This window comes from Phaethon aethereus (genome assembly GCF_964289735.1).
Source record: "Phaethon aethereus genome assembly, chromosome: 9".
Taxonomy (NCBI): Eukaryota; Metazoa; Chordata; class Aves; order Phaethontiformes; family Phaethontidae; genus Phaethon; species Phaethon aethereus.
The window spans coordinates 28,061,071-28,205,249 of NC_138585.1; the positions used below are offsets into that span (position 1 = coordinate 28,061,071).

The following is a 144,179-nucleotide window of genomic DNA, read 5'->3' on the forward strand; positions in this document are numbered from 1 at the left end:
ATAGAAGCTGAGTGACAAATGGACTTGAAGATTATATTTGCTTTCTGCTGGCGTATACAACTGTACCCATATTAATTATCTCTTCCTGCACGTGGTGTTCCCTTGGTTGGAAAACCAATGGAGCATTTCACATCGTCTTCTAACTTTGCTCCAAGTGGGACAAAGCGGTGCGGCCGTCGCGATGCTTGCTGACTCTCTGCTTGCAGTTAAACTGCAGTTGGCACTCTCTTGGATTGCACAAACAGGAGAAATACTGAGAGTAGAAACCTTTGCCCAGGAGGGCAAGGCTGAATACAGGCAAGCTCCTACAGCGCTTCCCTCACCTGGCACCCCGCTGTGAAGCAGCTAGCTTCCTATGGCTGCCATTTATTCTGTCTGGTTCAGATCTGCTGCTTAAACAGGTTTTTGTGAATGTTAGATACAAGTATACATGCAGGCATGGAAGTAGAGAAAAGAAATAAAAAACTGGGCTGTGGAGAAGCAATGAGGATAAGTAAGCCTTGTGGAGCTGACCAGTGACACCATGTCAGAGACTCTTACAGGAATCAATCCTGCAAAGAGCTGCCGCTGGATGGTACCAATGTTCCTTTTCTGAGAGAACAGACAACGCTACAAACAAAATCAATATCACACTGACCAAGGAATCCTGGTGCATTGGCCCTAATGCCACTTAATGGAATAGGAGTTACAAAAGCAGTGCAATTTAGACACCTTCCAATAAAGCCGTTACATTCTAGGCTGATATGTTCTCCATTTTTGGAAGGCTTGTGCTGTTCTTCAACATATTTTTCTTCATTATATCTTCCTAGTAAGCAAAAACGCCATTTCAGTTTAGCTTTAGAATACCTGCAGCTCAGCAGAAAGCCTGTCAGTATGATGCTTGCAAATGAACTAAGAACTTTTTTCCAGGACTGGCAGTACACACATCATATAAACTTGGCAAGTCTGGTGAAAAGGGTAAGGCCCTGTTTTGCAGCTATTACAAAAAAGAGAGTGAATGTCAACGGGTCATCTCCTGTGCAAAGAGTGACCACTTCTGGGTAACAAGGTGATGGAGCGAGCTGGACCAGACAGCCCAAGCCCTAATTTCTGCACCCACCACATGCTGCCCAGTAGACCTCTTCTCTCTTCTGCAGTACCAGCCTTCTTCAGACAATTAATAATGCAATCAGCCCTGTCATCAGGACCGTAAGAAGTCATTTTCAAACGCTCATGGCAGGAAAGCTTTGGCAGATACATATGATTATGCAAAAGCCATGTTCTTTAGTGTGTGATATGTAGGTTGAAGAGTTGCACCTTTCTAAAGCAGGAAATTTCAGTTCTTTGGATACTAACACTGCTTTAATTGTGGTCCAGTTGACAAAACCTTTGTTAGTTGAGACTCCTCGATACCGCGCAATGGAGATGCAGGGGTGGAGCTATCTCTACAGCCAGGAGCGAGGTGGTTGCCTCAGTGCGGTGCTAGCCTCATTGTTCTGCTTTCAAAACCTCAGTAGCTTCTCCACCTCCCTGTCCGTATGAACACCCATAGGGGTACACATGGGCCATGACCTTAGCCTTCAATTGCACGGTCAGTTGTTGCCTACATTTAGTGTACCATGTGAGGAAACCACACAAGATAGAGGTACAAGAGCCAGAATTAATTTGGCCAGGTCACCACAGTGCCGGCATTTTTTAAACTTTCAAGTGCATGACTTCACAATTTAAATGTTCCTCTACTGTAGATTTTGAATAGTATCTCTGTTTCTTCCACACACCCCAAATATTTATCTTCACGCAAATAATTAAAACTAACACTGAAATTTTAATTCTGCATACTCTTTTTTTACCTGAAAGTGCGAATAAACTATTAGAAATTGTCATAAACGCCTCACACTGTGTTGTGAGAACAAACGCACACAATTACAATAACAATGAGGACCAAGTCTGTACTTGTTCTAAAAATCTTATTAAAAATAACAAACATACAAATCAAAACAGACACACATGTTTTCCCAGTTATTTTTGAAAGATCGGTGTAGGATGTGAAACTGGTGTCCTGAAGGCAAGCAGTTTGCTGAAAGCCAAACGTATCAGCAAATCCCATGAGGCAAGCCTGTTTCCATATTGGAGAGAGCTGTTTCTTGTAAAATCAGCTATTCTGCCTGTGAAGAAGACTATTTAAATGTAATAGATTTGAAATAGCAAATCGTCACGTGAAAACAGATTGTTTGTAATCAGCGTAAGTAGGCGCAGAGCATCTAGACTTCTGTAGGACGTCAGTGATTACAGACGACAGAGAAACTGAAGCTCGTGGCAGATGCCTCCCACGAAGCCCAGCAGGAGGGAGAGCCCTGGCCTCATCTGAATGGCCTTAAAGCCAGGTGCCTTCGGTCCGTGCTGCACCCATGCTGCAGGGGGGCACGAAAGGTGCCACGTGCCTTATTTCTGGAATATTAAAGGGCTTTCTGTTGAGCTTGGTTACTTCAGCCCCAGGCTACAGAAGTTCTGGCAGGTAGATGCCAGTGTTCTTACCTGGGATGCCTCTGTTGCGCTTTCTGTTACTAATTTGCTCCAAACAAAGGTCTGTCCACGTTGGGCAGTCCAATGGCAAGTACTGGTTTTCAGGTCATCTGAGGTGAGCTTGTCTATTCTTGTCGTACCCTATTAGCTCTAAATTTACTGCAGTCAGCCTCTCAAAGGGTAAATCATTGCAGTAATTAGTTTTACTGCAGCTAATTTTTATTTTTAGGGAAGTGGAAGATTAAGCCTCTATTTTAAAAGAAACAGAAAACACATTGTCTCTGGAAAAAAACATGGCGATCTTTACTGGAAACATTCTAAAAATAGAACTTTTCAGCGAGAGTTGTATTCCACCAAAGTAATTAGGAATGCAAACTCATTAGAGCTTTATTTAGATTGCTGATACTTCTGTTTGGGAAGGCAGCATGGCCCAATGGGGGTGGCGTTGGACTGGGACGCAGCAAAACCTGCTGTCCGTTCGTGGCTCTGCCACTGTGCCGTTCCGCAGGCGTGGGAGAGTCACACTCCATTCTGGGACCTCACATCAAAGCTCTCCTACCTTTTACAGAGACGAGATACACACTCTAATATGACCTCTACTTCGCTGTAACACTAATGTTACACCTATCTTATTATTCCAGGACCTGTGATTCGTGACATTTTAAAATTAGGAATCGTGAGGGAGAGTCTACACCTCGTGCTTGAGTCGTTTGCCCAGCCACAGGCATGTAGAACCAGTTGAGATGCCTTAGGGTGTCCCACTCGGCCTCCAGCTGCTGCTTCTTCAGGAGGCTGTAGGTGTCTCATTAATCCCCTGTTATATTTCAAAGTTTTTTGAGGATGCCGTGAATCCTCTGGCATCTCTGATGGCACTAGACAACCATGTTTGGGCAACTAGTTCAAACTTTAAATGTCTGAGTACGCAGCCTTCTTGCATAGTCAGGGAGGGTAGCTCCTAACTTAGGTGCACTGGAGCATCCTCCAAACAAACTTTCTTCTTCTCCTTGATCATGTAGGAATTCCAGGCTCTTAGGCATTTCCTTTCTTCCCCCAGTTCACCATTTTCTTCTCCACTGGCCTTTACCATATTGCAACAGGAATTTATTGTCTTTAAAATCAAACTGAACTGTGAGCTGCGTGAGCCACCGCTCCAGTCATGTGGCTCTGAACAGTTTATCTTTGATTTCAGTTGCTAACAAGCGTTACCTAAGCATTACCTAGCTTAGGAGCCACTTCTGGAACAGTCAGCTTTGTTCTCGGGAGATGAAGTATTAATCGATAATCATGTTTGGAGAATGAAGTTGTTCATGCTTTCCTTTCCCTGCTGTGCCGTCATCCACTCTGTGAACAAAAAATTACCAGGAAATCCTGGGAAGTGTGTGCTTATCTAGACTGGACAATGGTCTCTGCAGGTGCTAAGCACTGGAAAACTGGGACCACAGAGTTTAAGGTCTTGTAATAGGCTTAATCCAGTTACACTGGATATAAAATGTGAAAAGTATGTAGAAATTTTTGGTACTTGAAATACTAATATGTTAGCCTTAAAGAATTTTCTAGGCTTCCTCTAGCAGAATAAATTCTTGATCACTTATAAAGTTTTAAATTATTTTGCACATCACATGTAAATACATCAGAAATGGTATTCCAAGTCGATTGCAGTCATACATTCCTGACTTTTCTGTAAGCGCCCAGCTCTGCAAATTGCTGATCAACTCCTGCAGACACTAAAGGGAAGCAGAGGGAATGCCATACACCCTTGGGAGGCACTTACCAGCGTGTAGAATGAGGCTCTGCTCTGGCAAGTGATGAAATTAAAATTTTCTTCGAGTGTACTTGCAGCTTAATGCCCCTTTATTAATATTTCACGTAAGTATAACTATTTCACGGCAAACCAGATAGAAAAGGGTCTTTTGCTTTAGTTGCTGCCACTTTGCAAAGAGAAATACAGTAACAGATTCTGCAAAAGTCAGCTTGCCCTTCCCTTCCCTCCCCCCTCAAAAAAGCCTTACGGATCAAAAACTTATTTTCTGTGCAGGCAAGGCTGCGGAGTTTCTAGGGTCCATAAACGGCCTTAGTAGGATCATGTAAAAACTGTAAGTCAGGTGGCTCTTGGTGGGCCCCTTCTCACTGCTTTGAGCACCTCCAGGCTGAAGCCTTTCTGCCGGGGCGCGGTGCCCAGCCGCGGGGCTCGGTCACGTCCTCTGCGGCGGCTGGAGCCTCCCCTGCGCGACAGCGGCCTCCCCCGGCGAATCCGGCTCCAAGTCTGCTGGGGCAGCGGAACAGGACGGGGCAGCCTGGTCTGAAACTACAGCGGCTGTGAGGAAGGTTTGTCTCATAGCAACAACAGCTACTTTCTGTCTTCTGTGACATCTGGAAGGTGGATAATTTAATTTAATAATGAAAGGATTCGCTTTATCAATTATGCAGAGATTTCTCTGTTCAGAATGCGTCAGCACTCCTTAAGGAACAAGTACATTTGTGATTTATTTCATTGTAATTTTTTGTCTTTGCTTGTTAAAAATGCATGTGCTGGTACATGTAGTTCTCCAGTGAAATCCCTGTCCCAGATTCTAGCAGGCAGAGCCTCCAGCCGCCTCGGGCAGGAGCGGTGCAGGGGGTATGCCCTGTGGTCCGACGTGACGGAAATCAACACTCTCCACAAAAAGTAAAACCAGGCAAGGGAGGGGCAGCTCCCGTTGGCAGGAGCTCGTGGCAAACGTCACGGCGTTGGAGATCCTGCAGCGTTCCCGAGTGATGAACGGCCTGTGGATGTATATTAAGCAACTTTCAAAATTACCGGCTTGCTGTTTCTGTGATGCGAACCTGCAGAAAACAGTCCTCCAGAGGGACAGCTGAGATTTAGTGCTCGGCTCAACGTGTATGAGACCTGGCAGATACTCTGTAGTATTCAGTTGAAGCTGGCCTCAGCATAAAGATAGCGATTTTGGCTTACAGAATGTTTTGACTGGGGAATGCCGTGATTTTTTAAATAGAAACATTTGAGCATTTCCAAATTGAAACCTTTCAATCCCACCAGAAATTAAGAAATCGGTTGTAAAAAGGTAAATGTGTGTAAAATGATGCATGTGTAAAATGAATAAATATATACCTGTATGTATCTATGCATGTGTGCACGCAGAGAAAAAGCATCTATAAGGGGATATAAGAACCAGAACAGACTTAATTTTAAATCTGCTATGTTCAAGCACGTAAGTGTCTGATCCTTCCTTCACCTCTCCTAGTTGAGAGTGAGTAAGGTCTTAGAAAGACAAGTCTTCACCACACAGGACCAGAATCGTTGACTTCCTTGTCCTCTGTGGTTGCCATGGATGCCAAAGGGGTATGAGATGCATGGGAGTTAGAAAGAATGCACTTCACCTGTGGGGTGTCTTTGTGATAATACAACAAATCCTGGTATAACTAATCCTGATAAAACAAACACGATACTGGAGTTGTAGAAATGATTCTGCATTTTATTTAGAAATAATGATAATTATAAACATTTATCAAATACGCTGTAAAACTGCCAAGACACAAAAGCTGCAAAATGGCATTTCAGTTGTAAAGATAGGGTTTTATTTTATTTCACAAAGCTTTTTACCTTTATGCTAGTGCCCGATTCCTGCAGGCATTGTCAAGATAGCATCAAAACGTCTTTCTGAATACGACCCGAGAAACAAGTGGCCGTAAGACTTCTGTACCTTCTTAAAAATATCTGCGTGGAAGTGCTTTAAAAAGAGAATGCATAGGATAAGTTGTGTGGGAGGAGCTAACGTGTATTTCTTTTAGAAACTAGGTTTTCTTTTAGATACAAGAATACAAAGCGTGTGGGCAAAAGAGTGTGGAAGGAGCCGGGTAGAGCAGTAGCCTTTCAAAAAGCACTTTGGGCCCAGGCTGTGGAGAGTGAGATGGCAGACGTTCAGAAACAGCACAGTGGATCTCTCTCTATTTTCACTGAAGTAAAAATGAATCATAACCCTTCTACAACTGTGAATGCTCTTGTTCACGCTAAAATAATGCAGAGATGAGATACAGGAACCTGTAAAGATGAACTGAAGACATTTAAAAGTTAAGCATTGCTTCACAAAGTTAAGCATTGCTCAGATTGCTTCCTCATCCTACTGCTTTAGAATTAAATTGCATTGTAAGGCTTAAAACCAGAAAGCTGAACTGTAGGTAACAGTGGGAGTGGATGATGAAACACTTTTCCACAGGATGTACCAGTATAGTCTGGTTTGCTAGTAGATTCCTATTTATTGCCATGGATGTGTCATAAGAAGCAAAAACGGGTATTTAATAATGATACCAAGGACAAGATAAGGGTCACATTCTGTTCTCATTAGTAGTAATTTATGCTGAAAGTAATTCCAGTAATAATCAATTTTTCCTGGGTATACATAAAGCCAGAAAGGCATTCTTCCCTCTTTTGGGCTAACTGGTTTTATTCACAGTGTTTTTCTGTTGGGCCGCTTGACTCTGGAGCGAAGCTGGCAAAGCTCGGGGCGGGCGGCAGCTCTGATCCCGGCAGGATGCTGGCTGTGGGCTTCAGTGCCCTGCGCATTGCTGAGGAGCTGAAGGGCCGCACCCAGATGTGGGTCACTAGCCCCTTCCTGGCTCTGGCTGCGGAGGGACGGTCGCCGTCAGTGGCCCCTCCAGCGTGAGCACAGACGTCTTCCTGGGGCTGTGGCACTTTGGGCCAGCCAAGGTAGCGCTAGTTGCCCTCAGCACGTAGCGGTGAATTTTCAGTTCCGCGGCTGAGATCTCTCCTCGGGCTTTATTCCTGCCTTCCCCTACCATGTAATTCCGGGATTTGACTGAATTTTTAATAAACTCTGCTTAGTAAGTTCTGTAGTGTCATGTAAATGCTGCTTACTTTTTTTCAGTAATTTTGTTAAACTTTGAACATTTTGCGTTGATGACAAAGGGGTTCGTTTCACACACGTCTACTTCGTCAGAGCTTGCAGTTGATAGTCTAGTTTCCTCGCAACTGGGTCGCTGCGCTGAGGGAGCTTAAGCCGTGATTTGAAAGCTGCTCCCTGCAAGGGCGGTGGTTACTGTCACAGTCACGGGTGCGTGGCGTTACGATGCACGGTTTGCAAAGAGACAAATGGAGTCTCTGCTTGTAGAAATAGGTGAAGGCGTCTGTAATTGAACAATATTTCTACTGGAATTTTTTTCTAGTGGAAAATGACGTAGTTTACTGGCCTCCTAGTTAGTGACTGGGAAGTGGCATAGAAGGGTTGGTGTATCCTTTGCACTTCTGAAAGTAAATACTGATTTCTCAATAGAAAACAGACTTTTGGAAAGAGCCACTAACTCTGCGGTCGTTGGAAAATTTCTCATTCTCCAGAACTGGAGCATTCATTCCAGCGAGTGAGGATTACTCATTCTCCCGCCAGGTGCCTCAGACATATCCTTCCGTGTTCTTGACGTTCAGCCTGACAAATCTGCAGTGTTTTATTAAGTAGAACGTAACCTTGCACTGAAGTAATCAGTTCTTATTTAACTTTTTTTTTTTAACATCTTTAGATGTCTTTCAGTATAATCTAAGTGCTGTTTCAGATGGTCCTTCAGACTCTGAGCTTGATTAACGGCAAGAAATGCAGACACTCTTAACTGACCCTGCAAAGGACTTTCAGTGTTGATTGCAGAAACTAGACAGGGAGCTGGAAACAGAGCTGTAGGGCTTGTATCCAAGAGAAACACCATTCTAAATGTGTGTTACCAAAATTGTCAGGTATCCAGGCTCTATCTGTTGCAATATCCAAGATGCTAACCTTGTGCCTCTGCCCGTGCTGCTTAGAACAGTAGGCTTTGCCCACTTGACCTTACCCAGAGCTAGATTTGCTGCTCTGTCCTCTCGTGGCCTTAGTAAGCACCCGGGATGGAAGACAAGTGGACAAGAGCTTCCTCAAGCTGAGAAAACAGTTATTCACACATCTTTCCTGGAGGCGTGATCCTAATTACTTAGTACTAGAGAAAATGTAAGTGCCAACACCTAACTGTGCTTTAAAAAAAGCTCCCTCATCATTGCCTTTGAAACAAAGGCTGCTGGTGCTTACCCTTAGGGGGGCTGCACTGAGGGAGCCCCTCTACCCACCACGGCTCTGTACTCGAACAGCGGCCGGGAGCTGGCAGTGAGCTGCTGTTGTCTAACGGGCACCGGTCTGGGACCTTTGCAGCTCAATGACACAGCACGATAGCTGTTCTGCACGTTGGAAGAACACTTCAGGACCATTTTTCTCTGACAGATCTGTTAAGGAGACTAATACAACTTTGATTTCCTTCCAGCGGAGTAAGCCAGCTCCTAGGGTTCTGTCAGGCAAATTCCTTTGTCAAAGGACCACATTAAGTCACAGTCTGGCAAGACTTTTCTACGCAATGTGACCTAATTTCCTTTTCATGCTCTTTAGTGAACGTGAGGTAATGTGGCACTTGATTTAGCCGTGTGGTCGTAAAGTTGTGCCTAATTTGATTAAAGTCTCATCACAACAGCTTCCTTTAATAATCAGCAAATAGTTGCCCTTCCCAGCTCCCTATGAACAATTTCACCTTTCCAATCGATATCCTAAACCTCTGTGTTCTTACTCACTTTATCAGTTTTACTAGGAAACATTAAACAGAACTGGGCCAGGTGGAAGGGGTCCTTTCAGTGCTGAAATAATGCTAGCGCTTCTGCATACTGCCAGTTATCAGACCTGGTCTTTGTCACTCCTTTTCTTCCTCTCTATTCACACAGTTTGCATAAGACAAATCGGTTCCCAGGAGGACAATATTGGAGCTTCTGCTTCCGAGGGTGAGCTCAGGGCATCGCCCTGTCACTTCTCCGGGAAAGACCGGTCCTTTCCAGAGCCTAGGGTTTCTGCGGTTTGTCCCTTGGTTACAGTGGATTAATTGCAACCCTCACAAACGAAGAGGCATACCCCGCTCTCCTAGACTCCCTAAAAGCCCCTAAAGGACTGATACATCGACTGCCATTTTTTCACCTCATGCATTGATTGCTGTAGTACTGTTTCTTATTCCCACATCATCCAGAAGGTGACACGCGCCCAAGGAGGGCGCCTGTGCTGTGCCTGTGTGTAGCGGGAGGACGGGGGAGCGCGAGGTTTGGGCTGGGGGTTTGCCCTGCCGGGCAGCAGCGGCGGGAGCGGGGGGCACCTCGCTGGAGGGGGAGCTGCCGTGCGACAGGAGTGAGTCCGGCTCACACAGCCATGTCACCTGGAGGTATTTGAGGGAGATTTAAAAGATCGTTAGCGGGTCCTGAAAGCGGCACAGCAATGGCAACACAGAAGCCTGGCGGGGTGATTCGCCTTGCTCCCCGGCAGCTTTTCAGTACCCTCGGCGCACGCTTCTCCCTAGTGTGGGTGCAGAGCTGGATTCTGCCCCTTCCCCTGTTCTCACTAGCCTTCTCTGCCGCGCATTTCCCTCTGAACCAGTGCGGCCCTTCCTCGGGAACTGCCCTGTCCCGAAGTCAGCACTTCACTGCCTGCCACGGAGTCTGCTTTTGGCAAAGCTGCGGTGCATTTTAATAGTATTTTTTAGTGGGTAAGACCAAATGGTAATCCCTTCTCGGTGAGCAGTCAAGGCCCAAGTGGAGCGAAGCAGGTGAGTAATGGACAGTAGATGAGCCCTCAGTGAGACTCTCTGAACCTGACTCTGGTGTTTCTTTGCTGTGTGTGTCTACTTCTGCCACCACTTTTGTTCTGTCCAAGGTCAGTCACTGAATGGACACCCTCCACAGTTAAAAATTAGAGTCTTTATAGCAAGAGAGAGTCAGGATCTGTCCTGCAGCACTATGGAAGGGAACATATAGCAACCTACCACTGAGTCAACTACCACAGTCCACATAGGAGCAAGCCATGTCCTCTGTTCTCCACGCAAGCACTCGGTGATTTCTTTGTGTAATGCCTTTATTTATTTACAGCCTCTGAAACTTTTAGCAACTGCTAAAAGCTCTTGGTTTGAGCATAACCTGTAGTACTGCAGAGCTGTAACTGAATTTTCTTTCTCTGCCTTCAAGTGTATGAAAATTTCTTTACTGATAAATTTGGCTTTGTTCTAGAAAAGCTGTCCCATACTGGCTTCTAGAACCACTATGAAATGTGTTTGAGAGCGAGGTGCTGGATGGGCCATCTGGCTGTCAGGATAGTGGCGCTGCAAATCTTTATCACAGATTTCCAACTGATACCATTGAATGAATATTATTTCCACTATAAAAATAAAATGCACAAAGAAGTTCCTTGTATAATATGTGATGAGTTTTTTTTGGAAGTTCAGCTTGGTAGCTAAGCCATCTAACTTTATGCACCTAATTTAACTAATTAAGACAGGGTGCCTGAGGGAGTCTGATGTTGTCAGCGTAGGGTGCTGGTTTTGAACAGCCCTCTGGTGTCATTTCTCTCCTTTTGGTCACTGCATGAGGAGCTCGAGGAGCTCAGTATCTTGATCTGATTGAAGGAGAGTGAAAACACGTTCAGAGGTGCCTGGGACTACTAGCTGGAGAGGTGCCTGCTAGTGCTGGCTGTCTTCTTGTGGACTGGCTGCAATGAAACGTCAAGTGTAGACTATTCTAATAAAGTGTGTGTGTCCTGTAGCTGAGTCACAGTCACTTCAGACTTCACTTTTTATATTAAAGTGTATAATGATAAAACACTTCTTTTACTCTTTAAAGTCATAAATACCAGGTTTCTAAAATACCACAAGGAAAAGTCTACAACAGTAAAATAATTTAACAGACTAAGCAGAACTGGCTCATTTATAATGGAATCTATCTTCAAAAATTAGCATTAGATAATGGTCATTCTTTCTCTTTTCAGCAATCAGGTGGGGCCTTAGCTATCCCTCTGTGTGCATTTCAAGGAACTGTATCTCTTCAGGCGCCCACGGGGAAAACGCTCTCTTTGTCTACGTACGAGGTAAGCACTGAAGGGCAAAAAATAACACCCACGTCAAAGAAAATTGAAGTATATCGATCTAAAAGTGTTGGTCACGAGCCAAACCCGGAGGAGTCTCCTAATACGTTTGCTGACACAAGTGTTAAAATTCATTTAGAGGTACTTGAAATTTGTGACAATGAAGAGGCCCTGGATACTGTGTCAATCATCAGTAATATCAGCCAGTCCTCCACACAGGTAAGGTCTCCATCCTTACGTTATTCACGGAAAGAAAACAGGTTTGTCTCATGTGATTTAGGGGAAACTGCCTCCTACTCCCTCTTCATACCATCAAACAATCCTGACAGCGATATCAACATATCAATTCCAGACACTGTCGAAGCTCATCGGCAGAACAGTAAAAAGCAGCATATGGAAAGAGATGGTTATCAGGAAGAAATACAAATGTTGAACAAAGCGTACAGAAAACGGGAAGGAGATGGAAACAGCAATTAAAAGGCATTTAATCTAGGCATTTAAACTCTTTTGACAGACATTGCTCTTCTTGACTTGAGTTACCCTAGCAAATACAATGTCAACTGTTTTTTCCTAATTTGTAAGTTAATTTTATTTGAGTACACTGTTAAATAGATTAAAACTTTTACTGATATATGGATGGGATAACAAATATTTAAATGCTTTACAGCTTTGCATAGTGAATTTCAAGTTATTTATATGTCTATTTATTTGAGGAACACATGTCTAAAAGGAATCCTAAATAGAGTCTTAAAAACCAGCTTTGGTTGCTTGTCGGCACCGGGTGTCTGTCTGTGGGAACGTGCGGGAAATGAGGGAGCAGCTCCACAGGTGTGAAGTTATAACAGTTTTGGCTGCCTTGCAGTTGTGCTCTTACTGATGTGCCAGACTTGAAACATTTAGCTGAAGAACTGTAGCCCAAACCTAAGACTAGCTCATTTAGTTGACTAAGTAGAGGATTAAAAGATGTGTATATGGTTTAATTTTCTACTGCTCTATACATGATTCATATGTAATACCTGTGTAAGTGGCCATTGTATAGACCTTTGAATATGGGTGGCTGAAATGTAAGCATGCACATTTTGTAAATACGACGTTGTGAAATTTATAAGTGTTCTCACGGTTGACTTTTTTTTGATCAAATGTGACAAATGTTGGCTAATTTTATGCCAGTTACTCTGAAGAGTCCCTTTTTTTTGCCTCCAAGAAGTTTCCCAACCTTACAGAATATTTGTAACTCAATCCAGATAAAGGCAGCATTTGAAATGTTTGAAGAGCTAGGACGTCAAAATTAATTTGAATAATTCTTCATGCCTGAGTTGTCCCTAAGCAAGGAATAGTTTTACAATGTCATCTTTCTCCTCGAGGCCCATGTGAAACTAATACTTTTCTCAGCACAGCCACGAGAGCTAGTGTAGCTGGCAGATAGTTGCAGGAGTCCCACTGCTCACAGCAAGAACACTACTGTGTTCTCTGCCACGTATATTCTGTCAGTAAACCTGTCATCACCCCTCTTTGGATGGACCCTCATGCTTTAGATCTGAGTCAGGAGCTGAGGGTTACAACTGATTTGTGACTCCTTAGGAGAGGGGAAAGGAGCTATTCAAGGTGGACAAACTTAGAGAATGAGCTTAGACATCGACCTCAAGAGTGATCGGGCTACCTAAATTGGGTCCCAACCTGTATCACTCTCAGGAGGAGCCCGTCTCTCTACTGACTTACAAGGAACCTAGAACTAAGTCTAAAGCCAACCCCAAACCAGTGAATAGTCTAATTTATCTCAAATTCAGACAAGTCAAGACAGAAACAGTGAATGGAGTCCTCAAGTCTTACATTAAGTATGCTGCATATGCTCGAAATGCTACTGCATTTTGACTGAGTGCTCTTTTTCTGAGGCTTTGTCATTCATTTCAATGAAACAGAGGTAAATATACTCTAAGGACTTTCAGCAGTTTGATTAAAAATTATACTGCATCTTTAAGGAACAGATGTAATTTCCAGTGGTATGTGTGACAACATAATCATTTAGGTGTCTGCAGTGACCCTGTTTTCCACTCAGTGGGAACACGCAAGGGAAGATAAGCACAACCCTCTTCAAGATCCCTTTACAGGTTATGAACAGGCAAAGCAAAAGGGCCAAATACTGTCTATGTGCGCTCAGCATTTGATATGGAGGCACGAAAACAAGCAGGCGACTTGCCTTCTCACTTCACCAACATAAATCAGGCATGCCATTGCCATCAGTGGGGCTGTGCTGGTGTGACAGTGATGTAGCACTGAAGAAAATCAGGGTCGAAGACTGCAGGTTGCTGTGATAGAGATGGATCACTCTGCCAGGGTGCTTTCCGTGTGCTGCCTTTCCAAGGTGAAAACAAGGGCTCTCGTAAGACTGCCTTGAGGCTCCTAGTTCCACTAAGATGCTATGTTATATTTCAGGTTTAACAAGAAACTACAGTAGAAGGGACAATCAGTGGTAAGTCTATTGAATAAATCTATATCCATGATCTATGTACAGCAGAGAGATGCGTTCTGCTGTCTCTGAATATGAAGCTTTTCTTTTGTGTTCTGCAGAAGGAACGCAGAAGGTATCTTTATAGCAACAGACACACTCAATTCAGAAAAAGGTAGCAAAGTTGTGATGGAGGATGCAGTCCCATCACACCTTTGGTTTGGTCAGGTGTTCTGTTTTCCCTGGAAGACATTTGGACTATGTTAACAAGATTACGTGCTGATGTGTTAATCTCCGATGGGTATATTTACAAAAGGTTAAAATACGGAGGCATTAAAATTCTGCATAGCTGTGACCCAGAGCTTGACCTAATTGTAGAGCATTGTCTTGCTGCTGTAATAAAACATGTATTTTCTTTAATGAATCTGTAAATTTGATAATGTACAAGTGTCTTATTGTTTTATTTTTTGTTCTAAATGACTCACATCATTAAACAATTTGAAGTGTCTGAAAAGCCAAGTTGTAATTACTGAGTGGATATCAGTTCCCTGCACAAAGCACCAGAAAACTTGCTATTTGAGAAAATTTGTTCCTGGTTTGTTTATTCATGTAAGTGTTAAGATGTCTTAATTTACCATTTAATGAAATGTATTTGGGCATAATTTTTAAATCAATTCTTTTATAATAGTTTTTAAAGAAAAGATTTTTCTTCCTCCTCTGTTGTTTTTCCCGCCTGACCTTTTAATGTATTTCAGTGGCAGCTTGACATTTGAGGGCAAAGTGTTTGTCCGTGGCCCTTTGAAGGTGACTTGAAAGGGACCTCATCCTGTTCAGACACCACAGCAACCCACTGAAAAAAATCCCTTGGAAAATGTGACCTGAATCAGCATCTGGGCTTCCCCTGCTCTTAGGACGTGGGTTGTTGAATAACACCAAGGTTAGAAAACAAGACACTGGGAAATAATTTTTCAGATAATCTTTGGTAAGCAGTATATCCAATGGGTCAGAGTTTCCTTTCAGTGGCACTCACATACACTGAGAATAATATTACATTAACAGAGTTGCAAGAAAGAGAAATCTGTAATACGCAGGGCCAGGCCCAAGAATCCCAAATGCTTCTTGAAATAAAATACATACCTAGGTGCTGAAATGTAAATTTTCTATACTAATCTTGATAGAAAATGTATCTTACAATATCATACTATTTCAAAACACAGTAATTTCCTAAAAATAGTAAATGTTACCTATACATTATTTTACCTTTATAGGTTTGGGGTTGATGCATAGATTCTGGAACATGATTTCACTTCCCAGTATGTATCACTATAATGATTTTCAAGATGAGGGTTTGAGTGTTATGTTCTTCTCTCTTAATGAATTTTGCAGATTTATATGTCTCAGAGCAGAATAAATTCTGCTTTTCTAGACTCAACCAACAGCTGCTACAAGAATTACAATACCCATATCTGTATACTCCTGTATGTTGTACACTCTGTGTTTTAGAAAACAAACTATTTTTAAAGACCTTCAGTCCTTGCACAAGTAATTTTTCCTCACAGAGACAGTCCTACTGACTGCAGGACTGCTAGTGCGCAGGAGCAAGATTTTACTCAGTGGATTGAGAGCTGTAACGCGGGATCCTCTTTTATTGTGTCTCCTCCTCAGTGTTCACCTCACAAGGTTCATGTTTCCTCAAGGGGAATTTGACTTGAAGGAATCTCACTTCAAAGTGAAAGGAGAAAACTATCTTCTGTCCTCTTTGAGAGCGTGCCGCTGCGTAGAGCCCATTATGTGCAGATGCATTACTTACATCCTGAGAGTGTGCTACTGAGGTGGATGAAAACTGAATCTGAACAGTGGTTAAAAGGAGCTGAAAAGGCCCAGTAATATGCAAACCACTGAGATAATTTCAAGAAATATATCTTTTCATACATACTAGAAAATGATCTTTACGTGAATAGATGCACATTTATTTCCAACATCTAAATCTACAAATCTACTAAAGATATTTGAATTTGTAATGTTTTCTTTAGAATGTGTGGTTTTTTCACAGTGTTAAAAAGACATGGCTGAACTGCAGTAGCTACATGCGTGCATATGGAAATTTCCTCTTGCACTGAAACCCCTTTTATCTCAAATGTGTGCACTGCTTAGTTGTCTAAATACCCCATCGTGGAGAGATACTTGATGGAACAGAATAAATCTGTGAAGTCATCCGAGTGATTGAAGGTAACCCCAGAACATGTTTCTTCATTAATTTTAAGGAGATACAACAGGCAAAAACAGCTTTCTGAAAGCTTGCTTGGGCATGCGGAACCTAGCAGAGACGCAACGGTGTGTCTAAGTCAAGTGGCACCCAAGAGTGCGGCCAGGCACGTTGCTGACGGGGTACGTGCCGTAAGCCCTGGCTGGTGGTACGTGTTATGGATGGTCACCAGGGCCCTTTCATTCCAGGCTTCACTACTTTCAGATTAGCAGCAGACACGTCTCCCATCCTGCTATATTTAAATAACAGAACTGGAGATAATAATTGCCCCAATTTACGTTCACCTACAGGCTAAAGGCCGGGAAGGCAAGCTCGTTTGTGTGTGGGTGGTGGTGTGCCACTGACATGAAAGTTCATACCTGAGCAGCAGGATGTGTTTTCCCATCTAGTATCCTACCCCCTCTACCCTTTCAGATGGACTTGTGCCATTCTCCCATGTTTGGCCTGTATCGGTACACCAGTGACGAATCTCATCAGGGGATCTTCTAACATTTCTTAGATTTCTGAATAATTTATTTTTTGCTAATTTGCTTTGGCTCTTTTTTTACTCCCTAGTTGGTTGCCACTGAGAGACTTTCGAAGAATTCTATGACATTACTGTTAGTTTATGTCGGATGACGACTGCAAGAAGCCATGGAGCGTGCTTCCCTAGTGTGCATTAAGCTGCAGATGCAGGATAAGAAGAGGAGAAGTAAGGAAGAAGTATATTTCCTCCTAGATTTCTCATGTCTCTCCCACGCCCCTTCCTGTAAGTTGCCTTTTGGGTGATCTTCCTCAGTATCCTCCAGTCCTTGTACTCTCTTCTTGGTCCTCTCCTTTTCCCTGTTTTCTCTGGGTAACCTCACCCAAAGTTCAGCCACTGGCTGTGCTGATGACTCAGAGATCTTGCTCTCTGCTCCTTACGTGGCTCTGTATTCAAATTAAAATCCAAGCTTCTCTGAGATTTCCTCATACCTGAAACTGGGTATAGCTAAAAAAAGACCACGTGATGTTTCTTGCACAAACCCTCCTGTGCAAGACCGTGGCATGATGCTGTGCCGCTTTGCAGATGTATGGTTCAGCTCCGGGGGAGCTGGAGGGTCTGTACAGACGCTGCGGTGCCCCACGGATCTGGTCCGAGCATGGTGCGATTCCGTCCTGGGAGGAACGGGCCCCGTCGGCCAGATGCCACCTACTGCCACGGTCACGAGCAAGAGCTCCAGTGGCTGCCTTGCCTGGAGCACCGGCTCCGGAACCCGAGGTGACCTTGGGCAGAAGGCTGCGGAGGTACGCTAGGACAAGGTGTTGCGGCTTTGGTTTGCGTGCTTTACGGCCATGGAAATAAGCATTTTCTTAAGGATGAGAAAGGATAAGCCCAGAAGCAAAACAAGTGGCTACTTAAATGCATAAAGCATTTTGTTAGGGGAAAGGAAAAAAGAAAATGTAGATCTTTACCTTGAGCACCTAGTTCTTCGTTCTTTACATAGCCAGCTGCTGGGAGTTGTTGGACTAACTGTAGGTAAACTGTAGGCAGAGAGGAGGAAGTGGTTTCCTTTGAAAGAAGCAGTCCTTTACATGAAAGATGTACCTTTACATGGTATTTCAGAGATCTGAATGCTAGTAGTTTTTAAATGAATGTAAATCAAACCAACGAAGAAGAAAAGGCAAAAGTATAAAGAAGTGAGATTGAGGAAGCATTTATAGCTGCACAAAGGCATTCAAGGAAACAAAAAGAATGTTAATTAACTGTTGAAAGAGTAATAATACCGTGAATAATTTTATCTAATTTAAAAGGTTTAAGAGAACTTGGACAAAGTATGCCACATACAGCAGCGATCAGCCAGCAGACCCAGAACTGGAAGGTATTTTATTATGTACATTCCATTTGAAAAAGAAACGCTAGGAATACCCATCGGGTACACAGAAAGGGTAGCAACCCCGTACGTAGTGATGGATACCAACATTTAATGTTTCCTTAAAATCCTACCTGGAGCCTCAGAAGGGGAAATCAAAACTTAATCAACTTAAATTGAAACAAGAAGAGAGATTCGTGCAAGATGAACTTCACTGGCATCTTGCGGTGAATATCTTGCCGTGTTTAACCGCTGCTGTGCTTCACTCCCGGGCGCGCCTCCGGCAGCGCTTGCCATCGCAGCCCTGCGGGACGCCGGGCTGGTGGAGGTGCGGAGCGGAGGAGGGCGGGGCGGGACGCGAACCCGCGGCCCTCGGTGCGGGGCGTGCTGGCGCGGGGCGTGCTGGGGCGGGGCGGTGGGCGGAAGTGAGGCAGCGGATGAGGCGGGGGTGGCGGCCGTGGGTGCCGGCTGCCGGCGGCCATGAGCTACGAGCACCGCCGGGACTGGGGCCGCGGCCGCGGCGGCGATGGCGGCTCTTCCTCCTCCGCGGGGGGACACGGGGGCCGCGGCGGCGGCCGGGGGCGCCACCCCAGCCACCTCAAGGGCCGCGAGATCGGGCTGTGGTACGCGCGGAAGCAGGGCCAGAAGAGCAAGGAGACGGACCGGCAGCAGGTGAGGGGCGGCCGCGGCTCTGCCCCGCCGGCCCTTTGCGCGGGCAGGGGCACCAGCTGCGCTCCCTCCCCGCCGCCAGCTGTGACTGCGGGCGCTTCGTCCCGCTCCACAGCGCGGCGGGGAAGGAAGGCCGGGGCCAGCGGGGATGTCCCCGGCCTCAGCCGCCCTTTTCGGTCGGAGAGCACGGCCCTCGGCGACCGGGAGAGCGGGAGGGGCGAGGCTGTCGGGGAGAGCCCGGGCCTCGGGGAGAGCCCGGGCCTCGGGGCTGGCCCACTCTGCCCTTCGGCTCGGCTGCGGGTGCGCGGCTTAGGGAGGTTCAGCGTTTTGCCTGAAAGAGGTGTGCTGGTTTTTGCGCGGGGGAATGGCTCGCGAGGAGAAGCTCAGCGAGAAGGTTCTGATCACGCCAAAGAGTCTTGCTAGCTGGAGAATGGCACTGAGGTGTTAATCGTGTGGTGTCTGTAGATATGCTGAGATCGTGTTGATGAAAATTGTACTTTCTTTTTTTCACTAGAGAGCTGTTGTGCGTATGGATGAACGCAGGGAAGAGCAAATTGTGCAGCTGTTGAACACCGTCCAAACTAAAAATGAAAAAGAGCAAGAAGCCATGTCCTGGTGGTCTGGGGATGAAGACGGGTAAAGAGAAACAATTACTAATGCTTTTTTTTACTTTGAGTTGAACAAACTTTGCACAAACTGGTAGGAGGATATATAAGAAAATATTTATGTTTAGCGAGTGAATTAGGTTAACAAATATACTCCATTTTCTCTACGTGTATTGCCATACTGAAACAGATAGTTGTAATCGTTGCTGTAAAACTCTCTTCCAGATTATTGTTGCGTTTGGGGTGTTTTACTTAAAATCATAAAATGCTCTAAGTGATCTCCAGGCCTACTAGAGTAGATACATGGAATTTTTCAGCTCCCATGGCCTCTGGAATTACTCTTCTGGAGGTGGAATTTGACTTCATTTTTCAGTTATTGTACAGACTTGAGATGTTTTCTCAGCCTCCATGAAAGAGGGCCTGTTCTTAACACTTAAAAGACTTTAAGTAATAGCAGTGAAATGGGCAGTTGGGTGTGTTACTCTGAGTCCACTGAAATGAGGTGCTTGGGTCTCTGTTTTGCCAAATGATCCAGTTGCAGGGCAGTGGTTCTGACCGTGGGTTAAGCAGTAATTCTCTGGAGATGCTTTGGTGCTCTGTAAGCTTCATTTGATACAGAAGAACATGTTATATTTCTAGACAGTGATGTAAAATTTTTGATGGCTGGTAATTTTCAGACTTCAGTTGTTTTAATGGCATACGCCATATTCTCATCGGCTGATGGTCAAATAACTCATTGATGTAATGTCTCAAAAACAGATTTAAGGTTTGCCTTGAATGGTTCAGCATACCAGTGGCCAAGCACGTCTTGGATAGTCTTTGCAGTTTCTGTTCTCTGCACTTATTTCAGACCTACTGCAGAGCAGCCTGCAAAAGTGAAACCAGATGCTGAAAGAGCTCCTGTAAAGCAACGACCAGTCTTGGAAAAAACATTTCTTGATCAGGATGTGGAATATCTCTTCGAGAAAAATGAGCAGGATACTGATTTAGATGAGCAACTTAAAGAAGACTTAAGAAAGAAGAAATCTGATCCTAGATATATTGAAATGCAGGTGCTTTTCCATGTGTTAAGTAGAAAGCTTTTGGTTTGTGTTTTTTGTAAATTAAACTAACCAAAAAACATAACTTCCTGCAACTTATTTACTAGGAAGTTGTCATGATGTTACTTTGGCTAAAAATTACCTTCAGAATTTACAGCATGCATACGTACCAATAGGACAGCGATTAAAAAACAGACTTTCAGTCACAATTTCTGATTGCATAAAATCTAAAATTTTAAGCACATGCATTGTTTAGTTACTTTGGGGGGGTTGGTTTTTTTTTAATGGATTGTACCCCTGCATTTATGTCTAAAACTGAAAGCACAAAAATGGGCTCTGAAGGATTTGTCTCTTCAAAATATAGTTTATGTTGTTCTAATGGCCATATATAAAGTTCTCAAATAAAACAGTCTTACCATGAACAGGTGGTTCTCCCTTTGGTACAAGGCTCTAGTCTTGCAACTGTGTATACCTTCCTCTTCACGTACTGAACTGTTGGCTTTAAATAATTTTGCTAAATTTAATGAAACTGAAAACATGCATGGAATTAAACTTCTTTCTAGTGAGCCTGTGTTTATATACCTATTAGCTGAACAGTTTGTCATGTTATTTCTCAGTTTAGCCTAGATCGTAGATGAAATATCTTATACTACTTCAGTGTTGAAAATGCGTTTAAAGACATGCACTGTTACTTTCTGTTTCCTCAGAGATTCCGAGAGAAACTGCCTTCATATGGGATGAGACAGGTAAATGTGTACTTAATTTGAAAGAATGTGCGTTTCTGTTGCAAAATAAGAGAAAACAGTTGTGTAACTGGGACTAACAGGAAACGTTTGTTACCTTTTGTGAAGGTGATGAAGCCTCTCAGGTTCTGATACTGGGTTTGACTTCTTTCCAGAGCAGCTCAGGTTCACTGCCTCATGATATGTGTGAGGTTACTCTGGGGCTATACGCAGTTTATCAGTAGGGGCAGTGTTATTCATGGAAATGGTATTGAATGCTAGGTACATTTAAATAATCTTTGGGTTTGGGTTTTTTTTTAAAGTACAGGTCTTTTTCTCTTTCTCTGCCACTTAAAGTTCTAGGATGTTCCTAGTTGCTTGGATTTTTGTATAGAGTAATTGACCACTACATAAACTGTCATGCTTTCTTTTGCTTTTTTTTTTTCATATATATATATACATATATATGTAAAAAATTGTGGCCATTTGTTGAACGTTTGCCCAATTTCAAATTTAATGTAAATCCAGTTAAACCTTTTTCTTTTTTAATCACAGACTTAATGGCTGTTACTGCCATTAGTTTCCCAGTCAAAGTATAAGATCAGTGATAATATGGGTTATTATTAATTTATGTTAATTCTTCATTTGATGTTGCCTATATGAAATAGAAATTACCAGTATTCTGTTATGTTTTCTTTTGCAGGTTCAGTGAATGACTAGTGAGCTTCCTTTCTAAAGTTAATGTATTTGTCATAATGTGGGCCTTCCTGTTAGTGTTTGTTTCTTAAAATAGTTATATTCCCCTTTACAGTCCTTTGGATTGGGAGGTAGAGGCTGGGAGTGTAAGAAATCTGTTACTGTCGGTTTAAGGAATGTTAAAATATTGTACTGAATCTTCAGTTAGTACAGTCTTGCAGTGCAAAAGAAAATGCTTGTTTTCAGTCACCAAAGACATACAGAGGGCAAGTAGGAGGAAGAAAAGTTAAAAAATTTTTGTCAGACTTTCACTGTAGTTATTTTGTGTTGTTTTCATACACGGTCTTAAATGCGAATACTAGTTTTAAATACTTGATATGCTTTAAACCTTACACATGTGAAGTGTAAATGTGCAGAAATTACTTCTGTGTGGTTAAACTAAACTTTTTTCACTATTAAAAGAAACAGATGAGTGTCTGTTTCTTTAGTTGCTATGACACTTTTCTCAGTTCACTGCACAGTAGCAGAGAATTGTCAAAACCCTTCTAAATTTGTTTTGAATAATAACACAATAAATGTTTTCTCTTTGTTTGGAAACAGGAACTTGTAAACCTTATAAACAGTAATCGAGTAACTGTGATAAGTGGTGAAACTGGTTGTGGAAAGACAACCCAAGTTACACAGTTCATCCTGGATGATTACATAGAGCAAGGGAAAGGGTCTACATGCAGGATTGTTTGTACTCAGCCTAGGAGGATCAGTGCTATCTCCGTAAGTGCAGTTTTGACAAACTGAGTAACTTATTTCTCTCATTATTTTCTGCCCCCCCCCCCCCCCCCCCCCCCCCCCAGTAAATCTGAGGAAGAATGACTGCCTTACTCAGAATCGCTGAATGAAGATATGTTTCTTACTGGGCCTAGGATCCGTGGGCAAATTTATGAACTGAGTGTACAATCTGCTAGATTATTTGAAATTAAGAACTGAAAAAATTCCAAATGACCAGATGGGGTACTATGCACCTTTCAAAGAAACTGCTTTGCTGTCACATATACTCATATTAAATTTAAAGCTCAAGATAAGCATTGAGCCTGTAGCAGACAGTGAAGATGGCTTTTTGTGTGTTTTGTTTTCAGTTGTCTTGGATCTCGCAAGCAGCAATTTTGTTAATATACACTAATTTGATATTTCATAAGTTTGGATTGTTAATAAGTACTGGCACTGCAAGCCTCATTCTTCCCTGAATTTAGTAATGGTTTATATCTGATTTTAATGGATTTGGGCAGTGCAAATATGAATTAAGGTAAACACTAATATTGTGTCAGGCCCTTTAGAGGTATATTAAGGAGCAAGAAAGAATTTGGCTTTTAAGTACACAGTAATTACTCTTCTTGGTAGTTAAGTGTCAGTTGATCATAGACCCTTACTTCCAATAAGAAAAAATTCACCCTGCTGAAAGAGTAAGTGTATTGCTAATGCCTTATTGGTTGTGTTCCTTTGAAACTTGTCCTGGATCACAAACCTGTTCTGCGTTGCTGACAGGAAATACTGTTCTTGGAGGAGGAGAAAAAGTGATTTTTCAGTGTGTTTTTGTTGTTTACATAGCATCTTCGTTCTAAGTATTTCCTACCGATGAGTAGTTAAGTCATAGATCAGCCTTGTGGGATTTTTAAAATTCTTTTTTAACGTGCTATTTTGATTTTATTTATTTTTCGAAGGTGGCTGAGAGAGTCGCTGCTGAAAGGGCAGAGGCATGTGGTAGTGGCAAGAGTACAGGGTACCAGATTCGTCTACAGAGGTAAGAGAGGCTCCCTTGCCAGTTTTTGTGCATTCGTGTACAGTAGTATATATTGGTATTAAAGCAAGAAAATTTGAAAAGTAGTTCTTAACACAGATGACTGCTTTCATTCTGACATTTTCTCCGAAAGGAATTCCTGTGAATAGCTGGTGTAGGGAATAAGGCTTCTGAAATTCAGCAAAAAGTTTGAGTGCAATTATTGTTACACGTTGCACAAAATACAATGGCTAGCACCAAGTTGTACTTCATCTAGTAAGTCCTTTTTTCAGCTCTTCTAAAAGGATCTGCTATAGATAGAGATAAAACTGTCCCTAACCCATGAATTTCAAGGGAAAACAGGCATGCTAAAGGAGAGAATGCTATAAGCCATATTTCTAGGGAAAATTTTATATTTGCTACACGGATCTATTGAGTAATCCCACTGAGATCAGGTAATAAAGTTAGGTGTGCTGACAAGAGTTCGTAGACCTAGTGCCATAGAGAAAAAGGTATTACGTTTGGAGTCATCTATAATTTAAAAAAAAATACCTGAAATGTTACCAGCAAATAGTGGAATCTCAATTATCGTTGAGGAAAAACTGCTGGTGAGAGATGACAGCTTAGTCCTTTCAGCATTTTATTTTGAGTTTACTGAATATCATTTTTTCTTTACTATTTAATCAAGCATGTTACGCTGCTGTATGTTTAGCTGTCATCTGTGCTGAGCTTAGATAGCTGCAAGAATTTGGGGTCAGCAGATCAATGTGCAAATGATGAAAAATGATGTCTGGAAGGTCAGAGCTTCTGTCAAATTTCAAGTAGTTCATTCCCCTGTCAACAAAAATGCTGCAACTGTGGCCTTATTCCTTGTTCCACCAATTGAACTCTAAGTGAGGATGTTAGAGAATGAGGCATATTTCATAATGTCTATAATGACTATCTGCACTGTGATTTTTATGCTTTTAAAGTACTTTGTAAAATACAGAATAGAACTGAGGAATTCTTAATGTGTCTCTTTCAGTCGGTTACCAAGGAAACAAGGTTCAATTTTATACTGTACCACAGGAATTGTCCTACAGTGGCTCCAGTCAGATAAGTAAGTTTTCTTATTTAATAAGAAACTGAACACAATTATGAAATGACTTGACTACAGAGCTGTTTCTAACAGTCTCGTCTCTGTGTTTTTAATTTTGCTAAAAACAAATGTTTACCTTCCTGCTACTCTATTTTAGGCACTTGTCCAGCATTAGTCATGTAGTCCTTGATGAAATTCATGAAAGAAATCTTCAGTCAGATGTGTTAATGAGCATTATTAAAGATCTTTTGAATATTCGTTTGGATCTGAAAGTAATACTGATGAGTGCTACTTTAAATGCAGAGAAGTTCTCGGACTATTTTGGTAGGTGAAACGCTTCCTATGAATGTTCCTTGTAAGTAATTTAGGCTTCTGTGGTATAATGCAGTTCTCAAATTTTAGGATTGATTTTTATCAAAAGAGGTAATGACTTCAATTTTACAAATAGTTGCCTGCTGATGAAGATGCTTGTTTCCTTAGTTTCATCTCATCATGAGCATACATTGCTTCTGTATTTGCTTTTCAGACATATCATGGGAACTGTATCTCCAGAGTGTTTTCATATAAGATATTTACTAATATTTATTGTATCTTAGAAGTCTCAGTGTGAGTGGGCCACCAGAATGAAGCCTTTAGTTGTTCAGTCTTCCAGCTTTATCCTGCAGCTGGAAGCAGATGAACATGCTGGAGAACAATACGCTGCTTGCTACCTATGCTTTTTTTTATTCAGCAACTTCATTTGGAATTGAATTTAGCATCTTCCATGGGAATTTCAAAATAAACAGAAAGGCCCTATAGACTTGGCAACTATACTGCAAAAATAATGAAGAATGTTTATTCCCTCTGTTATTTCAATACAGTATTTTATTTGCTGTTTAAAAACTTGATTTATGCCTTCCTTGGCAGATAATTGCCCAATGATTCACATACCTGGGTTCACTTTCCCAGTGGTGGAGTATCTTCTTGAAGATGTAATTGAGAAGTTGAGGTAAGTGTATTTTCTGAAACACCATTATAGGTAATATTTTGGGTTTTTTTGCTTAGTATGCCTTTTCAAAGCTTACCTTGGTATAAATAACCTGTGGAAGAATTAGCTGTGTTTGTCAACAGAAAACCTTTCCAGGGAAGTTTAGTAGCTTTTACAGTAATTAAAAATGGCACATAGCTACCTGGAAACATTGGCTTGAGAAGGAAAAAAACTTGTCTCTCTTTTGGTGTAGTGAATTTTTAGGCTACTAAATCAAGCTAGTCGTTCTGTTTGTTCTCACTTTCTTTTCTGCTTGTTCTCATGCTTACTAGAGATGGTACCGGGTTTTTATAAGTAAGATTTCTTTCAGAAAAGAAATCTAAGAATCTTATTTACATGGTATAGCTAAAGCACAGCATATTGTCCATAGGTTGGAAAACTACCATGCAGCTGGCTTTAAGTTACTTTAGTTTCAAAATTTAGTTATGTTTGTTATTTAACTTTGAAGGTATACTCCAGAAAACACAGACCGTCGGCCACGGTGGAAGAAAGGCTTCATGCAAGGACATGTAAGCAGACCAGAAAAAGAAGAAAAAGAGGAAATCTACAGGGAACGATGGCCGGACTACTTAAGGCAGCTGCGGGGCAGGTTGTTCTCAAATTACTCTTTGCATTAAGTTTTTAGACACTTAACTGAGAAATGTAAATTAGTGCTGTATTCCGTTACTGTGCTTTTATCAGTTATGTGATACTTGCTCATGTGGAAAACAATAACGATGGAATTGCCAGTACAGTTGGCTGGCAACCATTGGAGTGCTTTAGAGTCATCACAGAGAATTCGCTTCCTTTGTGCAAACTGTAAGAGAACTTCCAGCTCCTGAGTCACTTGGTGTTGATGTTGCTGTTGTCCGTTACAGTCTTCAGCATAATGTTAGTGCTTCTTGAGCTTTGGTCTTTAGTTCTTCTAATGCCCCTCTGCCCCGCTCTGGGGAGACCCCTCTGTAGTGCTGCATCCAGCTCTGGAGCCCTCGGTGCAGGAGAGACATGGACCTGCTGGAGCGGGGCCAGAGGAGGCCCCAGTGATGCTCCAGGGCTGGAACAGCTCTGCTGGGAGGACAGGCTGGGAGAGCTGGGGGGGCTCAGCCTGGAGCAGAGAAGCTCCGGGGAGACCTTCCTGCAGCTGCCAGGGCTGAGAGGGGCTGAGGAGAAAGGTGGCGACAGACTTTTTTTAGCAGGGCCTGTAGCAATAGGACAAGGGGTAATGGTTTTAAACGAAAAGAGGGCAGATTTAGACTGGATCTAAGGAAGAAATTTTTCACAGAGTGATGAAACCCTGTCCCAGGTTGCCCAGAGAGGTGATGGATGCCTCATCCTTGGAAACATCCCGGGTCAGGTTGGACGGGGCTCTGAGCAACCTGCTCTGGTTGCAGAGGTCCCTGCTCACTGCAGGGGGTTGGACTAGATGGCCTTTAAAGGTCCCTTCCAACCCAAAGATTCTGTGATTATCTTCTGACTAATTCTCCCCTCCTTCGGTCTTTTTCTTTGAGAGAGGACTCACAATATTTTAGTCTCATAATCAGCAAAATATGCTGGTTTAAAAAAACAACAACAAAAACAAACAAAACCAAACCAGTAACTCCAACAAAACAAAAAAACCCCTACCACAACCTTCTCCTCAGAATATTTTAATATTCTTCTAGAGTGGTTTAAAACCAAGCTAAATAATTTTGCCTCTTGAGCACCTAGTAGACATTGTCCACTTGAAATATTCTTTTGACTGCCAACATTTGACTACTCTTTGGTAATCTGGAGGAGTTGATTAATTGGATGGCCTGACTGATTTATTTCAGGAACAGCATGTTCCTGGTTTTTTTCCTGTTTTATTTGTCCTGTGGATTTTGGGACTGTCTATATATCCAGCTTGGTAACAGTAATGAATATAGGTGGCTCAGTTTTATCTCTGGTTTGTTTTTGTTTTCCCCTAAGGGAAAAGTCCTCATAGCTGTATCTCTGTCTGGCCTATCCCATGCTCTGCTCATCCCACTTGCACTCCTCCTCCCCTTTCCCACCAGTTGCCCCAGTTGGCAATTGTTTCCATAATGGTAGCTTGGCTGAAAGATGAGATGCCTCCTGTGCTCATTGTGAGTGAGAGAGAAACTGAAGTGTAAACCCAGATTGTTTAGGTCCTAGCTAATCCATGAGGAGAGAGATCATGTAAATGCTTCAGATGCAGTTCAGTCATAACATGGTAATTCTTAAAATTACTATTCTAAACTGACAATAATCACACTAATTAAATCTCGAGAATACTTTGGAGGTACAGTAATTGAACAGACAAAAATAAATTGATCAGTAGTGGGTTACATAGATGTGTGATTGCAGAGCCTTACAACAGAAACATGAGTGCATGTCTTTGTATGTTAAGAAGTTACCAGTATGTACGCTCTTTCAATGCCTGTAGGTATTCAGCAAGTACCATAGATGCCTTGGAAATGATGGATGATGACAAGGTTGACCTTGACCTTATAGCAGCACTTATCAGACACATCGTTTTGGAAGAAGAGGTACGCTTCTGTCTCCTGTCATCACATTCTAATGATGTGCCTGAATTGTTGTCAGTGCCTGTTGGGAATGTCAGAGCTGATAGTTATTTTGGCTTATCATACAGGTATAAAGAAGAATAATTTTTTGGTTTGCTCTTCTCAGAAGTAATCTAACAGCTTTAAATACCTAATTACTATTTAAGCCCTGAGTTTAATATGTGGTTCATTGCAGTGTTTATTGAAGTGATGGGATAGAATCCATGTTTAAAGGGGAGCACACATCTAAGAGTTTTCTTGAATAGGGTTCTGGGTATTAATGAGAGCCATGTACATAAGAAACTTGGAAAACTTACAAATACTTCTTATATGCTTGTTTATAGTCCCTTCTGAGCAAGGGATAAAAAAGAGCCTGAATTCTTTCACCTGTAGTAGGGATTATCCCGCAAATAAAACAAGATAGAGACTGGAAGGTTTGGGTGCCATTTGGATTCACATTGCTGCATTTTTTGTTTTGGATAAACATTTAAATAAGCTTTCAAATTAATTATACTCCTTTAGGTATTTCATGGAAAGTCAGATAATTAAAAATTTAAATTTAAACTTTTAGTTCTTTCTGTGGCTGCGTATGTGTTTGTCAAAGGTAGTATTCTTTGTAGTCTGTAGTAAAAGTTAGGTTTTGTGAAATAGCTGTAGAAAACTGTCTGAAAATCTCTTTAGTGTACAACTAAATCTCCATTCTTAATTCCACAGCTATGGGAGGGAGAGGGCAAGAGCAGTACTTAAAGTTGATGTTTGCTGCCTTGTATCTATGTTGTGCAGATGGCTTTAATGGTTTTTCTGCCTGAGTAGAAATAATCTAAATATGACTTAGATGCTGTGGAGACTGAATTTTTATACAGCCTAGCGAAAGTCTATCCGCGTTTACCAAACACACAGCTAAGAGACTCTTCTAACTTTCTGCGTGTCAAAATTAGTAGTTAATACAGCTGCATTAATAGTTATCCCCAAAGGTGCCTTACCTTGTTATTTAGTAATAACTTTATCAGAGTATTAGTATTGGAAGGATCCTGTGCCTGAAGCAGTGGCAAACATGAAGTAAGAATAACTTCTGTTACGGTAGGTATAATGTATGTAGATTGTCATAACCTGGAGTTACAGATTTGTTTCCGTGTTCAAAAACATCTGTGGAAGAGCTGACACCTTGGCTGCTTCCTTAAAGAGAATTTTTATTATTAAAAATATTAAATAATATTTCAGTTGATAGATCATTTAAGCTGTGGATAATGAGGATGAGTTGCTGTGTCGCATTTTGTTCTTCCTGTGTTGAAAATTATATACTAGTTTCTCTGTTTTATTTGCAGCTCAAATTCTTCTAGTGTTGCAATGGCTGTATTTAAAACACTGCAGGGGAAAAATGTTTAAAATCAAATTTTTATTTATTACATTCAGATAATACATGTAGGTAACTTTTTTAAATGGAAAACAGTCTTACAAACATTGTTCCAAATTTGAGTCAATAAAGTTTCAAATATCAGCTCTCCAACATATATGTATCATTGTGCAAGTAGCTGGTTCTTCACACAGTGCGTAATTTATTCTTACCTCTTTTCCCTTCTCTCCCTCTTTTATATATAGGATGGTGCGATTCTAGTGTTTCTCCCAGGCTGGGACAACATTAGCACTTTGCATGATCTCTTGATGTCACAAGTGATGTTTAAGTCAGGTAAAAACAAAATTCTAAATGGAAATTGTAACAGTAGCGTTAGTGACAAACTCTTTATTTTTGCATGTGGTTGTGGGTATTGGACTGGATTATTTTTTTCTCTCGTCTCTCCTCTCAAAATTATTACAGTGTGTTCAGCACTTTTTTTGCATTTCTGTGGTATCTTTCATCTGCTAATGGTAATAATTTGTTTTTATCAGTGTAGGAGTGAACAATCTGAAAAAGAATCTGACCTGCATCTTTTTCCTTTTGTCCTTCCTTGTAGCTATGATAACTTCCATCCAAAACTAACACTCTTCATTCTGTGTTCATGTCCTCTTTTGATTCTTCAGCGGCTTCTGTCTACTGCTTTGCTGATAGTTCTTTCCAATACCATTTATTCCTAGAAGCTTTTTTAATAGGAGACTAAAATACCCTATCCCTGTCTGATGCACTTTAATTTGTCCTGTTTGCATAACTCATATTTTCATCTAACTGTGCTCTTGACTATTTAGATAGTTGTCTTACAGTTCATGTTGCATACATTCCATAAATAAAGAATTTCAATTTATTGAAAGATTGAGGAGAGTGTCAGTTTATTATTAAACTTGAGCAATTATGAAATAATTTGATAATTTAAAAATGAAATCTAAATTACTGTACGTAACTTCATATATTTTCTTAAACTTGTCAAGTCATTGGAGCATAATAAAAAAATTCCTTTATACCTTTTTACTTTAGAATTTGCCATTATGATATACATATAGCTGTGAAATCAGAATAAGAAGCAGTAGACTGACTTGCAGCATATTTTCTCTATTCTGCATAGTTAATTTTCCTGTAAAATTAAAGTTTCTATGCTTATACCATATCTCTTACTGCTTTTTAATTTTCAGATAGGTTTATTATCATACCTTTACATTCATTGATGCCTACTGTTAACCAGACTCAGGTATGCCTTTGTAATATTTCATAACTACAAAAAAAAAAATTAAGCACATGTTTGGTTTTGGCAAACATATAAATGGGCCATGGATAATTACAGGTTTTTAAGAAGACCCCGCCAGGAGTAAGGAAAATCGTGATTGCTACCAACATTGCAGAGACTAGGTAAATAGCTAGCTATACAGATCAAAAAAAGCAATACATTTAACAAAATAAATTGATAATTTAAAATATAAATCTGTTTAATGTTTCCAGAAATATATGGTTTTGTGTTTGTATCATTCATTTATAATGCTTCATCTCTAGAAATGTTTATAGACTAAACAGGAGTTTTGCTTTAATTGTTTCAAACCATTAAAATGTGGATGTTACTCTAATGAGTCACCTCTATACATGATAAATCTGAGCTGTCTATCCTCTCTGCAGACTTTATACCCCCATGTGGTGACTTTTGCCAGACTGAGGAGAATAAATCGAGCTCTTTATTGAACTGCTTAGCAATGTAATTCTTAATGAAATTCCAAACACAGTTTTGTGGGGTTTTTTTTTTTTTTTGTCGGCTCACCATTTGGGAGGGGATAAAGAGAGGCTAAACCCCTTTAAAATCCTAGGTCAAGTTTGCAAAGATGAAAAGTTGCATTTTTTCTCTCTTTTTTTTTCTTTTTTTTTTTAAAACAGCATTACAATAGATGACGTCGTGTTTGTTATAGATGGTGGAAAAATAAAGGAAACTCACTTCGACACACAGAACAACATTAGCACAATGGCAGCAGAGTGGGTTAGTAAAGCTAATGCCAAGCAGAGGAAAGGTCGAGCAGGAAGGTAAGAAGGGGGATAGTTAGAGTTTTGTTTCCATCAGTCTTGGAGCACATGCGTGCTGAAGATACTACTTTACTATGTTCAGAAGCAGATGCTAGCACAACTGTCTCTTGTTCTTATGGAAAGAATGATTTCTTTGTCTTTCTAGGAAACTGATTAACTTGTGCTGCATTTAACTCATGAGTTTCCCTCCTCCTTACAGAAGAATAAGTCCTGCATTTTTTTTTTTATTTTTATTGGTAGTGTTTGCCTTCATAGCCTCATAAATCAGGTGTGATACACTAAAGTGAAAATTGCCTATAAATTAATATCACTTAACTACATAGCAATTTTTAAAAAATTTCTCTCCTGAAAATATATTGTGGAATATTTTCTGTCATGTTCAGACTTACAGTTCTTTTCCGGTCTCTTGATTACTCCTTTTGAGCAGTTGGTAGGAGTTTTCGGTGTTCTGCGTGCCTTTTTTCCTCTTGATGGGTCTGTGTTTCAGAAGGCTGAAACGGTTTTTACAATGGAATGCACTTCAGTTCTAATTCCTTGAGGTGTTTTGGAAAGCTTTTTATAAACAAACACAACCATAATGTCACAGTATCATAGGCAAAAAAATACAGTTGTTTACTTTAATTCCAGAGTTCAGCCAGGCCACTGTTACCATCTGTACAATGGACTGCGTGCTAGCCTTCTGGATGATTATCAGTTACCAGAGATCTTGAGGACACCTTTGGAAGAACTCTGTTTACAAATCAAGGTAAAGATAGGAATCTTTAAACATATTTATTATCTACTTTTCCATTGGAATAAGAGATTGAGTTAATGCAACTGTGAGCCTAGGGTTGTCTTCAAGTCAAAGTTCTGTTACACTGTAAGTACAATATATTTAGCTAATAATTGCAGCGATTTTTGCAAAATGCATACTTGTATCTAGATGCATCAAACCCAGGAAAAATAAGATTGTCTAGTATAAATAAAAGCTGATGTCTGTTAGCACAGATTTGGACTGTGCTTCCCCCCTCTGCCTCCAAATATTCAGAGTAGCTTCAGTGAGAATGCCAGTGAGTCAAGGGATATGTCGTCTTAATTTTACTAAAAAGTAGTTTTAGAACTGAGTTTCCTTTTTGGCAATTTGTATTGAATTCCTAATGCATGCATAAGGAATACCATGTGTGTGCATACCGAATGAAGAATAGATCCTTATGTTTCATCATTAATACATCTTTATTTTTCTCCTTAGCTCTTCTTACTCAGTGAAATTCTAACTCAAGCTGTGAATTACTCACACTTTTTACATTAGTGTGGTTACTGCTTACTGATTTTTAGGTAGCCATCTTTCTCCAATTGCTGCAGGTTTTTGTTTTGTTTTCTTTCAGATTCTAAAGCTTGGTGGAATTGCTTATTTTCTGAGCAAACTAATGGATCCACCATCTCGTGATGCTGTAATGTTGGCCATAAATCATCTAATGGAGCTGGTAAGGTATTGCTTAATGTGCATGCAAGGGAAAATCTGTTTAGAACACGTTACTGCTTTGTTATCAGACAATTCTGATTGTACAGGTCTAGACATTTGCAACCCCTTATCGTATTGTGCAGACCCTTTATACATCTTCACTGAACAGACGAAAGAATTTCACATTGTACATGATGTTTATGGGCTGCATAGAGTAGTGCCCGAGGAACTTTCTAAATGACTCAGAACATATACATGCACCTCGCATTTAAGTTGCCTACAGATACTTAATTAACTCACTGCTTCCGTACCACCCTGCTCATGGTTGCATCCAACGAAGCCTTCCTATCCTAGTCAGATCAGTGAAGAGATACTTTGAGATATTTTTTCCGTGGGCAAATAAGGCTTATAGGAGAAAGATCTTGTATGTCATTGCCCCTTTGGATGCTGGGGAAGGAGAGATTAATGACATGTTCGTACTGCTGACTTCTTGCTCTAGTATCGTTTGTACAAATCAGTTGTAGCAATAAATTGAAACTTCCGATTTAGATGAAGGGCAGTATTTAGACTGATGGCATGATTCTATAAGTGTTTTGATAAAATTCAGCCATACATTTTGTATGACAATGCTGTATAGTAGCAAAGGGTAAATAAAAACAGAAGTGATATTTAGGGTAAGGTACAAGTCTAAAAATAACCTTGATATTAGGAAGACACTGAAGTGTTAGTAATTCTTCATACTTTCATCCAGGAAGACACTGAGCCCTATTAAACCGCTTGAAACGCAATTAAAGATGGTTGCCATTTTCTTGGGTCTAATTGAACATTTCTATTTCTCCATAACTTTCTTGATCACTTTCCTACCATACCTTATTACAGCTAGCTGTGTTCTCCGGCTATTAGGCTTTTCTTTGTTCTGTAGGTATGCTAAGGTCTATTTCAAGGAAATTCTCCCCATTTCCAACACTGCGTTTATTCTTTTTTCCTTTTTTTTTTTTCCTGACAGAATGCTTTGGACAGACAAGAAGAACTGACTCCACTAGGTGTCCATTTAGCACGATTACCAGTTGAACCGCATATTGGAAAAATGATCCTCTTTGGCGCTTTATTCTGCTGCTTGGATCCAGTACTTACAATTGCAGCTAGCCTCAGCTTCAAAGACCCTTTTGTCATTCCTCTGGTAAAGTTTCTAAAAGGAGAATTATGCATAAGATTCTTAAGAATTTCAGAAGGATATTGGGACTAACTGAGATGTTATAGTTTAAAAACACATTAATCTTATTTTCATGTTAATTACATTTTTATTAGTAAAAGATTGCCTTCACATACTATGAAGTATTGTCTTTGCCTACAGAATATTGGAAGTAACTTTAATTTTCATGTATGTAGCATACAAAGTATTGCTGTATAGCTCTATCTTAATTAGGAAGAGAGAATGGCATGTCAGTCATGAATATTTTATAGGTTCTAATTATTCTTAGGGCAAAGAGAAAGTAGCAGATGCAAGAAGAAAGGAACTGTCAAAGAACACTAAAAGTGATCATCTAACTGTGGTGAATGCTTTCACGGTAGGCATGTTTTAATGGTTTGTTTTTTTCTTCTAGAATTTTGAGTAATTATTCTAAGGAAGAAACTGATTGGTTTATGCTCTTGAAGTCTTTCTTGGCTTCTACAGAAACATAAAACCAAATGAGTTTTTGCCCTTCTAGTGTGGAGGAATCTTGTCTTCAGGCTCAATAACCTAATTTCTTGTGGATAAGTCTATGAAAGAGACAAAGAAAACCTAATGTTTTAGTAGCCTTGCTGAAGTCATTAATTCTTGTCCTTCCAGCCTCTACAAGAGGCTGAAGCTGACTTCAAAGTGTTGGGAGATTTAGCTGTATCGTGTGATACAGATGAAGGGGAGAAGGTGAGAAGAAGGGGAAACAAGTGGCCCTGAATGCAGTCTCTATCCTGGACTGTTAACGGTAACAAATGAAGTCCTGGCAAACTTAGCTAGATTTCACTCCTCACCATGGAAGAAGTTTTTTCAAAGGTTGTAACGTTGTGTTTTTCTACTCTGTGCTGCATATATATAAAAATGAAGATATCAAAGGATTTACTTTCTCCCTTCTAGAGAAAAATGTTGCTTGTTGACCTCCAGTTTTTGCTGTCCTTAATTTTTTAGTATGTGTTCACTTACAAATGCCTTTGAACTATGGTTTTAATTCTTAGGGTTGGGAAGAGACTCGGCGTCGTGGTTTCAGAACTGAGAAAGACTATTGCTGGGAGTATTTCCTGTCTTCAAATACGCTCCAGGTAACATCCTGATGGTTTCAGAAAGAGGATTGTGTCTGTGCAGAAGAAGGGAGAGGAGCCTTTTGGCACAGCATCATTCTGGGACCATTTTTGTTGTTTCCTAGATGCTGCATAACATGAAAGGACAGTTTGCTGAGCATCTCCTTGCAGCTGGGTTTGTGAATAGCAGAGACCCCAAGGATCCCAAATCTAATACCAACTCAGGTAAGTAGTGGAAGGAAATGGAACATTTCTGATAGCTGGAATCTCAGTTTGCAGAACTGCGTTATTTACTTTGCCGTCTTCTACAGATAACGAGAAGTTGCTCAAAGCAGTGATCTGTGCTGGTTTATATCCAAAAGTTGCGAAGATCCGTCCAAGCTTCAGCAAAAAGAGAAAAATGTAAGGGTTTGGTTTAATGTTGGTTTGTATTCGAGTTGTTTTCTATACTAGGTAGTTTGGCAAGGTGAAGCAATGGCTTGAGTGCATGAATGAATCCCTGTATAGCTCAGTCATGGGTGTGGAGTTACAGAGGAGAGCATGGGATTGTTGATCTTTAATTTGTTTAACAGTCAGATACCTGCTAGTCTGTGAAATAGTCTGTGTGACCTTATCATGCTGTGGATAATGTTACAATATACCAACAACAGTGCTGCTAAGAGAGTCCTACCATCATCTTTGATCTACAGCAGCAGTTGAAACACTATCCTTTCTTACTATTCGGCAACATAGAGTCCAGAAATTCCAGTCTTTTGATTTATCACTACTTACAATATAAGACTACTTACTCTTAACTGTTACTGTTATATAGTAACAGTATACTCGTGAAGACATCTTTCTTCATGGACCTGACTTAAGACAGAATGAAGGGCTGAACATTTGGATCAATTTTTCTGGGAGTGTAATGTCAAAACAGCAAGCTAGGAGCAATCATTATGCCTATAACTAAAAAAAACCCACAAACACCCCAGAAAAAAACCCAAGTGATTATTTCTATGAAGGAGTAAGATAGTCAAAATTGTACTTTAGATTGTATAATTTAGACCCATATGTAGCAGACACTGCTAGTCGGTTGATACTCCTTTTTAAGCAGTCCAGTGTGCTCAAGTCACCTGAAGGATGCAGTAAGTTTGCAAACCTGATGCAAGTTACTGTGTCGCTGTGCCTTTGCCACGCGGTGGAGCTAGGTGTAAGCCAGATGCCGAGGAAGGCTGTTTTACAGTCCACTAAGCGAGATGTGTTACACTAACCCCTTTGCTGGAGAGGCTCTCCCACCTGCTGTCTCTGTTCCAAACATTGAATTCTGTCTTTTGCAAAATCCATCTTCACTCAGGGAGTAGAGAGTTCCGTGATCTACACCAAGCGAATTACATCTCTGAGATGCGGGAAGGAGGAGAACAGCTGTGCTTCATATATATTGTGCTGGGTTTCTGCTTTTTATTGTTTGATGGCATTATTGTGTTAGAAGGGAAATGTGATTTTGGGTAGTAAGTGTAGCCAAAGCAGTTGATGGTTATCCCTTGAGTCAGGTTTGTTCAAAGGCACATGGTACAAATAGAGCTGCACCACTCCAGACTGGTCAACAGTCGTGTAGCTAGTCCCTTGTTCCACACTGACACCGCTTAACACTGAGCAAAGAATTTGGATATAAAAATTCCTCACTGTGGTTTTTCCAAGAAGTTGCTTGAAACTTGGTTTATGTAACCAAATTCAGTAACTCCTTCATTTGGAAACAGAATGCTAGTTGTTCTTTCTACTTGAGAGAATGACAGGGGTTTCTAAGGGTGTAAAATTGACAAAGAATTCAAACTTCTTAAAGGCAGAGAGAGACATGTCTAAAAGTTCATATAGTAGATTCAATTGTAATCTATTGGGAAAGGAATTAAAGTTTCTTTGAATGTCCTTGTAGTTTCAGAGTTCACTATGCTAGTAGAGAATTGGAGGAGGTTTTTAACTTGGGACATGATTGTGCTAAACTTTCAAGATCTTACTTCAATCCTAAAATGAAAACTTTTGTTGTTTTCTTTTAAGGGTGAAAGTTTGCACCAAGACAGATGGAACAGTTAATATTCATCCTAAATCGGTTAATGTGGAAGAAACAGAATTCCATTATAACTGGCTTGTGTACCATTTGAAGATGAGAACTAGCAGCGTATGTGAAGGGTTTATATTTGTGTAATTTATTTTTGTAGCTCTTTAATAAGGTTGAATCAAGGTTGAAAGGGGATGTGAACAGTGCCTTTGTTTGAAGCCTTCCTGTCTTGCATCATTCCTTTTACATGCCATCAGATTGTGTTCTTTGTGATACTGATGGTATTTTTCCAGAAGTACTACCTTCTGTTTTTTTTTTTTTTAGTTGGGTTGGTTCTTTGAGGGATTGGAGTTTTTTAAGCTTCTGGCAATAACAGGTGTAAATTTTGTTTGGTTTTGGTTTTTTTAGTTCAATCCAGTGTAACATTTCTGAACATGCTGAATTTTTTTTTTCCCTCTGATTGTGATGGAGTAGTTGATTTCACCACTTTGTGTGAAGGACTGTATTTGGGACCATTTTTCCTCCTATTCAATCTGATTTCATGTAACTTTTCCAACTGAGTTACTTTATATGTCTCCCAAATTTATGAATGACTCTAATCTTTGGGAATTCTGTTACGAGTTTGAGGGTTACTGATGTCACTTAGGGTGATTGGAAATTCTGTCTTGCAGATTTACTTGTATGATTGTACAGAGGTCTCTCCATACTGTCTCTTGTTCTTTGGAGGAGATATATCCATTCAGAAGGATAAAGATCAGGATACCATTGCTGTGGATGAATGGATTGTTTTCCAGTCTCCAGCAAGAATAGCGCACTTAGTGAAGGTGACTATGTTTAATAATAATGTATATGGAAGACTTAGTGTAATGCTGATTCTTCCTAGAGATTTCTATATTCAATATTACTGTGTACCTACTGATTTATCACTGTAGGGAGATGATAATGTTTTAAATGTATTCCCAGTAAGCAGTTCAAGTACATGAAGTAAACAAGAGACCTACTGAAGGTGTGTAGATGAATGCAAGTTAAAATGCAGCAGTAAAAATAACATTCTGAACAATCTGTATCACATGGTAAACTGGGCAGAAGTAGACAGTAATGTACTCCCTTATGTTTGGCCTCAGGAGCAGGCACCCCAATTTATTTTTTTGTTTCCAGTGTTATAGCTTGACTAAAGAGAATGAGGCTGTGTGCCTCTTCAGGCATCAGGAATATAGCAGTGATGTTGAGCCTATGCTGAAAAAATCATGGAGATATTGAAAAACTGTAGAAGCTTCAGAGAAGAGTCATAGAGTGGATCTAAAGGACTTATAAACATGTTTTACAGTGAGCGGTTTGAAGAGATTAATCTCCGTCCAGTTTTGTGTAGCAAAAGCTGTGGGATGACTCGATCATGAAATGTCCACATGGATATGGAAACATGAGGATGGGGCTCTTCAGCTAGCAGTAATAAGTTCCAGTGGAAGGAGGAGCTGAATAGAGCTCTGTTTAATATTAGATCCTAGAAATCATATCTGACTCTTTTTTTTTTTTTTTTTAAACCCAAATATTCTTAATCCTGAAATAGTCAGCTAATGGATGTATAGGCTGTTAAAGGCCATCACGTCCAGAGATGGTCATCTGTCATAAAAGGTGAAACTGCTAGTTTTTGAGAAGCAGCTTTTGATCCTGAAGATAGCAATGTTGAAATTAATTGATGGGAGAACAGCGGGTGTAAAGGTTAGGAGAATGGAGAGCCCAAGGGATTTGAACTTACTGTAATAATGTTGTTGTGTGTAGGTCTAATTGCCAGTCTCTTTTCTGTTTTCTTTTTTTTTTTCTTCCTTCATTCCAACAAACTTTCCAGAATTTAAGGCAAGAGCTCGATGATCTTCTACAAGAAAAAATAGAAAACCCACATCCTGTGGACTGGAATGATATTAAATCCAGGGATACAGCAGTCCTGACAGCTATTATAGACTTAATCACAACACAGGAGAATGAAAGTGCCAGAAACTATGCTCCACGATTCCAGAGTGAACGCTACAGTTGACATACTTTCATCTGTATTGATAAAGCCAACATATTCACCTCTTTTGTTTTGCTTTTTTATAGCATTTATTTAGCTAGAGGAAAAAATTTTTTAGGGTAAGCTGGTAATTCCCTCATACTGAAGAGCAGTTATTTCAGAATAGTTGGTATTATCTGTATATGCATGGTATTCTGTGTTCAGTGTAGCTTTTTTAATAAGAGAAAATGCAATGCTAGCAATGGTAGTTGATGTATGGTTCTTGTCCTGCTGTAGCTTTTTTTTAACCCATCAGGTAACAGATAGATATTCAAAAAAACTGCTAAAATACTGCTTAATAATACTTAAACTGTTCTTGCTACTGCTAGAAACATCTCAAAAGACTCTTTTTAATTGGGGGTGGTGAGTAATTATACTTACTGTGTTATTCCAGCTGTGCAGCAGTCTTCTCACCAATACTTCCACAGAAGGTAATTATAGCTTAATTAAACTAAACTTGAAAACACTTGTTAAATTTGTACTGTGGGAGGAAACAACCTTCAGAAATACTCCCTTCTTCTGCCTTTCATCCCATTTAATTAATCTTTTTTTACTTTCTGTCCCCATCCATCATCACTACTGACTAAAATTTCAGGCTACAGGAAACATGGTTAGGTAAAAGTCACAGTGGAATACACTTCAAGGTTTCGTTGCATTCTAATTTTTCTTTTTTTAAAACAGTCTGTGTATGGGTTATAGTATTACATTAAAAGTGTCTTCTTTAAAGTGTTATTTCATCTGCTCTTAGTTCTTAATGTTTTGAATGCTTCCAACTACTTAAGAACACTTGAATTGCCAGGCTTGTTTAGGATTTCAAGCTGGGCAACTTGCTTGAGAAATTTCTACAGCACAGCTGCAAAAAACAACCCCCAACCCCCCAAAAAAACTCAATACAGAGTTCAACCTCCTTCCCTATCAGTTTATTATTTTACCCCCAGCTGCTGCTGCTCATTATTTCAAACGGGAGGGAGGAGGAACACCCTGCCCTGCCCTGGGGGGGTTGGATGCAGGAGGCAGTTTAAGGAAGGGGAGAACAAAAGCTCTGAGGGCTCCGAGGGAGGGGGGGAGGACGGACCCGGGCCCGAGCCTCCCCTGCCCGGCGCCCGGGCCCGTCGTCCCCCCCTCCCCGCTTCCCCGGAGCCGCCTACGGTTGTGTGGGGAAGAAGGGGTCTGTGAGGGCTGCGAAGACCCACCGGAGGCCGCCGGGACCTTCCAAGGAGCTTGAAACGCGGGGAGGCGGCCGGTCCGTTCGCCCCAGGGGACGGCTTAGGGCGGTGAGCTGTGCTGTGGCAACGACTTGCTGGCGAGCGGACGGCCTGAGGAGGCGGGGAACCCAGGGTGCCAGCGGCACCGCTGAAGGTAAACCCTGCAATCAAAGGTGGGCGGGGAAGGAAATTAAATTAGTGATAATTTGTGTGGAAATGGAAGTGAAGTAACTTGACTGTAGTACTGCGCTTCGCGCTCCTGGTCTTGGAAACCGCAGGGCGTCGCGCTGGGTGAGGTGCAACCGATATGGGAGGAAACAAGATGGCGCCCAGAGCTGAGGGGAGCAGTGTCCCTGGAGCCGGTTGTACCTCGGCGTCAAGGCCGAGGGGTGTGCGATGGCAGCGGCAATTACCACAGCGAAGTCCGGTGGTCGGCTCCATGCTACAAATTTGCAGGTTCTTGAGGAAGAATGGGCAGTAGCGCTCTTACAGGGTTGAATTAAAGTCATAAACTACAGGCTGGTAGGCGATACAAGTTTTACTCTCCTTGTTCTTGGGTTTTGCAGTACTTAGAAAGTTAGCCATCATTTCTTTTAACCAATAACACAAAGGGCAAAGAGAAATAGTAGAGATAGCAGAGCCTGGGTAAGAATAGCAGCATTGGTTGAATAAATGACAGACGGCAGTTTTCTCAACACCACCCACCCGCACCCCCCCCCCCAGTCGTGAAGTATTGGGATCACCAGCTGGTGTTAGGGCCACCACCAGAAATGCACACCCAGGTGGTCATGGGTTGGTGTGGTCACATCTTTACTTACAAAGTAATGTGACTCATATGCAAATAATGATATTTGCTATATTTTCCCAACTGTGCTTAAAGTGTGTAACTTAACATACTTTTTTTTTAAGCAGAAAAGTGTCTGAAACCTTTGTGTTCTTCAGAGTGTGAAAATCTGCCTTTCCCCAATGTTGGGTGTACTGGTTTTGGCTGGGATAGAGGTAACTTTCCTCATAGTAACATGCGTGGTGCTGTGTTTTGGATTTGCGCTGTCAACTGTTGATGGCACAGGGATGTTCAGGTATTGCTCAGCAGTGCTTGCGCAGCATCCGGCCTTTCTTGATTCTCAAGCTGCCCCGCCAGCAAGTGGGCTGGGGGTGCACAGGAAGCTGTGAGGGGGCACTGTCGGGATGACTGACCACAGGGATATCCCACACAAACCGTGTGGCCATCTCGCACAGCATATAAAGATGGGGGACAGAGGAGGAAGGGGAGACTTGAATTCAGAGTTGTGGCGTTTGTCTTCCCGAGTCACCCTTAGGTGTGATGGAACCTGGTTGTCCTGGGTATGGCTGAGCCCCTGCCTGCCCATGGGAAGTGGTGAATGAAGTCCTTGGTTTGTTCTGCTTGCGTGGGTGGCTTTTGCTTTACTTGTTAAACTGTCCTTATCTCAACCCATGAGTTTTCTCACTTCTACCCTTCTGATTCTCTTCCTTCATCCCACTGTGGGGAAACAAGCCTGTGGCTGTGTGGGGTTTTAGCTGCATACTAGGGTTAAACCACACCACCAGGTTATTGAGCCATCTATGAGGTAATGCTGATGTAAGGGTTTTAACGTTCATATGCCTAGCCAGAGACCATGAATGTTTCTCTTCCCAGTTTATAGTGCACTCAACGAAGGCTGTTTCTGCCTGTGTGTAAGAGTTTCTAGCATCTTCTGGAACTCCAGGTTATGGAATGAAACAGAATTCAGTGATGGCAATTAATTCTTCCTGACCTTCGTGTTATCTCCAGTTTGCCTAAATGATGTAGGTGTTATGATACAGCTGTTGAAAATAATTTAGAGACTACAATAGAGCTAAGAGCAACACTCACTCTCTGTAATTCCCAGAATTCAAGATGTCAGATTTCCTCAATCTTGTCATCAAAATGTACTGTATGTTTGTTTCTGACACGTGTTCTGTCTACTTGTTTTGACTCTGTTACTTTAGAAACAGGGTATCCGGGGAGAGCAGTTTGTGTGACTGTACTCTATAAGGTATGTGCATGTAAGTATGATGCTGCGCAAGGACTGCATTTCATGAGGTTCTGTAGGCTGACTAAAGTGGTGCTACTTTTACCTTTTTGTTTTCAGCAAATCAGCTTTCCATAACGGAGAACAAACGTATCCTTTGAAATGGAAGTCAAGAACAATACTGCATGATAGTATTGCTTTTTTAAAGGTTGCGCAGATAAACATGTTCTATTTCTTATGTTGCAGGAGTGATATAAAGAAGCAGAAAAAACAGTATTAATGATGTTTTTTTAGTTGTGTCATATGAATATTTGGAAAATGCTGGGACAGGTTGAAGTCAGGTGGGTGCTGGTTTTCTGAAAGGTTGCTTGATGGCCTCCCGGAGCCCACAGACCCCACGCAGGCATCTGGGCTCACCAGGACTGAGGGCATTCCTTCCCCTGGCAGTGCTGACGTTCAGTATGGTCTTGGCTTCAGTGAGGTGTAAACCTGAGATTTTGTTCTCATCCACGCAGGTAGTTGATCACTGGGCCAGTCCTACATGTTGGTGTTTGCATGGTTTCTGCCCACCTTACCTAATGTGTATTCAATTGCGTCATGTAAAATGAAACTTTGATTCAGGGAACCAAGAGACTTTTATTTTTGGTCAACTTGCTTAAAACCTGTTTAGAGAAGTCATGTAAGGAAAGGGTACAAATTCCAGACCCTGCAAAAATGAAAGTTGATTTTATAGTAACAAACTCCCAGCTGTATTATGTTACTGCTGGACTGTTTAATTAAAAAGGAGATACTACTGCCATGTCCTCCTGCTCGGGCAGGACAGGGAGAGCGTGCATGCACGTGTGTGTGTGCACACATCTGCAAGTGTGCACACTAGTTGGAGAAAGCGAGAAACGATGTTTTTAGATTATTCCCTTTGTAACAGAAGTGCTCATCTTAAAGCAAGTCAGAGTTAAAAGATTACTCCTTTTTTTTTTTTTTGCTAGTGAAAATACTGTGGAGTTGCTAGAAGGAAAAAAACCACCACAAAACAAAAAAACCCTTAGCTTTTGAAAACTTGTCTATACAAACTTTTATATAAATTGCTTGTCATGCTCTCTTAAATTGCAAAGACCTCTTTGAGCTATGATGGGTTTAGACCAGAGTGAAAGTCAAAGATTTTAAGAGGTCATACCAGTTACTGGTGCTGTGCCTGCTAGATGCCTTTTCCAGGCACATGCTGAAGCTACACTAAACAGAATGTGGTGCAGAGTCTTAATTCTGTGCACAGGGGAATTGCGTAGTCCAAGCTGGACTGTATAGCTTAGAAAACACTGATGGCATCAGCTGCTTCCCTAGAAAACTCAGTTCTTCGGGAAGTGCTGCTTCAGCAGCTCACCAAAAGGCCACTTTTTTATTTTGATCCTTTGTTCAGGCATTGTGCAGGTGGTGGAAACAAGCTATGCAAACATACGAAGGAATGAATTTCTAGCTGCTGCACCTGCACCAGTGAGGCTGTAACTGCTGCTATGGGTGAGGTTGTGGCCACTCCAGAGAAGGGAATGGCCAGCAGGCGAGATAGTCCTGAGACTCCCCCTGCCCCACGCTGCCAGCAACAAGCAGTACAAGCAGTCATCTTCCTTTGAAGATAATTTATGCATTATAAATAATTGCAATAGTTTTCCAGCATTTATTGTAACTTTAATAATGCAGTCATCTTTTGCACAAGACCTGAATCCCAACATTTCCACTTCCCAAGTGCTCTGCAGTAGGGTCTTGTTTCAGCTTTCTCCCTTGATTAATTTTGAATTGTTTGTTTTCTGCAGTCACTTCTACATGTCAGGTGTGCAGAACGTGTTGGATCCCAGGGCCAGGTTCTTAGAGGCTCACTGAGGGCAGCAAAGCTGGTGACGAGCTGGAAGGCATGTCCTGTGAGGAGTGAGTGGCTGAGGACTCTGGCTGGTTTGGAGAAAAGGTGGTTGAGGGGTGACCTCATGGCTCTCTGCAGCTTCTGGAGGGGGGGACATGGAGAGGGAAGTGCTGAGCTCTTCTCCCTGGGATCCAGAGACAGTGTGGGAATGGTTCAAACCTGCCTCTGTCCTAGGAGGTTTAGACTGGACATTTGGAAGCATTTCTTTATTGAGAGGGTGGTCAAACACTGGAACAGGCTTTGTGGAGGTGCCTCGAGCCTCTTGGTGTTCAAGAGGCATTTGGACAGTGTCCTTAATGTCACGCTTTAACTTTTGGCCCTGAAGTGGTTGGACTAGATGATTGTTGTAGGTCCCTTCCAACTGGAACTGTGCTATACTATAGAAAGCAAAGGTAGTTGAAGAGCATTATGTTCTTGATGGTTTTCCTGTCTCCTAGGCCTGCATTTTATGCTATTGCTCCAAGTTTCTGGGCATACATGTATATTGGATCTCTTGACAGATGGAAGTCGGGGACACATGATGGTGCCATTTATCTCTACAGAACAGAAAATTTGAAGTGTTGCAGGTAACAGATGTAGTTTCTTTGACAAGAACGACATTAAGAAATCCCACTAAACTGCAAGTTGTTAAAGAAAAATTGAAGCTTTTTTTAGTAAGGATTTAAAAGCATTTTATTGATTGTTGTCCTATAAAATCATAGAAGTCTTTAATTCCTGAAGAACTGTGTCCAACAATAGGAAAAATGTCTTTAAAAAAATTACACATTTTTTGAAAAACTAGGTATGAAATATATACACTGCATTAAAAAAATCTGAATAAAATTAATGTCTGGATTTATACATTCAGTTGTGTTAAACATCTGCTTGTGTACAATAAAATTTGTTAACATATTAGCAGTATTTTTACTGTTAAATAAGTCTTTGTTCAATTTACAGTTTATCTCATCAGTTCACTTATAAATTAATTTACAAGGCTGTATAACCACTGTCAAGGTAAGTGTTTTTGTACAATTATTGCCTTCCTAACAGATTTTAAATTGTTAGAGATACATCTTTATAAACATCCAATTCATTCACAAATTGCATCAACGTATTACACTATATAAAACAATATACAGCCCCTTTAAAGAAGATAGGGAATACAATGTGAAGAAAGGCTTTGTACTACAAGTTTTTCCCTCATGTTTATTGAACATGTATTCTACCCTGCTGAGTTATCAGGTGGTCCTTAAGAAGGTGAATGTTTATAATACAAACTGTCACACCTATATACAGAAAAGATGCACTGCTGTTTACTTTTGGTTTTGAGTGCATTGTTCACACAACATTAAGTGGGTGGGTTTTTTTCTGTGAAATTCCACAGCTAAACTGCACATGCAAAAATTTAGCAGGTGGTGGGTGTAGTGCAATTGTGAGAACCCTTCTCTAAAGCAGAGAAGAGCATGTGTGAAGCAGCACCACTCCAAGCTCCTCTGAAAGTAGGTAGTCCTTTATGAATTACAGGTGACATAACCAGGAAGTATCCCATTCACATAGTCCCTGGTACTGCAAATGTAACACTGCTGTTTCTTAGGAGCAGGAAACCCCCAGTATTGCTGTTCACCTCCAGCTCAATGGATTGTGAGAGTTTCTGGTGTTCAGACTCCCATGCAGACTGCTACATGGAGTTCTGCTTCTGAAAGTCACAGATGGGAGAAAGAATTTGTAGAGAGGCAGGGATGGAGAAGTAAAGCTGAAACTGAAATCTGAGTCAGAAAGATGCACGGCTGATCTCCAGAGCCTAGGAAACTACTTCTAGTTGAAATCTACTGCTCAAGCCAGGTTTCAGTTCAGAGCTCTTAAAACAAAAAGGGGTGAGTATCTGAAACATCAGTGCGCTGTTACTAAATCTTTTGCATTGGTGACCCGCATCTTCCACGCAAGAGCCATAGGGCATGCAGCCATGCCCCTCTGACAGCCATTAGTGCAAATCCTGTAGTGTAGTATGAAGAAGTAAAAATAGTCTACACATTGGTTTCAAGTCCAAGTAAGCGTCCCATCCGTTCCATGTTCTTGTCAATTGTGGCACGACATGTGATTTCTTTAGCACACTCCATTGGAAACCAGCCTCTTTCGCCATCCCGCAGTCGTTCCCCTTCATACCAACCTGCAAGGGTGAACAGACAAGGAGGAACAAACCTTTTCAAGGAATATTAAAGGTACTTTGTCAGAACTGTGTGTTTTGCACCTGAGATGACACAGCTGACAGTCATCACCTACATTATACATTTACCTTTGTCATGAATAAAGTATCATTAAGATAGGTTTGGCAGATATTTTTTATACAAGCAGACTAGGAATACTATGTAAAAATAAGCATTATATTAACTGAGTGTAAAAAATCTTTAATATTGTAATTCAAATATAGTTTGAAATACTATAAAGAATATACTATCACTGCAATTTAAAGAAAGTAATGCAGCACAATTGACAGGATTCTTTGATTTCATATGCAATATTGAATAATGTCATTAAGTTAGGATTTAGTACTTCAGGTGCTGACAGCTTCAAGCACTGAGTCAGCATGTTATGAGATATTAGTAGAATCACTTGCAGGTCTAGGCAAGAATAGATTTTGATCTCGGGGTACTTGAGATGCGATGGAAAACTTGGGCAAGAATACTGTGCTAAACCCCTATACTAACAGGCACTGAAACAGGGTGTATGACACAACTAATGATGTGTATGTTTCTCTTGGACAAACCTGGTGCTCGCTCACCAAAATGCCTGCGCTCCATGTTCTAGGTAGAATTCAGTTTCTTATTTGTGGACATTCCACAGGTAAAAACCAGCAAGCACACACTTTCTGCAGCTATTTATACTAATTATGGTAGGCACTGAGTTACTTTGAACATCTGTTGCCTAAACAGAGGCTGCCCTTTAGAAACCTGAACCAAAGTGCTCAAGTTCTTCTAGGAAGCTAAAGCTTTATTCATTGTACATCCAATGCTATTAGTAAACAAATTTTTCTAGCTGGATTCACCTGCAGGGGGGACAGATGGTTACCAACAACAAAATTCTCACTCACCATCATTTACTTTTTGATAAACCAAAACAACATCAGCAACTTGAAGAGACAGTTCATCTGCCTGCTTTGCTGTGTAAGTTCTGATGATCTCTACCTGAGTCAAAGCTGTAGAAGAAGTAAGTTAGGCTGAATTAAACAATTCACATAACAGAGTATCTTCCTCCATCTTAAGAGTATACTCCCCCCAAGAAACTCCAAGGGAGGCAGCAAATTATGAAAGCAGCTTCCTACCTGAGCAATTACAGACAAACAAACTTGGGATAAACATACATGGGAAGGGGCCTTGCACTTCTGCTAACAGATTGAAACAACTGACCAAACCAGTGCCAATGATCGCAAGTGGCAATTACTGCATGAAACAGAACTCCTCAGAGAAGCCCCTGGGCAGAGGAAGAGATGGCAACTTCACATGTATTAAAGCACCTGAGCCGAGGCAAAAAAATGGACAACATTTCTAAGGGTATTTATAGTCTACACTTGCTCTCATCTGGGCCACTAAGCGGCAGTGCATTTCCACTCTCATGTCAAAGCTCTCAGAAATCTTGTTAGTTCTAACTTACTTGTCCTGTCAGTTTTCTGCCCGTCTCTGTCTTGTCCAAGCACTGTAATCCAGCGAGCTCTGTCACTCCTGCAAACGGCAAAGACAAAACTCGGTTTCCCAGCTTGTGCTCTTGATAATGGTCAAGACTACTCCCCTTTTCAAGATTCTCTATTTAATTTTTTCCTCTTTTGGGTAAAGAAAACAAAACCTCCATTCTCCTCCTCTCAAAATATGGCCAGAAGCTGTGATACTACTTGTAATATATTATTCAAACAAACACATTTAACTATTTTAAGCATGCTGGATTAGAAAAAAAGTCTATATATGTGGGACCTACAGGCATGATGTCTCATATACCTTTAATTGTTTTTAAGTAAGTAATGCAGGTAAACTCCCCCACTAGTGTCTGTGACTAATACTTACATATTTTTAAAAAGCCATCTAATGTACAAAGCATCTGATAAATGCAATGCAGCTATTTAAATATATAATACCAACAGGTCTTCTGCGAGTAAGAACTATCTGCAACACGCACTTAGGATGAAAAGCAAGAATTAAAAAAACAAACAAAAAAGAAACCGAAGTTTCTCTGTGCTCTCAGAAGAGAGTTATGTTCCCAGATGTGTCGGTTTGGGGAATATAAGAGCGAGCACAAATATGCAGTGAACCCAATGGAGGCCTGAACTAGTCATTTGAATCTCATTCTGTATAACCTAGAAAAAACATAATCAACCTCAGATTACATGTGTCAGTATTTCTGAGGAGAGCAGAAAGAATTACCTGGATTCTGATCTGATTTGATTTATACAATAAATCACAGAAGTGCAAATTACTGACAACTAATTTTGGTAGTGGAACAAGCTAAAGTGATGTCTGACAGTGAAGTAAAAAGAAAGCTAACCCTAAATACCCCTATTAACAGCTGAGCTGTAACAACTTAATCATTACAACCTTGAATTTTGGCAAATCAAAATTCACACTTTTTTCTCAAAACAAATGTTTCCATGAAATTAGATTTTATCTCATGTTTGTTGAAGGGCTTTGCTATCACTACAGCCTGAAGAGCAGAGGGAGGGAAGGAATTACTTGAACATTGCACTGCGCACCACTCCATGATAAAGTTCATCAGCCCCTCTGAGAACACCACCACCTTCACATGGCCTTTCTTCCAGCCAGCTCTAGAAACCTCTTTTCTGTTCACAGACGATCAACACTTCCTTTGGATGAAGGGATTCAGAATGGGTGTCTTTCTGAGCATGCTTCTTTCAGAATAGAAAAAAAACCCACTGATTATTTTGAATATAAATATTTGTACTCTTTTTTTGGCATTTAATAGGAAACTGTGATTTATTTTTTTTAAACCCCAACTCACATTCTTCCTCAAAGATGAAACTACTGCACGTGTCCTACTAAAATATGATACCCGTTGATCTCATACAGATGGCCAAAACTATGACACATGCTACTTCAGACATTTCAGCCATTAAACGTAAGTGATACTAAACTTGTTGTGTTTCAACCAAAATAAGAACTTCTGTTTACAATTTTGCATGAGCTCAACTTTGTGGCTTTTTTTTTTTGAAACAGGTGTTGGTTGTTTAGACTCATCTTTTCCTTTCCCATTCTTAACAGGAAAACTACATTTCTTTTCAGACAACTCTGAGAAAAATGGGATAATGCCACCGTCTCCCAGTTTGAAGTACATATTTCTTTGTAATCTGTGTATACCATGTATTTTGTGCCTTATTCACAGGGCAATAAAACGTCCCTGACCTAACGCTGGTATTTTTGTACTTGGGAACCACACACCACATGAAGTGACAAAACATTATCAAACTGCGCTAGAAATCTTTGCGTCAGCGAAAACATCAAGTTTGACATGTGCAAAACTCTGTTCAATAAGCACTCTGAACTATCCAGCTTGGCTTCCTACTATAGCTTCCCTTCCCATCCTTTTCAAAGTTAAAGGTAAGTTAAGTTTTTCTCTACCTTTTGTATATGAGATATTACTCTATAAAATTACGTAATTTTCAAATACAGTACTATTCAGAATCTTTTCCTCTGAATGATAATCTGCTAGACTGCCTTTTGTATTACTAACAGTATACAGCAAATCAATAATAAATCTGCAGAACAAAATGTCTTTTCATAAAAAGTCCAGACAACTAAAAATGTCCTGCATTTTTTCCCAATAAAAATGCATTTCCAAACAAGTCTGAATCATCTGCTTACTTTATAATGAGATCTTTAATAGAAATCATTAATGATCTGTAGTTTCTTTCAGGGTTATTCTAAACTTTGAAAGCAAATAAATTTTTCCAGGCAGGGGTATGTCTGGAGCACTCTGTTTCATGTCTTCTGTCCCGCCTCCTGCTTCCACTAAAACAGATAAAATCTTTCACTTTTGTGAAGGAGTGTGTGGAAGTTAATGGCACCACAGAGAAATGACAGCCTCTCGGATATTTGCACCCCAAAGAACAAGACGCTTCTTGTTGCTTGTTTCTAAAGCAGAACACTCTTCAAAACTGCATCAGGAGAACAAGGACCACCTCTATCCCAGCACAGCTCCACAGCTTCCCCAAGGCAGTGCCAAACTCCACCTCCCACTTAACGCAGCTCTGTTTCCACTTCTGCACCACCCAGCCGTTAATAACTCGCCAGTCCCTGCTCCAGGACAGGAGTGGTCTGCATTCACACCCTAACAACATTTGCCAGCTGCCACCATCATGCCCTTTAGGATGCACCTGTACCTATTTCCGCCCGCTAATACTGTGCTCTGCATGGTACAAATGCCAAATTGTTAAAAGAACTGACAATTAGGATAAGGTATTTTAAAACAATTAGGAACAAAACAGTGCAGAAAAGTATCAGAGACAGAGCAAGCTTAAATGAATCTCTGCAGTCAGATTATTCAGGGTCTTCTTATCAAGATAAATATCAAGAAAGCCTCCCTTAACTACAACAGTAAAAAGCAACATTTTCCTCATAGTAACCACGTGCTCAACTACTCAGCGTGCGCAGCAGCATGGTATGCCACAAGACGGGAACGTTGTTACAGAGAGCCTAAAACTGACTGTTGCCACCTCGACTGCTTGCAGTAGAGCTTTCATTAGAAATTTTAGAACCTGCAGTTCTCCAGCACGGAGTTCTGTTCCTTGAGGTTGGTCTGAACTACTTGTAGGATAGCTACATATTTAAGCAGGCTGTAGAATGCATACATCATCTACAGTGCTTTCAACTACAGCATACTATTTCTGGTTTACTTTAGGCATTTACCCTCTGGACATGATCATCATGTTAACAGGCAAGCTAGGCAGAAAACCTGTGCCTTGACTTCCAGTTCTCAGGTTTGTTAGAGAAGTATTTAAATACATCGTATGGATGCTACAGCAAAACCCAGTGATGACTCAGATACTTAAATTGCATTTGTAGTTCTAATTCAACAGTAAGAAACTTCCATATTGCAATATGTAATCATTAGGTTGTGCAGTTCACTTAACAGCTGCATTATGGGGCAGAACGTTGATTTCTTTTTTTTACTGTGAGATCACAGAAGTTGAAAATAAATGTAATGGAAATTCCTTCCTCAACTCCCCCAAATCCCAAGAAATGCAAGCTGCTTAAGTCTCTGTTCAGCAGCTGTTGCATGTTTGCCTCACCACTTGCAACCTGAAGGGATTAGGTAATCCGTGGCGAGGGAGCCGGCAATCTCCATGGCAGAGGCCAAGACCCAAAACAGTAGCACGTAATAATGGATACGTCAGTTTACAGAATTTCAGCATATACATTCAATTTTCCATTATTCCTACACCATGACCTCAAGGGAAGAGAATGACACTAACGTGACATGGACTTACAACCTCCGAGTCCTCTCATGACAAGATTACATTAGAGAAACTGAACGAGGGTTTGCAGAGGCTTTATTTTATTCCAATGATATTTATTCCAGTATCTGGGGGGATGTTGCGTAAGCTGCACGTTCTCCTGCTCTGTCACATATTGAAGATCAGAGAGGCTTGTCAAGGTTACCTTGCCTCGCTTTGGAAGTATCCGCGTGCAACACATGGTGCAAATCGCAGCAGTTCACAGGCGTCACGACGAGCACTCCAGCGTTACTGAGCAGGGCACCGGCACGCTCCCTGACCAACAGAGGATCATTTCGGCAGTAGCTCCCCTTTGCTCGGTGCTGATCAACCATCACAAAGACTGCTTGCTTGGCAGCTCTACTGCCTTTTCTTTAATTTTGATTTAAATTTGCCATACAGACAGGAGCTGGGTATTTTACTACCCTGACTGGGCTGGGGTGGGGAGGCAGCCTGTTGAGATGATCAGGTGAAAATTACAAAAACACTAACTATGTACTTACTGCGTCTCTGTTCCCAGGAGCATCCCCACCTTCTCCCCTGCGTGGTTGCTGAGGACCGCTAGTCTGAAGAGGTGAGGTACAGAACTCTGCCGCGAGTAGAGCATAGTTGAAGCATTCTTTATAGGAGAAGAAGTCAGGTCCTCACCGTCACATTGTTGTACCACCAGCTGGTCCCTTAAAGAATAATCTGTGACATTGTAACTCTCTTCACTGCAAAACAAAGTAGGGAAGAAAAAAAAACCCCACAAGTTTACTCTTCCATTAAGTATGGCAGGAATCAAATGCTGCCATAGAATCCACTTTTAACTACATAGTAGGGCATGATTCTTCTGACACCTCAGATCTTCATCTTTCCTGTTTATTTGGTTTTGAAACTACCAATTTTCCAAGATACAAAGTAGATCAGTTTTTAAACCCTGTGGAATTCCATTTGGTGGTGCAGTTAATGACTTTGGTGTTCTCAAGATGGTGTAAGCTCAACTTACCCCACTCAGTTTGAAAACAGGCACAGCACTTGTATAGAATTGTGCTGCTTTTTCTTCTGTAGCTTCAAATGAACCATAGACCTTAATTTTATAATGCTATACAGAAAAAAAGTAAATTTTCCCTTTTTCTGTGCCTGCCTGTAAAACTATGGGTTATGTATACTGCTTCCAGATGAACACTGTTGATCTTCATTTTAAATACAGGATCATCAGTCTGTACTCCTTGTCCATCTGCATATAGAAGGTCTAGTGTAAAAACTATTTTACAATACTCTGAAACATAACCTTAGTCAATTGTGCATTTTAAAAACGGGCAAAGGCTTGTCACATACTCTGGTCTTGCAAAATGCACTGTGCAATCCACCTTTCAGAAAGGGCTTTGTAATTAAACATACCAACTCTACGTGATATCAGTAAAGATTGCTCTGTGTGCTTTGTAACTTCCTGGAAGTGACTAGAAAGAATTCTAAGAAATTAAGCGAGTTAGGGGCTTTGCTTTCCTTATAGTCAAAACGTAGGTAGAGAGGTGGACAAAACTTAACTTTGCTGACACAGTACCATGTTTGACACAAAAACCAGAAGACCTCAGAACTACTTCTTATGTCAAAGTCATTGAATGCTTAATTATGCCAAAATGACTTATGGTAGTTTTCCCAGATAGGTGAAAAGATGCAAACAGTAGACATCACAAATCAGAATATAAAAGCATTACTGATTTTAACAACCGAAGCATTACAGTGAAAATATGCACTCTTCCCTGAACAGCAGACTTTTATTTCTAAAAGTGAGCATCACTTCAGCTAAGTATCTTCTTGACAGGTGAAGACAGGAGAGAAGCCTGTCTGGACAACGCACGCTGTCACATACGACTGTGATAGATCATAGCAGGGAACAGCTCCTTCAACCCTCCTATTCTTCAACCTGTTATGATGTATTTCTGATGTGCCCTTCAACTGCAAAATACACAGACATCTTAAGCAGCATTCTTCAGCAGTCTTACATGTGAGTTCAACCAGTTATCGTATCTATTGCTTTGGCTACTTACTCCTATCAAGGCAATACTGGAAACGTGTGTTTTTTTCCAAGTGGAAAATAACTGTGCATTTCCAAATTCTTTGTGTCATGAAACATAGTTAAAGAAACGGTTAAAAGAATCTACATTGCTTACTCAAGAAATAGCAATTGATCACAAAAAAAGATAAACCAGCTGAAAAGGCTGTTTTTGTTTCCACTGAAGCTTGTGAGCATACTTCCCAGCATTGTTTCACATGCATTTGCAAGTTTACCAGGATATATCATCAACCCAGGACACTGATAAACTAATTAGCTCATGATTTCATGTAAGCTTGTAAACTTTTTCAGATTTATTGTCCTACACTGGTGCAACAAGAAAACATAGGAAAAAAAACCTGCTTACATAGGCATAAAGCCAGTTCTCCCTCCTAGCCCATATATTACCATGTTTGTCAAATTCTGCAGTAAATAAATCAAATTTTAAGGTGCAACTACACATACTACACCATAAAATAAAATCTACTTAGACCTCAGTCTTGAGTGATGAAAAGCTATGCTAGAGCTTCAGATTACTATGGTTCATTAAAATAATTTAAATTGAAAAAATACTTGAGAAGATTAATTTTGATGCCAGAGATATGCTGAAACCCAAGCACTGAACTGATACAAATCAAATCCCAAACACCTGGAACTGAAGTCATCTGAAATGCTGATGGTGACATAGCCCTTCCTGGCAGGTGCAAATGAAGCGTATTCTTCCTTCACGGTTGCTCAACTACTATAAGAAAATGGACAGATGATGACTTGCTGTCTGTTGGGATATATTCGACCCATTTTGTGAACTGTCAGAAGAATACCTGCGAATACCTCAGTAGTTAATACTGTGGTCTTTATAATTCTTATTTTTAATCCTTCAGAAAAAGAATTGCTAACACACAACTGAGCAACATTATGACTCAAAACAGAAGTTATTGCTCATTTCTGTGACTCTTGCAGCATTAGAAGAATTTCTCTATTCTTCAAGTGAGGGCAGGTTTACAGATCGTATTGTATTTGTGGATTTTTGTGGATTAATAGTTTCTGCCAGTGTGTCTAGTGTAAAACCAAAGTTCTTATTTCAATTATGTGGGGTATGTTTTCACTTTTGTTCAGTGAATTAATACTTGAAATGGGTTGGTTTTGCAGCACAGATTTGTCTATTCTCAAACAATCAACATGGAACATGATACTAATGGAACCAGTACTTCTCACAAGCATTTTTCTTCTCGTCTTTTGTTAAGGAGTTTGGGGGCTTTACAGAGGAAGCAGAAGCAACGACAGACAAGCTTAGTAAGACTTATCATGTAGGAGGACTGAAAGCAATGTAGCTCCTAAGAAGATGAACATTTTTCTTCCCCATTTATTTTTCTCCAAGTCTCAAAACAGTACCAACAATTCCTCACAAGCCACTGGTGTTTTCCACTCTGAGGGCTGGAATCGCAACTTCCCATTCAGGTACCACTGACAAAGGCACAAACATAACAAAACTTCTAAGAGCGCTGTTGCAAGACCTTAAAATGTCTTTAAAAACTCTCTACACAGTTTTGATCAACCTAGCCTTTGATCAGACTGTTGTTTCCATCTTCCTTAGAGTAAAAAACTTAAAAAATAAATCACATAGGAAATGAGATGTGCACAGCAAACTCTTTTAGAGCTCTGTAAGAATGAAGTCAGGTTAATTATGCTATTACACATGACTTCTTGGGTCCTCAAGTAGAAAGAATGCAGATTACAAATAGGTTTTGGTCTAATTAAAGCAATTTAACATGAGCACTGTGAGAGGCTGTGAGAATCTTCAATATTTCAGCATGTGGAAAGCTAAGTTTTAATTTCAGCACATATAATCCAGGGATGCTAAAAGGAGTCTTAATTCAAATGTATTCTGTATGTCCTTATCTTTTGGGAAAGGTGTGCACACAGCTCTTCCCTGAAACATAACAAATTTAAGTTTACTGTGATTGTCCTACTGTAGAATAATGTGTTTTGAGAGAGGCTGTGAGAGGGGAGGGAGTAGAGACTGTGGATTTAGGTTTCACATTCCCCTAAATCCAGCTCTAGATTCAAATTCATTTATTTATCTACAGAAAGATGCTACTTATCGCTTGAGGACAGCTGTTTTAAGGGCCACCCACAGTAGCTGATGGTTCCTACTGAAGAACAAAAAAAATGTCTATCTAATATTTATCAGCCCCCCCCTCCTTCTTCTTTCTTACAATATATACTCTAAAACAGGGAGTATGGTGTGGGCTTGGGGGGTTGGTGTTTTTTGTTTTGTTGTAGTTTGTTTGGTTTTTTTTTTTAATTTGTTTGCTTGTTTTTTTTAAGAAGTCAGTTTAGTATTTTAGTCTGGGCAATCCCTGCTTAGTCAAGGGTGGAATTAGCAAAACCAGCTAGGGATGCCTCTAGTGTTATTTGGGAATCTTGCATCTGAAAAAGAAATGTAGTCTATGCATCTGTGTAACAAGTAATAAATTGATTCCTTACTAATTAATTTGTGTAACTAATAACAAATGCATTCCTTACTAATTAATCAGAGATAAACCTCCTCTTTCTTACAGTCTAATTTGAGACCACTAGGCAGTCCTCACCATTCTACCTCCTGTGCCCTCCGTGAGGCCCACACACTCTCCTTCCAAACGGACAATGAACTACGCTGCTAAAGCTGGCAGTGCTGCAGCGAGCCGATGTACATAAGCGGAAACTTAATCCACTCAGCCGGGCAGCAGAGTAACAGGAAGGACATGTAACACATTCTTTAAAATTACTGTAATCAGGTAATACAAACATGCCAACATCGGTTTTCAGTTTAAGACTGAACCTTTTTCCTAAACTTTCATTTAGATTCAGAACATGAAACAACAGGACTATTTTATATTCCTTCACAGGGAATGCATACAAATTCTAGAGGCACTTCTATGAAGACCAGGTATCTATTGATATAGTATCAGCTGTTCTAGGCCACCTATACTCTAACAGAAAGCACACTGTCTGTCTCCCTACTTTTTTTTACTCTTTCCATCATGTATTTCAAGCGATGCAAAACGTTCAATCTTCTTCAGCTATGTTTCATCACAGCTAAAGAAGCTACGCTACTCTGAAGTTCTTGGTGTTCCACAGGAATTACTCTGCATTTGTGTTTGCCTTCAGTTACAAAATCACCCCTGGCACCTTTAGGGAAACTCTGGTTTTGCAAGCAGCTGTGAACCTTTGGGTGATTTCCAGCGTATGAACTCCAGCTGCATTCCACTGTCAGGGCATCTCAGGAGCTGACAAGCCATTAAGACAGGATTCTAGTGGTGTCTTTAGGGGATTATGGACAACGGAATATTCAATAAATGTACACTCATTCAGAAATATAAGCCTCTCTGGAGTTCACCTGAAATCTTCCAAAAGCACTCAGGCTGTAACTGGTGGATTTTTCTGAATAGCTGGATAAGGCAGCTATTTAGCTGTATATAACAAAACTTTAATTCTGGACTTCTCCTGAACTCTGCAGAACACACAGCCAGCTCACAGGCAGCTTTGAGCATTAATAACTAAAATACGTAACCAGATCTTGGTGGTCCCAGGAGGCCATGTGGAATAAAAGGAGGCGTTTGACTTTTGGTAGAGTTCAAAGCTAGCTGTATCCAATTTTAGCAGAATATTGTTACAGAGTACGCTGCCAAGCCTCCAAAAGGTATAGGAGAAATCGGCACCTCTGTAGCCCGGCCCTCTCCTCGGGCAGCTATACAGTGTCCACTACAGAAACTCCACCCTGCCTGCCAACAGACACGTGTGTATCTGAACCCAGCAGTTCTGCTCATCGGCGGTGCAGAAGTATGGGTGACACTGACCCCCACATCTGTGGTTTACAAGAGGGAGAAAACTGAAAACTCATTATTAAGGAAATACATACAAACATAAAAGTAGTATGTGTATTTTAACTAAGTCTTCTATATTTTAATACAGCACTAATTTCATCATACTGTGTGGAACCTGGAACAGTTTCTTCACTAGCCCAAGAGACAGCAAGTCTCCCAAACATGACACAAGTAACCACAATTGTACTGTGGTGCGTGTGAATCGTGAGGCAGCTTGACGAACAACTCTAAGAGATCAGTTACATTGCATGTTACTCCCTATGTCAGAACACCACCTTCACAATCCAGCGTCAGCAGAAGCTATTGGTTTACTGGTCCCTGTAATGGGTGGCGATGTTCCCAGTACAGCAAGGAGGTAAATGAAAAAAAGAACAGAAGCCAGAAAAGGAGCAAAAAGAGAAAGGAGTTAGAGAATGAAACAAAAGGGTTAAACCAGTAGTGGTTCAGCAACACTAGCACAAAGCTGAATGAACAATACATGAAATATTTAAGTTACTTAGCCTACATGTAGATCTTTGCAGAATATTCACAACGTTTAACTTTATAATAATTTCTAACCTATCTGCTGTACTTCTTCAAAGGGCAAGCGCGATGGAGCAACTGATGAGCCCTACTGCTTTACAGCACACAAGTCAGAGCCTAAATGACCCAGGTATGGACCATCCAGTAGCTGACATGGACAGCACGAGTCTCTGAAATACATCATAGCGGCATGAGAGCGCGCCACAGCGTCCATTAAAAAGGAAGAGATTTTGGTAGCTAAATTCCATTTAAACTACTTAATAGGCGAGAGAAGACAGTTAAGCCTTGCAATTTCCATCAGGAGGTGAAATTGTAGCTGAGGAAGATTATGATGAATGAAGTATCATTAAAATTAAAATATGAGAACTCTGGAGCATGCCTTGAGTATACACCAACACAAGACCTCCCATTATCTTTTTATTGCTAAAATGTAACAGTTATTATGAAAAGGCTTCTGGAACGCTTTGCTCACTCAGTATTTAAAATGCAGTTCTTCCAATGACTGTTCTAACATTTGGAAAGCGTCCCTGAAATGAGGATGGGAGCAGTGATGCATGCCGTATCTGGTTGGACTAGAATTACTTAACACTTACAACATGTCCTCTCTGATGGTACCACCAGCCTGGCCTTTACGAGTCAGGACCGAGCTGTTGCCGGCTGCGTTCTACATACAGGGCAAACTGCTCAGACAGGATAGCTGAAGATTAACTTCTGGGTAAAGATTAAACAGCATGATTGGAGCACGAAGTAATTAGTATCTTTAGCAGAATAGTGAGGAGTGATTTTTTTTTGTGTGTGTGTAATGTTAAGAATCTTCTGAAATGCAACTGCTCAAGTAAAAATACAAACATTTAAATTCAGCTAGCAACAAATATTTCTGTCCACTGCAGTGGTGTCCATGGGAACACTGTGGGTGGGAGAACAGATCACCAAAAGCTCAAGTACTATTAATAAGCTTATTCACTTCTGCAAAGTACATGCTTCATGCTCAGAATATCGGGGAGGCTCACAGAAATCAGTCCTTTTCAATTGCATCCATTTGTTAGGGCATCTTGGGAGAGTGACTATGCGAATCTGATCATTAACATGAAGTGTTCTTTAATTTTGGCTCCTGGGCCCACTTAGGACACTTCAATTCCAACAGCTGGAAGTGGTTACAAATCAAAAGCCCCAAAGCTTGGATAAAATAAGTTGTCCAGATTATAAAACAGATTTTTATAGCAACAATCCATCACATAGGAAACCAATAAACAATGTAACAACACAGATAACAGATTTTTCACTGTTTTCCCAACTCAGACATTTACTTAGCTACCAGCACAACAGTATGTTAACAGTAGTCCCATGAGAAAAGAAATGCACCCTTTAAAAAAGTGCGATACAACTCTGATGTGCTGCCACTGACTTAACGAGGGACTTTCACAGAAACATTTCAGCATCAGCTTTGATAAACACTGAATCTCAGAAACATGTTCACATCAGTAAGATAGCTGGGGGAAACCTATTCACTTCTCTTCCCATCTTTATTAAAAAAAACCCCTTTCACTTAAATAGTTTTTCTCCTCTGTTTTCATTTAGCTTTCTCTTTGCTTAAATATTAGGATTTTCTTCCCAGATTTTGTATCATACCTCGTTCCTCAAAATTTCTTATTTAAATTATGAATGTGAAGTTTCACAAAAGGGCTTCTTTTAAAAATAGCTGGTGTTTGGCTTAACCAGACACGGAGATGCAAAATAATTGTTGTTCAAAACAGTTTTTGGTCTTGGGAATAAGGTTTATCTATCAAGTATTATCCAATCGCAACAGCAGAGCACATAAATTCCATTCCATTCCATTCCATTCTTCTAAACGTTCTCTCCAATCTAGTGACAAAAATTTAAAAGGACACTGCCAGAAGTGGTCTCCCACACATCATTCTCAAAAACAGCCCAACTGTGGAAAGCATGGAGGAGAATGAAAATTATCGTTTCTTTTTCCTTCCAAAACTTCTCCCTTTGCTAAGGCTTCAAGGATGAATTTTTTCATTTGTTTGACAATCCGGAATTTCAACTACATTTGCCAAAAATATATCCTGTTTAACAAGTGGTTACTTGTCCTTCAGAAACGCAGTCTGGTTGAGCAGTATTAGAAACTCAAATACCTACATAATTCATGTACTTTCTCAGACATGGCACACTGAAACATATAAATGGCTTCATAAATGTTTACTGGACTGTAAACATGTTCAGTCCGTATTTCCTCCTGTTTTATGCTGCAGCTGTACCAGGTCCACTTACTTTTCCTTAAATTTCCTTCATTCTTTCAAACAAGCAAGTGGCTAGAAAATATGTAAAAATGCTGTGGATGCAATCATGTTTGCCATTCCAAAGCCAGAAAGCTTCAGTTTTCATTTCCCTGAGGGCGATACACAGGCAGCGGTCATGATCATTTTAAAAGACAAGGGTAACTCGGCTGTTCTCTCTGTGATTCAAGGGGATGAACACAAAGGCAATTATACGGTGAAGCTCTTACCTTTTCTTCTTGGTGATAATGAGGACATCATTAAATAGGAAGAAGTACACCTGCTGTTTAGAAGTTCTTTTAGAAAAAAGTCCAGTGTCTTCTACGTATGCTGTTAATTCACCCCTTTTCACTAACCATCGTGAAGAGGAAACCAATGGAAATGGCTACAAAGCAAGAAAATAACATTTTAATCCTTCAAAAGTAGAAATTTAAAAAAAAACAGATTACATTATTATATATTTGGGAAAAAATGCTTGAATAAAACTCAAAGCTTGGAGATCGTGAGTACAAGCACAGAACAGAGGTTATCAAGGTTTAAGGTATCTTCATCATTCATATAATACGCAAGTAATAGCTGCAAATACTTGAAAATCACTCATGCACATGACCCACTTGCTCATCTAAGAGAAAGACGAAGAGACTTGATTGGTCATACTTGGGACAGAACAGACTGTGAGATCTCCTTAGGAGATTAAAAACACTGTCTTCCAGGAACGTGTAAGTTTTTGTAGAGCGAGCGATCATTCCTTAAGCACATGTGACCATTGGGTTTTCCTCTGGGTACCTCACAGCTTTTCCACCTAAACAGGTGGAAAGAAGAGCTTCAGCTTCTTATCTCAAACATGAGGGCTACTGCACACGGCGTTCCATCACAGTCCTAAGGCCAGTTAAAATGATGCTGTACCTTCTTTCTGATGGCGTGTTCTGTACCACTCACAGAATTAAAATATGTAAAATCCTTTAACAGGATCCACTTTGAAGTATTCTGTGAGCATATGAAAACAGACATAAACAGATATGGAGACAGCGTGCAGGGTTAGATGAGTCCTAATGCAAAACTGAACATCATTATCAACACGTTCAGAGTATGCAGACCTTTTTTTCCCATGAAAAATCCGAGTACGTGAGGAATGCCAGAAGGCTTACCAATCAAATGTGATTTTCTACTCCGTAAGTAAACGGAAGTTCCAACACAGCTCTGAAAGAATGTGTATGTAGAGCTTGAATTAGTTGTCCATTTTAATGCCAAAACAATATAGTTCACTCATGACATGATAAATTCAGCAGTGGTTTGAAAGACGCGTCTGAAAGTTTTTAGAAGACATCGCTTTAGCTATCCACCTCTGAAAGGCCCTATCAACAAATAACTGGCCTTCCTCAGGAAGAACTTCAGCTTTTTTTCCCTGTCAGAAAAGGTGACCATTATATTTGATCACAGCTGCTCTGTAATTTGCCACTGCAGCTGAAGGGGATGGGCAAGTCAGGCACGCCGCTGTAACGAGGCCTGGCCTTCAGCTCCTCAAAGCACTCCCTCAGACCAGACGTGACAACTCACTGAGCATACGTCACTGGTTCCAGGAAAAGTCAGTCACATTTGCATAAACCCTCACCCCTCAATTTAGGAGGAATAGATAGAATCAGTCTTCCAAGGTAGTCACCATACCAAAGCACTTTTGTTTTTGCCCTTGATAGCACGAAGGGAAATTTTCCAAGTACTTGCTATTCTCATTAGGAGCTCTTGAAATATCATCTGTTAACTGTTACAGCCTTATCTAAGGTGGATAATTAAGGATGCTATAACTCCTCTTTATCTAACTGATGGTAGTTGAACTCTAAATGTTCTTCAGAGCAGCATCTCTGTTTCTCTCTAGGGTGAGGACCAACATCTGCAACAGCTGAAGCAAGCCAAAGAGGATTATAGCTGCCTAATGTGAAGACCAGGCATAATCCAAATTATTCCCAACTGCAGGAGAAATAGGCACCGTAGAAGGAGCTTTGTTTCTCTGGGCCACGAACGTGAAGGGACATGTGAGACTGCACATCCTGGTCATACAGAGGACAGATCATCTCTGAAGCTGTGCCATGATATACAACGCCAGAAAGACAAAGGTCCATTGCAGTGCAGGCAGCTGTCCCACTGACCAGGATTCCTCGGCGAACAATCTCGCTGCTCCAAGACTAGCACCGAACCCAGCAGGGCTGCTGTATGGGGATGTTTCTTCAATGGCACGCCGTGAACCAGTTCTTTCTGCTAGACCGTGCTGTCACCAGGCAATATCCTAAGCAAAGGTGCTGACCTCCTCCCTAGGTTTCACCCCTCATGGCTGGAATGACCTGTTTGGGTCCTAACCCAAATGCTGAAGATGCTGGTACTTTTGTCTCTCTGCACCGTTGGGTGTTGCCCACGTGCTGGACGGAGCGCCGGAAGCCATCCAGTACCTTCCCCCCGCTGGCACCAGAAAGGACTAGGCTCAGTGCGTGACTTCTGCAAGTGAAGCCCGACCTGCACAGCCTGTGCCTTACGGGTTCTCCAGCAGCAGGTACATGATACCACTGGAAAACAAGAGGCAACAACTTTGCCCACACTTACTAATATTTTTAACGCAGTAAATAGAGCACATACATTTTTCTTCATCCTAACTGAAATACTCACATTTTTGTTTCTACTTTCAATGTAACTGGCTTTCTGCTTATCGAACTTCCCTACTTGCTTTGCTGTTGTTCAAATTAATTATTGGTCTTGCATGATTAGACTAATGAAGACAACTGCTTTATTTCCCTCATTTAAAGCACCTTTCACATGCTTGTAAAAAAAAAAAAAATTTCTTCATTCAGCTTGTAAGCTGTCTTCTTCATTCCGCATCGGTTGTCTTTTTCTCTCTTTTCATCACTTTAGCTGCTCTTCACTGAACTAATTTAAACTCGTCTATGCTTGCCCCAAAACCAAAACACGGTGCTTTGACTGTGATCGTGCTATTGGAAGAAAAAGTACTAACTCCCTAATCTTACATGCAGCCACCCTTTTGAGGGGTGATTTCACAGTGACTCTGAAGTGGCACACATCAAAACAATTATTCCAAAGATGCTTTCTCTGCCACCACGCCGTACCACAGAACTCTCGTCCCCATGCTGTCCGTTACGAGGCAGTGTACTCATGCCCTAAGATGAAGGTTGCTCAAAATTTCAAAACATAGCAGCGCGCTGGAACTATCGCAGATTGTTACAAATTGAAGAAGCCTTAAATTTTCTACCTTGCCCCAACGAATTTATGTCCCAATATACCCAGAACAGGCAGTAAGGAATGTCCACCCTCACCTGGGACTTGAACACAGACATCCACTGAACAAGACCTTTGCTGTCCTGTACACCTACACTAGGGACCTTTCAAAACCTGCATTATTTCAAAGTGACTACTGATAAATACCAACATATTTCATTTACCTGCTATGACCCTTGTATTTTTGCATTCATGCTACTGAGATAGTATTAGTGTATTGAATCTTGACAAAATTCCCTTCAGACGTTTCTTCCCAATTAATCTAAGCTCACATACCCTGTTTCGATTTATATGACTTTTTTGCAGGTTTCTAGTTTTGTATTAGCCATTAGTTTGTTATATGCATTTTATACTACATTCTCCAATTTGGAAATGTAGAATTTTGTTTCAAATTCGTATTTCACAAATAGGTTTTTATCTGTTAGTGAATCAGAGTCAATCAATCTGGTTATAAATCACTAACTTCAAGCTCATTAATTGTCGCTCATCTCAGACGGGCGCCTCGCTTAGGCTTTCTCCTAGGACCATATCGATCATTTCTCTCATGGATGGTCACTTCACTGAAGACACATCATTGAACCTCGCAGATGATGAAGGGACAGTTTAGCTCAGTACTCAGAGTCGACACTCCCAGAGGAACTTCCAAGCTCCGTCACAGAAATCAAACAAAAAGGTTTATATCAACATTTGGCTTTAAAAAATATTGGCTTACTTTGAATCACAACTCTGTGGGTTCAGTACCTTCAAGTGACATGCAAATCAATCTGGTTTTCTGGTGTGGTGGTTTTTTTGGGGGGGGGGTGGGGGGGTGGGTGTTAAACAAATGGCTTTTACATTTCCTGAAATACAGTAATGGTTCCATGAGACAATACAGGAATGTGAACACTGGCCCATACCCCAACAGTTACACCATCGTGCTTTTGGTGATGTTACAAAATGGAGAGACTTTGGGCCAGGTGCTCCTCGAACACAGAAGTCACAAACAAGTTTGTTTCATGAACACAAGAGCGTGTTTGCAGAAAAAGACTTCTGGTGATAAAGATGGAAAAATTTAATAAAAAAACTTCTGAATCTTAATTAAAAATTAAATTCTACAGATTAGTTGTGTACAAGCGAAATAATTTTTGAGCAGCTTCTCTTGTAGTCTCATGAAATGCTCTACAGTTACATCTAACAAAATAATAAACAACATACCGAGAACAGCATATGAGGTTGAGCAAGAACAGAAAAAGCTTACCTAATTTATAATGGTTATAAACCAGAATTATAGCACCCTGATGATTGTTTTTTCAGACAAGAAGTAGTTAAAAAAATTCTATTTGAGCATGAACTCAAAATTCCTCTGATCTGTACTCAGAGTTAATCACATTTTCCTAAGACTATATTCCAGCGGCAGCTTCCTTTTACTTTCATGTTAATTTTTCCTAAATTGCCAAAAGAGTACATCACGTATACCACACTCCTTTCTACATAAAACAAGCTGTCAGAACTTAAAATGTATTGGAACCTGGCCAAAGCAGTCTCTTATACACCAGCTGGCAAGCTCTCAAACTACAGATAAGGTCTAAACCACTAAGTGGTTATATTTAAGATGCAGAGAGGAAAAAAACTGGCATAAAAATACAGAAAAACAAAATAAAGTTGCTATTACTCCCATGAAACTAGTGAGAGCTGCTAGCTACAGCACGTCCAGGGAAGAATTATACAGGGCCTCCCGCAAAACTGGGCTAATAGCATGCATCCTCTTCTCATGGGGAAAGTAAGGGCCTATAAACCATTTAAGCTCTTAAACACTGTTAGGTACTTGTGTAGATTTGAAAACTATCAACGAAACCGCAAAGCAGATTGCCCAAGGACTTCAGGCTGTCCCAAACTCTGTTTTAGACTATCCAAAGACTTGAGGCTATTATCCACCATTGTTAGCAAACATAGTGATGTCACGTGTCAAGAGATGCTTTATTTGTTATTGTAAGTAAATATTATGATTGCTTTCAGTTTTTAGTCAAAGTTTGGAAATAAAAATACTTCAGAGAAGTTGCAAAACATTTTTTTGGAGACAACATTTCCTCAAATACTGACCAAGATCCTTTAAAGAACTGCTTTTTTAAAAACGTGAACCTCTACTTACTACAGGTGTGATAATAAATGAGACATTATTTATAGAAATGGTATTTTAACAAACATTGAATAGAAGAAAGTAAATATACTTCAAGAAATATCTTGAAAATATAATAAAACTCCCACTAACTATGAGCATGTCTGCTATTTCTTCCTACCGAAAAGGCTGATTGTAGAGGATTTTATGATACAGCCTAACTGTATTTTCAGTACTAGAAAGAAAAAAATCTGCAAATAGCTCAGCTTCCTAAGAGTCTTTAAAAGTATTTGAGGATTAATACCACCTGTACTAGCAAAACAAAAACTTGTGATTATTAAGGTGAACTGTATTAATAAAGGTGTAGTTTAGCTTAACCGAATTCTGCCGTTGCACGGCTCACTGTTCCCGGCAGGTTTCACACGATTTTGGTTGCGCATCCGATGCTGCCAGAAGCGCTGCCGTAGGCAAAGCTGGGTAACTGCTGCCGGCAGGCGTGGCCCCAGCCGACGCACCCAGCTGCTGGGAAAGCCGCTGGGCCGGCGTTTCACACCACCGCCTCGGACTCCGCAGCGTGCAGCACGAACGCTACCCTGCTCTCCATCACCTGCCTCAAAAAGGGTGAGTCCTCAACCGACAGTTCCCAGCAGACCATCTGAATCTTGTAGAAATAGATGGTAATTCCAAGAAACACATCCTAACGTGACTGGAAACGGGCCTGGGTTTCTATTTCATGCTGCTGTAAATCAGGGTAGTCAAATACCATTAGGATCCTTCCCTGGCCTAGGAGTATTTACTTAGGCAAACTTTTCCTCTCACGTACACGAGAGCATCTCAAACAGCACCTGCTGGTCCCTCCTAACAGCAAAATCTTCACAGCAACTCACTTTGTTTTTACAGCAAAGAATACTTAACATTTTGCTATAACATAACCCTTCTACTTAAATGAAAATACTTGGCAGAAGTTTTAATCTTTATCCTGCCATAACAGATAATTTCTTTGCAAGAAGTACTGTGTGATATGAAGACACTATTAAAGTTCCACTTTACTCTTTTTAAAAATACATATCCTGAAAAGCCTCAACCTGAAACTTAACCTACTGGGTTAGATGCAACAGTCTTCAGTGACTCCCAGTTTCCAGGGTTCAGCTACCCCAGAATATAAACTTGTCTTCCCTGACTGAAAAGTCATGTCAATACTACAGCCTACACTAATTTACTTTGTTTATGCTGGCAATGAACGTATCAGAACTTAACATGTAGTCAAAACTATTCACATGCTAAATGATTTATTGTCAGAAATATCACCGTCATACCTTGATTTTAAATTCCAGTTGGGAGTTAATTGTGTACATCATTTCTGTCCTTTCCATCTTCCGAGCACCTTCGTTGCATAAACGCACCAACTAGAAGAGACACATTTATTTAACAGGTTTAATGTACTCAAGACTTGGAATACAAACTTTGTTCCCTTATAAAATGCACTTCTGAAGAAGCATAAAATTTACAGAGGAACCGACATTTTCAGGTTGGGTCACAGACATCATGTTTTCAAGACCAGACTGAATGCAGCCCTGAGTGACCTGGTCTGACTTGATGGCCAGTTCTGCTCTGAGGCTGGGCTGGACGACCTCCTGAGATCCCCCTCAGCCTGAGCTATCTTACAATACTGTGATAATTATTTATTCTTCAGCGGAGTCCAGACGGTACCAAGGTTCAGCCAGGAGTTCTGACTGAGAAAGGTTATCGCTCTCTGATCCAAGCTAACGATCAGCTCCAAAATAAACAACCTTCCAGACCGACACATCAGTCCCACATGCCGCCAACGTCTACCGTGCACCCCCAGCTCGTTCACAGAAGAAAGTCCCAACGCAAACCTTACAGTGCCGTCCTGTTAAACTAAGGCAAACAGCGTCCCAGAAAAAGTTTCATGGCAGCTGACCTTCAGAATGCGGTTTGGAAGCATGCTACACTTCTACTGAAGCCAGCACGCGGGGGTGAGGAGCACATAAACACAGGGGGGCAACGACAGAAAGGCAGGACAATGCACCCCTTAGCCCCACATCATCAGGCGAGGATCCACCCGCCATCGGCGGGTCTCTGCTCCTTTCAGAATCGAACACTGCACTCGCCATACGCTGTTCCTACAGAAAAACCCAACTGTGTTGGCAGCAGCACAGTGTTACCGAGTTTCGGGTATTTTCCTAAGTAACAGACGGTAATTTAGGCATAAAAACAACCCCTAGCCTTTCTTAAATAAAACAGTTTGAGTTTTTATCCTTCAGTACTCTTCCTGTTGCATTATTTATGCATGGAAAAACATTGATTTTTCTCGTAAAGTAGACAAGAACTTTCAAGGCCCAAGGTAATGCTTAGACCCACCATGCAGAGAAAGTTAGGGGTTTTTTAAAAAAAAAGAATGCCCAGTACTTCACGTTTCACAGCAGTTTATGATGGACTATAGTTTCTGAAATTCTGAGATCTTGGAGGCAAAAAATAGCCAGTCCTTAGTTCCTTAGATTTTCAAACCACAATGTTCTGTTTTAAAGTTGTCCATTTCCAGAATATGAATATATTAAACAGATGGATTAGAATTTCCCACCAATTAAAAAAAAAAAAACAACAAAAAAACCTCAAAAAACCCCAAACCCAAAACCAAGAGGTAATCTGATTGCTGAGGTTCAAATGGAAGGAACCAGAATTTATTATTCAAGAAGTGCTGTTGACATTTACAGTCTATGCATGGAAATGGACTTGTGCTCTTCTTCCACCATGGATTCTGGGCAAAAAAAAAAAAAAAAAGCATGACAACAGGAGAGGAGAACAACTATGAACAACCGACAGAAGGTGATCTGGTTAACTTACAGTAAAAGCAGAAAGAATGCTTAGGTTTGCTTAGAAGATTCAGACTTTTTTTTCCTCTCTTGTCAGGACAGTGTTTTGGCTTTTTTATTTTATTTTATATGTATGGTCCACCATATGGCTTTCTGTTGGAATGACTGGCAGCAAACAGTTAAGTTTATCCAACTACATGATGAAACAGGTGACCAAAATGAGTAATAAACATGAAAATTAATTCTCGTGGGACTAACGAAAAACAAAAGCAGCCACTTCTCACAGTGGATTTTTGAAATTAAAAGCATGCAGTGCAATTTAGGAAGGAGAACAGTCAAAGCAGAAGAAATTCTGCATCCATATTAAACTTCTAAGAACATACCTTGCTCACTTCTTTCAGAGCTTGCTTGCAGTTCTCGTATTTTGGTGAATCCTTAGGAGTTTTCTGACAAATGGTCTGAAATAAAATGTCAGTTATTTCAGAGGACTAAGAATCACAGATTGTAACGAATACAGAATTTTACATACACATTAACTGAAATCAAAGAGGTGAGGTCACAGCTGTGGACTGGGATAAATGAGAGAACACGAGGTCACTTCCTCAGAGTGCTTCGTCACACTAAGGAACGCCTCCCTTGAAAGCTTTTCGGAGCAGAGTGGTGTTTTGCACCTCCTGGCCACCCTCCACCCCTAGCAACACGGCGGAAGAGGCAGCCCATATCCCTCCAGGAGAGGGACGGTTTCTGCTGTCTTGTCTCTACCTTTTTGCAAACCACAATGAAGCCCCACGGCAGCCGTGAATAACCAGGCCTTCCTGCTTCAATGGTAAGCTTTTCCTGGAAGCTGAAAACCCACTTATGTACAACCGGACTTGCACTAGGAAAACTGTACCAGATTACTCTGACCTCTTTGTGGAAGGTAAGCATTTCCAAAGGGTTAAGAACAGCTCTTAAGGCCACACTGCTATGTGTACCATGGAAAAATATACACAGCCGTATTACTCTATTTTAAAAAAAAGGCACGTGGAAGGGAAGACAGCTGAAGCATCCGGAGGAGGCGCTGGCAAGTAATGAGAAGTAAAACCAATCTATGAGTTACATATGAGGGTTGTATCTATTGACAGAGTTTATTCTCATGAGTTAGAGGTAAAGATGAAGTCTGATGAGGAACAGGCATTTTGAATCAATAACAGACCAGTTAAATTACGTTTTTGCTTGAGAAACAAAAACATCGTAAGATATTTTACATTAAATTAGTCTTTTGTTTAATTATGTTCCCTCCTCTCTGAATGCAGTTGGAGCCATATTTCTGGTACTGAAGCCTTAAAAATTGAATTCACTCTGAAGTCTCAATATAAAGGTTTACACACAAGAAAAAAAAAAACACAAAACCTGAAACAGTGGAAAATAAAATGCCTGGTTTGCTTGTTTAGAAAAAAACAAGGGGAAGGCACACCTCATGCCACACCAAAGTAATACTGGATTATGACTCCATTTTTTACCTAGAAATGTACTGCAAAGGAGAGAATACTCAACGTCCATGAATGAACTAAATAACTACCCATATGTTCAAAGTAATCAGTGCACAATTTTCAAATATATAGTAGAATAAAATTATTAGTCCCGTTTCTGGATCCTACCACCGCCAGAATCCGAGCCTGGATTTTAATCTGCACTATTGCTGGCTGGCCAGCTCATAAATTTAGATCTAGCATCTTAACCGAAATACCGTGAATCTTGGTGTGAACTTTGCCTCACAATTACTCACTTGCACTTCCTCACACTTCCCAAGTCACTCGGTCACCCACACAGGAAGGGAACATCTCACAGTGCAACGTGCTGCTGGGAAACCGAGTGTATCAATACTGCCCCACTCAGGAATAACTCCCGTGCCCTTGAGAACCAAGTTCATTCTTCGACGTCACACAGTGACACTCTTAACTGAGGGCTAAGTTAATGACCCTGTGTCTGCAAGTATTTACTGCAAAAGGATCCTGACCTAACCTATGTGATAGGAAGTCTTGTTTTGTAAACTGTAGGGTTTCATTTTAATCCTAACACTACCTACAATTTCTGTGCTAGGTTCCTCCTCCGTTTCATAATCGTTTTGACCCTTTACTGTACAATTTTTCTATTAGAATGTGTAAACATTTAACTTTTGAATGGGGGATCAGGAGCAGAAGGTACCAGTCACAGTAAGCAAACAAATGCTACAGTACTTCATAGTCAATGGAGAAGTATCTACAGCCCTGTAACCTGGTAGAAGTAAGAAGATATGAAGAGACTGGAATGAACTAGGAATTGGATAGAAAAGAATGCTAACATTAAAAGAACATGCATCAAGGGAAAATAGAAAAATAACTCTGTTCTCACATCCATCAGCAAGGGAAGACGAGTAACCCTCTGCATGGGAAGAATGAGGAAAGAGATCATTGGTAAATTCCGGCAATCTTCATGGGACTCGATCCGTGATAACACCTCTTTAAATGCTGGATTTGTGGCTCTGGTGGGAAAAAGGGGGAGTGAATTAAACGGTATGTTTTATCACAGAATTGTGAAAGTTACTGAATCTTAAATAAATCATTATTTTATCAATAGGGAAGTGTGATTTGAAGGAGCCACATCAACTAAGCCCTCAGTTTTATTTATATGCAAAACCTCAAATTCTCCCATACAGGAACCTGAGCACAGACTCGTATGTAACACACAGGGAAAGAATGTCTCTGACATTGATTAAACCGGGCTGATCAGTGGAAAGGGAATGTAACGCCTGACCACAAAGAGGACTGGACTATGCAGCCAGCCATGTTTTCACTCCCAATTACTTCAAAGGAACGTGTGCCTAGTTGGAAGCCATAGGTTTTGCACCAAATACCACAGCCTGCTACTCACTCCTACTACAGAGGGGGTGATTTTGCAATCATATTTTAAAATCAGTTCTTACAGCAATTTCTGCAGTGTTCGCTGCTGATAGACTTCATTGGTGCAGTATTTTACATATGGATCAAACGTTGAAGAAGTATGCTTTTCAACTATATCACTAATATCATCAATAAAGATGTTGTTCTGATGTCTTGCTTCAAGTTCTTTAAAGAACCTGTGAAAAAAAGAAAATTAATTACTTATTTTTACAAAAAAATAGCAGACTTTCTCTTGCAACACTTTACACTTCACCTGACACAACCCATGACTTTTATAACCCAATGACAACTGGAATGCTTTCTGAAAGGGTGAGGTCATCTCTCCTTTGGCAGAACAAGAAGGGAAATCTTTACATGATGCAAGTCAAAGGGTGGCAGTGTCACCTGGCAGAGCTCAGCATAAGCAGTGCTGGAAGAGTTACTTCCCACTCTCTAGCTGCCAAAACCAAAACAGCATTACTGATCTGGCTAGACTAGAATTTCCAGAAACAGGGTTGAAAAAGAAACAAAACAATTTCAAGAACACATTAACACATTTCCTCTTGTAATACATGAAGTACAATACCAGAAATGTTCAGTGAAATAAAGTTGCGTGTGAACTGCTAAACTAAGAAGAAAAAAATATATAGCAGGCTGAACTGAACAAGGTGCTCATGTAGCATATACTTCAATCTACCACTGGAACCAAACACAGATTTGAAACAGTGAAAATGGGAACAGAGACCAAAATCCTGAGCTGCCTTTTTCCCCCTAAACATACTGGTTCTAAGAACTTCCCTATTGTTCGTCTCTGTTCCACATGTGAGTCCCTTTGGCCTCTGAAAGCTTTCCACTCCTTTTTGCATTTCCAATTTTACCAGAAAACAAAAGCCTTTATTTCCTCGATGCTCATTAGAAATATCTCACTGTTTGGCGTGTAAGAGCTCACACAGATCAGCTATTGCAGGTCATGAGAATTACCTCCACTGACACTCTGACACCAGTGCAATTCTTACCTAGAAGCTGCTGAAAATCTCTTATATACTAGTCTTGCCTGCAGTCTTTATACAAGGTGATTCACTAGAAGAATCCTGAACTCCTCAGAGTAAACCAGCTAATAAAAACCCTCTCATAAAGCACAGGAAAATGAAGGAAATACTTGGAACACATGATCTCACATCAAGCTAAAATATTTTGAAACACGTTTTATTTTACTTTGGCCCTTTACATTTTCTCTTTACTAACACTGGCTCTTCAAAATCTGTCACCGTGCAGCATTTCATTTTTTTAAGTGCACCACCAATGTTTCTCCACAGTTTGTAAAACAAACAAACCTCAAACACAAGAAGAGCAGAACAGGATGAACAGAAGCTTATCATACAAGTGTTTAACAACATGGGTGAACTAAAATGAAGACCTTTCTTAGGTATGCTTAGAAGAAGCTGCCTGAATTGAGTGGTTGCCAGATTGTCTGGAGCACGTCTTATGAGGAGCGGCTGAGGGAACTGGGGTTGTTTAGTCTGGAGAAGAGGAGGCTGAGGGGAGACCTTATCGCTCTCTACAACTACCTGAAAGGGGGTTGTGGCGATGAGGGTGTTGGTCTCTTCTCCCAAGTAACTAGTGATAGGACAAGAGGAAATGGCCTCAAGTTGCGCCAGGGGAGGTTTAGATTGGATATTAGGAAAAATTTCTTCACTGAGAGGGTGGTCAGGCATTGGAACAGGCTGCCCAGGGAGGTGGTGGAGTCGCCATCCCTGGAAGTGTTCAAAAAACGTGTGGATGTGGCGCTTCAGGACATGGTTTAGGGGACATGGTGGTTCTGGATTAATGGTTGGACTTGATGATCTTAAAGGTCCTTTCCAACCTAGTGATTCTGTGATTCTGTGATTCTCACTTGGTCAATCACACAGAAGACTCAAGGGGAAGGTGGGGGTGTTTTGGTTTTGGATTTTTTGTTTGGTGGGTTTTGTTTTTTAAAGTTCTGACACATTAACTGCAGATTGAACTGGCTGATGTTTATCTGTATTATTATTTAATGAAAAACAGGACACTGCCTACAAATAGATGTAACGCTGTTCACAGCACAGCTTTCTCCTCACTCCTCCCCTTTAAGTGGTGCACAGTATTTTTTCATAGCCTTGCCACTTTTGGAAGGCAGAGTCCTCCAGCGTCCTTCTATCCTCCACCCATCTTATTTCAAAGCATGAAATATATCAAGTTGTCACTGATGCGTATTATGCTACATATTTAGGGTTTTAGCATCAAGAACAGGACTAAGTGGCAAAGCATACTAAGTTGTTCTGACATTTCATAGAATACATGGACAAATAGTAAAGTTAACAGTTGCCTTAAAATTTCACAGGGGTCCAAGAAGGAAAAAAACTCCAAGTGTCTCCAAGCCAGTCTACAATTTCTCATGAACCACAACAGTCAGATTTCAAACACTGACCACACCATGAACTGCAGACGACTGGAATTCGTTTCTACTCCACTCAGGCATGTTTACAGTTGGGAGAACTTCTCAGGGTGCTGCCAATTTGCTTTGCTCAGGAAATTAGTAAATACATTTCTTCCTGCTGTATGGTATGGCACACTGACAAGGTGTTTGACCATGCTGGGCTAGAACTTCCACTTTTAGAATTGATCTGGTGCTTCACCAGTGACATCATCAGTCACAGTCACAGTAAGGAACAGTAAAAATCTTGGATAGTAGAAAATAAAATTAAAAAAAGAAGAAAATAAAAAAAGAGAGGGGCAGAGAGAAGCAGCACAACCAAGTCCCATTGCCCGTAACACGTACTGTAAGAAATACTACCTCTGGAAATCATGCATCAAAGTTTGAATCAAAGGCTGGGGTTTTTTTGTACCCAATCTGCTAATTACTATATGCAATCAGTGAACCAGACACATCATAAAAACCTTTTACTTAACATTTTAGGACAGATTCTGTCAAAGATCAGTACTGAGTGATCGAGTGACCATATCCAATACAACCAACTATGAATTAGTTGTGCTGTGACTGGCTTTTTTTGCTTAATACCAGATGGATTTATTTAAAGCATCTGTTCTGTAAAATCCAGAACTTTTCTGGTTAAAGTTAGATCCAGTTAAGTGAAAGTCAAAGAGCATCATATGGCAGCATTTGATTTCCCTTGCCTTGCCCTTATGTTGTCTAAAAGAAATGTCCACTTTGTAATACTCTGAAACTCCCCCTCCCCTAAAGGCTATGTGCCAAATTTAGAAATATGGGTTTAATTAGTTTCCCGTCTTTTTATAGCACAAGATCTAGAAACACGGGAGATCTCACTCATACTGGAGTTTGCCCTGTCTTTACGACAAGAGTTTTCTCCTTAAGGTTTTGGTGGCTCCTGTTAATGGTCTTCCCACATCTTTAGGCAGATCATTAACAAGCTGGTAATCACCATCAGGAACAATGGCCTAATACCTGCTCAGGCAATTTTTTTACACTATTTTTTCCTACTCCTTGGCACTGCTTTAATCAATGACCGATATCCTCAACTTTCTCAAAAACTCTACTTAATTCAGCAGCGTGAACACAAACGAACAGCGGTACATGCACAATGTGACAAACTATTCCATACAAATCACCTTTACAATGGCCTAAACTATGTCTCATTTGCAATGGCCAAACTCCCATCAACATCAACAGAAGTTCTACTTAAACAGATGCCATGAAAAAAATATGCAAAATAAAAGCCCTAAAATCAGTCATTTTGGTCAACTTTTCTCCTCAACATTTACTCTCCCTTCACCCCTAGATAAAGAAATTAACTGAGCAGGACTTACATTCTTATGAATATTGTACCTTTCTATATGGATATTCCAAAATTAGATTGCACTGTTTTAAAAAATCTAATTAGGGAGGTAAAAGAGATTTTATCTAGGCAGGCCAAATTAGAGTTAGAAGAACAATTATATTATGGAATCAGTTATTATCCGGGAGCAAGAAGCATACAGAATGAAACAAGAGCACATAAAAGAAATACACAGAAAGGTGAGAGGTACTGCAAAAAAAAAAAAAAAAAAAGGTTTTTTTTTATACCAAGGGTCATTACAGAAGAAAACTGATACCAAAGCCTTTCTGGTGAGTGAGACTAGGAAGGAGAAGGCTTGGTGGAAGATCTGTCTGAAGCCAAAGTGGATGTGGAACGCCAGAAGTCACCAGAACCAGGTGATCAGCACCGAAGAGAGCTGGGGGGGCGGAGCGGGTGGAAAACTGATAAAGTTACTATGAGATCAGTTTGTTCTGTTTGCAGAATGACAGAACACACATGACAGCATTACCAGGTTGGCAAGAGGGACAGATGGTGTAGTATCATTATGGTTTTGTATGCGGGTTACGTAGCAGTCATAGAATCAAGGTTCTCTAACATTTCTCTGACTTTTTGCCTACTGCTCAGAGTACTCATTTTTTATTTCCTTGCGGGTTCATGTGATTCTCCACTGCTAACCATTCTGGACAGGGCTGTTGTTCCGCTCCGGCAGATGCCACGGTCACTGAAAATATCAGCCCGTCACCAAAGCCATTCTGTGTGTGAAAGTGAACTGCGGTCTGGCTTGTAGATCTCTTACTTCAATTTCATTATTCTTACTCTTGCTTAATGTTTTTGAAGTCATATGACCTATATGCGTGGCATAAAGAAGATTATAATACCAATTTAGCTTCACAGTGATGTTGCTGCTGACACATTACCATCCAGTAACAGAAAAAAGCCACTGGGGCAGAAGCAAGTACAATTTAGCTTCCTCCTCTTAGGGATAAGGGACCTGGAAAAACAATTACCAATTTCAGGTAACTTCAGATAAAAGTAATAAAAATTTCTGATTATCATCTCCAAAACTGAATCTTCTCATCAGGAACAGAAGCTTAACATCTGCATCACAATTGGGGGGGGGGGGGGGGAGGAATTTAAAATAGTAAAAATGGGGAAAATTGCAGCCTTATTTCCATAGAATTTTTATGCTGAATTAAAATCAGAGCTTTTAGTGAAAGAATGGCTGAAAAAGAGGATGATTAAAGTGAATAACTACATCCGCAGGTGTTTGAAATGCATCCGTTTGTTACGGCAGTTACTACAATCTCAGTAATGGAAAACAATACATACATACACAAACACTGCAAAGCTAATAGCCCATAAAAATACTTTTATGAAGCAATATCTACTAAGTAACTACAAAGCCAAGACAGACAGACAGACAGAGAGACAGACAGAGAGACAGAGAGACCCTGACAGCCTATTCGTTCATTCTGCAACAAACTGGAACGATTTTCCACAAGTAACTGTCCTAATGGTAAGCCACTTGCCTTTTCAACTATTTATAATACTCTGGCAGAAATCCAGAACAATAAAGAGGCCATGGCAACCCTGCCAATATATTCTGTGACAGCGAGATTCTTGAGATCGCGGGTAAGTGCTCACAGCATCTAGCTCAATGGTAAGCATTTCAGAAAAAACAGATCTTGATTCGACCAATTAGTACCCACTGACAAATGAACTCACAAAGAACACTCTGTGGCACTAGAAACGTAAATCTTTTTGATAAATTACAAAGACATCACAATAGGAGTCTTCATTTTAAAAGCCTTTCCCATGCTGAACAAAGTAATGCTTTTTATACTACTGAGAAGAAGCAGGGTGCTTCTGCCTGTCTCCCCGAGCCTGAAAAGTCACCTACATACTCATTAGTCACAGAACAAAACGATCTCTTGCATGTCACAAACAATGAATCTATAAATCATTTGTGAAGCTTTCTAGCAACAACAGGGATGGAGCTATTCCCATACAACACACTTGCCAAAACGGCCAAACCGACAGACAGAGCAAGCAAAGACCCTGGAGAACGGAGAACGACTGGATGCATAACTTGCGTCACGCTCCACAAACCTGGGTTGTACAAACCTGCAATCCCTAGCTTCCTGATAACCAAGTCTTAGCACTAGCAAATACCGTTGGTGTTACTATATGCAAGAGAACTAATCAATCTTGGTATTTGGGAAGAAGTTTTTGTTAATATAAAAATATGAACCATACAAAAACAAATTAAGCATTGCTTAGTCTTTCGGGAAGCGTATCAACCAGGGAACTCCACCGCAGCCTAGAAATAATGGTGATTTACAGTGTGCCCAGGAAACTCTCCAGAGAAAGTCTGGAATTTGTCATTTCAAGTGATGAATTCTCCCATCAGGCTCCTGCCCAGCTCTCTCCCAGCGCCCAGCGGGTACCGCTGCAGGTGCCACCACGGCCACACGCCCGCAGCCCTGCGCCAGAGACCGCAAGCGCTCCCAGGTTAATCCTTCTCTCACAAGGGCACCTGTGCCAAGTCGGCAACCGCCCAACTTCCACACCCGAAGGAAAGCAAGTTCAAAGTGCAGGCTGTAACTCATCGCCACGTTACAGCGTTTTACAGCCCCGCGCAGGTGCTGTTTGGAAGGCAAAGCACCAACGCCTGCCACGGGAAAGGCCAAGGAGCAGGACACAGCGCTGCGAGAGGCGGCACAGCAGAGCTGCAAGTGCTGCTGGACTTCTCCTCATGCTGTCATAGGCACTTCAGCCTCTTTCCTACACGTTTGTAGAAGTTATCCAGGGCAGCAAACTATCACACATGCTTGAAGGCAGGGAGAAAGTTGCAGGTTTCGATACTGCCGTACATAAAGTTGCTTTTCCTGTAAAATGCACAAATAAACATTTGTATGCATGATCTTCAGATTGATACAGCTACATCTATCACAGATCTTGCAGTATGACATGGAGGATTGCAAATACCACACTTCAGCAGGCAAGATTTCCTAGGTATAAACACTGTACAGAGCAACCTCACAGCTGTGCAGAGTAACGTGGAGCAACACAACGTACTCATCTATGTGCAGTGAAAGCCACCTTCTCATGAATTTGAGGTCCAAGACAAGATTGTATAGCTTTAAATTCTCATTTAAACAAAGCACACTGACCCAGTGATGCATGAGAGGAGCCAAGGGAACAGACATATATCCTCCCACCATGACAAGCTTGCTAAACACAGATATTTCTAGACTTACTAACAACTTGGTGCCTTTTCAAAGCTACACATTCTTTTTATGGAGTAAGTGCAATGGCAGTTCTCTGAAACCAGACTGACCTCTTGGAGACTTATCGCCCAGTCTCAACTAAGAAAAGCTGCTTCTTCATTCCTTATCAGTCTCTGTACAAGGAAAGCAGAGATACAAGTTCGAAGAACTGTTGAACATACATCCACTTTAGTACCAAAAAAATACACAGATAAATACAGTTTTCCACTTTTGTGCTTCCTGCAGCAACAGTAGATCTGAAAAATTGGCAAAAGATTTGTAAGCTGCTACTAGAACAAACCCTGCAAATCCCAGCAACAAAGAACAAGGCACTAAGTTTCAGATGACTGTGGCAGTGATGTTCTGCAGGAAAGGATGCATAAACACCTCCTGCATAAATAGTTTTCAGGTTACAGCTGGAAGGCTTTAAAATTTTAAGTACTTTTTTTTCTACACAACAACTGTCTTTAAATACAAATATTCACATAAGTAGCTCTGTTTACAGAGGTTAGGCCATGGAAGAAGAGACAGAGGCTCCAAGTCAATTAGAAATGCTGCTGCTGGATTTTTAAAAAAACCAAAAACCCAAAAACATATGGTATGTTTACATAATATAGGGACGGGTTTCAGTACAACTAAGTGTTATGGCATATGGCAGCTTCGTGCCACAGTTCTGGTGATGCCAGCTTGCCCAACTTACTCATTCCTTTTCCTACCATGCTCCTTCAGACATGTCACTGCAACTGCTTGTGGGCTGACACTGATGAGATGTGAGTGAGCTGAGAGAAAGAAAACTCTAGCCAGGTTTGTTTTGTGGGTTATTTTTCAGCCTCATCTGATCTGGTTGGCAGCTGGCTGAACAGAGGGAGTAATGGAGAAGGGGGAAAACCTCCAGCCACCACTAGCACCAAACTCAGACCTTTTATATCAACATGAAAAAAAAAAAAAAAAAAAAAAAAGGCATACAAGAGTAAACTTAATTACAAGAGGAAAAGTTCCAAGGGGACCTGACAGTGAGTCTCTCCTCGTAAGAATGTGGGACACTGAGTTACACACCATCGGTGCTGCATTCCCACAGGGAAGATAAATTGACAATACACAGCTTCAGAGTCATAAATTTTTCAGAAAGGGACACAAAGACAATTAATTTGTCAAAATAACTTTGGCAGTAATACAACACACACAGACTACTGAGAGGACGGAGCACAGATGAGGTTTTGAATACAAGCGTAGGTAGGCAAGAAAAATTACTAGAATTCTCTTTAGAGAGAGGTAAAACAAAGTAAGATTTTAACAGCCCCTATTCAGGAACACCATTTTTGTAAGTTTAAAATAGAAATTGAATTACCTTTCATCTGACAAACACTGTTAATATTGTCAAGCTTCAGCAATCACAATTAACAATCAATAAAAATGCAGAGCTACAATCATGCAACTGAGACGATACAGCAATTGTGACTGACTTCTCACAGCCTTGGGTGCTTTGCCATTTCTTTTCCTGAACCTTTTCCCCCAGGGAATATACAGCATACTGCTCACTACTTCTGACATTTGCTGTCAGTCCAGTTCAAGCGAGAGGAGGAAGTAGAATCATGTTTTGCAGGGAAGAAAACCAGAGTCAATTACATGGTAGAGATTGCAAAGCCTTAAGAGAAAACCAGAGACTAACACAGAAAACAGCCAAGCGGTTAAAGGTGCAGCCCGTGTCTTTCCAGGTGAACTCAACCCCACCGCAGAAGAGGGTTGAGCAGGACTGTTCAATTCTTTCCTCCCCGGCATGCAAATACTTGGCAAAATTGCAATCGTATTATTTCAGGGACGTTAGGGGGAAAAAAGAATGCATTCAGAAACATCCTCGTGTACTCTAGAAAACTCTTGAGTAAAACTCATCAAAAGAATGGGTTCCCTCTATCTTTCAGTCAGTACTGCAGTTTGTAATGAGAGAACCTTCACCTATTACTCCTTATCTTAGCAAACTGTGGTCATTTAGGTTTTGATTACATGGTAAAAAGAGCTGGTAAATACAGGGTACATCTACACTGCCAAATAAAAAACCCTAAAACGCAAACAAGATACTTAACGTACTACTATATCACGTAATCTTTCTGAAATAACCCCTGAAGGGTCTACCCTGGGCAAAGCAAGAGATGGCAGCTCCAGGGATCTGGAAAACATTGGCAAATCAGCTGCCTTGATTTTTTTTTTTTAAAACAAAACCCAGCAACATAATGTCTATTTGAATTAGCAAGGTAAGTACAATCATTAACATCATCCGAAGGTCTCCTTAAAAGATAGCACCAGCTAATACTATTTTAAAGGGATTAAACTGTGTCTGTGCAAAGCTTGACAAACATTTCAAGATCTGTCGGGTAAAACACCATGGAGGCAGAATACTGAAGAAAACCATGGCTACATGGTCAGCAGTTAAATGACACTGCAAATGACCCCTGGGATACAGAAGATTTTCTGAAGAAATACAAGTTTCATGCAACTAATATTTACATTTCACGTATCTAGCATTGGAAAAAAAGAACCATAAAGACATTTTAAGTTTTATGTTTATGTTGGTGTTTCTTGAAGATACTGTACAATCCGCTAGAGTGACAAAGTAAGGCAAGTTTACTCCGGCTTCTAGTCCCATCTGGTTTTAATAATTGACTTCAGGCCCAGGCTAAATTCATTGGTAACAGATACACAACCACAAATGCCCTCCACCAACACTTTCTGTGCCATATGCAGCGCTACTCAAGATTCTCAGACAGCCTCTCCAAAAGTGATCTCTTACAACACCTCTGAGCAGGCGTGAAGGCAAAGATAAGAACCCCTGAGCAGAGACTGTGAAATCTAACACGAGCTATATGTAATTTCACAGAGGATCACAGAAGTCAGAGACAAGCAAACTGTGAATTAATTCAGTTTTCTCTACGATTAACTGTCATTTCTTCAGAAGGGCATCTGAAACGGAGAACACAACGGACAGGTTGAACAGGACCTTACGCAGGACAGAAGGGAACGTACTGCAAAACACTTCTCTTTACTACTTTAAACCAATGTTACGCCAAAACACTAACTGTTCTCAGAAAATCTTTGAAGAGTTAAACCCACGCCCACTGGCAAGCCCCCCACAGCTCACTATCAACAGTAAATATCCTGGGCCGAGAAACTTTTCCATAGGTACCGGCCAAAAAAGCGCTTCCCTGCTTTGGTCGCCGCTGTGAGTGCGGGTCGCACGCCAGAGCTGCGGGAGAGGAAAGCTCTGGGACCAAAGCCCGGCTTACCAAGGAGGGCGGTGCAGCAGCCGCGGGAGGAACAGGCTCACGCACAGCCGAGCGGACAGCGTCACCCTTCCCCAGTCACCATGGCAGAGTCACTGCCCAAGTATCTTCCCACCGTGTCCTTCTCCTACGCTCAGCAACCGCTGGCCGCAGTTTAGTCTATTTATATAGCATAAAAATACACCATGTAGGTGATGGAAGGGAATCTGTGAGTTTGGGGTATTTTCCATATATTTAAGTGAATAATTTGAAGCTAACGACTTACTGTATTTTCTGGAAAACTAGCTATTTTCTTCAAGGGCACTTTTTGTACAGGTAGTTACCAGGTATTTACTAAAGTAAGTATTACACAATGCATATATATGTATAAAATGTCTAAACTAATTTTTTAAAAAAGCATTCTTTCTCTGTAGTTCTGTTCACCCAAGCAAATGAGCTGAGGAAAGTATGATTCTGTTCAGATTTGCTGTTCCTGAGTACTGAAGTCATATATCTAATCTTGTCTCCAATAAGGAAGCTAAATTATAAAAGAACACTTACTGGGTTAGGAATGCAAGTACCAACTGCATGTTATTTTAAAGTTACTGTTTACCAACGCTGCTAGTCATTTGCAGAGAAACAGTGCAGGTCAATCCAGAGTTATTTCAGCTGCCAGAAGAACCCTCTAAACAAATAAATGCCTAGATATTAAAGCCAAGGAGTTCAGCAATGAGCACTGATGTCAGAACAAACCATGAAGGAAGCAATCTGAGGAAAGACAAGGATAAATGCACTGTCCCAAGTCATCAATATGATGCAAATCCATAAATGTGTTCTGTGGGCAACTAAATTTTAAAGGAAAAAGAAATGGTATTTTGGACTCACTGCTCTACAATATATCCTCCAGAACCCCTGCAATCTTCTGACAATCAAAAAAGGCCCCGTCAGCAATAAAGGCAGATTATTCAGCAAGGCTGGGAGAAAGGCAAAAACCACAAATGGTAAATCTAGCAGTGCTCTGCAACATCTCGAGCGTCACGCGTGGTCTGAGGGCTCACCAGCACCTGCTGTGGGTCAGGGCAAGGCACGGGTTTCTGCACAGAGCCACAGGTGCCTCACCTCCTGCTCCCTGTTCATTTGGGAGGATTTTTCTCCCTCTTCTTCCCATTCTTCTGTCCACCATATCCAACATAATCACTCAGCCTTACTGATAAGGAAGCCACATCTGCTTCAAAACACCCAGTATAAGCAACTCTGAAAGCACAGAAATTCTCCCCCAGATCACATCCCAGTGTCACTTATCCAACAGGGTAAGCACACTCAGCTGGGTGCCCTCAAGACATTACTCAGCTTTCTTCAAAAACTGCTAACAGCAAGAACTATGATAAAATACAGAACACAGACTAAGACCATCAGTCTAGACTAAACAGGAAAAAAAGGATGTTAATGCCTTATATCACTGTCTTACCTGGAAATCAAATCGGTGATCTGTAACTTACGAATAATTCTCTTTCATTACACTTCATCTGGATCAACCAGAGTCTACTCACAGTATTTATTTTTTTATTTTTACCTTTTTTTATTACATGCGGGTTTGGGTTTGGCTTTATTTTGCAACCTTCCAAAGAAACTGAGCGACAGAACTCTGCACTCCTAAAAGTAGTGTTTTTAAAATGCCTAGTTAACCGATTCAATACACACACTTCTCAAATGAACACTAGGACTGCATTTTCCTATAGAAGAAGATGAAGCTGCATCATCTAAAGTATGTTGGGAAAAGGTGAAACATTAACCTAATTTCCAAAAAAGTGCTATGAAAAAGCTTACCTGGTTCCTAACACATACTCACACATACAAAATTAAATTTGAGATACTCAGACAAGTTGTTACCTACCTCAGAAACCCACACAGGCTTCTCTACAAAAATCAAGACACAGAGCTTAAAAACAGTCAGAACCTCTCAAAATATTTTTTGTTCATGTCTTTTTTTGCTAATGCCAATCTTCTGATATTCCATAAGCTTTTTGCCTTTTGCTGCCCTAAAGGCAGAAAGAGACAAAATGCTAAAGCTTTCCTTTCTGCTCTAAATTTGGTGATTTGACCTGTCAGACCAATTGTTCTTCAAAACCTTTCACCAGTTTCCCTGTAACTCCTCTTTCCCAAGACAGGCTCTTGGGAAACTGGCCTCCTGTGCACCATGTACCGAGACTGGAGAGAGCTGTTCTTACTGGTGAGATTGACTGCGCAGTATTCTCAGACTACACAAGCTTTTATTTCTGAGTAAGCTGGCCTATGGCATCCCCATCAGCTTAAATCTCAATGTAACAGCTCCACTGACGCGGGTTGAGTTTGTGTGATTTTGTGTTGTCAGTTATGAACTCCCCTATTACACATACGGGCAAATACACAATAAAAGACTTAGAAGACACCTTACAAGATGTTTTCATCAACAAACACTGTGTATGCTGCACAAATTATTCAGACCAACTCTTCTTTGTTAGAGACATTCCAACGAGCTTCCAAAAGCAGAGACGGCCTTTACTGTCTGTATTCTGCTTCTAACAAAGGCAGCTTTGTTCCATCAGAAATGGCCTTGTCATTCATTAGAAGACTATCTTGGTGTTTCTGGAGTGTTTCCATTAAACATGTTCTAAGTCAAAGTTCCTAGATATAAGCTTTAAGCAATTTTGACTAAAGTTAGTATTTTTATCAGTTCACGTTCTTTAGCTTGCCAAACTTTTGTCTGAGCAACCAAAACCACTGATAAATACACTCATACTCACATTTTATATTTTTAAGTAAAGGAAAGGCTGCTTAAAGTGTAGCATAACAGGACAGATACTCAATTTTATCACGATTTTATAACAAAAGGATGGATTTTGCTACCTTGAAAGACCTTGAAAATGGGAACTGATCATTTGGAGATACTAAGGAGGAGGCTTCTGTTTTAAAATCACTTTCATTATTTACACAAATGAGGCTGTAGAAAGCCAGCACAAAGTTTTGTTATAGTTTAACAGTAACTCAGGAAACAAAGTATGTTTTCACTTAAGTTTAAAAAGGAGTTACAAATTCTGTTTTTACTCCAAGTTACAAAAAAACCACCAAGTTCTTAAACCATTAGACTTTCCAGACAAGAAAGAATAAGATTATAATTTTAGGCTAGTGTAGTATTTTTCCATTCTTTTTCTCCCCGCCCCCCTTCCTTTGAAGACTATTAATCAAAAGGGGTGTAAGAATTCCCCTAAAAATACTGCTCTTCCCACCCCCATCTCTGCTTTAAATATTTTAAATGAGAAATTTAAAAGTGGACTTAATTATTTGGAAAGTTTATTCAGCATAGGGAAAAACCCAAAGACATGCCTACTCACATAGCTATACTAGAATGGTCAGCTGTGTCTTACAGAAACAATCCAAAGCAGCAGCAAAGTCTGCAGGCTAATTAAAACTTTGATTTATATTAAGCTCTCTAAAAAAGATGGCAATTACTCTCTAATACATGATGGTTCTGTGACATCAACACCTGTCTAGCAAAAAACAAGCTTATGACAGGCTTTACTTTTACAATTCACATTTCATGTAAGGAGAAGCCTTTAAAAAGTACTATTCCTTGAAAATAAGGACTTTGATAACCTGTACTCCCTGACAACACTGCTGTCATGCAACTCTCATTCCTCTGGTGGCTGTGGATTCAGAAAATATCCAACTTCTGGCAAAAGATCTCAACTATATTGAGAAGAAACAAAGAGAGAAACAAAAAGGAACAGGGGGATGGAGAAATGAAGGTATACCAGCTAAGTCCAAATGTACATCTATTACATAGCTCCTAAATTAAGTTAGCACTTGATACAATAGGCTATCTCACATGTATGCTCCATGAAACAGAATCTTAATACTGCATAAACTTCAGAAGACAAAATCAAACTGCTGCACAATAGGTGTAAAATTCCACAGACTTTGTGGGGCTTCAGAAAAATAGAAGCCAAGAAGGGTATTACCATGGCTGGGAACATGAAACTTGAGACATTCCGCAAAGGTAAACACGGGTTTAATGCTAAAGAATTCAGAACAACACAATTTCTACAAGAAAGAAACAAAGGGGACAAAAGAAAAGGGAACAACCAAAAAAAAAAAGCTGAAGAGGTGGGAAGGACTGACCCCAGAAATCTTGCTAGCCTGACAGACTCCTTATCCAACCATTAGTCCCATCTCTGAAACAAGGCTAATATTCTTCTGTTCCACTGGTAAAGAGATGCACATTTAAAGTTGTACATTGCTACGGTTAAGATCGATCAGTATCTTAACTAGGCCATGTGCATCCTTTAGCCATTGTGCTTGATTAGCCATTGTGCTTGATCTCAAACTGGAACTAAGGTATAAGAAAAGAAGCATAGACACTTTTATTTTTTAGTTACGTAGACCACAGTAATTCACCTGCTGATGTTGCTATTAACCAGGCTAGGATAATGAACAAATTACAACAAAGCAAAGCCTCATTAAACAACTTTTTGAAATAGAGTTTGAAGTGTTCATAACCCTGCAGTACACCGTGAGTGCGCATACATATGTGTGTCCCATATTAAACAATACTGGCAGTAATTATCAGCGATCATAAAACAGACTGTTCAGCATTTGTACGGTGTAAGATCTGCCAACATTTCCTGTTCATTAGGCACTATTTGTAGTGTGTCTGTTTTTCTTGTGATTGATTTTGTACTGAAAAAATTTACCAAAAACCCACAAAAAACACCCGCACAGCCAAGCCAATCTTTCTAACAGGAATAGAAGTCTCTGGTGTCAGGTGCCATGGCATGCACAGCACTGGTCATAAAGAGTAAAATGCCTATGGTGTTTACATAAAAGATACCACAGTCACACAGTATGCTGCACACTGAGTACCCGGCAGAAAGTAAACAGCGATTCCACTGACTAAGGAAAACACTGGCAAGAGTCAGTTCTTAAGGGCAAGTATGAAACTCTTGCTCAATTTTTAGCAGTTTAGTAAGGGCAGACTAAGCTTAATTTGATGGACTGTAAAGACTAGGTATGAATGCTTAATGTATCAACATTTAGCTTAGGAACTGCTTAGATACGAAGGATGCTTATTTCTACTAAAATACACCATGTTCTTTCCTTCCCTCCCTCCCAATTTTCAGAGAAACTAATACCATGCCTATCCCATTAAATGTGAGCTCAACCATAGCAGCGAGTCTGTCAAGCTCATGTGCATGTCTGCTGTTACTTGTATTTTCCATCTTCAAATTAGCATGACAGTTAAAAAAGAAGAAATGGTTACCACTGTAAAACGGTTTCTTGAGATTCCAATAAGAAACTTGCTTTTATGTTCAAACAGGTATTAAAATAGTAACCGGACATCTTCCAGCCTACCTGTAAGCTCTCCTTGCTAAATCAGTACAGCCAGAAAACTAAACTGTCCAACTCTAAAAATAGAGTGCATTCTGGAAAGAGAAGCTGAGATTTTTCCAAGTAAGAGCAAGATGCCTCAAAGAACAAGAGTGCAGGTAATGCATAGCCTCAGTCTTCAAATACTACCATGTATCATAGATAGTACTAACCAAAGCTCTACTATTCAAGGAGCTGCCTGTGACGTGTATAAGGAAAATATGATCCAAATAAACAGGGGCTTACTCATGTTACAAAAACTGCATCTATAGTTAGCAAAACAAAACCTTAGTTGTTTGTAGTCTATGAAATGACTCTTTAGCACTCCAGAACACATTCTTTGGTGCTCTCAAAGAACAGATAATCACATTCCATTATAATTTATTTACAGCTTAGACAAAATGAAGACTCTGCATATTAATACATGCAACATTTCACTTCTCATTCTTAAGTTGTCAGGCCTAATATGCCACCTTGCAGCTATTCCTTCCTTCTTTAATGTTACCTCCACATTAAAGACACTATTTTGTATGCTACATTTCATTACTTGCTTGAAAAATATTTTGATTACTAGCAGTCACCCCACATGTATAATTAAAAAAAGGTATTTTAGATAACTTATATTTATAATTACTAAATTTTAAATTTAAATTCATAATTTTAAAAATGTGTAATTTTGTAAAAATTTAGAAATGCATTGCTACACTTACTTTTTGCTTGCTTCATAAACATCCGTGATATTGGAGAAGAGGTGATGGCTCTCCGTTTTGGTCATTGTGAGGCTCAGTTCCCTGGAATTTTTAAACATCCGTATCAGAATCTCCAAGCTCAGCAAATAAGAATGCTCAGAAGATATCACTTCAAATATCGCCTGCGAAGTGGAAGGGGGAAAGAAAAGACTTACTATTAACTAGGCGCCTTTTTTTTTTTTTTAGTTTAAAAAAAATGTAGCAGAAGGGTGCAAAGAAGAATTACTGGATGTAAGCTGGAGATTAGAACATAAACATTCATTTCCATGATAGTTGCATCACTTACTTAGAAATAAGTGATTTAATACTAGAAAAAAGACTTTTTTTAAGAAGTCTACATTCAGACTTTTTAGCGCAGCTGCAAACAGAGAGTTTGAAGACAAAAAACATGAACTGTGATCACTCCCCATTCATACTTCTGAGAGGTGGGGTTTGATTTTTTTTTTTAATTAAAAAAAAAAAAGTCTGTTTCTGTGGTCCGTTTGGAAGCTTCCTATCAGTCATACTACTGTTGACCAGCCAGTATTTGCTTTTGCTCTTTTTAAACAGAGGCTGCTAAGTGATTTACTTGAAAGCGTTCTCGGGTAACAGAACTCTGATTACCCAAGCATCTGCAGAAAAGCAAAACCCTTTCCAAAATTCAGGTGTCAGTCATATGTCAGCAGTGGTATCTTGGTCACTTTTAAAGTTAGGAGCAGGCACGTGAGAAGCCGAGCTATCTGCAGCGGGGACAGAAGCCTGGCGGCAGAGCAGACGGGCAGGGGTGGCAGCCACTGTCCCCTTTAGTGATTAGCGACCAGACACCAGACCAGCAGACTTCCAGTACGTTCCCTCGCCTCCCACAAACAACTGCCCAGTTTTATCACCCTACCACTTGAAGAGCAGCCGCTGTAACTTCCATCAGCTGGCTGACATACAAAGCAAACTTTCAATGGACTCTTGGACTTTGAAATCCACGTACTTGTTCCACTGGAAATTTTAATCTCTCATGTAGAAACCTACTTCGCTTTTAGACATCCTTTACCTCTCTAGGCTTTATTCGCTATTAGTCCAATACAGTTTTTGTACATATATACCTGGGGAAAAAATAATTTTCATGAACCCTTTTGTTGTCATGAGCTCCACCACGTCACATTTGTCATCAGTGCTACCTTCCAGGCATTACTAACACAGACCACCACCAGAGGTAATGTAACTGTTCTCAATACAACTGATGTTAGTACTTGCATGTGTAATTTCCTTAGTTATTTGCAACTAACTTCTCTAAGCATTCTCAATCCAAAGCGGAAATAGATACTTTAAATGCAACAGTGCAGATCTGAGTATTTAGAAAGGCTAATGCCCATGGCTCTGCAAACACTGAGAGAGAGGGTCTCACAGCTCACAATCTACGAGGAGTTCATTTAGTTGGCCTCATGTCTGTGTGCTAGAGAATCCCTGCTCTTCCATGAGCAGGTATAAAGGCAAGGGAGACTACAGGCAGGTTGAAGGCAGTCTTCCTGAATATTCACAACTGCCAACCAAGACGAACCATACTGGGGAAAAAACCCCACAAAAACTGTGAAACATTCTGCTGGGGACATTTGTTCCTAAAATTTCTTAAAGAGTTCAAGTCTAGTGAACTCTGCTGGTGTTACTAAGGTAAGCTTCTGATCAAATACAATCTCTCTTGGGTATCCCGAGTCTCAGTGTTCTCAGACTGTGCCTTCAAAATTATTCTTGCCCTTCTAAAAAGTCTTCTTCAAAGAACTGAGATTTTAATAACAACAAGTTTTGGATTTCTTAGAACAAAACAAAAAAAATCTGCTTTAGCTGAAGCCTTAAAGGTTTATACAATGCAAAGAAGATATATCAACTCCACAGAAAACCTAGAGCGCCATTATAGATACAAGGAAAGGAAGTCCAGTGTACAGATCAGTAGTCTCTCCGTCTTATTACCTACCTAAAAAACTGAAGGGATCAGGTGAGATACAGCAGCACCTAGGTAAAGGCTACAACATACTACATGTTATTCACAGGCGTGAATACTGCTGTGCAAGAAGATATGTAAAGGAGATGTTTAAAATAATGTTAAGTGGCCTGCCTGCCAACTCCATCAGCCTCGAGAATCTAGAGAACATATCTATCTATCTATGTATCTATACATATATATCAGGCAAACTCTGGCAGCAGATCTACCTACTGCTTGGCTAACAATGTGCGGAAAGGTGCCCAAAAAGGGCATTTTGGCCTTTGCCCAGCAATTACATTTCCATTCTTCAGTCTCACTGTACTTCTCCGAGCTGTGCCCACAAAGAAAGGGTTTACCTAAGGAGTGCTGTAGAGTTCCGTGGCTAGTTGGTTTCCACCCAGACATTTTTCAACACAGACAAATATATATGCTCTCTTATTGTTTTGAAAGGGTTTTGTTTATGCTTTGACTGAGAACCCTCACAGACTTCTTCCAGTTTGGTGACAAAAGTCATTAGTATAATCAGAAATAAATGAGACAAAGAAAGATACTTCCCTTCTAATGTGTAAGGAAGGCAGTCATCTTACCATGACCCAAAGACATTTCAGAGAATAAAAAATAAAAAAGGATTAAGAAACAACCTTGACTTTGACATTCAGTAACTACATCACATTCAGAGGCTGGGGTGGCATTTACCAGGTGCTTGCTAACAGCATTTCTGTATGACATCTGAAACCATGTTGTGGTTAATTTGCATTACATCAAGGTAAGCAGATGTTTGAATCCTGATGGGACAGTAAACACTTAAGCGGGCAGATGCATACTGCAGTTTGTACACACATACACAGTTAAAGAGTTTCCAGCTTGCAAGAAAAGAAGATCTATCAAAAATTATTTTAGTTCAAATCAGTCTGTCTATATGACATTTTCTTTAGACAAAAGATGCAGAGATCCATCTTACAAATGTGTTCTGAAAGATGGGATGTGTACGAATGCATTACACTGTTTGCTTTACACCTCGACTAAATGTCATTTTTCTGCAGTGACAATATGTTATGATGGCAAAAATAATCTAATAGTCTCTAAAAAGCTATTTAAAGAATAGATAAAGAATAATTGATAAAAGGCAATTTAAAGGACATACAGCAAAAGCACGACTTGGTAGTACAACTACACCTTAAGAATATTTATTGAGGCTCCCGCTGAAAGAACGGGCCTCTAATATTCATATTAAAAAAAACCCTCCGGCTTGAAAACATTTTTGGTAACATTAAAGACTTTACGTTTAAAAGGCATCTAAAGAACGTGTTCTCTTTGAAGGGATGTAAATGTGACTCCAGGAAACATAGACTAAAGGCTCCTAAAGGATACGACTGAAATAAATGCCTTGTGTCTCAGAGCTTCCCAGCAGGAGACAACAGAAAAGCAGAACACATCACCTGAACTGCCGCACAGCCTCTTCCCCCAAAAAAGCAAAAGAAGATAGCCAAAGAAATGTAGCATTATTACAAAACTCAGCAAACTATCGTCTAAATCTCATGTATGCAACATGTTTCCATATTTCATGGACGAACAGAACAGCTGTAGGTCATGCAGCTAAATTAATATTAGAAGCTTGCTATACACATCTGTGAACTTCACAGAAAACCCCAGTCAGGTCTCACTTGTCTACATTCACTGAGGTATGTCCTGAAGTGAAATGAGGACATTGGAACAAACTACCATGCCAGGTAATGCTACAGTGTTTCTACGCAAAAAAACTTGGTTTTTTTTCCTATTAAAGGACATACCTCAAGAACTGCAGGTATATAGTTGGCTAGGTCAGGCTATTCTTTTCAACACCTCTCATTCATTTTGATATAGCCCCTGTAAGTAAGGAAGGAGGGTAAAGCAGATAAAGTGGATGAAAAGAGCAAGGAGGAAGAGGAAAGCGGAGAAAGAGGACAAAAGGAGCAATGGGAAAAGAGAGAGAAAAGATAACTACATCAGTAATTGCTGCTGTTGTCTGAACGCTTGACAGCATAGATGCACCTACTCCATTTCAGCGTGAAAGGAAAAAGGTTAGTTACACCGATACACAGCGCTCGCAATTCAGAATTGTTCACAGGATTAGTTACAACTAAGGGGCACTGTAAAAAGTTGGTCTTTGTTCTCACTGCCTTTAAAAATTCATTCACCACCTCCTACCCTCTGGGAACAACAAGGTTAATTTTACACCTTCCCCAGTACAGCACACAAGCAGTGACTGTCTGCTGCTACTGAGTAGCCATCAGCCAGGCTACATCTGCCGGAGTGAGCATACCTAGGAACCACTCCTCCAGCAAGACCCGCAGGATGCCGGCAGGAGACCCGCGGCAGGGACATACGCACATCAGCAATAGACACATTTTGTTTACTTATTCTCCCTGGGGAGAGAAGACACTTCACTCTAGGACAGGAAGCAGTGTGATGAACTTGTCTCCTTATCAACAAATAAAGAGTATTGTATCAGGCATGCAGTGCATCCCTAAACAATCAACAAAGAAAAGAATGTGTAACTTAATACCTCCTGTCTTTTTCTTTCTTCCTGGCCGATTGCTTCTGATAATCCATTCTTCTTTACCTAAGGAAAAGAAAATTAACAGCTTTTGTAGAAAAATACAATTAAAAAACCAAAACAACCCAACACAGAATTATCAAAACATTTAACTAAGAATTCAGCTAAAGAATCTGTCCACTTCAGAAAGACAGCAATGAACTAGCAAAAATGAAAAAAGTCAGTAACGTCCGACATTTGACTTATCAGAAGAACTAAATAATTTCATTAAAAACTATTCCAGGACACCAGGACACACACACAAAACTACTGCAGCAAAAGCACACACAGCTGAATCATGGTCACTCTGCACAACCTGCCTGGATTTTATACACAGAACCATGAAAAGTGTTTCCTCCTTTCAAGTTAGATTTCTTGACTGACATACATCACAAGTTTTGTCTCCTGAGCTGGCCTGAAAAATCTTAGTGTCTTCATTTGTTAAACCCACTTAAAGACCTACACAAACTGCCTAGACAGGTACTTTGTTGGCCAAAAAATTATTCTCGAGGAGCTCCAGCTTCACCCTAAATAGACGTGGCAAAGTCCTGAGTAAATACCCCTGTATTTCTACCCGCAGCCCTACAATGATGTCTCTCCCCACTCTGCACCCTATGGCCAAGCCAGCCAAGACAAGTTTGCCCCAGCTCTAGAAATACAACAATCTTGAACTCCAGCCATAGCCACAATTTCCACAGCCTCAAGCCACATGCTTAGCTACCAAATTCCACACCAGAGACCACTGAAGTTTATTTCCTGGTGCAAATCACATGCATTATGGTATTTAACAGAAGAAAATTTAAAAAAACCCCACGAACAAAAAAACAACCAACCAAACAAAAAAAACACCAAAAAACCACACAACCACAACCGAAAACCAAACCACAAACCAGAAAGCAAAGCACCAAGGATGGACTCACTTCATGCATTTCCTAGAGGAGTGTTAAACACAGGACCTCAAATCAGGAGTCACCTGTGTATGGTGTGCTGGACCAGCGAAGGGGAAGGAGGCCACTGCACAGCACTACTCATGTGGAAGATACTGTTCTCTCTGTGGAGCGGCAGTATGTCACGGGACACAAGACCGAACAGATGCACTTCCATTCTCCCATTTCTCTTTTAAAAAGTCTTCTCCAGAAGCTCCAAAGAACTATCATCAACAGCTTTCCCTTCTTACTCTACTTGTTCCCTGGAATTCTAAAGGATACATTATTCCTCATTTCGTTGCTGCATACCAGGCACCACAAATCCGGACAGCAAGCTCAGGAGTAAAGACGGCACAACGCTAAGAAGTGCCACACTTTGGTTTGCATGTACACAGAGTATATTCACGCATGTATATACTTACAAAATTAATATAAATATTCCAGTGCTTGAGCAATTGTTCTTTTGAACACAAGTTATAGATTCCTATGTCACCACAACCACACACTTCTGAACACCAAGCAAGAACTAGATGCCTTTCTATTTAACTATCTTTCAATCAACAACCTGAAAGCTTTAAAGCGCTCACTGGGAAGTACTATGTCACTTTTTTCTGGATGCAGTGAAAGACTTTTCTAAAAATACGCTGACACAGGAAATACCTATGAGCATATCCAAGAGATTTCAATGCTTCCTGTTAACACAGCAACTGCAAACTTCCAGTGAGGGCAGTGCTGCAACTGCTGTATTCATGTTCAAAAAACTGTAGCTGTGATTCGTGACCCTTATTTTGCAACATATGGGTGCGTACACACAAAGTACACAAACTAATTCATCACATAAGCAAGTGTCTCAACCTTAAATTCTTAATCAACGGCAACACTTCCAAATAGAAAGAGGCCCAAATACGGAGACCGTTTTTGGCATACACTATAAAAGAAAGTTCAATTCTTGTTTATGAGGTGTCCAAAATGTTTCAGCTGAAGTAGCCTAAAAATCACATTTGTGATACTATGCAAACAAAAACTTAGCATAAGCTAAGAACATAACCAGAGACAATGGAAGAGGCCCAACACTACAGCTACTAATGTCTCACTGTCACACTGGACCGCTTTTTTCCAGCAACTCAGTTATGACTGATTCAACCAGGGAGACAAGGAGGAAAGGATGAAAGAGCAACAGGTTAGCTCTGTGGTTATGTACAAGAAGTTTCTCCAAATTAAGAAAGTGCTGCAGGGCGGGAGCTCACCAGAAGTATTTCTTTGAGAAATTAAGTGCTTGCACCATAAACCAAATGGAACATAAGCCCTTTGACACCGGGAGAGAAATGAGAGCTGATGCAGAGATTAGACCTGAAGATCCTTGACAGAAAAAACAGGTAGTTTTTGTTGGATACCACAGAGAAGAGGCAGCCATGGGAAGGTGACAGTGTGAGTGGCTCAGTAAAGCAACTTGCCGCAGCTTTTCAAATGAGTGAGAAAAATCACAACCGTGCTTGTTCCAAACCAGAGAAAGAGATGATCAGAAAAATGAAACACAAGATGACCAAAGTTTGGGAAGAGTTTTGGATTAGAGACACAGCAGTTGAGAGAACATGCAAAATCTTGATGTGGTGCTACATAAGTACATTGAACCTATTGGGCATGAAATGGAGAACTTGATGCTAAAACACCTATTCAATACTTCAATAATTACGAGCATTACCCATGCTATGGGACATCTGTTTCCAGTGCTAAATCTCAAGAATATTTGTAAGAGTCACAACAGCATTGACAGTAGTAACGGAAAATGAACATGCATCATATTCTCCAGGCTGGAGGTTAAGAACAGACCTGGGAGAACAGACATTTAAGTTCAAAGTCCACTAGTCAGATGCAGTGGTCAAACTCTGCAACAGGTTGCCCAGGGAGGTGGCGAGGTGTCTCCACCCATGGAGATATTAAAAACCTGACTGGACAGAGTCCTGGACAACTTACTCTAACTGACCCTCCTCAAGCAGGGGGACTGGACAAGATGATCTCAAGAGGTCCCCTCCAACCTAACCGATGCTGCGATTCTCTGCATGCCAAATAATACACACTGCCATTATCCATACCAACTAAAGGCTGCATATGTTGGAAAGTACATACATCTAATATAGTGCACAAGTTAGTATCGCTGCCTATGATCTGCTAGCAATTCTTCAAGAATATCAACAGATACTTTTGGAATATATTTGGGAAATACTGGTTATTCTCCCTAAATTAAACTTTTAAATTAGCAGCTGAAGGTTGGAAGAAACAGAGATAGTAGATAAGGTAGCTCTTTACCTAGTCATCTGCTTCACTATTGCTAGCTGTCTAGTCTGTAACAGGAATCTGAAGAGGAAGAGGGTTCAAGAGAGGAATTTGAAAGGAACTGGCTTTAAACAGCACCCTATTTCAGAGTCTTTAAATGTTCTCTGAAGAGCTCAATCTGAGTTTCAGATGTGTGCGTACACTGCAGGAAGACAGACACACACCCTTTTTTTTTTATTATTATTATCATCATAAAGGATTTGACAGTTCCATACATGAAGGTTTCACTACCCCGCCCAACCAGAAAGTCTAGTCTGAACTGCATCAGCTTTTGGGCCTTGTGGCCCAAAAAAATCCTGCAGAAAGAGCAGATTCATTCTGCTGTCTTTCCCCTCGGTTTCCTAGCATAGTGACTGCTAACAAATACCATAAACATATTATTCTCCTTCTTTCCTAATGTATGTTGAAACCCAATACTTCGACATTTTCCAGCTGACTTCCTGTTACATTTCCACACTCACTTTTTAATACACATTGACAGCATGTAATTTTTCTATATAGTTGTAAACACAGGCACTATGAGATTCAGATTCCCTTATTTTGTTTTCACAGTGCACTACCTTTTTCCATACACTCCCCGCTTCCAACCTTGAAAAATCAAGTACAGACTGAGCAAGTTCGCTGTGCTAGAAATCATAAAGAACAAGTTGGTTTATACAACTGTAAGCATGGTACAGGAACGGTTCTCTTACTGAGATGATCCTCATACTACTTCGGTCTCACGAAAAATCAGTGTTTTTGAAAATTATTATTATTCCTGAATAGTATTCCTTCCAAAATACCTCAGCTGTTGAACATTTAATTGCTAGTTTGCCTAGAAGGCAGAAAAAACCCACAATTTGACTTCATTATAAACAAACTTTTTTCAACATTAGGCAAATTAACTACATTTAAAGTACTTGATTTGTTGAAAAAAATTCTGAAGCAAATCTTTTCAGAACCACATTGTCTTGCCTTCTTTGTAATTATTGAATCACAGGGATTCATTTTTCAATACCTTAAATGGCAAAAGGTCATCAACATCTGTACAACAGCTCTTCTAAACAGACAATGTAAATAGCCTTAGAAGATCTTGCTGAGACTTGATAACTAATTTATACACAGCCAGTGGCCTCAATTGTCAAATATTCTAGGTGATCATGTCATGTAATAATGCCACATACAGAGATGAGGTTCTACAACATTCTACAAGTCGCATAAACAAAGACCAAAAAAACCCCAAACCCTTCATTTCAGGGATATCCCTCCAGAAGCCACAAAAATGATCAGAGGATAAAATTAACCACAGAAACACAGAATTTTTACCATTTCTTTAGTCTCAAAATCATGCATACAATGAAAGCCTGTAGAAATATTGACTAGTATCACTAATTCGCCAGCTTATTAGCAGGGAAGCTAGCAAGATTACGTACTGATTAAAACAGCTGAATTCTGCTTTGTTTAATGACGCTACTAAGAAAAAGCCACTGCAGATGCTTCACAGACTGTGCTAAGCGTAGCATACCACCATCTGGATACTCGGCTTTTTTAAAATGGTTTTCATTACATGCAGTCAAATCAACTTAGAGTTGGCTTGCAGTCATTTAGAACAATTCAGCAGAAACTTGTTTGTAACTAACTGAAGTTTTTTGTTAGTATAATTCACCCTTTTAGTGAATTCACACACATTTTCCTCTTTTTTTTTTTTTTTTAAAGAATCAGTAAAGTTGCATCTTTGCCAAATACAGGACCTTAAAATGAGCTTTCTTGATTGCATTGCCTTTTATGCAAAACAAAGACCAGTAATTGAGCAGGACTTCCATATTGTTCTTAAGAAATGAAAAACAAAGTTTACAAAAAAAAAAACAATGAGCAGGACTAAATCTTATTTAAGGCTTGGTCCACACCACTCCAATTTGTTGAAAGGAACTACAGAGCACAGATTTCACTCTGAGTTTACATGCTGTTAGGATTTAAACCTGTCTTTTCAGGCTTCCTGACAGCACCTCACTGAGAACAGCCACATAGAGCGACATACGTTAGTGCAAACCATCACTCTTCCAAGGACCTGCACCAGCATGGCTGCCAACACCCTGTGCAGGCAGGGCCTAAGCAGCCATCTCCAGCGACTGTGGGAAGTACAACATCAGGGTCTTAAATTCAATGTGAAAGCAAAAGAAACATCCTTGATTTTTTTTGTCCAGCACAGATTTAAAAAGAAAAAAAACCCCAGAAACAGAAATGTATCTTAAGGCATAAGATTATGAAATATGAATACTTTTGCATTTCAATGTTCTATTTAATTTCATCTTAAACTACATTGAAATTTTTTTTCTTAGTAACTTCAAATCAGACACTCTAACCAGTCTGTTGTGTGGCCACATGAGCCTAAAAACACCTGTGTTAGAAAAAGGGAGGTGTCAGGTAACCAGGGAAACTGATTCTGGCAGGAGCATCAGTCTACACCTACTAAAATTGACTGAGAAAATATGATTTATGCTTTAAGATGTTGGAGTTACCTTACCTAAAACCTAAACAAAAGATAAACCGAGACCCCAGGATTTGGATTTCTAACATCTGAATAATTGCAATATTCAGAGACACCTTATATTTTGGAAGGGAAAAGAAGATGACAAACTTGACCCAAAAATTCCAGTAGCGAGTAAAAAGACTTGCTTCAATACATTCTTAGATACTCTGTCTTTGTCTGGCTGTACAATGATTAAATACTCACAACAGACAGCTGACTCCACGTTGATCTCAGGGGCTTATAGTGAAAAACAATCTTTTCATCTGATTTCTGCTCTCGGGGCTCAGACTCTTCATCAGAATCGATGTCCAGAGCTTTTTCTTTATAGTTCTGATATAATACAGCGTTTTCTAGAAAACAACAACAGTATGTCATTAATTGCTAGAAAGTTAGCTTAGTTGCTCTCATAAATACTGTAAGTAACATTTAAACAATGAAAGAAACCAAAACGTCAATGTGCCGCTCACAAACTCCACCAGACAAAGATAGCATCTTATTTAGGATGGACAATGGTGCAGTACAGTAACAAAGGATCACTGTACCATTACCAAAAAGATCCACACTGACTGAATTACAGAACAGATGTGTCCTTTGTCAAGAAAAAACAGAAAACAATTTTTTCTTCCTTGGTTTGCTGTACAATGTTTCATAATTAGCCAACAATTTAAAAACGGAACAAGCGTTGTCAGTAGAGCAGAGTCACTAATCTGGAGGTCTAGCTATTTCAAACTACAAAACCATTATGTCCACTACCCATGCCAACTTTTACTCTGTCAGCTTTAAATGCCCTCTTCACACTTCACCAAGAGAAGGAAATGATGCAAATTTCAGGATTTTGAGGTCAGAACTATTCCAAATAGAAACTTCAAAGCTTGCTTGAATAAGCATGAAGCTTATGAACCTTAAAACAAAATACACTCATTATACATTTCAGTGCTGCCAGCAATAATTCAATAATATCAATGGCAAAGAAACACAGGTGTGGAGCATACCCTTTCCATCTCCCAACCTCCTTGACTACACATCCGTTTCAAAAGGAGACAGAAAAGGATAGAGAAATTCAAGACCAGAATAACCTACAGACAGATTAAGCTGTTAAGAAAGCAAGCTCTAAAAGGTACTTTAGAGATGGGCCAGGCTTTGGACAATATCCAGTTTTCCCCTACAAGAGAAAGGGGAAATAAGTGAAAGGTCTGGCTGCTCCACACACAGTTGCAACTCCTGAGGTCTTACGCTGGGCTAGGCGGATCTGTTCCACCTGCTCGGACCATACAGCCCTGGCTGAGTATTACACAAGGTTTGGCCTTTTATATTTGTTCTTTGGAATGTGTCTATATAGTTTATACACTTATAAGACAGAAAATTGTGTACAGTAACTGAATTCTGAAATGCATTACAAAGTTATTAGTTGGGACCAGTCCAAGATAAAAGGGAACCACTGAAAGAGAATCTATAAAACGTCATTAGGAGACTGCGAGAAAAGATGAAGAGTAAGACAGGGGGTGATGCAAATAGAACAAAGTGGAGAGTTTTGAAAATAGAAACAAGAGGGAAAGGAAGGTAACTCAGCAGCTGAGATGACCTTAAGGAGGCATTAAGCAGAGAAAGGCCAAGAGAGTAGCAGTTATTATAATGAAACTTCCACGGACTTGTAGCCAGAATTTTTTTCTTGTTGAAATATCAGGAAAAGCAGCAAACTTGGCAAAGCCCAGAATTAATGAGTAATATAAAAGACCAGATACATGGACAGTGTTTTTCTGACACTTCAACTGGAAGCCCAGGTAGCAGGAAAAGGACTACAAAGTCAAGGAATTTACCCCAGCACCCCTGCCTTAGGAGGAAAAAAGAGAAAGAGCTGCATGAATCATCGACTCAGAGAGCAACAATTCAGGTGCCTGCTGCAAGTGATGACCCCAAACTCGTAAACTGATCCACAAAACCTACAAGCTACATCTTGCACCTGAGAAGAGTCACAGGGAACAGGCAGGAAGGCAGTCCCAGCTGGAGGAACCAGCCCATCTGTGTAGTTCTACAGAACTGTCAGGGCTGCGGCAGACACATTGATCCATCCATCTTTTAGGAGGGACAGGAGTTTAAGTTGAAAAGCAGCCCTTCAAGCAAAAACCCCTTTTTAGCCTGCCATTCTACAGTCTTCAAAATAGTCCCTAAAGTATGTCTAGCGCCAAAATTATGATTCCATACTTTAGTCAGTTTACTGAAAAACAAGGTACTTAGTCTTTGACTTCATACAAAAGAAGTGTGCAACATGATCCTGAAGTTCATTTCTCTCGTGACCGAGCACATTATCAAGTCTGCATGGAAAAGGACTTACCTTCCCCATCAAACGTCCCTTGTCCTTTCAGCATTTTCTTCTGACAATTTGAAGAGGAAAGAGACAGAAACACATTAAAAGAAGAATGCAAAGTAACCAGCAGTAACAAGAACTTCTATTTTATTTGATACTTAGGCATCAAATTAACAGACCCTAATCTATAAACTGCGGATATTGGACAAGTATTCATGAAAACATAAAAACAATGGCTTCATCACAGAAAGTGAAAAGCTAGTCTAGTTTTCCTTCTCTCCTGCATTGTTTATATGTATATGTCCCAAACGCTTCATTTTTCCTACATTTCAAAAGCATAGTATAGTGGCTACACAAGGGTTTAGTGAACTCCTAACTCTGTCACTGGGCTTTTCTACGAGGACACAAGGTACACGACTGAGCGGCTGTCTCCTTCCACATTCTGCAGAGAACCACCACATTAAGTATTTTGTAAACTAATGTTCTTAGACCAAAACAAACCTTTGAAATAAAACAGCTGTTTTGGTGCAACAAGTGGTACGGTCTAAGTCGTCTATTTTAAAAAATGCTACTAGCAAAAAGAGCTTTGTGTGTAAAGACAGGACAATGTCATGTCCTCCTATTTTAAACATAACTTACTGTTAGTCTACTACCAAAACTAAACCAAACCACCTCCCTACTCAGCAGTAATTCACAATTCGACCTATTACTGTTTCACCATTTGTAGCATTTTCACAGTAGTTTCCATAACCATAATTTTTCCTTTAGCTGAAAATTGTCATAAAGCTGGTAATTATTTTAATAGCTACAGCATTAGCCCTTAGCCTGGAGTACTTCATTACACAATTCCAAGCACTCCACAGAAATCTACCAACATATCTTTTAAAAAGTAACAAATTATATTTAAAGTGAAGGAAACACGAGATTACAATACGATATGTTCATGAATATTTTCAGTAAGGCTTTATAATTTAATCCAAATACAGTAACATTCAGTATAAATCTACTACTCCTAAGGGGTTACAATCAAGAATTAAGAACAGGCATTCCCCTTTTACTTGCAGGCATTAAAATTAAATGACAAAAAGATACCTGAAGTGGCCTCTATCAGTTTAAAAATCACACTCTGATTTTTAAAAATACTTTAAAAGCAGTGTCTCAAGTGACTAAGGGAGGAAGTTCATTTTTCTGTCAATCTATCAACTCTAGCATGCAGACTTTTAATTAAGTCAATGTCTCTTTTTTCCCTGTTTACTGCTTTCTGGGACATAGGTTTTAAAGCACCAATCTGATTGTGAAAGACGCCCTCGATGTGCTGGGGAATCCAGCAGCAAATTTAAGCGTGAGGCTGCCATTGACACGTTTCTGAGCTGCCCAGATTTCAACAGAACTGCATCCCCGAAGCCTCCACTTCACTTTGAAAACACCACTTGGAGTGATCTGTGGGACCCATCAAAACTACGAAAAGTTTTGTGGTAGCAAAAAGCAAACTGGAAAAAAAAAAAACCACACCAGGAAAAGACAGATTGCAAGTGACACTCCTGTGTACCCTACACCACTGAAGTCAGTGCAACTTACCTTTATCCTCCCCAGGCTCGAAAATTTCTCTTTATCTTCAACAACTGCTTTAAGCAAGGGCTGGGACATTCTGTTTTTTTTCTTATAATTAGAAGAGCTGTCGAAGTCCACGCCGCTCACCACCGCTCTGCGGTAGGACGTCGATCTCAGGCCTCGCCTCAGGGTGCCTGGGCTGTCCAGGTCGCCCTCCGCCTCCTCCTCAGCATCGGCCGACGGCACGCTGAGGCCCTCCACCATGCTGCGGGCCTTCAGCACCCTCTTGCTCGCCTCCGCGTTCTGGCTGCTGCCTTTGCTGGTCACCCTCGTTTCGGAAGCCAGGCCCTTGGGGATGATCTGCTGCCTGCCCACTTTGAGCGCGGCGGGGCTGTGGGTGCTCAGGACCATGGGCTGGTCCTGCGGGGACGCGGGCCCCGGAGGAGTTAAGCTCCCCAGCTGCTCTGGGGACGTCGCCGGGGGAAGCACGGGCGGGCCCGGCAGCACTCTTTCTGGTATTCTGGAAAGACGGCTGCACTGCGAGGGCAGCGCGGCCGCCTTGGTGCTACTGCTGGCGTTTCCCGCAGGCGAGGGCTGAGGGCTGGCTGTGGAAACGACCTGCTCCTGCTGCGGTGCCGGTGCCGGCCGGCTGGGAGTCCTCAGGGGGTGACCCCGCTGCCTTCCTGGTGAGGCCGTGGTGCCGTTGGCAGTAACCCCGACAGAGCTGCTCGCGACCTGAGCCAGCAGCTGGGAGGAGCGCTCAGGAGACACCGCTCCAGGGACCGGCGGCCGCACCTTCCCGTTGGACACCGATCCCATGCCGGAACTGAAAAACGAGGGGCCTCTCCGGAGCGCTCCGCTGCCCGGACAGGCGCTGACGGTGCCGGCTGGCTGAGTGACGGTGAAGGTGCACCTGTCCTCCACGGGGAAGTCGGTGAAAAGCACCCCGTTGGGGCTCTGGTACGACTGGGGTCGGGGCTTGCTCCACGCGCGGGGCTGCGGCCGGGGGGTCGATCGCCTCGCCCACCACGGCGCCGCCTTGTCGTCGGAGAGATCCGCCTCGCCCTCCCCGTTCATCGCCCGCTCCTCGGGGCCGCCGCGACCTCGGGGCGGCGGCAGCGCCTCCTGCCCGGCGCCGCTTCCCGCCGCCGCCCGCTCCCTGCAGCTCAGCAAAGGGGAAGCAAACGGCACCGCGCGTCAGGCCGCGGCAGCCCCAGGCGGCGGGGGAGGGGAGAGGAGGTGCGGGAACAGCCCCGGCGGGCACCCACCCCCAGCCCGCGCTTCCCGCTGGCGGGCGGCGGCTGCCGCGGGGCGCCGCTCCCACCGGCAAGGGGCCCGCGCGGGACCGCCCGGCGGCGGCGAGCGGAGGGCCCGGGCCCCCTCGCCGTCCGCCCACCCGCCCTAGCCGCGCCCAGGGCCTCACCTCATGGCAGCGCCCCCCGGGGGCGGGGGTTCGGCCGCCTCCCCACCCCACCTGCGGCTCGGCTGCGGCAGAGGGCGGCGCGGAGCGGAGCCCTTCGGCGGCCCCGCACCAGTCCCTGCGGCCGCGGCCACCGCGGCGCTGCGCCGGGCTTGCCCCACCACGGCCCGGCCCCGCCGCCGGGCCCCTCCCCTGCCCTCCGCCCGCAGAGCGCGGGCCAGCGCCGAGCCGCGCAGGTGGCGGCGGGGGCCGGGCTGCCGGCGGGGCGCGGCTCTCGCAGGGGCGGCCCTGGCGCTGCCCGGCGGCCCTGAAACGCGACCCAGGCGGAGCGCCGCGGCGGGCGGGTCAGCGCGGCCTTCGAGGAGCCCGGGACTCGACGGGAGTACGCGGAGGCACGCCTGGGCGAGAAGTCACTTAATTTACCTCAGTGGTAACGCGTGTGGAGTGTGGGCAGGACCGACATCCAGCCCAGCCTTGTGGACGGAGCAGCAGTCCAGCCTCCAGGCGCTGGGGGCCTTTTTCCAAGCCGTGCAACTCCTAACGATGACAGCCCCGGGCTTGTCGCTGGAGGAATGCACGAGTACCGTCCACACTGGGGAAATGTCGGACTTGACACCTGACGCGCGCCCGTGACAGCAGTGGCGTGCAGCCACGCCGCCCATGAGTGCCGCCTGCGCTGTGCCAGGCCAGGCGAGGCTCGCACACCTGCTCGTAGCTGGAGAGAGCATTGGGCTTGGCCAGCTAAGCCCGGTTTACTGTTTGCTGAAGAAGAGCTGGGGAAAGCTGGGACCAGGAGCAGCTTTTTGTGAAGAAAATGGGACATAAACGGTGAATCTGCAGGGAATTCTGACAAATTACATCGCCCTGAAAAACCTGTGTCTGTAAAAATGTTGAAACTTAACTGTGACTTTGCTACATCATGTAACTTAAACATAGATAAAAGGAGAACAGGATAGGTTTCAAAAAACAAAACAAAATGCATGCTTCACGGTTTTGTGCCTGCGCAGGGTGCTGCCCTGCCTTCGCCCGCAGCAGGTACCGGCTCTGCCTGGGTCCTGCAGCCCAGCCAAGGCTGCCGCTGCCCACACCACAGGTCCCTGCCCTGCCCGGAGGACAGAGCCTTGGCACCAGAGTCCCTGACATAAGTAACACGGACACTTTTTCTGTTCTATTACATTTAGTAATAATTACAACTTGCCCTTATTTCACTATCAGCTTCTCTGCAGTTAAAATTTGTCCCTACTTCTGCTGGAAAAAAGTAATGATCCCCATGTTCTAAAAGCCATCTTGTCACAGTATTTGGAGCCTTTAACAGGCGTAATTACTGAGCTCCACCATTAAATGTCACATTGGATATGAATGTAAAATATAATTTAGAATGCTTTCCCGGTACTGAATCACAAAACTGAGTTATTTGCCAGACTTCCCTGAAATGCATGAAAGATAAATGTAGGTGTGATTTCTGTCCCTGTATAATGCGTCCACTCCGGATCAGCAGAACAGAAATACCTCGAATACTTGAAGATGCTGGAGTCCAGGCCCTGCATTCACAGCCTGGGACACTGCAATCCAGAGGTTGGGAGATGGGACAACGAGGCACCAAGGGACATGCAGCGCATACCTATTTCTGTTAATCTTGGCCTTTGCTCTCAAGTTTTCTGTCACCCAAATTAGCGGTGAAACATTCAGGTCATTTACATCAAAGTGACCTTCAGGAAATGGCTAAGTAGCTGGGAGCCGCGAAAGCTTTGTTAGGCTGAACGTGTTTCCTCGCACCTGGCTGAGGGAGCACTTTGCTTTCATTACCTGCAAGATGCAAACTTGATTTCTCCACAGGTTTTAACTGAGAAAGAGGAATACAAAAAGCTTTGATGTAGAGCTCGGGCATGCAACACGCAGCAGCAACACATCATGGCAGATGCCTCGCTAGGAGCCCAGCCACCTAGGACCTGCTCAGAAGGCTTGCTTTGGGGCTGGAGACCAGCTGGGGGGTTTGTAGGAGAGAGTTTTAGGGGGTGCGGAACTGGCCCTGTGCTATGCATTGGTGACACAGGCGGTTTCCGAATGAGCCACAAGAGCTCTGTCCTCAGGGCTCAAAAAGCACACAGGTTTGGACAACCGTTCAAGTCGCTAAGGTTGGCAGGAGCAAGGGGGTGGTTCATTTCCCTGAGAGTTTCTGCTTGGCAGATGCCAAATCTTGAACCGATACTTAGGAAGTTTGAAAGCCAAGGTGATGATCGTGTTTGTTACAAGAAATGACTGTAATTAGAACAGACAAGAGAGAACTGTAACAAGGAGAAGGGCCATCATCAGATTTGATGGCAAAGCATTGCAAAGGCTGTCTAACCGACCCCCCATGACATTGCCTGAGTACGGAATTGCAGCAGAAAGGGCCAGAGGTAGCCTTACACGGGCTATAATTCACTCTGGTGCATCAACACATGTCTAATTTTGAGAGTGCAAATTTTCGAACTCAGGTTCAATAAATTAACTTGCTTATTTAAAGATGGGCACCTGCTTAAGCTCCTGGCTAAACCTGAAGGGAGAAGGGACAGAAAAAAAATTGCTAGGTTTTCAATTGTTCTCTCCAGACTTGCAAGAGTTCATATATATCACTGAATCAGAAAAAATCAGAGTAGATTAAAAGTGCTCTATTATCTTTTTAAAGATATTAAAAAATATTATTTATACTAAGCCTGTTTAGTAGGTAGTAAACTATCAGGAAAAAATTATAGAAGAAAACATAAGGAACAGCATGTACATGCACGTAAACTTCAGATGTATTAATTCTTCTGCCAGAAAGATCCAGGAAAAACCAAAATCTTACTAAGAATCACAGAATGACAGAATCACAGAATCATTAAGGTTGGAAAAAACCTTCAAGATTATCAAGTCCAACTGTTAACCCAGCACCACCGTGGCCCCTAAACCATGTCCCGAAGTGCCATGTCCACACGTTTTTTGAACACTTCCAGTGATGGTGACTCCCTGGGCAGCAAATGAAGGAAAGAAAATTAAATGAAGCAAAGCACAATGGAATTAAAATTGACAAATTTATATGTCTCACCAATGAGACAAAACTTCAAATTGCCACACCAACTTCAAACAGCCAAAGCACACAAGGAGAAGCCACAGGCTTAATCTAAAATGCTAGTTCAGTTGTCACTTAGGGTTTCACAGCCTTATGCATTAATTATAAAGAAAATTCAATGCAGGATTATTTCTAAAATTATCTCTCAACTTTCTACATGAAATTGCCAAGGAATTGGATATTGTTGCCACATATTACTTAACTTGTAAATCCTAAATATTAACAACTGAGGTAATCAGCTTTTACAAGATTATTCTCTTACACGTACCTATTAACTATGAAGCAATTAGAAGAATAATTTTTATTTCTGAACAGCCACCTCAGTGCTCAAAACGTAGCTATTAACACCTCATACAAAGCAAGGTCTCAGTATAAAATCCCTGAGGTACGTTTCTAGAAGTGAAAAAACCTGACATGAACTCAGTACGGGCAGGGAGAGCGTGTCCTTCCATAGGGCCCCTTACAGACAAGGCAGTCGCCTGCCAAGGGTAGAACCTGGAACATTGCACACCCGTGCTGCCGAGGGAAGAAACCTGCCGGTAAGGCTTTCAACCACGTCTTCGCAGCCATCGGGTTAATCCGGTTAATGACCTTGAACATTTACTGGCGAAAATCTGAAGTCAATCCACCATTTCCTAACTAGTACAAAAGACCTAAAAGCTAGTGTTAGGAATTTGCACCAAACCAGAAAGCATTTCTATACCTGCTTGCCACTAAACACTCCTTGATACCCAGAAGATTATGTTTATCATAACCAGTATGAGACAGATAGAGGTTAGAAGACATGCACAGATATTTTCAGTGATGAATGTGCTTATTCCCTGAAAATCTACCAAGGAAAATGGAGGATTATTCATCTTTTCTCCACATCCAAATCAGGAGCACACCTTTCTGCTCTGTGAAATCAAAGAGAGACTCCGGCTTTATTTATGAATTAAATGCCTGTGCTTCACAGTCCCAAATGCAGTGCTCACTGTATGCGTCCTGTAGGATATTTTTTAATAGATGGCAGGGTAATCAGCATCATAAGCTACACATTTTAGGTATACTAAATACACCATTTTCTTCTCTCCAACTCAGTACAGCAGAATTATATCTTGTCACTCAGATACAAATGAGAGATCCTCTCAAGGTAACAAGCCAGTATTCATAGGCAGTACAATTAAACACAGCTTTGGAAAGCTTTTACACACACACGCACGCACACACACACACACACTTACTTTTGTAAGATCTTAATGTGAAAATAAAATGTTCATGCAGTAACTTACAGGAGATGTGTAAAACTCATGTGCTTTCTGGCAAACAACAGAAGAGGAAGACAAATACTTGGATACTTTGTATGTTCAATTTCAAATGCATTTAAAATCTGTCATCAAGCTCAGGGCTGCCTCTCTGGTGTGTGCTGGGCTATAGCTTTTCACCCTCGCAGACACCTACAGATGTTCAGGAAACACCTCTAATTCAGTGTTTTTAAACTGACTTATTCTGTTTGCTGTATCAGCGTTTCTTAATCCATACTTTTATCAGTCCTCTCTATCTCCCAGTCAGTTTTAGGGTGTATGGAGGTGTGAAGCAAGAACGTGGGCCAGTGGAAGCTGACTGCAGCAGAAATAATTCCCGTGCATTTGCTGTGAGTTGCGTTACTTTGGAAACTGCCCTTTCCCAAAACCAGGTCCAGAACTAGATCCATGCCCCTAAAACTTCAGAACTGTGGAGACGAACTGCATCGCTGTGCGGGGTTCTCAACCCTTTCGCTGCAGCCAGCCTCCTGCCACTGGCACTTTCAGCAACATCTGTCCCCTTCTGTGCCTACATGCAGAGGTGAAGGGGATGAAGTGGCTCTACGGGAAGTGCCTAGCTGCTCTTTAATCTGCAACGACATCAACTGCATGTCCCATCTGTATTAACTGGCAGCTATGAAATATTAATAACATTCTTTCTAAGCTCTTTTCTTTTCATGAGTTTGGGCAGTCTGTTTATAGTCAGCTGAAAAAGAGCCAACTGTTCTCAGAAGATTAGTGCAAGTCTCATAATTAGCACGCATGAAGGAATAAGACTCTTACTGTCTCACAAAAACCCCACCACAACAACAGGAGTGACAGAGGTCACCGCAAACTGAAGAAAAGACGAGATCTAAGTGTGATGGAGCCAGGCCACTGGTGAAATACTTCTGTTACTGTTTTCTCCACTCTGGCAGGGAGATGAACTGCAAGGGAGTGGAGCTTCTTGCCAATGAGAGTAGCAGAATTTTACTGAAGAGGACACTTGTTACTCCAGCAACAGAGGCCATCTCAATGAGCTTACAGCCACGCCAGGGAGAAAGGGTAGAGCCTTCCGAGCTTCTCCCCTCCTCTTTCTTTTCTATACAACTCTAGACTGTGAGAGATTTTACTCTGAATAATGCTCAGCTAAATGTTAACTATAAATCAATCAAAGACAGCAGAAGATAGGTTCTTTAAATATTTCTATTTTCCTCTTAATTGTTTTTGCTGTTGTTAAAATAATCACAGCAATGGTAGAAAGTTTTGCAGCATTAACGGAAGGCTTTTAGGAGAAAACCAAATCACACTGTACTGTAGTAATAAAGAACCTGTTAATGGTCCTGGAGTATCAAAGTTAAAACAATATGCTATTTTTACTGTTAAACTGGGGTGTAGCTTGGAATAGAACAGCAGAAAAAGAGTAAGAAAGAATGAGTACCCTGGGAAACATAACTAATGACAGGTACTGCTACCTCTTTGATTCTTGTAATGGAAGTTATTAGTTTCTTGTCTACGTGATCATAAAACCCCCCTATGTTTCTGAACTCTTAGGCTGATACTTACTTGTTACCCAGATACTTTAACAGCAGCCTCTCCTGATAATGTCTCTTCATTTACCGCATCAGAAATGGCTCCAGAGATCTTCTGCTGTGAGAGAGGGAAGCTGCCCGGCAACTCCATCATTTGCAGAGGTGCTTGGGAATTTTCCAATACAAAGTATTTGAGATTTCAGTATCTTACCCAAATTTTGTGTGTGTATGTGGGATTTTAAATTTTGATGTGAAAACCATTTCCTGCCTTGCTTGAATTATATGTCCTTCTTTGCTGTTACTTTTTCTTTTCCAAAACAGGTTATATCTACAATACTTTCACTAGTAAAACTCCCATGGACTTTAATGTAGATAATTAGGTCCAGTAGGATTAGGCCTGCCTATTGTTAAAGTAGGTAATTTCTGTAAAAGGTTACCAAACTTTTTGAAAGTAACATCTGTTTCTAATTTTTGTTTGGTGAATGTATAATGAATCTGAATTTTAAAGGAGAACTGTGAAGCTGAAAACTGTGTCCCTTCATCTCCACTTTATTTATATACATTTTTTTTCCATTTTTAGGATTCCATTTACATGTTTGAAATTCTGAAAGTGAATTTCACCTCAATAATTCTAAGAACACTATTTCTATAGGAGAACAGTTAAGGAAAAGTCTCTGAAAATGTAGATACCAACTCTGTTAACTGATTACTATAGTTCTTAAGATACTACTATTTAAAGAGTTTAGCAGGAAGATAAGGTACTTCAAACATTTCCTAATAAAAGGATTGAAGCATTACTTGCCACAGCCGAAGATATTTGTGGTTGCTATTAGAAACTAAAGAAAGCTTGGGAGCCTGCAAAAACATCTCTTTGCAGCTAAAGGATGCTATTTTCTATGTCTGCTCTTCATGCTTTCTTTGTCTGCATGCTGCACAGAAACTACCTGAACAAATGACAAGAGGAAGAGAGGATCTTAGTTACTGTGGATACGTCTCCAAAGAGCTGCTTCTTATTCTTTAAGTTTGGGTTTGGTTTTTTGTTCCTGTTTTTTTTTAAGGAATGAACATTCTGCTCATACAGAAATTTAAGAAAAATCTGGAGAACCACTATGTTTTTGATCTGCTTCCTTAATGCTTTATGGATTTGATTCTCCACTGCTGTTCTTGGCAATTGGAGCAGGGGAGGCTCCTGTTCTGTAGCCCCTTCCAGGCTGTGGCTCTCCAGCCTCCCCGTGTCGCTGGACTTGCCCAGCCCGCCCTGCAGTTTCAAGTGAGATGTGGTTCCACTTGCCTGCTGCTGAACTGCTGAACCTACGTACCGGGTAACTCCACAGGGCCGCTCTGAACTCAGCGCTACAGCCTCCACAGGGTTAGCTGTTGTAAACGGAGGCTGGGAATTTCAAACCTGAATCTCTCAGGTTAGGTACCTAAGTCCTATTTAATGGCTTACCTAAATTGGGCTGATTTTCATAAATGCTGAACCTGGTTTAGTTTCAAACAACTGCACAACTGATTAACCCATAGTTATGCACCAGATTTCCCCTTTGTTGCATTAAAATGCTGGAATTTTATGAATGCCATAGCAACAGAATCAGAAAATGAGGAAATCTGGAGTGGGAGGCATGGAAGCTCGTATCTGTTTTTCTCTAATGAGCTGAAACTCTGAAGTGTGCCTCTCCTCCTTAAATTCAAGTTTCCCATTTGTACTCTCTACATTCAGATTCCACGCTTCACTTAGCTTCTTGGCTGAAGTTCCTTCAGTGGAAACTATGCATCAACGCATGCATAACGGGTGAGGTCCTGGTTCTGCGAAAGGCTGTGGGAGTTTTATTACTGACTTCAACAAGACCATGCTTTTGGCTGCAATAGGACTAATTGGACCTGAATAACGGCGAATTTAATTGAATTCCCCAGTCTATTTAGTGAGAGGCTATTCTCACATTTCACCAGTCCTTCTGCATGGCAGTGTACTACGTACAATATATTGTCCGAACAATGCGCAACAAGTCTTTCTGTAATAATTTTTTTTTTGGTCAGTAGCAGTATATGTAAGATTGTTCCTTTCCTAAACGTCCTGAAGAATTGGCACTTCTTTTATTATCTTTCCTCTTCAAACTCTGAACCCACTAATTAGCTCAAATACATTTTAAGTAGTGGGATTTAGTCTATTGTTGTGTGCCAGAATTCAGCTATATGGTTTCTCTAAGCTCAAGTTTTCTAAAGTTGTCTCCTTTCCAGTCAGATTCATGCTCTTATTTTCTAGCAGTCACTTCAGTATTCTTCTCATTTGGAAATACTTTCTATCGTATTATCTAAGTCCTTTTTTCATCCTTCACCTTGACTGTGACTTGTTTTCTAACCTACTATAGAGAACATCAAAGTTCATTTATATCTCTGCTTCTCAAAAGATCCTTAAGAATGAAAAGATACATCCCAGACTGAACCTTCCATTTTCTCATGCCCTATACCACCATTTTCAGAACAGATTATTCTTCTTCTTCAGACAATAAGCCTTTCTGAAATAATTTTCGTCATTCGCTTCTCTCAAATAACTTTATGTTAATTAAGACAGCAGACTATTAATAGTGAACACAATTAGATACGTGGTGCACAAGAACCTGTATAGGTCTACCAAAACAATTCTCTTATTTAAATTTTATATGTTTTTATGTGTATACACATATCTCTATATGTGTATATATAAAACAAGTACACAAAACCCCAAAGCACATCTCAGCACTTACATGTAGCACTTCTATGTTGAAAGCACAAACATTAACTAACAACTCGAGCACCTCTTAAAAGTACTTGTCTTAGCACCTGGTCAGCTTGAGTGCTGTCATTGCACTTTGCTCTGCTGGTAAGGACCATTCTCCCCAGCTTACTGTTAAGTCATGAAGACATGAATGACATGCCTGTGACCAGCCAGGAGTCATTATATAAAGAAGGAGTGGTCAGGGAGTCATACACTTCAGCCCCACGTTGGCTACATCACTGCTGCAGTAAGAAACGCAAAACTGGCAACACCAGAGCTTTCTAGAGCTTAGTATCTCTCCCATACAAAGGACATCTCCAGCCACCCTTCCAGATCTCCGGTCCAACGGCCCGTGCTCGGTGCAGATTAGTAAAAGCAATAGCAGAGAATCTGTGTTTACTTTCAAACACAACTTCACAGAATCACAGAATCACAGAATCACTAAGGTTGGAAAGGACCTTCAAGATCATCAAGTCCAACCATTAGTCCAGCGCCACCATGTCCCCTAAACCATGTCCTGAAGCGCCACATCCACACGTTTTTTGAACACTTCCAGTGATGGTGACTCCACCACCTCCCTGGGCAGCCTGTGCCAATGCCTGACCACTCTCTCAGTGAAGAATTTTTTCCTAATATCCAATCTAAACCTCCCCTGGCGCAACTTGAGGCCATTTCCTCTTGTCCTATCACTAGTTACTTGGGAGAAGAGACCGACACCCCGTCGCCACAACCCCCTTTCAGGTAGTTGTAGAGAGCGATAAGGTCTCCTCTCAGCCTCCTCTTCTTCAGACTAAACAACCCCAGTTCCCTCAGCCGCTCCTCATAAGACTTGTGCTCCAGACCCCTCACCATCTTCGTTGCCCTTCTCTGGACACGCTCCAGCACCTCAACATCCTTCTTGTAGTGAGGGGCTGAGACAGCAACGTGCTTGCACCGGTCTCCGTACCACAAAGCATTACAGAAGCACAGTTTACGAAGCACATTTATTGCATGGTTTGTAAACGGTAGTTCTGGCAATTGGAATTCTAGAACTGATAGGTGCAGTCATGAGGAAGACAAAAAGGAGAGAGGGTGTGTAAAACAGAATATTGCAGGAAAGAAAAGAAAGACCTTCAGCTGAAGCAACAGCAAGTTAGAAGCAGAGTGAGAAGTCTGAGAATTCATACACCGCTTCCAACAAGACTAAAAAGAGAGAGAAAAGATGGGGGTAGAGACACTTAGTGAGCCAAGAACAGAACAAAATCCCAAAAGAGAACTCTGGATTCAAAAGGAAGGGAAAAAAAGAAGTGGATGGACAAAGTGCCGTGTTGCCAAAGGCCTCTGTCTGAAGGAGAACAGCTAGTGCACTCTGCCTAAGCAGTAAATTTGGCCGAGATTATTAATTTTATCTGTGAAACAAGTCCCCTTAGACAAAACATTTTTATTGCTTTTCAGTTGGTTTCAAAATTAGTCACAGACTAATTTTATCCCTTAAATCAAACTGAAGGTGACCAAGACCTTGAAAAAGGCATTCTTCCAGAGAGGCAATACTGGACCCAAAATAAGCAGAAACCTTGCCCAACAGAGCTGCCGTGGAGAATAAGCTGTTTTATAAATGTTAATAAAGAGTTTAAATACTTTTCAAGTTACTCTGAAAAAACTTTGCATGTGAACTTACTTATTCCAGCAGGTCAGCTGGCCAGCGTGTGTAAGCGTAGGCCTAACAAAAAGCAGACTGCTTGGGCAGTTTCAAGTCCACATACTTTACCTAGTTGGGAAGAGCTTTAACCGGCGAGAGCCCTTCTCAAAGCATGAGGACTTACGCAGCCGAGCTCCCCTGACTTTGTAAAGGCCTTACAAGTACCTGAAACTGGAAGCGAACACGGCACTCGCTTGATGGCCGTGGAAACAAAACACGAGCTGCCCTGAATGTGCTGGGACGCTCCTCGAACGTTTCCATGATCCGTTAAGCTGGGCAGGAACTATTAGCAGTGCTGGTTTACAGCTGGCTTTAGGGAGCTGGAAAAAGTCATTTGAGCTAGTACACGAGCTGAGACTTCTCAGTGGTTTTACAGCATAGGTGACAATGCTCTGTGGTCTTCTGAATTACTAGAAGGAGCTCTGTGGTTCCCGTTACGACACTGCTCACAAGCTGTACATGGTCTTACTTACTGTGCTTTGGGTTTTTATTTTTATAGGCTGATATTATGTACTTTGTATGTTGGGTTTTTTTTTTTAATGTTGAATTATGCTGTTCAGGGGTATAGAAAGAAAAAAGGTAAGGGTGGATTAAGGTACACGCACATACAGCAAAGACCATTTCTTCGCAGCTCTCAGAAAATTTTGCCTGGCTTCTTCCTAGCGACCTCTGTGCTGTTAAATACATGCCTGGATTCATGTGTGGTGTCAAAGTGCTCATGTTTCATTTACAGTTTGATTCAAAGTTTCTCAAGATATGAACGACAAAGTGGCTGAAAATAGTTTAAAATGCAACCTGAAAGCAAGAGAAAAAAATTTTAACCTTTTTTTCGTTACTTGGAAAGCCTAAAAAGAGAACTGCAAACAGCAGTTTGTCTATGATACTACAGCACTTCCTGTTCTTCTTGTTTCTGCATGTTCTTTCTGTCTTAAAAAAATCAGACTAAATTGCCGGCATCCTCTTTCTTACAGCACTGAATTAAACTGGCACTTGTCAGACCAACATTTGGAACTACCCCACTGCAGCGTCAGGGTGTTCACTGGCTGAACGAGAGGTTACGGAAGCAATGGATAGCATTCTTAGGCAAAGTTAAGATGTAGTTTATGTTCTCGTTTTTTTCAGTGATAAAAGCCCTAAGGTAGAAGGAAACAGAGAACACATTTTTCTCTTGAAGACAAAAGAGAAGAACGTGTGTTACAAGCCAGTTTACTTAGCTTGATACCTACTTGCTCTGTATCATAATTAATCAATTCTTTAAGTGGCAAAATAACCAAAATAAATTATCTTAGTCATCTCACTTTGAGTTATATAGGCTCTTTGATAAAGGCAATTATTTTTAAGACCTAGCTTGGGGATGTTAAATATCAGATACAAATACTTCAAGAGGTGAGCTCTCATGGGCTGAATGGGAGAGAATGTTCATTTTTGTCAAGCAAGATGTTTTCCCATCCACATACTTTCTATGAATTTTACTGTACGCTAGTTTGTGTGTGCCTTTATGGACTCTTGTGACTTGGCAACAACCATACAGTAAAGCTCACAGGAAAGGAATTTGGTCTTACATTACAGCCTGAGCCATGGCACAATCCACACCTCTCGAGTTGTGTAACTAATAATTCTTTATGATCCATTCAGTTAAGCCTGTCCAAACTCCTCTGTAAATACTCCTAAATGAGTTTACTGATTTAGAATTAATTTTTAAGCTCAATTTATACATGCCAGGTTTAAACAGATTTAAGTACATCCAGTGGGGATACAATAAAAATTATAGTTCACCATGTGCAACTGGGATGTGGAGGAGAGTCCTGCAGTAGCTTTGACACTGCATATAGGCCATCTAGAGAAAGAGCAAAGTGCAAATCAACTATCATCCAGTATAAACAGTATGACAGCCTTTTTTTTAAATAACTTTTTTTTTTTTTAGTGAGGTGAAAATAAATAACTTCTTAGAGGAACTAACGATCCAAAGAACAAATTGAAACACTAAATAAATATATGAAAGTTTTCTGCAGAACATAAAGACATGCATAGGCCTTAACAAAACATGCATGATCCTTCCTCTTGTACCCTGATTCTCTTTGCTGTTGATGTTTAACTTTATTTCTGTTAATGGTAACATTCACCATAGTACCTCAGACTATGAGGAAACCGATTCTGAAATAGCCATCTTTCGCATTGCTATAAGCCCTCAGCACCAAAAAGTCAGAAGAACTGGAAATACTCAGGTCCTATGTGAAGACAAGGCAGAAACATTTGACCAGATGCACAATATTGATCACTGCTGTGTAGGCTATTAGCCACTGCCCCGCATCAGAAATGCTCTGGCCACCAGCGGCAGGCACCGGGCGCCCACCGAGGCAGAATCCAGCTGCGCTCTGTGAACACCAGACCCTTGGTGAACATGAGCCGTATTCACGACAGCTGCATCAATGGTCCATGACAATGCACGGGGGAAAAGTCTAGATGGCCCTTTCTAACTTGGCCACACTGGTAATGATAAGCAAAATCTTTCGCAAGGAGGTTGAAATAAATTGTTTTCTGCCATCCGTGAGCTGGGCGGATGCCTGAGGTGACAGTTTAGTCAAGGCATCGGAAGCCTCTTCACCCGTTTTGACAGGCTTTGCAATGGAGTCTTTCTGCGCGGTATCAGTCAGAACACCCTGCTAGGTGTCAAGCTACAACTAATCAGTAATTTAAAGTTTAAAAAGCAATTCCCAAATCGCCTGACAATTCCAAGAGAAATATTTAAGCCAGAAGTAAGAGACATTAGAAAGGACAGCCAGCTGCAGATGTTCTTATCCTTGTGAGTGAAAACCTAGAAATACTTGAAATACTCCAGATAGCTATGACTGGCCAGCAAACTCCACAGCAAATATATCTCTTTGTTTTAAGTAAACCATTAACAGAACAGTTCAATCACAATGATAAAAACCACACTAATATTCTTGGACTAAAGTACTTAACTGTAACTAGCCACCCAAAACTAAAGCTACAAAACCTGAGACACTTCCAAGAGGGGAAAAAACATATAAAGAGCAAGCTTCCATGAGACAAAAGTTTTGAAAGCTGATCTTTGAAACACAGGAGATTTATAAGTACCTTGTATTACAACAAAAGAGGTCTGCTCTATAATTTAAGTCTAAAAATAGCCTTTCTCACAGACTCCTACTCTGACTGAAAGATTATTTAAATTACTATATAATTAGAAACCTTTCTTTGTCCTTTGCACAGTCAAATTCTGATTCTCAATAACCCAACTGATTAAATTCATGGTTATGATTTCAGAAAGAAAACAACGTTAACAACAGTCGATACCTTTTTTAATAAACTCCTTGCATTATTGCACCTGGAGGAATTTTAAATACAAATATATTTGGCATTATATACACACTGTTTGTATTTTGAAGCAACAGTTGGGAGGAGGGAATTAAAAAAGGATTTCTCAGTTCTTCTCTATTTTATGTCACCATATATGCAGTTCAAACACATAAGGGAAATCAAATCTTCAGTTTAAAAATCTGAATTTGTTATGTGAAATTCTACACAAATAGGAAATTGGTATGGCAAAGGAGAAGGTAACGATGAGGAAAATCTTTCTTTCTAGTTACATGCATCTTAATCCTGCAAGACCTTGCTTTTATAAACCCCATACAAACACTTTTTTCCCACCATGTTGCAATTAATTGCACAGTCTTCAAAAAATTAAAGCAACAGATTGCAGCTACTCTGCTCCTTACACTAGATGATAACTGTTTAAAAAGATCAGCCTGAACTGCCTCAAATCTTATCATTCACTTTTTTTCATAAAGTACAATTCTAGTTCTTTTTTTCCTTGGAGGAAAGCACAATAAAAGTATGGCCTTAATCCATTAAAAACATTAAATCACATTTTTAAATTCTGAGCCTTTGGCTCCATCCTTGTAATGGGAATCTCATTCACGAGGTAACACATGCCTCTCAGACCTTGCTGGCAGCCGTCACCATGCCGAAGAGAGGCCGGCAGGAGCCAAGCGACACGGTGAATTCCTTCCCCTTATTCCCTCAGCGTGAAGCGGAAACATGGCCACAGCCCATACGGAGGGTGCTACACACTGGCATTCATCACAGGAACAGGTAAGAGAGATGCGTTATTTTGGGATGAACATTTAAATACTGCTTTTATTCTACATACTTCCATTAATGAATTATTTGGGCATTTTAGACACATTATTGAATATATATGTTAATATGTGTAAATGCCCCTTTTTTTTCCCCTAGTGATGTATGTTCCTTCTGTCCACAATCACCAAATGCATCCACAGCTGCCTGGGTTTCCCAGTCTTGCTTTCACATGAAGGTCTTTCTGCTCAGAAATACCAGAGACCCGGGCTCGGAGAAAGGTTCGCAGACAGCCGTAGGGACACAGTGTCACGACACCGCTCCTAGCACTTCCAGCGGCACGCCCAGAGTGAACGGGCAGACCGCGTGCCGCATCCCGCTCACCGAGGACGGCACCGCTGGAGAAGCTGTGGGCGAGCTGCACAGGAAGGATTCGAGAGGCCCTTGGCAGGGCTATAAAGCATGTGAAAAGTCCCCTGTGGAATGGTGCCGCAGTCCCAACGGGAAATCTAGCTGAAAGGGCAGCTCTGGCTTTGTGCCCACTCAGCGCTCGATTTCTTTACTCAGACTGTTACGAGAGGTACAAAACAATGCCAAGCATGTTGCTTAGCCAGTTAAAGCAAGTTCTTTTCTTCTTTTATCATGTTTATTTTCATTAGTCTTGTACCTGTATGTATTCATATACTCACATAGACCTTTCTTAAAAAAATGGTTAGCTTAGAAATCGCTCTGTCATAGATTATTTTTCTCAACCCATCATGGCTAGTACCTGCCAGAAGAGTCCTCTGCATGCCTTGCATACTGCCAGGCCCGCTGGATAGCGCAGCTGAGGTTACGGATATTTATCAGCATGTATGTACAGTACATGTTTGTTCAGGAAAATACAAATACTCACAACTGACTTGTTGCTGACAAGAGTCTGAGGTCTCTTATCAAGAAGGGTACTATTTTCCATTGTCCCTATCCCTCCCAAAGGGAACAGATATTTCTCTCATTTATGCAAAGGGAGGACAGACAAATACTGAATCCAAAAAAGGGTTGCTCCTTCCAGAAGCTCCCCGTAACCAGAGGTGATGCAGGATGGTGGAGCTGTCGATTGCTCAAACACACAGAGCTTTGCCCAGGAGTAAAGAACAAGATAGCAAATGGAAGGCAGCCACTGCACACACATAAAAGCTCTTGTCAAGGCAAAAGAAAAGCTCAGCATGGTTTTAGTTCTGTATTTAAAAAATACTGTATGAAAAGCTCTTCACAAAGCTAAACAGAGGTCAGCTGAGCTAGCAGTTATAATAGACCCACATTAACAAGCAAGGAAGCAGGCAACTTCTCAATCTATTAGGAGAAAAACTTGAAGATTTTTCTTTTTTTTTTATTTAAAAGATCCACTTTCTCCAGCAAGCTGTACACCATCATTTCACTTACATGTACTTCACGTTTTGTCCATTCTGCTTTTCTTCAGGGAAGGGGAAGTAAAAAAACTGTTCTGAAAAAGCAGAATGGAACAGAACCGATTTAAATGTGCATTTGTGATGAACACTATTAAGGAGTGTTCACTTAATAAAGAGTAAAATCAGTAAAGCAGTTCTTTTAAAAAAATAATAACATGTAAAAGAGGGATAGTTGTTATGATTCTTAAAAAACTTAGGAATTATTTCATACATTTGAACACCTATTAAAGGTAAGGCAAAAAGCACAAGTGTCCTGCCTTAGAGACTAATTTCTTTTATAAAGCCGCTGCTCAGCAGACACTGGGTTCTTACAGGGAGAAGGATGTAGATGGAACAAAACATGACCGGAGTGAGAATGTCCCAGACATGGAAAAACAAGGGAAGAACAGGCAGTTTCAAATTCTGTATTCCCAGGCCAAAAACCCAGTCAGTGAAAATGAATATATGACTTAGCCATTTTAATAAATAAGGCCTCTGTTTTGATTTCCACGGTTTGAATTTCTGTCAGGCTTCTTCACTTGCCTTTCTGCCATGCCTAGCTGCAGTACTGGACTTGGGCAGGGCAGCAGTCACAAGATCCATCAGCAGTTACAAGGAACTGGTTATGGTCCATCGCCTCCCCGCACAGCTGCCGGCTGTATCCCGGGCCTCGCGGTGGCCCCTGAGCCACATGGCGTTGTCCCCAGCCTACAAGAGGTGCTGTTCGTGCATCAGTCAAATCTATGTCGTGTTTAGAGGAAGTCTTCTGAGTCCCATGCAGGACCTGAGCTAAAATACCGATGTTTTCCAGAAGCCATTAAGATACAAATGTCCTGTACTCTGCTTTCTGCTGGTGGGCGATGGCTCACCAGCCTCCAGGCGACGATGGAACTGAGCACAGCCAACAGTACTTTTCACTGGGGAGATGTGGGCAAGCTCTGTAGAGAGCTGCTCTGTTCTGTAAACACGTGGATGGACAGCAGAAGAGCTGAGCACAGGCTAATGTACCTGGCATCTCCTTCACCTCATGGAAAGATTAGCAGGTGCAGAAAGGCTTATGAAACTACATCAGAAATCACGAGGAGTAGCTTCAGAGAATGGTTTCCTTGCTAGAAAGGAAAAAGGAAGAAGGTTCTCTTCTTGGCTCCAGGACACTCTCTCGCCCAGTGGCCAGCCAGCAGCACCCATCTCTGGTCAGCACCCAACTCATTAGTGCCTAACCATAACGACTCCAGTTTAGTTTTTACGTACAGAGAAACAGTAGGCTTATAGTCAGCTGTCTGCTCAAGGATCAGTTGTGCTGTATGCTACAGCAATAGACATTATAGCATCTGTGACATAGAAATCCAAGGCCTATAAATCCTTTGTTTCTTCTGCATTCAAATTCTCATGTTAGATAAAGAGCTAAAGAAGTTCATGACTTCCATTCCTAGACTGATAAGCTTGTTTCCAACTAAGCTTTACAAGCCTCCAGCTGAAAATGTCATTATGACTAAAACTTTTAAGGTGGAAAAAGTGTGAAAGTGTTTGACCTTAGCCATTGCTTCACCGAGTATCATAGAATTATAGAATCTTTGGTATGGTTTGGTAGTAGCAACAGAAAAACTAGATTCACTGGTTTTATCTTGTTTTACCCCAAAATAGAGCCTAGCAGCAGTAGCAATGCGAAAAGCAAAGGAAGAAGAGAAAGCTAGATTTCCTTGTCCTTGAGGACATAAAATTCAGCAAAAAAAGTTACCCTGGTTAAACTATTGGGTTATAAATGGATGAACCTTTCTCCCCACGCCTCCCTTGAAACTTAAGACTCAATCCTAATGGCATTTTTCATCTACTTCCAAAACCTGCCTAAGCTAAATTCACAAAGCTTTTTCCACAACTGATTGATCTCAACTGGAGACAGATGATAAAGTACAAGACCAAAGGTACAGGAAAACTTCAGAGAAATCTACTGCTTTTCTTTGCCAGTTCATCAGAGAAGCATAATGCCCATCTTATTCACAAATATGCTCCCAAGTATTATCGTCTGATGTAAACCCAGAAGAGCCTGGGCCTGAGCCGAGGTAGGTCATGCTCTTGTGAGGCTTTCCCAGAGGGGTGTTTCCATACAGGGGCCGATGCGTCTGTGCCACCTCTCCAGGCTGGTCTGGCAGAACACTGGGAAGGCCCACGTTTTGCAGTAAATAAGGAAAAGACCTGAAGACAGCACCAAGGCAAACCTGCATCTGATGCCATTTGGCAACACGGGCAAAGTGCAAGGACATGGTGCATACTATGACCTACACAATTGCTTTTATGAAAGGAAGACAACTTTTATCCTTTTATGTTAAGCAAAATATGTACTGGTGCAGAACTTTCTAAAATTGTCACCATTAGCCTAACTTTGTTCTCATTAGGTCAGTGGCAAGATTTGTATCCTTGCCTGAGAATCAAGCTAAGCCAGCAATCCCAGGTTTTCTTACCGGTCTGTTTCCCTTGCACATATAAAAGCAGGTGCTTAAAGAAAACAGTTATGGATTGAGTTTTGTTCTCATTTATAACCACACAAGTTCCCTGACTCAGTTCTTTTCAAATCGGCACACAGCTCAGCAATAAGACTCCATCAAAGGCTCCAAAAACCACATTCTTAACCAGGCTAAATTACTGCTGACCCAATCCCATTTAAATTCTACCCACATAAAATACAGCGGCAGCTAAGACATCTAGTGTGATAATCACTGTTAGACATTAATTGTTATTTTCATTTGCAGACCAGTATAATATATATGTGTTAGCTTGCCAATCATATTACTCCAGAATTAATGCTAGACATTTGAGGGAGAAAAATGCGAGTAACGCTTTGAACAGTGATTAGTATGTAGTTACAAGCATTCATCCAACCAGCAATTCAATCACTTGCAAAAATTGGCTTGTAAGAGATAAACTACCTTAAACAGAACCAGTGAGCAACACATGTATTACTTGCAAACATTAACTGACCCTGAGCTCCAGACACTTTTTTCTCACATTGCCTTTGACTCCTGAGATGCCTTCACTGCACACTGTCCTTATCTGTTCCAGCCTTCCATCTTGCATTCCTGCCCGATATTCTCTGGGTTAATGCCTACCACTGAGCAGACATGAAGGAACGGTCTTTTTTCCGATCTTTGCTTTGCATCCTGCAGCAATTATCAATCACTGAGTACTTGCTCTGGTGCCCCGTTACTGACTCTTCTTGAAAAATGTACACAGGCAAACCCTCATACAAAACCTACCGCACCCTCAGATTTCTCCTTCAGCAAAATGCAGTGTTTGCATCTAGGACAGTTCTGCTTTCTCCGTTTACTATGGCTGCTGCAAAGAGCAGTGATCCTTAGCACAGTGCTTTAAATATAAGCACTGTTAAGTGACAGCTATACTTACAGATTAGGGTATCTTTAACACAAGAATTTAAGGAGCAAACAAATGACAGTTTACTTGAATCACTGGAGAACAGTACCCCGAGATTTACGTTTCAGACTCCACTTAAGGCATAATTCCTTTGGTATTGACTGCAGTATTTTAGCTGTGACGAACACATCTGGCATTAATAAGAAACGTAACATACTTTACCAAGAGTCCCGCTGCTGTCAATCGGAACTCACGAAAGTAAACAGAAAACAGTTGTTTATAAGCCCACTCAATCATAGAGAGAGTATTCAGGAGTCCGGAACAGAGAAATCTGCACAGCTCATCGCTGAGTTCTAGTTTATATGAACCCTGAGGCAAAGTTAAATAAACCTCCTGGCTGGCGTTAGCCGGCGAGCGTCGGTCAGCCTGTACGCGCCATGGCACGTGAGACGCGTGCACGCGTGGGTCGGACAGGTCAGTGTAACTGCCACGGGAAGCCGGCTGCTCAGCCAGCGCCGTGGGCGTGCGCTGCGGGCAGAGCTCACCAGGCCATCACTCGCCCGGCATGAACTTGAACTCCTGGTCGGGTGTCAGCTCGGCGAAGGACACTGACCACCGCCTGAAGGGCGGCTGTTCCGGCCAGGATGGCCGAGGGGCTGTTCAAAATGCAGCGTGCATTAGCCATCGAGGAACTGAGCGTGGGACAGCTAACCACCAGACCACCTCTGCCTGTTCCAGACACAACAGCTCTGGGAGCAATGCCTGTGAATTGTATTTTTCTGCCTCCACAGAAACCGTGTACGTAGAACGGAGTTTGTGGGTTTAAATATATACATACACACGTATGTGTAGAGAGATATATATGCAGACATCCTTACCCAGGCAATTTGATGAGGGTAACATTACTACAAAAAAGCTTATAAATGTCTAATCAAGTAAAAAAAATAGTAGTGTCTGACTTACGTGATCAGTCATATATCATGAGTGATCAATATGATCAAAATTATTATGCAAAAAACCCAGAGGCAGAAAGATCTGATTATAAATATATCTATATTGCATATGAATACAACTTAGTTCGACTTAGTGGAAAGACTTACAGCTTCTCATTGACTTCTTAGCCCAGCACGTAAGTTCATTCCAACGGTGCAAATACTTTGCAGAAGTCAAGACTGACTTATTACATGGAGAAAGAAGGGGTTAAATTTGCAAAGAACGTTCATTAATGAACGTCCATATGGCCTATTTATACACATGTATAATTAGATTAATGAATAACACCATATTCTAGCCTAAGTATGAGATGACAGTTTCCCTCTCTATTTGTATATGTCAGTATGCAATTATTATGTTAATTATAATTGGCAAATATGACATGAGAAATTACTGCCTTAATGTTACAGGTTAAAAAACCAAGCCTGCGACAAACGTTCATCCAGCTGCTAGGTCTGACACAGGCTCCTCACGCAGATTGGAGCACTTCACATGTGGACCGGAAAGTTCTGCAAGCGCACATGTATCTCCAGGTCCACAGTCTTAAGCTCTTTCTGTGCCTCTGTTTCCCACAGAGATGAAATAAAGACAAAGGAAAAGAAGAGTATGAGAGAGTGACTGGGACCATTTAATATTAAAATATGCGGGTTTGTTTTCTATGTTATCGACATATACATTTTTTGTTATATAAAAAAGCAGGTGAAACAGCCATTTGATATGAACTGGAACCACAAAAACAGCAACAGAATTTCAGAACAGCAGTGAGCTTAAAGAAAGGCTTAGAAATGTGTTTATAAAGGCAATAAAAGAGCCATTAGTAAAAAGGTACAGATGTGAACATTTTAACTGATGTACTTGTTTCAAATTTGCAATACGTATCAAAGTGCATGGAAAAAAATCCCAGAATTTCTTCTCTCCTGTAAATTAGCAAGATTCTGTCATTCAGTTGTACGTGAGTGTTTGTGGGAAACACCCTTTATAGCAAATAGGAAGAACAAAATAAAACTGCCAGAATAATGCTGCCTGTCATCCCTTGCCTTCCCAAAGTTTGTCAACAAATGGAAGTGTTTAGCATATATCGATCGTTGGAGCATATTAATATAGAATTTTGGGTTATTTACAGACCTTACTCTTCGAACAGGCAGCTGAGAGACCCTTGCACTTTGAATAAAGCCCCCAGGAGCATATTTAAACAAATCCCTATACCACCCTTCTGAATCCAATATTGCTCCAAGTCAGGTTGCAAAAAAAACATTTTCCTTGTGCCTAGAGAGAGTTCAACGCAGGGCCAAAGGAGAAATGATTAGAAATATTAAAAAAGGACAGGAAATAAAAAGGGGAAAAAACCTCAAGAGAGCAGATCCTAGAAATACTGAAGTTTAAAGTCTGAGAACTGGCAGGCGGCCAAGAAGCATACTGAGTGCAGAAGATGACAGGGGGATTGCAAGGAATTGGCAGGGAGACATCATGGGAGATGCCAAATGAGAGCACACAAAGAGACTGAAATGAGTCAGAACTTATAAAAGGAGATATAAGAAAGAAAACCCGGCACCAGGCGAGAATGAGAAAAAGGAGACATGCTCTGGGACTTGCAGCTTTAAAATGTTGGACAAAAATAACTGAAAAACCTAATTCACCAGATTCAATCTGGTATATGACAGAGAAAGGCAACGACCTGAAGTGATGGGGCACCCAGTGAAAAGCACTTCCAGAAAACTGGGATAAAGCAATAGTCCAGAGAAAGCAATTGAATCAAAGTCCGGAATTCTTTCTGGGCAGGGCAATTTGCAAACTGCAGGTTTCTATTATCGTTTCTCTCTCCTTATCTTCAGTCTTTGCTTATGCAAAAAGAGAGTCAAGGCTGCAGGCTATGTTGCTGAGTGGAGGTGTTGCAAGGGAGGAGACAGACTTAACAAGAATGCATTCCTTTTATAAAATTCTGTTGGCTTCACTGGAGATTTCAGACAAACCTGCAAGTTTAGACCACATTAAAGTTCTGCTGCACATGACTCTCTCAGCTAGTCACAGCTTTATTTCTGTCCCTACCTGCTTGCCATGGTTAAGAAATAAAGCCTTGCCTGCCTAGAAAAAGCAGTCCTTGTTTCAAGAGATTTAAATATAAAAGGATTGTGCCACTTGTTTTGCAATCTATGCAGCATCTGCTCTTTCGCTCTAACCTCTTGCTGCAGCACAGACGTGCTGTCTGCTCCGTTGCTGGGTATGCAGTCCATCTGAAATCTTGAGCAACGTCTAGTGAGCTCATCTTCCTTCTTTTAGGCTCTGACCTTTGATCCTCTTGTAAACTGCAGTCATTAGACAAGGACAGCACGCTGAATCTTTACACTGAAATGCTTTATGCAATCTCTTTATTATTTGTGCTTACTTATTTTGATTTACCGCAATAAAAACAGGCAGTTGTAGCCTCAGATCTAGGCAGCACTATGCACAGTTGCATATGCACACATACAACACACATACGACTCAATTATAATTCCAACAGCTTCACCAACTTCTCCCCTCACATCTATTTTCCGTTTTGATAGAAAGGTGTTTTTTTACCATCAACATCTGAAGTACAAGTGTGCTTTGAATCATTCTCTAGGAATCAAAGTAGATAAGAACGAGTGGGTGAGTGTGGAGGAGGGCAGGTGGGCTGGCTCCGCGCTTCCAAAATCTCTCATCTTGATGAGCACACAACACAGTGTGACAGAACAAGAAAAGCAGGACTGAGTAGGTGGGTGTCAGGCTGCTAAAACTTTACAGACCAAAGATAACACCTTAGCACCTGTGGATTGCTAAGGACCAAGTGCAAGGAGTATCCGTGCACATGCTCTACTCCAGAGGCAGTACTTAAACTGCTAAATGCCGCAGTCCGAGCCATCTCTAGAGCGCAGGAGGATTTTAACTGGCTGCTGGGTCCAGCACATTTGTTTAATGGAACCTCAAAACACTCAAGCTAACAGAGTTTGCATCCAAAAACTTGGGATATCCAGGTCATCTGCAAATAAAAGTAAGGGTTTGCTGTCCCCTTTCATCTTCTATCAAGTGGAAGACCAGCCACTTGCCTTTATGCCAACCCGAACAAAACCCAAGGTGCAAACTCCAAACCGAAGGAGTGGGGTATCGCCATCAGCCTGCCTTGCAGGTGACTGTCACCTGGGTATTATCTAACCAGCTGGAATTAGCCTCGCTATTAGCAGGTCACTAGACAAGATGACCACACTTTGTAAGACCTCAGGTAAAACCCTCGACACAGAAAACCAGAGGCACGAGGTAGAAGAGGCTGCCTTTCAGATGCAGTTCTTTGCTTCGCTCGCTCTCCAAGGTTTCTCTGCTTTGACTATGTTGGAATATTTCACGCAGTATAAAGCTCAGGGAAGATTTCTGCAACCTAATGGCGTGAAAGTGGTTCTATCAGTAGAATTACTTTCAACTGAGGAGTAAGTTCTGTTTGTCTAGATCCATTTATACCAGTATAATTTAATCCATGTGAAGGAATGGATCACTAGAAGAAGAAGAAAAAAATCACCTCTCACATTTTAACTTATTAACAGGGATGATCTGTTCAAAGACTGATCTTACCTATACAAGATCATTGCTTTCCTAACTTGTATGTAAGAATTTATTCCTGAAAATATCTTTTATATAAAGCTTGCAGGGCTCTGAAAGTGTTTTAGTACAATGTACCACTGTGAAAATTGAGACACAGTCTAAATCTACTGAAAATTGAGACACAGGCACAATCTAAATCAGCGCTGTACAAAAGGTGGCTTTGCATGCTACGGAAAACCTGAGCATATTCTATAAGCATACTACAGAATAAGAATTTTTGTTTTTCTTGCCATTTGAAGTTGCCACGGGCATGATCTTAGTTCTCAGGCAGCCTCAAATGTCTCTGCAAAGGTTCATCTGAACTAGCTTGCCCTTAGCCTTCTTTTTTCCCCAAAGGACCCATCTTCTTGAACAGAACAGTGGTTTAGCGCAGGTGTCAAGCAGTAGCATCTATGGATGTGCTTCATTAGCCTGTTACGAATTTATAGAAGCATCCTTTGAGATAGAAAAAACCAAAATCATTAACAGAATAGCCCCCAGCTGATTTGTTTGGTTTTGTTCCCATTTCATGTATCATACAATGCATTTTATGGTACGAAAATCATCAGGTTAAATGAATTTCTTTGAAGAACATTGTCCTAAATCATTTTGGTATTTCAGGGAAAAAAAAAAGTCTTTTTGTGACATTTTCGACAAGATGTGATTTAGAATTTTTACAGTGTTTTAAAATTTCCTTCAGATTGTAGCAAGCTATCCAAAGGGCTATGGCGAAGAATACACAGTATCATGAGACAGGTGTATTACTAACTGTATAAAACGAATAGCCCAGAGATAACTTACCCTTTGGCCACAACCTCTGAACAAACGTACTCTTAGCTAAGATGCCTCCACAGAGCGAGGCTTATTAAAGTCCTGTTTGTGACAGGGTTGTTTTCACCCCCAATATCCCCAGGCAGCTCTCTCCCTCCTGCTCCCGCGTCCCTTCTGTGCCAGTCGCCCTGAGCCCGCCGCTGGGGTGGGAGAAGATGGGACCGGGTGAAGCTGCCGCAGGTGGGTCCAGCAGAGCGCTCCCACCCGCCGGGCATTGCCTTCCATCCCAACAGTGGAGCCGCCTCAACTCCTGACCTGGTGGCACACAGAGTCAGGTGCCACACGGGTGGTGGCATTTTGAGGTCACTGAAAAACACTTACGCTTTCCACATCAGGTGAGTGCACAGGCAGCCCGAAACAGGGAGTTGTTCAGCAGTGGTCTGAAACAGGACCTTTCCCAGGCTTAAAACTGTTCAAGGGGGGGATCCCCCACCTCCAGTCTCTGGCAGGGTCCAGAATAATTTACCTATTTATGTGGTTTTTTTAAGAACTATGCAGGGGAGTATCATGGAACTTGCACAAAACCCAGACCAAAACGGCGTCTGCTTCTGCCAGGCTTCCAGCACAGTGCGACAGGCTTGGGAGTGGGAGATGGATTTTGAACATCCAGCACTCAATATTTTAAGGTGGGAGGGAAAGCGCGGGGCCTTACAGATTACAACCACAGCTCCAGGAATGGCAAAGAGTCAGGGATTTTTATTGCTTTTGGTGAAAATTAAATAAAGGCAGCAAATCTCTTAAAAGAACTAGCAGAAAACTCATGGCAGAATATGGCCTCACATGTTTATCCAGTGTCTCTCCAGAAGTACTTGGCGCATTTCCTGTGTGTAAAAGCAAGCCAACCAGCTATTTTTAAACTCGCTTGATTCAACACATATGGGCTGAATTCTGTTAGAAATAATGACCTTCTGATGTAGTTATTGAAATTGCCACTAGACAGAGCTGTTCATCTTATTTTTAACCTCAGAAATATTTATAAGCCCAGTGATGTGCTAGAAATCCAAGAGGAGTTTGTATTATAGACTCTGTCAGAAAAATGGCACATGACTGTAACAACTGCATGGCATTTGAGCCAGGGTGTAGTTTTTGCACTACACTATATATAATCTCGTCACCGGAGCTGAAGGCTGCATCTGTGTCTCATAAATTCTCTAGTCATTCACCAAGAACTAGTGATAAAGAGATGACAGATGAAAAAAAAATCTGTTTTCTCCTTGATTAAACTACAGTCTATGTGCTGGACTTGAAAATAAGCAAAACATCAAGATCTAAAAGCACTGTGACAAGTCCCTGACTGTAGATTTTACTGTCAAATACATTTTGCCAGAATTTTGGAAAGGCGCAAACAATGGTACCTTTGAAAAACAGAGAAGTTTTAATTCCAGGTAGGCAACACACATTCAGAAAGTCATTACATGCCAAGTGCCAGCAGTCTGGATTCAATGATTAAGACAATGCAAGCTTGTTAAAATACAGTATTGTAGTTTAATCACCAGACAGCGATATGTCTTACTGCATACGCTTTAGTATCCACATGCCCTACTACCCATCACAAAGCCGCAGTTCCTCCCACCAAGTAATGCAGAAATTACCCCAGAAATTAAATGCTTGTTGACATCTATGGAGCTATGCCAGTTTATATCATCCAATTATCTGATCTTTTCTGATAAATTTACGGTAAAACACATTTTCTTTCAAGAAAAGCATGCAATCATTTTGGGACGAAGCAGAGAGATCAGCATTAGCGCTGGTTCTCCTGGGCTCACACCCTGATTTGCAATGCAGGCAACCCGGAGCAGGAATTTCTGGAATTTCTGCAGCTGTAGCTGGAGCATTGATTCCATCTCGTGATTGCGACTTAGACAGCTGTGAAGCCACAGCCAGCTCTTGCAGGCCAGCGTTCCTGTACAGCCCACGTATAGAATAGGGTTGGTGTAAGCATTATCAAAAGTTTTAATTCATTTCCCTGATGGTATCGGGTGTGGGATTTTAGGTTCCATTTCAGTGTCACGCACAGCAAGTGCTGAGGCAGGTAACTGCCTCTGCTAGGCCAGGGACTTTCTCTAAGGACATGCAAGGCGACAACAGGATTTAAACTGTCTACACATAGCACTTTAGGACCTTAGGTAATGCATTGTTGCTTAAGAATGTACCTGTAAAACCTTTGGCTCTTTCTTCTCACTCACTCAACTAAATCTTACTTCCACACTTACTTTCTCTCAGTCTCTGCCTTGGTCCCAGAGCAGCGTTTCCTCCCGGCGAGCTGCACGCACCTCTGGCATGGCTGCGCAGGGCAGCCGCACAGCAGCCCACATCAACATACCGTAACATCTCATTTTTCACCCAAACACCCCCAAATGACCACGTGCCAATACCAGCAGCCTAGTGACTTAAAAAGAGTGATGCAAGATGAAGTTGGAGAACAGCAAGCTCTCTTGTGTGAAAACAAGCCCGTGGTGGCAGAGCTTCACCAGTGCCAGGTGTAACTCTACTCCTCCTTGGAAGGCTGCCTGTAGTCATGTCAGACACACCGCGCTGCTTGTACCATGGCAGCCCCTGCCTCTAACATTGTCCGTGTCACTTAGAGGGCTCCTGTCAGCATTAATCACTGCCATTTTGACAGTAACTTTGTTTGACAAAGCGTGGCAATTAGAGATAGCTTTGTGATTTTTAGGACTCCAAACTATTACTGTATTTTTAAGCCAAAACTGAATATTACATCAAGTAAATTTTTCTATGAAGCTTTAGTGTAAGGTTCTGTGAATTTTTTGAAAGTTACTTTTTACAGGTTTGCAGTTGCACTTGTATTTCAAATGCCAGTCAAAACCAGGCTTCTTCCCCATTTATCCTCCTATCATACTAAAGTTGTGTTCAGTAATAAGTAGAAGTGACATAAAAGAAAAGTACCCAGTCTGACTTGGGGATCCTTACTTACCTTGAACAACACAACAGGCACTGAATACACAGTTTAGTTTTGCTCTGCCGTCATTATTTCTCCCCTCAAACACCACGGAGACCCGAGGCCAAGACATACACACCCTGTGCCCATATGGATGCACGCAGGGCAGAGAGGGGTTACGGCAGAGCAGCGTTCACTGCCAGCAGGGAGGAGCGCCTTAGGAGGCAGCTGGCACGTTCTTAGGACAGAAGAGCTAAACTCCACCTTCTGCCCCGGGCAAAGTACGGGGGCACAGCCTAGCTCTTAACACATTAAGCGAGGCTAATTTAGTGTCTGCAATTTCCAGCACTAATCATTTCTGTAAAGCTTCTGAATTCAGTGGCATTTCTTGCACCTATTACCTCCTCACCTCTTGCAGAATTTTTAGCTAAAAGCAGTAAGGGACCAGTCATATCCAGGTGGAGATTAAAAAAAAGGAAATGATGATCCTTTTGTCAGTTCCTCGGATGGTCGTTGGACATTGGCAGAGGATTAGTCAGATTTGAAGATGTGGGAGGCAGAAAGAAGTGTCAGCAGGTGTGTAAGAGAAACACTGCAAAAAAGACAGAGACATGGGTAGGTCCCGTAGGACCCGAAGGCAAGACAGTCGACGTGGTCAAATAGAGGAGCCTGGGGCATTCTGGGCGGGCAGACGGAACGAGGCAGGATGAGGTACAAAAGTAAATTCGTTCTGCATTACTACCAGACTTCAAAAACCTCAGAAAAGGCTTCACAGAGCAATATGAATTTGTTCCTTAGTTGACAGCTTTTACTTCTTAGCAAGAATTTGAAGATTAGAAATTAACTCTCTTCTGTTCCCTCACTTCCGCTCCCCCAGCAAAACTCGTGATATGGACTTGGAGTTTATTCATGTTAAAGTCTCATGGGATTCAGAAATTGTGTTTTCATTTCTGCTGGCTTTGGTTCTCATTCTTATATTGCCAAAGCTGGCACAGCCATTATGGTACGCAAGCCTTGGGATCTTCTTTGAATACAGGTGATCCAAATGATTTTGGTCCTTTTGCCATTCAAAAATGTGTTTTTTTTTTTAAAAAGCCTTCAAACACCTACATGTTTAAGGAGATCCATTATTTGTAATGAAATTAGAAACAAGGCCAGATCCAGTTCTTTCAGACTAATGGGAGACCTTTCCTGAATGTGGACCATTCTGACCTGTTGTCTAGAAATGACAAATAGAAGAGGTATAGAGGACTGCTGCACATTTACTCTCCTACAAAACGCTTTTTTTAAAAAAGAAAAAGAACACAACCCCCCCCACCAACATGTCCTGTCCAGGATCTATCTGACACTGTTGAGGTCTTTTCTCACTGCTCTGCTCAGGAATTATTCAGCTTCCTGCAGTTTAAATCTGGAATTTGCCATTTCTCCATAAGGAACCCTAGGTCTCCACTCAGTTGTTTCCTGCCTGGCTTTGAACTTTCCCTCTGTAAATGAGTAACTCTGTATATATGTCTCAGTTGCCTGTGCAGGTGAATACCTTATCGACTGTGAGGAGCTCTGATCTTGTGGGGATGGGAACGTAACTGTGCGAGGCTGACCAGACTGAAGTGAAGTTCAGCCTTATTCGATGAGAGGGATTCCCTCCATTCATTCTGTCTTGTGCCCAGAGTTTATACCTCTGTTGCCGTATTTTTGTGGAGGTTTGTGAAAACACATTTTAAAAATGCTAATCCTGGTGCCAAAGCCATTTGCACATACAATCTTTGGAAAAACATACTTAGAAAAGTGACCTTGGAATGAAAGTTAGATATTGCAATACAGATGCAATGAGTTTATTTTCTTCATAGGTACCCAAGACGTAAGATGTTCATAAACTTCAAGGAAAATATAGATTTTGGATATTTTGGCTCTGTGACACTGCCAAAAACATCAAAACAGAAGGTTGCTTATTATCATCACTTAATAACTCAGGAGTAAGAATTAACTTTACCTGAAACATTTTTTAATTGAAATTAAGCTGCTGATCTGTTTTTCCAAATCTCATCAAAGCACTGGGTATGAACAAACATTCCCTCGCATGCTAACTAGGGAAGAAATGTTTCACTTTGTTCTAGCTCGTTCATCCTCTGGACAGCTCAGTGGAACTATGTCAGGAATTCAACATTACCTTGTATGCCCAGAACTTGCTTTCCTGAAGTGCAGTTCTGCTGCGGGACTTCCGTGAGGACACGAACTCCTGATCCTTGAATTTCAGTCACAAGGACGTGCTATAAAAGCACAAGAGGAGGTTAAATCACCAGCAAAATGAAATTATTAAAATACCTAACTCTTAATTGTAAGCATTATGGTGACAATCTGACTGCAAACAAAAACCTTGCAAGTGGTTTAGAAAGTTACACATCCACTTTCTATTGGGTTATGGGTTTTTTTGCATTAAGATTATATGAGTATTCGTGGAAATCTCAGAGCAACAAAATCTCGTTTGTAATATGAATATCTATTGTACTATCGTATTCAATGAAACTCTGCATTTCATAGTGGCTCAGGGTTTGCCGAGAGTATGATGTAGCACAAAACAGTGGTAAACAAAAAACTAAATCTCTGATGGAGATCTGTCAGTTAATTGTACAAATGGCCTTTGTGATACGGGATTCAGAAAAACCTGAGAATGAGAATTTTTCAGCTCCTTATGCAGTTGTGCACATTTGCCAGAGTTATGTATTAAGCACACTTCTGTATGGGCTATGTGGCTGTCCTTAAACTCTGTGCTCTCCCATCTGCTAATTTAAGGGACCAAGGTCCAAGCAGTCACTTCTACACTGTAAAACGGGTAATTCTTAAAGATAAAATGTTAATTCGTGACAATACAAAATTCAACTACTACTGCATCCAACTAACAGTGTCCTGCTTTTCCTCGCGTGTGCTACAGCCCCCTGCATCCTTGCCCCTCCCCGGACATTTTTGTGTCTATCTACCATGACATCTAGTTGATGACTAGACCTTAGAGTCATTGAGACCAGATCAATATTTGATACTCGTAAAGACCAATATAGGGAAGCGGCACCTCTAGATTTTTCCATAGCCTCTGGCAAGCAATAAAATGCAAAGTTCACTTTGAACAGCCTCAGCAACTATGACTAGGAATTGTTGTCCTTTGACAATTAAACTTGGGCACTTTGTTCCAGATTTGCCAACAATGAGGCTTGATTTAGGCCACTTGTCTTTGGCCATCAGGCTGTAAAACATTTACCTGTTCGCTTCCTATCATCTATCATTTAGCAGGAGAGAAGATAAGAAGGCTCAGAGAAGATCCAGTTTTCTCACGAGATTTAAGCATGAAAACAGGGCAATGCACTGAACTTTTCTTACTACGGCCTTGAATCTCCCCAAAACAACACCTGAATGCTTTTGAAGAAGGGAATGTAATAAAACAAAGAACAATACATATGGCATCTACTCTGAAAGATAGATTCACCTGAACGGAAAACAAACCATTGAGGGCAGAGTAATGCCATGAAAACAAGCAATTCCTCCTTTTATTTTTTAGAAGCCACCTGAAATGGCTCGGTGGCCCAGATAGATCCCACTCTGCTGCAGTACATGAGAGCATGGCTCATGAGTAGGGCAACAACTCTTATACTTAGAGGAAATGAGGGATTTGATCCTTTTAGGTGATGCATAAGACACACTTTCTACTCTAAAAGCTAGCAGGGAGAAGGCAGTACAATGGGCGATCTGCTGGCACCTATCTCAGCACCGTCCTCCATGGCATACTTCTACTATTACTTCTGAGCGACGGGAGGCCTTGAACACAGCAAAGCTCGTGCTGTTCCCTGGAGAAGGGACAAGAAGAGGAAGTCAGGACTTGTCTACAGCGGTATAAAAGGAAAAACTTGACAAAAGGCAGGAAAGAAGATCAACAAGTAGAGCAGCAGAGGAGAAGGCAGGGCAGCCGCAGGGATCCCCAGACATCCGTGACACTCCTCACCAGTGGGTGGCTCAGCAGTGAGACCACTGGAGATCTGCAGCTGCAGCAAATGGCCACAGTCTTAAAACGTGGGGCTGTGGGACAAGGATTCTTTGTGAATATTCTGTGTTCTTTAGGATGCAGCTTTCATTTCACTGAGGCTGCCTAGTGGGACTGCATGCTACAGCTGGAAAGACACGGCCGGGGATTTATAGCTCCTGAAGGGAAAGGCTCAGCTTTTTTTAAATGTCTCAACATTATCTAATAGTGAAGAATTAGGGCGTGACGAAGATACAGCCAATAACGGACCTGAACACGATGCTGTGCGTGCGCTCGTAGGGCAGCACATAGCCCGTGGCTGACATGAGAGAAGATGACACAAACGTAACACAGCAAGGAGGATGCTGCTGCCTCGATGGTAGCCATTTCTTCCAACTTGCAATCTACGACTTCAGTTCTTGTGCTCAAGTTGAATGCTGATGATGTATTTCTTTTGCCCTTTATAGAGGCATCCAGTGCCTGCACCCCCGTGTGGTCCCTTCTTTCTCAAAAATAGCTAAACAATAAAAAACCAGCAAATACAAATAGTGGTACCTTATGACTTTTTGGCCTCAAATAGAAGATCCTTTAACCTGTGGCTGTTACAATCCTTTGCGTGTGATTCTTGGAAACATTTAGGAATCCATGAACAGAAAAGGAGCTCTTGTAAAACCAGCCTTAGGTTTTTACTATGTAAATGTGTTTCTTCAGCAAACACAACATTTCTTGGGCAAGAAATTATATAAATATTGGCTGACAGTGTCATAGCAGCAAAGCTGTGCAGATACTGGCCCGCACTTAGAAGTCTGATATATCTGTGCTAATAAAAGCAGTATATTGTTCCTTTTTCTGTCCCCATGCGAGGTGGCATACTTCAGAAGCAATGCTTCATTGCATTCAGGGAAACTGTATTGGTGGACAGGGTAGGGACAGCATTGTCTGCGTGCAGCATGTATGGAATGTAAATTGATTTAATTTTGAGGTCATGACAGTTGATACGATAATGCTCCCTGATATCTGAACATGAAGCTCAACTCTGAGAAATAGATTTGAGAATATGCTTTCAGTTTTTGGAAAATGACACCTCTGACTTTAAAATATAGAAGTCTATGGAGTTTTGAATTGATCTTGTCTTCTAGATATGTAATGATTTTTTTAGAGTATATTTTTGCCTATGCCAGAAAAGAGAGAATAAATAAAGCCTTTCCCATCTTTTTGGTTTCAAGTAGCCTTCATGAATACAATAACTTAAAAAACAAAATGAAAACAAATAACCTACTTTGGGGACCAAAGACGAAATACCATGCTTTTCCTGTGTGCCATTATTGCTCCTGTTAGCTGTGACACTAAAAAGAGATGCAACTGAGCATTGCCAGATCATCCACAGTACTGTCACCAGAGCACCGGGCCCTGAGCAAGGCCCCACTGACACAGACGTATCCAGAGGAGCTGCTGTGATGGCTCCACTCAGCTCAGGCCCCAGTACCCTAGTCAAGATGCAAGTGCCTGGTTTGAGATTTTACTAGTTGCAGGCAATTTACAACTTAGAACACAGTACAGCCTAAAAAATATTTGGTACAGCGTAAAAGATCTTCAGATCAAAGTCAAGTTCAGACTAGGATAAAGCCAATGAAGTACTCAAGGTCAAATGGCTGAAAATGTCCTCGCTCTCGAGTGGCTGAAGTCAGTGGCACTCTGGTGAAGTCAGCAGTGCTTGGAGAACATCCACCCTCTTTGGCCAAAGTGCCTGGGGATCATTCACCTTCAGGTCGAAGACTGTGACCCTTCTTGATGCAGAGCTGACACCGGGGAGGCTGCTGGGCTCAGAGATCGGGGGCACCAGGGCCTTAGCTGAGCAGAGTTGAACCACAGGTCAGAATCTCAGCTCCTCATTCTGGTAACTATGTTAGGAAAGAGCTAGTTAGGAAAGAACTAACTTCTTTCCGGTGTAAAGAAAAGTTTAGGTGTATCTGTTTCTCAATTTCACCACACAGTGGCACTACAGCAATTGCCATTCGTTTCGGTCAGAGGATGACGACCAACCTGTGACAGCCAGGTTTGGGTTTTTTTTCCCTGCACTGAGTCACCACTACTCACCCTCTGCTCATACCATAATAACCCCTACAGAGGGTTCACTTCGTTAAAGTTGCATAAACCATTTAGATGGGTGTTTCCTGCCTCGTTTACATGGCAAAAACATCTTGCAGTATGTTCTGCTTAGTCCATCGTCCAACTTTTGGCTAATCTGAACTAATGAAAAGTAAAATGATACATTTGCTTTAGCAGAAATATAAAGAATCAAAGTCAGTAGTTACTGAGCAGGGAAACACAACTCTGGGAGAAAAACAAGAACAGGAGGAGTCCCTCAAAATCTAGTGTACCTTCCTCCTCTGAAGACTTAATGGTTTGTGCCCATCGAAATTCTTGCAAAGATTTCCATTGCTGTGAGCATTAGATAAAGCTTTATATAATTAGGCTTGCTGTTTTCTAATGGATAGTACTTAGCATTTGTACTGTATACTAAAGGCAACACACACTTTCCCCTTCAGTCCAATCACTGTAAGTTTTACCCACTTAGAAAATAATGTCAGGGACAGGTAAAGTATCTGTTTTTTAAATCTCTCTCACACTCTCCATGCACATGCACATATATATACACCTACATAAACACACAAACTTACTTAATGGCTCAGCTCCATTACTGTTGGACCTGAACATGCCATCAGCTTTGACATTTGCTGGCTGGAAGCACGGAACAGCGTCCCGCTCTGCGCTGCGAGGAAGCAGCGTTACTGCAACGCGCTGGCCAAGGACTGACGCCTGGGAGCTTACCACAAAAAAGGGACAAACAAAAAGACCATCCCTTTCCTTCCTAAGGGAAGGAGGTGCCTAAGCTTATATCCACACTGTACACCTGCCAACATGTGGGTACAGCAGCTCAGGCCTGAAAGCTGTACGGCAATGCTGAGAGGCAGTCGGGGATCACGCTGGCGGCACCGTCAGCAGTGCTGCGGTGATGGAGGTCTGCCGCCTCCAGCATCGCGGCACCATGCTCCGCCTGCTGCTCGCGGGGACGTGCGTATGCGGGGCTACAACACGTGGCCACAGTGGCATACCTGAACTAGCACTGGTAACAGTATAGCTGTGGAAATGCAGAGTTCAAGAACGGCTCTGTCCTATGGGGACCCAAGATAACAAATTTAAAGCTATTTCTATTTGAACTGCACCATCGACACACTTTATGTCTACTGGCAGTTTAAAACTTTTCCGCCTACCCTCGTGCTGGACCCCTTACATAAAACCCAAGTAGCACAGGATATGGTTATGAAACACTGGTACCAGGGGTTGCCCCACATTGCACTCCCTTCTGCCAGGACAAACCCTGTGCCGGTAGGGCTGTCAGAGGCTGTGCTAGTGTCCAACTGGCAAAGGCCGTCAGCTGGAACCACCCCAAAAGTGAGGGGAATAAAAGCGATTTTTTAAATAGTCAAGCCCATCATACCTTTGTCCTTATTCATCTCCAGTTTCAAGGCTATGATCAAGCAGTCTTCCTAGAAGGGCTTGCCAGCAATCCCAGATTTACCGGCAGTTTTGAGCTCTCTGGTACATCCATTGGGAATTGACCCTCTTCCAGCGATCCTCGTACAGGCCAGCGCCCCTGACCTGCATCCAGACACGCTATATTGCCACAGCAAGGATTATCTTTCTGGCTTGGCCCACCCGCTCCTCTGTTGCCTTCCTTACTACCGATAGCTGGAGATACAGCTGGCTCTAGCAGTCCTGCTCCCCCAGGCCAGCTGGCAAATACCCTACCCTACCAGCCTGCAGTTATCTTCTCCTTCTCATCCAAGAACTGGTTTTGGATGATCTGTTGCCACTGAAATACTGCTGCTCTCAGCAACTGCCCGCCCTGCCAGCGGGAGCCAGCCTCGCCTTGCAGCAGGGTGCAGGCAGGGCTTGGCTGGGGCACCCCCGCAACGCCGAAGTTGTGATCCCCGTCCTCATCCCACTGCAGCCGCTAGAAAATTGTCCCCAGCTGCAGGGGGTAAAGCAGTGGAGTGAGAACTAAAGGAACTAGAAAGGGAATGGAGGAAAGGGACAGAGAGGTGAAGCCAGAAGCTCTCAGGGAAAGTTCCCAATAAAAGGAAGAGTTTACATAAAGAAGAACCCAGAAATATGCTGGGTTTTTCAATTGCATGAGATGGCCCGCGGGCGAGCTGCAGGGCTTGAAATGCTTCCCCGACAGCACTGCTGTTTGCCTACATGGAATCACTTTCCGAAAGCCATCGTGAGCGGCTGGCAGCCCCCTTGGAGGCTGTCCACTGGAGGCTGATTTTGCACGTGGGCCCCGAAGCAGCCGCTGGGCCGCAGCCTGCCCCGGCGGGAAGAAGCCACACGCACAGCGCGACAGCGAGTGCCGGGCAGCCCCTCCAGCTGACGGAGCGGGAGAGGGAGGAAAGTCACCCAGCCTCTTTCCTGCAGAGTTCAACAGGGAAAACCACAGCAAAAGCAAAAGCAAATGCTGCCCAGGAAGGCACAGCAAGGACTCCGCCTGACAGCCTCATTTCTACACACTTCCCTTTGGGAAAGTTTTCCTTTAATCAATCCTGGAACAACTAGCAGAGTTCAGAGATTTGTAATGTGTTGGATGTGTGAAATCCGTACTGCCCAACTGGGTATCAACTCTTCTTTCTCTGGCAGAGAGGGACTATTCACATAGTGATAACACAGCAATATGCGTATGGTGTGCTTCTGAGGAGGTATGGAAGTGCTGTACAGAAGAGGGCCACAGATGCTGCTCAAAGCTGGTTTATTATGCTTTGTAAGAGAACTTCATCAGTTTTATGGTATTAATCATCTGATTGTAGTAAATAATCCATTTTTGCTACGTATGAATAAAGAGAGTGCAAGCTGACCCTTGCTACTCAGGACAACACAGTGCCTGAAATAAAATCAAATTACTTTTGATGCTCAGGCAACTAACTACAAGTTCACACTCCCTCTTTCTAGAGCTCACAGCTTTAGTAGTTCCCGTTACACTAGTGGCAATTTATCCTCAACCAGTCATTTTCTAACATTTAATTTAGGTCCATGGTTAGAGATACATTATGATTATAGTGTTATGACAAATTGACATAATTCCATGAAAATTAAAGCTTATCTCTAAATAAAAAAAGCCAACTATTAAAATAAATGCATTAAATGTATGTATTTAAATAGAATCAATTTTCAGATAAATCAGAAAATTTAAAAATTTGAAAAATAAGGCAGATATGAGAAAAGATTAATATAAGGATGACAGACACTATGAAGATAATCTAAAACTCTGTTGTTAATATAGAACTAATGCAAAAACAATCTTATGAAACAATGATTGCCAGTAAAATCTGAAGGGACCGGTATTTATAAAAAATCTCTGCTGCAAAAAGGATGCCAACGCAATTTCTAACACTGTCGATAAAAGATAATACAGTGCCTTTCCGAAAGTGAAGCAGGAATCAAGGGATCTTTTGATCAGACTATTCTCGTTTGTGGATCACATACTGATTAATCAGTACCAGATACATAAGTACCCTGTAAGTATTTGATACTTACAGGAGAAAGAGAATGTATGTTCAACTAAGTGAGGGAAATGTCCTTCGGCCAGTCCTGAGAAGACGGCAGGCAGAAAGACAGTGACACTCTTAGGCCGGTGACCATTTCCCTGTTCAACTTGGTGCCTTGGCCGTTACTGAGTCCTCCGGGATCTCCTCTGACACAAATAATGAGAGTAATAAACATTACAGATTAAAATACAGTTATTAAATAACTCTTAGGAAAAGAGCTGTGTCTAACACACCTGTTTAGAGTCCTCTGAGCTAAAGCAACTGCACTGCAGAGAGTTCAGAAATATTACAAAAATTTGATTGAGCGATATATAAGAACATGTCTGAGCACACTCCAGACTCCTATTACTGAAAATGCCCTAAAATTAATCTGAGATAGAGAGAATGAAGGAGCCAACAGAGTTCATCAACAAAAAGCAATACATTTCATGCCACATCACATTCTACTAATGCTTTAGCTTGCTCTGAAAAATATGAGCTCATCTTTTAATTAATCTAGGGTGCAGCACTTTGAAATGACCGAAGTGTTTAAAACAGAAGATGCATTGTGTGGGCTCATCCTCCCATGCTGCAGTTAGAATATAGAAACACAAATGGAGTGATCTCGTTATGAATGAAAACTAAGTCTGAAACCAAATAACCAGTAAAGCAAGAGGGAGAAACAAACTGGTTTGTTTTTTTTTTCCTGAGGTTTATCAAGCAAGAGCAAAGTACAACTGCTCATTCAACCTTCACACACATCTATGACATACACATGACTTCAAAAGTAAGCAACACATTGCACTGCACATGTAATAAATGTGATAGATTCTGTACTGCAGAATGTGTGGTAGCAAAACGTGCCTTCCTGGAGATGAAACCTTCGGCGACGGTCAGCCCTCACGCCACTGCCTAGCTCTACGCATTACCAGCACAGGAATCTGCAGCATTGACTTCAGGAACAGAAAGACTAATAGAAATCTCTTGTTGAGATTTATCCTGGGCACCATCTTACTGGCTCTTAATGGCTTCCAAGCAGTGGGGTGAAATCCTGCACGGACATCTGAGGTGGGAATCTGTCCCTTGATGCCTGCTGCAGGGTACACCCCAAGGCACTGGAGAAACGGGCCTCCTGGCTAGGAGTCCTGTGAAATATTTTCTAATTGAAAACCAAATGCAGTAGGTTTCGACAAACTCTGCTTAGAGAAAAGCTTTGTATTGCAACAACCTGCCTATGGGCTACAAGAGAAACCTTAACTCTGAGCTAATTTGGTTTTTTGGGTTTCAGATGCCAGATGTTATTTTTATACTTTCATAAATTTGGACGTGATATGGACATGTGTGTCATGTAATTGTGGCCTTGCTTGGGTAATTATTTGAACTAAATAAATTACTACAGAAAAATCAAGTAATCGATGTGCCGTTAGACCTGTCCTTTCGCGGGTTTTCTGCCAATTGTTTTTTCATGTGAAATTCACGGTCTGTGGAGCCCAGTAAACCTTCTGCTCTTACAAACCTGCATCCTTCTACACTAGCCTTCTTTTTGTTAGGGAAGTGGGAGAGGCCAGTGACTCACTGGGGTGCCCTCCTATTCAGAAAGCAGACACTCACTTTGGAAATATCAAACCAATGGAAATTGCTGTAAACCTAAACGGCGTCATGCCAACTTTTCCTTTTAGATGTAACTAGCTGGCTTCCCACAGCAGATTTTTATGTTGCAGTTACATATGAGTATCTCTCATATGCTAAATGCATTTTGATAACATAAGACTTGATTTTCCCCACTTTCTGGCAACAAGCCACAGCTCCCACAAAGTGTAAAGCTGTAACACTACAACATGATAGCAGATTCCTCACAAGCCACCATCTATACTAAATTGTTATTATTTATTCTCTTTTTTTATGAAAATGATATCTTTATAATCACATTATCCCAGATCAAATGTTACTCTGCTGGAAAAGATATTTCAATTTTTCTTTAAATTGCACATGCACAATGAAAACAGTGGAAAATCCGACTGAAAATAAGTCATTTTTGTTACCTTTAACAAACAACCTCTTTCAAAATGAATCCTAAAGTTACTTTCCAGGTTTTCCTTGAGTCAGAACACATCTGACACTGCACTTAGGAATTCCTAGCATGTGATAAATACAAAGGTAAAATAACATAGTGCAACTAACCTGGCACAAGATTTCTAATAGGGCTCTGACCTCCCAATCTGTCAAGCTAATTAGGAAGATCAGACAACCATTAATACCGCAGTCCCCCGGGACACAGGACGTGTTATTAACACAGTATGACATGGGAGCGTGCAGCGGTGTGAAACTTTAGAGGGTGTCTCTGTACCGAACTCCAGCAAGTGTGAAAGCAGCCATACAGTTCATTCATCACAGGCTGTCAGCTGCACCTCCAGTGTCAAACGGGATGCCATACAGAATTAATTATTCAGAATCAGCAGCCCAAGAAAAGTAGCCATCAACATCCATTCGCATTTCATTAACAACTACAAACCTTATCCTCTCAAACAAGGAAGGTATGCCCTCGGAAATTCTTGCAACTGGAGTGGGATAAAAAGAGCTTCAGCAGCTGAAGGTGATCGCCCTGATGCTGGGGAAGGGGAGATGGAAATAGCACCTATGTGCCTTCTCCACCATCAGCTAGTTCTTGCACTGAGCTACCTCAAGGCTGGGTACCCTGCAGGGCAAGCACAGGAAAAGATGATTTGTGTTCCACCTTCTCCTGCCAACGCAGGGGATCATCTCATTAAAACTTAATACAGGCTGTCTCAGGTCCATCTGGAGTGGGCTCTTCCATTGCTTGGCAACAGAAGTGAAATGGGACCAAACACTGAAAGGACAAAAGGCGAGGTGCCAGAGCAAACCCATGTATTAATGAATAGTCCCTAAGCCCAAGTGCCACATTCTCAGAGGTCTGGACACCGGAATGGCTGAAAGCTTGACATATTCCATGCGGGGGCTTTTTGGCGATGATAGAAATAACAAAGGATGTTGGGGTGATTCTCCTGGGGCACCTCAAGAGCAGTTCTGCCTACAACGGTAACTCGGCAGCAGCCAAGATGCTGTCAGACCAACTCGGCAGGAAGAAACTTCCAGGGAATCAGCGCAAGTGCAGGCAGCGGGGACAGAACTGCCGGGAGGTCAGGACAGGATATGAGAAAGTGAAGAGCAGCTTTGGGTGAGCTCTTGGCTGGCATCAAAGGCTGCTGTCATTCAATATGCTTTGAAGCTATTGGTGTTCACTTGGTTTTTAACCAATGAGTTAAAGGAATGAGA

General features: G+C 41.4%; 3 protein-coding genes across 3 annotated transcripts in view; 2 read left to right on the forward strand and 1 right to left on the reverse strand.

Moving 5' to 3' along the window:
• The window catches only part of GPR149 (G protein-coupled receptor 149), a gene marked incomplete at both ends in the record, with an annotated part of 24,758 nt that extends 12,867 nt beyond the window's left edge, over positions 1–11,891 (forward strand). The window contains one exon of the mRNA XM_082003891.1: positions 11,319–11,891. Coding sequence (XP_081860017.1) covers positions 11,319–11,891 — 573 coding nt within the window. The remainder of the gene's footprint in view (positions 1–11,318) is intronic.
• Positions 11,892–18,438: 6,547 nt separating this feature from the next.
• Positions 18,439–39,395, forward strand: DHX36 (DEAH-box helicase 36; the record flags this gene model as incomplete). The annotated part of the gene is made up of 25 exons (XM_082003488.1): positions 18,439–18,630; positions 19,142–19,263; positions 20,083–20,284; positions 20,980–21,018; positions 22,291–22,461; positions 23,406–23,485; positions 24,486–24,560; positions 24,697–24,863; positions 25,446–25,527; positions 26,015–26,155; positions 27,968–28,070; positions 29,685–29,772; positions 30,648–30,703; positions 30,797–30,861; positions 31,375–31,518; positions 32,146–32,263; positions 32,883–32,981; positions 33,966–34,139; positions 34,441–34,527; positions 35,174–35,257; positions 35,362–35,461; positions 35,548–35,638; positions 37,268–37,388; positions 37,940–38,092; positions 39,115–39,395. The coding sequence occupies 25 exons, from the start codon at positions 18,439–18,441 to the stop codon at positions 39,298–39,300; spliced, it is 2,940 nt and encodes a 979-aa protein (XP_081859614.1). The 3' UTR covers positions 39,301–39,395.
• Positions 39,396–46,444: 7,049 nt separating this feature from the next.
• ARHGEF26 (Rho guanine nucleotide exchange factor 26) lies at positions 46,445–103,730 on the reverse strand (the record flags this gene model as incomplete). Its single annotated transcript, XM_082003577.1, has 14 exons — positions 102,379–103,730; positions 100,828–100,867; positions 98,700–98,845; positions 92,697–92,753; positions 88,162–88,322; positions 71,773–71,925; positions 71,202–71,331; positions 69,212–69,286; positions 67,311–67,400; positions 60,851–61,005; positions 52,416–52,625; positions 48,069–48,136; positions 47,509–47,613; positions 46,445–46,587 (listed from the first exon to the last, which is right to left on the reverse strand). Exons 1-14 carry the CDS (start codon positions 103,426–103,428, stop codon positions 46,445–46,447), a joined length of 2,583 nt encoding a protein of 860 aa, XP_081859703.1. The 5' UTR covers positions 103,429–103,730.
• Positions 103,731–144,179: the final 40,449 nt, after the last annotated feature.